Source organism: Vipera ursinii (assembly GCF_947247035.1).
Source record: "Vipera ursinii genome assembly, chromosome: 3".
NCBI classification, from domain to species: domain Eukaryota; kingdom Metazoa; phylum Chordata; class Lepidosauria; order Squamata; family Viperidae; genus Vipera; species Vipera ursinii.
Window position 1 is genome coordinate 83,419,615 of NC_139516.1, and position 144,179 is coordinate 83,563,793.

Below are 144,179 nucleotides of genomic sequence, written 5' to 3' on the forward strand. Positions count from 1 at the left end.
ATGTCTCAAGCTTGAAGCATTTCCCAAATGATTTTAAAATCTCATTTTGCCCTTTAGCAAAGAAGGCTCAGACTCAAAATGCTTTGTGCACCCCTAAACCTCAACTTTGCAGGCTTGTAGAGTCACAATTCCTATAACATATACACACACACATACACATCAAGGTTCATGCTGATTGAAAAGATGCTGGAAGCTAAACCTAACCTGGAAAGCACCAATTGCAGAAGTGTCTGACAGGGATTCTCAATACTTGGAATGAGAACTGAACTAGCCAGTGATGAAATGCACAAAGACACTGTAAGGACAGATATGTACCAGTGGGTTAATGAGACATAGTCAAAGCTGTATTTTCTTCATATTTTTTATTCTTAATATAAAGAAAATAAAGCTTTGACTATGTCTCATTAACCTATTAGTACATATCTGTCCTTACAGTCTCTTTGTTTATTTCATAACTAGCTACGGTAGTTCAGTTCTCATTCCAAGTGCTGAGAGTCCCTCGGCAGGATCCTCTTTGTGCGTCATTCTTGAACTTGTCTTTTCTGTAGATTCAATCCCTAGCATTGACCAGAAAGAAATGACAGATAAATGACAACAGTCAAATGTCCCACTGTTTGCCAGCTCCTACTTCTGGGCCATGGGACAGCAGCTGCAAGGACAACTGTAACATGGCTCTTCAAGAGACTTCAGCCTTGGCAAGGATTCAACATACCTGTCAAGTACAGTGTTAAGAGCTTTTCTCCATGATTAAATTGCTTTCCATCTGTCACTAAGCCAGCACAAATATATACCAGCCTAAAATGTGCTGTTATTGCTTTTAAGCCATATCCTGCCTCTGACTTGCTGATGAGTAGTGGTAACTTCAGGTGTGCAGGCCATATGGAGCAATTGCATTTTTGCAGGGCTTTTTTTGTCATAGAATGCTCAGAACGGAGTTCCGGCAACTTTTCTGGATGTCAACTTTGTAGGATAGGCAAGGAGGGTTGTATGACATGTGTGAGTTCCGGCACCTTTTTCTTTTACAAAAAAGCACTGCATTTTTGAAACAGAGGGTTTGTATTCTTCCAAAGTTACAAACCTGTGCAAGCCTGTTTATTAGTTGTCAACTTATAACCATTTATTGTTCTAAATTACAGTGACACTGAAAAAAGTGACAGATAGCCAGTCCTCACACTTAGGAATCTTGCAGCACCCCCACAGTCATGTAATCAAAAATCAAATGCTTGACAACTGGCATGTATTTACAATGGTTGCAGTGTCCTGAGGTCATGTGATTACCATTTGCAATTTCCCAACCAGCTTCCTACAAGCAGTCAATGGAGGAAGCTGGATTGCCTTAACTGCAGGGACTAGAAATTCTGATCCAATTATGGTCATAAATTGAAGAATTCCTGTGGTGGTTCCTGTCTTTGTGCAGGCAAAGTAGTGTAGTTTGGCCATTTAAGTGAGCCTTTGCCTATGTAAAGCAGAACTGATTAAGCACACGTATTTTTCCGCTATAAAGTTGGATTAGGAGTTTGTACATTTTGAAAGAAGTTGGAGCTCTATAATTGATGGGGAGCATGGTCTGAGAGCTGGCAGGTATGTTTTCAAAGATAAGGCTTTAAAAACTTTGCTATTTACCTATGTGCCTAGGGCTCAGAATATGTTAAGGGCCCTGTTTCTTGGCTTTATGGTTGATTAATTATCTCAGCTGCTGTTTGTATTTATTTTCTGGATGTTTTTACTGTCTGTTGTTTTTAATTGTTCTATAATTTTAGAAGTAAGCTGCTCATAGTCACTTGCTTGAGTTGGGCAGCTATAGAAATTGAATGAATGAATGAATGGTTTAAGTCTTGCCATTTTTCAAATGGGCACTTCGGGGACAGGCTGGTTCCCCAAAAAAGTAGCTGTGATTAGCCCTCCTCCAGAATGTAGCAGCCCATAACTGTACCCAACAGTTGATGAGCCAGATTTTTCTACTGCCCAGAGCAGAATGGGCCTGAAGAACAACGAAGAGGGGAAAGAGAGTATCTCCCTCAGACTAGAAGAGTCAGTAGGCCTGCATGGTCCTATCCCCTATTTTGCCAACAACCAAATGGTCTTGAAACATGCCAGTTTGTACCCACATGAAAATTAACTTGCTGGTTACCCTAAGGGGAAAGCACAATGTGAATCCTCAAATTATTACGAACAATTAAGAAGAGATTGCCAGGGCATGTTTATCCCATGGTTGGTGTTATGTACTGGGTTCGATGCTTCAATGACGAGGCGAGTGAGTTCAGCAAAGATCATTGTTTATTGCTTGCAGAATCTGAACTGAGAAACAGGGCTGTGAATGCAGCAATTTATACCCTGGCCTCTAGGCGGTGGCCAATAGGTTTAAAGCAACCTATTGCCGCCCTAGAGGCAACCAATAGCGGCGCTGGAGATGGGTTGTCTGAGGAGCTGGGAGCCGTTAGCCAGTTTCCCTGCTTAAGCAACCTTCCAGCAATTAACCCACATGGTGTTCCCTTAACAAGACAAAACCCAATACATTACACCTGTGATAACCTACGACTGTCCTCATATTTATGACCATCACAACATCCCCACAATCGTGTCATCAAAATTCAGGTGCTTGGCAACTGGTATGTGTTTCCAACAGTTGCAGTGGGCTGGAATCATGTGATTTGCCATTTGCAACCTTCCCCGGCCAGCTTCTGACAAGCAAAATCAATGGGGAAGCTGGATTTGTTTAATAACTGGGTGATTCAGTTAATACTCAAAGTGATTCACTTAGCAACAGTCGCAAAAAGGTCATAAAATTGGGCCTGATTCATTTATCAACCACCTTGCTTAGCGAGGGAAACGCTGGTCCCAACTGTGGTTGTCAATTGAGAACTCCCTCTGTGTTTCATCCAGCCCGGGCAGAAGCTGTAAGGTTGCCTGCTGGGAGAGGTGAGGGTGGAAAAAGAAGTATTTTGGGACTTCCAGTTTGTCACTCAGCTGCTATGGATGGTTGGGAGACTTGCTCTCTCTCCTCCGTCCAGTTTCGGATCGCTGGGTGGAGAGGCCCTGAAAAGGGCCAAAAGTCATCCCGAAGAGGTGACCAGCAAGGAGGGGTGCTCGCTGGATCACGGGAGAGCCGCAACTCACCCGCTAGACCTGGCAATCCCTCCAAACCAGCGGACGAAAGGACCGGCCATTATGGCTGTGAACAGCCGAAGTCACATTTTCCACCAGGCAACTGTTAAAGCAGCGCGGAAGAGACTGGGTGAGATTTACCTCTTTTATACCCTAATTACTTTCTGTACCTCCTTAAGCTGCTAAGCATTTTCCCCCCTGCGGTGAGGGAAGGGGAACTTTTGCCCTCCCTCCAGAAAGAGTGGCGACTAAATACCCAGGGGCGTTTTAAACATTTAAAAAGTAACTGAATCCCAATTGGAACTTTATTTCTCAAAGCACCACGTTGCTTTTCAAATATGTAAATGTAATATCAGAAAATCAATAAAATTTATATAAAAAAGAAGTACTTTGGTAGAAGTAGTGAGGAAATCAAGGTGGTCACTAGACCAGACTGGACTCCATGGCCCTTCTGGATGATTGTTGGCTAAAATGGAGTGAAGAGAAGGCGGAAAGAGCTCCTGTTTCTGTTGCTGACCAGTTGAGAACATACATCCCATTGTGAAAAAGCCATACAGCAGGGGTCCCCAACCCCCCAGCACGCCAGCAACTGTCCACACAAACAAGCAAAGCCCACTCCATGGGATGCAGGCAGCACACAAAACCACACACTCTCCAGTCCATGGAAAAACCTTTCTCCGTGGAACCGGTCCCTGGTGCCCAAAAGGTTGGGGACCTCTGCCATACAGGGTAGCCTCCAGTCCTGGAAGGGTCAAGGTGTTCCAAGAGCTGGAGGCAGAGTTAGCCATGATGCTAGACTGGAAAGAAAGGTGGTAAGTTAATAGCTTGGAGGACCTTAGGACAGCTGAGGATAGATACTACTTCAAGCTTCAAAGCATGGAAGGGAGGAGGCGTTTGTGTTAGACAGGGAGCAAGTGTCCAATCTTTCATATGAAAAATGGTGGGACTGTTGGTGATCTGTAGCGGCAACAGGGCAGGAATTGCAGATCTGGCCTAAGACTCTCTGAAAACATTGCAAGAGAATAATTTGAAAAACATGACACTGTGAATAATACAAATGAAGGAATAAATTATTTGAGATTCTTTTCTTCCTATGTTTAGTTTTCACCATTATAATACCCTACACTGGTACTGATCTTTGTTCTAAAGTTTTCTATAGGTAGTTGACCTTTTGAGTCCTTACTTCCTATAGACCTATGCAAGGTATTTTTAAAAGAATAAATTTAAGTTCATCACCAGCTCAGTCTAGTTCCCACTGATTTAAACAAGGCTAGAACAAAATGTGCTTCAAAGAATAATTCACTTCACGTGTAGAGTCTTAAAATTGAAGCATTGGAAGTAATCTTTGATTAGATTAATCTTTTAGTTCAGGAATGCTCAACTGCAGCAAGAACACTACAGAAATAAGTCAAAGGTAACTGAGATAGCAGCTGTAAATTTCTTTGGAGTTCTTTCCAGCCTGCCCTTGATTTGCCGTGGGATATTTAACCATAATTAGTTAAGATTAATAATATGACTAATAAGTACCATTGCCTAGATTAGGGGTGTCAAACTGCATCATAGCAAAACCACGCCCACACCATTGCCGGCAATGGAAAAAAAGTTGCAATACGTTGTGACACGTCATGTGACGTTGCAAGTTTGACACCCCTGGCCTATAGATTCACAATTATACTAAGTTCGTAAAGCATGGCTTGAAAGAAGAGTGGCTGGATTCATATATCACACTAAGCCCAAACCAAAGCATTCATGCTGTGACTGTTCAGTGTGTACTGACCTCTGCATATTGCCATTGGTTTATCACCTCATATTTGGATATGACGCGTTTCAACGCATCAAAGATTTAAGTTTTGTGGGGGGTTTTAAGTAGCAGGAGAACCACAAATCCTACATTCATAGGTTTAGAAAAAAATATAAGGGAGGATAAACCATTTCGATATAGACTGAGTCAAGTTTCAGAAGTAATTTTATCCTCTAGATGATGCTCATCGTTTGAACTGGAAAAGTAATCATTGCATTTGAATTAAGGAAGGAATAGGCTTATTTAAATCCATAAACCCCACCATTTCCCTCCCCACCCCCGTTTTAGGCAAATAATATGTACCATAGCTTTTTAAAACTTAACGAACTGTGTACACTCAAATGGTAAGGAGGCCATAGATAATAGCTGGACTGCAAAGATACAGATGACTTCTAGATGGTAGCCACAGGGCTACAGTTTTCTGTATTTTTGGGCTGCTGTATAGTCATCATCCTCATAGAGGTGATCCTCAGTTCTACTAATGGTCATTCTGAATTGTTTTATTAGCATTGATATAGAATATAGAATACAGAATAACAGAGTTGGAAGGGACCCTGGAGGTACTTTAGTCCAGGGGTGTCAAACTGCCAGCCTGCGGGCCGGAGGCATCCTAGCAAAACCGCACCCACTCCATTGCCGGGAATGGAAAAAAAGTCGCGATATGTCGTGACACTTGACGTGACGTTGTGAGTTTGACACCCCTGTTCTAGTCCAACCCCCTGCTCAGGCAGGATACCCTATACCATTTCAGGCAAATGGCTGTCCAGTCTCTTCTTAAAAACCACCAGCGTTGGAGCATCCACAACTTTTGGAGGCACGTTGTCCCACTGATTAACTGTTCTAACTGTCAGGAAATTTATCCTTAGTTCTTGGTTGCTTCTCTCCTTGATTAGATTCCATCTGTTACTTCTTGTCCTGCCTTCAGGTGCCTTGGAGAATAGGTTGACTGCCTCTTCTTTGTGGCAGCCCACAAAGGTATTGGAACACTGCTATTATGTCACCCCTAGTCCTTCTTTTCATTAAACTAGACATATCCAATTCCAGTAACAGTTCTTTATATGTTTTAACCTCCAGTCCCCATATCATCTTTTTTCCTCTCCTCCACATTTTTTCCCCAAAGTGTCAACATCTTTTTGACATTGTGGCGACCAAAGCTGGATGCAGTATTCCAAGTGCAAGCCATTATAAAGTGGTATTAACATTTTACGTGATCTTGATTCTATCCCTCTGTTAATGCAGCTTGGGACTGCATTGGCTTTTTTGGCAGATGCAGCATGTTGCTGCCTCATATTTAAGTGATTTTAACTGACTGCTGATATTGCTAATAATTGACCCTAGATAGATTTTTTTGATAGTTCTTGAGGAATGTGTAGTTGACAAAAGTTCACTCATTGACTAGTATGTGAATTTTATTTTTTTTAAATGATAGAACTATAATTTTAAAGTAGAATTCATGGCATGTAAAATCTGTATCACTCTTACTTTATACAATTCCCTTCCTTAGCTCCTCTACCAGTAGAAATTGCAAGGAGACTGGTCAATAAGCAGAGAAGGAAAGAGTGACATAAATTCTTCAAAAAGATCACATTCTAAACATCCAAATAGCTTGAGGGGGCCGTTTTAGTATTTTAGTATTAATGCGTACATCTAAATAGCTTGTCAATTATTTTTCTACATCCTCTTGACATTGTGCAATAAAATACCATTTCTATTCACAGCTGGATGTTTTTATAATGTTGCAGAAGAAAATGCAGTTGGTCAGATTGTTGGTCCAGAGTTTGCCTATCTCTCTGGAAGACTGAGCTGCTTCAAAACCAACTGCAATTGCATCATAACTTGCTAATGAATGGCTGGTTAAATTGTTCAATGCATTATGCAAACTCACTCTGAATGTTTAATTCCTGGTTTAGTGTGTTGCAAGCAAATAAGCCATTGGCTTAAAAAAAAGATCAGCTAACAATGGGATAGTTATGAGTTGATCAGCTAACAGAGTTGTCTTCAAAAACTGCTTTACTTCTGCCACAAGTAAGAAATACCCCAAGAGAGGGAGATAACATATTTGCATATAAATGATAGCAATTTCAGTGGAAAAGTAATAGATCTCACCATGATAAGACAATACAGTATGTGTGTCTACCCAGTCTGCTACGCTGATGTTAAATATGGACAACTTTGAAAAACTTTCTCAGTCTTAGGCAAATGTTGTGAAGAAGCCAGCAATTATTGTTCAATGTAAATTATTGTTGAATTCAGACTGGCAATGAAGAATGTGTGTGTGTGTGTGTGTGTGTGTGTGTTTAACCTCTGTTGCTAAAATAACCTGACTATTCTTGGGGCTTCTGAAGTCCATCTTTAGAAATTCACTGGGTGGCTTTGGGCCACTCACTGCCTACTCTACCTTACAAGGTTGTTGTTATAGGGGAAAATAGGAGGAGGGAGGACTAGTTTGAGTTCCTTAAAAAAAGTGGGATATAATTGAAAAAGAATTAACTAAATAGAATGTTTCAGCTTGTCAGTGGGAGAAGCTAACACAAAATGACTCCCTCAGAAGAAGGGTTAGATCAGGGGTGTCAAACTCAATTTCATTGAGGGCCGCATCAGCATTGCGGTTGCCCTCGGGGGGCCGGGTGGGTATGGCCAGGGTGGGCGTGGCCTACTGGGTGGGCGTGGCTAGAGTGTATAGCCTACTGGGTGGGTGTGGCCAGCTCTATATTGTTTGCATCAAGGGTGCCTATGGGGGCCTGGGCAGGAGTGGGAGAGATCTGAGGGTCTCTGGGCCAGGGCCAAGGCAGTGGAGGCCATCCCTCACTGTTTCCAGGATGGCTTCGCAGGCCGCATGAAACCACTTCACGGGCCGGATCCGGCCCCTGGGCCTTGTGTTTGACATGTCTGGGTTAGATAAAGATTTAATGAATAAAAATATCCTTAGTCTTTACTTTTGCTTGTGTGTTTGTGTGTGTGTGTGTGTGTGTGTGTGTGTGTGTGTGTGAGAGAGAGAGAGAGAGAGAGAGAGAGAGAGAGAGAGAGAGAGAATCTTGCATTTACCGCCATCTTGTGGTCTTTCTATAGAAAAACATAAAAGCAAACCTTTAAATAAAACAACTGGAATTGACAGTAAGCTCATCTAGAAATCAGAAAGGAATGAAAAGAGAGAACCATTGGCCAGAAGGTGGCCCTTAAACATTCACCATTTTTTTTCCTGGGGATCCCATACACGTTTGCAATGTTTATTTTATTTTATCTAGTGGTTGAAGTATAAACAGTAATATAGTATATAAATGTTAGCAGAATGCCTTTTATTATTATTTTTATTTGAAGTGTGAAAAATCATACCTTGGTATGTAATCATTTGGCCTACTTAATAAGATGAACATTTAATATTTATTAGTGTTCTCTTGGCATTTTGGTAAAGATCATGATTTTGGTCTTACGGTAATTACAAACTGGATATTGAAGTTGTATTAACTAAGGGCCTTCAAGGCTTTCCTGATTGGAATCTATGATAGTATCACACCATTATCTGCACCAGACTCGTGATGTCACGTGACATCGCGCAACGTATCGGAGCTTTTTCTCCATTGCCAGCAATGGGGTGAGCGCAGTTTTGGGATAACGTGTCCGGCCTGCAGGCCGGCAGTTTGACACCCCTGATTTGCACAGATGTGAATAGCAGTTGTTCCCTAGTCAGAGTATCTGCAGGTAGTCCTTGACTTATGACCAAAAATGAGCCCAAAATTTCCATTGCTAAGCAAAATTTTCAAATGAATTTTGCCCCATTTTATGATCTTTCTTGACACAGTTCTTAAGTCAGGGGTGTCAAACTCAATTTCATTGAGGGCCGCATCAGCATTGTGGTTGCCCTCAGGGGGCTGGGTGGGTATGGCCAGGGTGGGTGTGGCCTACTGGGTGGGCGTGGCTAGAGTGCGTGTGGCCTACAGGGTGGGCATGGCCAGCTCTACATCGTTCGCATCAAGGGTGCCTGGGCAGGAGTGGGACAGATCTGAGGGTCTCTGGCAGAAGGAGGGTCTCTGGGCCAGGGCCAAGGCAGTGGGGGCCGTTCCCTCACTGTTTCCAGGATGGCTTCGCGGGCCGCATGAAACTACTTCGTGGGCCGGATCCGGCCCCCGGGCCTTGTGTTTGACATGTCTGTCTTAAGTGAATCACTACAGTTGTAAGTTAAAAACATGGTTCTTAATTGAATTTGGCTTCTCCATTGACTTTGCTTGTCAGAAGGTTCGCAAAAGATGATCACATGACCCCCAAGACATTGCAACCATCATAAATTCATGCCAGCTGCAACAATTGTTAAGTGTGAAAAATGGTCTTAAGTCACTTTTTTCAGTGTCCTCGTAACTTTGAACAGTTACTAGTGAATGGTTGTAAGCTGAGGACCGCCTGTATGTGGAAGGTAAGGAGAGTAGAATACAACTCTGCTTCTTTTTGGAATCCACCTGACTAGAAAGTTGACTATTAGTGTTACATTTATCTTTATCTTTGTGTTTTTGTGTAACATGTCAGTAGTAACAACCTGTCAGCTGTAGAACTTTCAGTGTCTAGTAATATAGAATCAGAAAGAATATTTGTCAACCAAATTCCATTTAATGTTGTAGTAGAAGAGCCCAATCTATTAAGACTGTCCACATCTATTTGCTGAAGGCAATAATGTATTTCCTATCCATTTACTGAATTAAGCTAGACTATAGCCATTTTCTCTGCTGGCAGGTTCCATTGTAACCTTAATCAGACCACTTTACAACAACTGGTTGATAATATAGGTAAAGGTAAAGGTTCCCCCGCACATGCATGCTAGTCATTTCCAACTCTAGGGGCCGGTGCTCATCTCCGTTTCGAAGCCAAAGAGCCAGCGTTTGTCCAAGGACGACTCCATGGTCATGTGGCCGGCATGACTAGATGCCAAAGGCGCACGGAACGCTGTTACCTTCCCACCATAGTGGTCCCTATTTTTCTACTTGCATTTTTATGTGCTTTCGAACTGCTAAGTTGGCAGAAGCTGGGACGAGTAACAGGTGCTCACTCTGTTACACGGCATTCAGGATTCGACCCGCCAAACTGCCGACCTTCTGATCGACAAGCTCAGCGTCCTAACCCACTGAGCCACCACGTCCCTACTGATAATATAACCATGTCCTTAAACAGATGTTTGGAAGACTGCATCTCCCCTGTCAAATGATCATTACTGGAGTGAGAGTCTGTTCCAAACATGATCAGACTCACTTGACTATGAAAAATCAATCTTAACATAAGTTCGATAACTGAAAGCTTGATCAAGCCAGGGTTTCAGATCCCAGAATGTTCAGTTCATCAGCTTGGCAAAGGTTGATTGTTTTTCAAAAGATTATTTGATTTAGGAATTATGGAATGATTTCCCCCCCCTCCTGTATAATAATGAAATAAGTTAGTACAAAGAATAATTACATTTCTGTATATACAAAGCTATCTCATTATGCCCAGAGATAATTAGATAGATTAGTATAACGAATAAGTAAAGTCATGAATTGTAATTTAATTCTGGGCTTCTGGGTGACATAACTGAAAAGACGGTCAGGTAGAAATTACATGGTACCCAGTCTGCAACTCCTCCTCCATTAATTGTTATTCAGTATCAGTGAACTTATTTTAAATGGACATGGTTATCCTCAAGTTGATGTAATAAGGGAGGAAGGGGGCCTCCCTTTCACAGGGCATGTGTCTGCAATGTTTTGTATTGGTTGTGCATTCCAGCCCCGAGCTAAACCTTGCTGAGCTTGTCGATCAGAAGGTCGGCAGTTTGGCGGGTTGAATCCCGAGTGCCGCATAACAGAGTGAGCACCTGTTACTCGTCCCAGCTTCTGCCAACCTAGCAGTTCAAAAGCACGTAAAAATGTAAGTAGAAAAATAGGGACCACTACGGTGGGAAGGTAACAGCGTTCCGTGCGCCTTTGGCATCTAGTCATGCCGGCCACATGACCATGGAGACGTCCTCGGACAAGCGCTGGCTCTTCGGCTTTGAAACGGAGATGAGCACCGGCCCCTAGATTTGGAAACGATTAGCACGCATGTGCGGGGGAACCTTTACCTTTACCTTTAGATCAATAATGACCTAGATCTTAGTCTGTTGCTCTTAAACCTAGGTTGGTCTGCAATAAGGCTCCCCTTATTATTGATTGGATCACCGTGAAGAAGGCTGACTTGGCATGTATTACAGAGACCTGGCTGGGGCCAAAGGGAAGATTTCTTCTTTCAGAAATATGCCTAGTCAGATATCGGGTGTGGCACCAGCCTAGACTGCAGGGCAGGCGAGGTAACGCGACTGTTGTTATCTGTGACTGTTACTAGGGACACAGCTCCACAAATGCCCATTGTGAGACCTTTTTTCTCAGAGCGGGCTCTAAGAGTTGCTGCTATTGTATTAGCCTCACTGCTACACAGCAGCTTCCCCACCCAAGCTCCTGGACCACACCGCAGGGAAGGTGGTGGAGTTGCCCAGGCTTATAATTCTGGGGGACTTCAGCCTGCCTTCCGTGGGAGTGGGTCAGAGATCGCTCAGGAGTTCATGGAAAGACATCCATGGGCCTGTCCCAAGATAGCCAGGACCTGACTAGGAGTAGTGGTCACACACGCAATTTGGTGTTCTTGTCGGAGCAGTGCCTTTGTGCACTAGAATTAGTGGCCCTATCTTTGGCCCCGCTGTCATGGTCAGTTCACAGCCTGGTAACTGGATTTCTCTAAGGATGTATCCCTCTGCAGGGATGTGGAACCTATTAGATAAATTCTTCCCTAGCAACTGTTGCACACTGATGGGTTTCACTGATGGGGGCTATAACTGAGGTTCTGCTGCGGAGTCTTGCCAAGAACCTAGTCCCCACCTGGACTAAGAGAGTAACTGATAAGATTGGATAAGATTGTGCCCCCTCTCTCAACCTTGGATCTTGTTGTCCCCCAGGATTTGCAGAGGAACCGAGAGAGACCGAGTGGTTTAAGAGCTGCTTAAGAGCATTGCTGGTGAAAGACAAAGGTTGAACTCAACTGAACATGCATAAGAACTCCTAGGGCAATTCAGAAATATACCTCTGTTTTGTTATCAATGACAGACACTCACAGATACAGAATTTTTATTATACGCATTAGAAAACAACAACATCACATTACTTTGTGACATAATCAGCATTCAAATTGAGGCACTTGTCATAACATCTTACAAGATTTGAAATTCCCTCTGCAAAAAAAATCTCCCGCCTGGGAACGAAGCATTGTGAAGCGCATTGTCATCATCGAAGCTACTTCGTGCACGTCAGTTTGGCCATCTTTAAACATGCAACACCACTGATGTACGATATCTTCACTCATCATGTTTGGTCCGTACACATGACACAGTTCACAATGAATTGCAGCTGCCGAAAGTTTTTTCATACACAGGAATCATATGACTGCATGCACTTCACATTTGGCGGGGTTTTCTATGGCAGGATTCATTTTCAATTGATCTAGCGGACGAGTCAACTGCAATACAACCATCTACCACCACTGCCTACTGAACCACTGCACATGGCGCCATAGGAGGGACGTTGCTATCCCCGCCTATTTCTTGCACATGCTCAAACGGAGGTTTATTTCCAAATTGCCCCTGTATTAAAAATGTCTTGCCCATTACTAGAGAATGGAGCTTAGAGAATCCATACATGGGGCTGTTGTAGTTGCACTTTTTAAAAAACTTTAATATATATGGGTGTGCAAGGTGGTGGTTAAATGGGCACCAAAAAGACAGTGGAGATACACTAAGCTATTCTCTATCCTGTTTGTGTTGTCTCAAAACACAATTGACTTTAAAAAAATGGCACTGTAAAACTGAGTTTGCTGGATTGTCACCACAAATTGACTTCTGTTTCCTGCATGTGACGCTACGTGGATGGATTTTCTACTTAGACTTAGCTAGGTAGATTGTGTGAACCTTACTTATAAATAATCAAATATTGGTTTTATGGTAATCAGTTGGCTGATTGGACATTCTGATAGGTGTAAAAAAATATTCATTAGCTTTTTATCTTATCTTTATTACTTTACAAGTATCTCAAAATGGCAGACAAACATAATGCTCCTTCCTTTTTGTATTTTCTCCACAACAACCCTGGGAGGTGGGTTGGGAGTGAGTGAGTGACTGGCCCAAAGAAAAAAACAAACCCAGACTCTGACCAGTTAATAGAACTAGTAAAAATTCAAATATAATTGTCCAACCAATCTGATTTGTAAATACTGGCTTATAATTTATTATATGGTGCAAACGTAACCTATTATGGTTTAATCATCAGAAAGGCTGAATGAAGAAAAATGGATACCTTCCCATCATGCGTCAATTTGGCTCATAATCAGTATTTTTGGTGAGCATTCTGATTTTACTTCATTTAGCACAGAAGGATTTGTCCTCCTTGAGATCCAAAGTATTGCCATCAATTTTCTAAAGCAGGGGTCTTGAAACTTGGCCCTTTTATGACTTGTGGACTTCAACTCCCAGAATTCCTCAGCCAGCAAAGCTGGCTGAGGAATTCTGGAACTTTAAGTCCACAAGTCATAAAAGGGCCAAGTTTGAAGACCCCTGTTCTACAGCAATCTCTTTGAAGCCCGAGAGATAGGCACAACTGTATTTGCTGGTCACCAGCCCATCTGTTTGACCGCCTCCATTATCATTCCCTCCCAACCTAATCCAAGGTCAAGTATCTGCTCTGGGATGTCCTTTTTTGTTTCCAACATCGTCCCATTGGACTTTTCAGCAAGAGAGAGCCGGTGTCTCAAAACTATCCGCTCTTAGAAGCAAGATCCAAGGAGTTCAATGTGCTTTCTCTTGAGGAAGCGGAGACTGGTCTTCTACTAACTACTCTAATCAGACGCGCTTTCTCGTTCAGCCAGCCAGGTGTAAAGTCTAATTAGGCATAGCTGTGCGTTTCCCTTAGCCGGTGGGTGTAGCTGGGTTCCCACGTTAAGTGATAATCCCGCAACCACTTTGGGTCTTCGGCATCTTGCGGAACGTTAGCCGTTGTTTCCCGTAGGCATTCTAACGTTCTTCGAACTCCAGAGGACTCGCGATTACATTCTTTAGGGCGATCGGACAAGTTTTTTTTTAAGAGATTGGACGAGAAGATCATTCTCCTGTTTTGCCCCCACGTCGTGAAAGTTTCTTTCTTCACCTTCTCCCAAAGGTGCATTTGGATCAGGGGGTCTTCAAACTTGGCCCTTGGATGACTTACGGACTTCACCTCCCAGAATTCCTCAAGCAGGCATGCTGGCTGAGGAATTCTGGGAGTTGAAGTCCAGAAGTCATCCAAGGGCCAAGTTTGAAGATCCCTGATTTTTGGATCCTTCGCTCCTGTGCTCGGCTCCGCCCCTTCTGGGATGCCATACAGGAAGAGTCTGGGCTTATAAGAGCCTATAGATAAGCATGTTTGCCTGCGTGCTTGATAGCGTTTAACATACAGGCTGTGTGTGGGAAGTCTTCATTTCTTGCTTTTGTTGCCGGGCAAAAGTTTGGGTGGTGAAGCTCATGCGGTGTTGGAGAAGGTAAGAAACGGCTGTTTTAGGAACCTAGGCATTCAGAGAGGATAGGCAAAGGATGCAGATGAGAGACACAGTCTGTGCTACAACATACAGAGAACATAAAATACTATTCCAATTCATGTAAGGCAACGGGTGTGAGCAAGCAAGCAAGCTTATGGGAAACTGGCCTTGCTACGGAAAGGGTTTGCTGCTACAGAAAGTTAGGAACGGTTGAATTAGTTTGATTAAAACGGCTTTCCAGGGATGTGCTGGGACGTTTATTGTAGTAAACGCAGAAGCTTTCATTAGATTGTATCCGGGAGTTCATTGCCGTTGCTTCTGGTACGTACTAAAGCCACCTAGGTACAATTAGTAGGAATAATTTGAAGAGGAATTGCTGGTGACCAGTTTTTAGAAAGCCCCATTGAAAGTGAAGCATAAATGAAGAAATGTTCGGGGTTTTTGTTAAAGCATGGCTAGGTCTTTTGGAAGCACGCTGCTATTTTGTAAACTGATTTCTCTTCATTTTATGTAGGGTTGGCAATGGCTAACGTGCTTGCAGATAAACTTTTATCGTCAACATTGAGAAATCTCAGTATTGTCTGGAACACACTCAGCTAGAAAATATTTTCTTTTAGAAGAAATGTCTCTTTTAGAGAGAAAAAATATATTCCGCCCTATTAACGGGAGCGTGCAAAAAGAAAAAGTGGTGCAGAAGGCTAATATTGTGGAAAACCTACTGTGATAAGTTGATAAGTTGTTTTTGGATTGGCCTCTTCGTGTATAAGATGTTTAACAATGAAGAGGAATGTGTTGCAAGCCATAGTCTCAGTTTACAAAATAGTGTGCTTCCAAAAGACCTAGCCATGGTTTAACAAAACCTCAGAACATTTCTTCATTTAAGCTTCACTTTCATTGGGGCTTTCTAAAAACAGGTCACCAGCAATTCCTCTTTAAACTATTCCTAGTAATGTACTTGGGTAGCTTGTGGACTTCAATTCCCAGAATTCCTCAGCCAGCATACCTGGCTGATGATTTTTGGGAGTTGAAGTCCAGAAGTCATAAAAGGGCCAAGTTTGAAGACCCCTGCTGTTGCTTCTGGTACCTATTAAAGCAATGAACTCCTGGATACAACCTAATAAAAGCTTCTGTATTTACTATAATGATAGCTAGTAGAAATGCAAAAATTAGTATGTTTTTAACCTTTCAAATAATTTCTAGAGTAGACAATCCTGCTATGTTATGTTCTAGATGAATATAGGTTTTAGGGACATGAAAGATTTTGCTGGATTTGTGATATCCTATAGTATTTGTGTTGCAACTTTTGCAAACCATTTTAATTATACTTAGCTATTCTCAAGGAATACTTTGGGAGGGTTTCAACCCATCATTCCTATTCATCCTGATTTAATTTATATTGAAAGCATCTTTGAAAGAATGGCATTTGAAGGTTAATCTCTACCATTCCAAGCTGCATAATTAACTTCAGAAGGCTAAAACAAATCCCTTAAATATATATTTTCCGTTTACTTTTTTTAGATTTCAGACTGATGTGCAATTGCCAAACCTCCTATAAAAGCAGCTAAAATATAGGAAGTTTCCTAAATAGAAATTCTTCTAGCACTTCTTAGAAAAATGAATCACAAAGAAGCAGTAATTAAAATAATCTGCTTCCCAAATTCAGTTTCAAAATAACTGAATTTCATTTGTTTCTCCCTTGTGCTTAGATGGCCAAGTCCAAACCTGATTAAGTAATTTAAATAGGTGTTTAAAATGAATAGTATCTTTTGGACTATTTTTTTTTACTATAGATCAGGGGTCTTCAAACTTGGCCCTTTTATGATTTGTGGACTTCAACTCCCAGCATTCCTCAGCCAGGCATGCTGGCTGAGGAATTCTGGGAGTTGAAGTCCACAAGTCATAAAAAGGCCAAGTTTGAAGACCCCTGCTATAGATTATTTATGGATAAAAATGAGTTGGAGATGGCATTTACTGCTATTGAACTCCTTGGAGGAAAGCAGATAAATTAAGGGGATGGAGACATCAGCAGAGCAGACATTCCCTGATAATGTTGTCTTTCATTGATGTTGTGACCTAAAGGCCATTTAATAAATCATATTTTGGAAGATTGCATTTGAACACAAACTGCCAGAGTTGTTTTCACTGAGTGTATACCCCTGGGTGTACTTCAGAATAAATATTTTTTTTGCTCAGTGACGTTTGGCTTTTCTCCTTTAGAAGCTCAGCTGTATTTAATCTCTCTCTCAAATGTTATCGGCTATCAGACCCTTCTTTTCTGACTTGGCCTTGTATATGGAACTCTGTTTGCAAAGTTCAAATGGGTCATCTTGATATAGCAATAGCCTAGTAGTCTATTTCTCAATGGCCAATGAGTGACAACATTATTCTTAGTATGTTACCTTCTTTTTTTAAAAAATTCACAGTCTTCTTTATGATCAGGGGCTCATAGGAAAGTTGAACTATTCCTGAATCTTGTTCTTTCTCTGACCTTACTCTGCAAATAATAATATTGAAATGTGTAATGTGGATAATAGCATAAATATATTTTATTTTTAGTAAAACATTGATCCTGCATACTAAATTCTGATGATTTTTCACTGGCTACTATACTTTATTAATTTTACTTTCTATTAATTATGCTTAACATTCATTAAATTTTTATCCTACCTATTTGGTAATTCTAGCATCCCATTTTTATTTACAACTTTCCTGTGAGATAAATTTGATAGATGATGATTAGTATGAGAATGAAATCTGGGTTCCTTAGTCCTCCAAGCCTAGTCTTTACCACTATAACTTCTGAAACCTAACTCAGCTGCTCTCGTGATAATTTCTTCCATTTTCCTTAAGAAGCTAAATCAAGAGTTTATAATGTTATTCTCCTACAAAATCCTTATTCTCTATGTTCTATTTTCTACTATGTGTGGAAATTAAAATAACAATGTTAAATCAAGTGATTCTAATATGTGGAAATTGATATTTGGACAGCAGATTTTTCTGTACTGTCATTGGATTATGAAAAGTAGTCTATTTCTTCAACTTACAAAACCATTGTAGCTCCTTTAGCATTAGAGATGGCTCTTTTGAATGGTTGTCCAAAAAGTGCTCATGCTTTTTCTATCAAAGAAATTTAGAAAACTCTATCCTTGCTTCCTGCTCTTCAAATTCTTTCCCCCAAATATCTATATCTATATATCTATATCTCTGTATCTCTATCTCTGTACATCTGTATCTCTATATCTACATCTATATCTACACACACACACACACACACTTTATTTAACCTTTATTAATATCCTCATTGGTGTATGATGATGTGATGGTAGTATTATTACAAGTAGAGTTAATATAGTACTGATGATTCAAGACATTGATGGAAAATGGTCTCCTTTGCAAGTTCCATCAATATGATATGACAAAGTAGTTCTCTTAGGGTGGGGGTCATATATTGTCCTTTACAGAAGACAGGATTTTATTTGGTGGGCTGTCAAAAGAAATGTTGAAAAATTATGGAGTCCTTCAAGTTGTTTATCGGCATTTCTTCTCTTGATGACGTATGAGAGGGTGTCATGGAACGCACCTAGACTATAAATTTGAACTTGCTATAACTCAAAAACTATTAACAGGTGAAAATGAAGTTCATAACTGATAAGTTCTCTGTAACTCTTAAAGTGGTAGTTAAGCTTATGTTTTGCTACCCATTTCCTCAAATAAGACATATGTAACTAACTTAGTATAACTGGCAGCAACTCATAAATATGTCCCTATGATTTTGTTTTTAATATATGTTTCTTAGGATTTAGTCTTTTCCTGTTATGAAGAATGTGGTAAAAAATAATAATCAAATGTCTAACTCTGTCTCCTGTCTTAGTTTAGGGTTACCTCAGTGGGTTAGGACGCTGAGCTTGTTGATCAGAAGGTCGGCAGTTTGGCGGGTCGAATCCCAAGTGCCGTGTAACAGAGTGAGCGCCTGTTACTCGTCCCGGCTTCTGCCAACCTAGCAGTTCGAAAGCACATAAAAATGCAAGTAGAAAAATAGGGACCACTACGGTGGGAAGGTAACAGCATTCCGTGTGCCTTTGGCATCTAGTCATGCCGGCCACATGACCACGGAGACGTCCTCAGACAAATGCTGGCTCTTTGGCTTTGAAACGGAGATGAGCACCGGCCTCTAGAGTTGGAAACGACTAGCATGCATGTGCGGGGGAACCTTTACCTTTACCTTTTATCCTGCCAAAGTTTACAATATGGTTCATGGCTCGAATCACACAACATGCTAAGCTCAAATCAAACCAACCCAACCACTCTGTAAAATTAAACTGCTTTTAAACCTAGTATTAGGGTGGTTTTCTTTCTGTCTTCACACCGTTAGGCTTACCTAAACCTATAATATCTGTGAGAGTAAGGAAGAGGAGTTTGGTGGAAATATGCAGGATGTCATGGTTCTGACAGATGAATCTCTTCAAAAGAACTTTGAGGCATTGTTTTCCTTAAAGAATCTTTTATTCGAGAAACAAAGTATTGGCACTATATAGTTGAAGCCAAAAACTGAATTCCTGTCCCTTGGCACAAAGTGTAATTCCCCCCTCCAAATAACAGTCATAAATCACATTCTCCAATTAACTTGAAACGTGGGCTTTCTCCCCATCTCTCCTGCCCACCAAGTTTCTATCAACTTTGAACCTAATAACCTTGGGCTTCCACAGCTGAGATTATTATGACTAGCTGGACTCTTATCCACATTCCCCCTCCTAGCATCTAAAAGCGATAGAGAAAAGATGGTTACATTTCCATCTGTTGTCAAAGCAAGAACATCTGATGTTAGCAGCATTGATGCAGGAACTGTTACTTAGGCAAAAAGGGCTGAAACCTTTTTGAAGTCCAGAGAAAGGTTCAGAAGTAGTTCAGGCAAATACCTATCTAATTCTCTGGAGGGAGATATACAACACAATCACACTGACAAGCTTTTATTATTTCAGGCCACCTACGCTTCTAGCCCAGCGCAGTGAGTTTGACACTTAAAGCCTTCAAAACCAGCTAACTGCCTTGATTGGGAAATTCCCAGCACTTCTTTCAAGTAACTCAGTTCTTCCACACTGATGTTTGATCACAAATCAGTGACTCACAGTACTGACTCCTTTTTTTTTTGAGGAAAAATTTGGAAGTTCATTCATCTCTGCAAGGATTTTTATATTTGTGAAGAGCTCAAACATGAAATAAACTTCAATTATTTGCATTTGAATTCAAAGAATGAATGTTACTGGCATCTCAAGAGACATGGATGGTTTAGAAATGTAAAATATAAATAAATTATCTTATAATAATAGGTGGAGGAAGAAGTATTATATATGTTGGCAGACTTGAGTTTCTTATAAAGTAATAAAGGTGGGATAAAAATCTGATAAATACATATATACATGCATCTATACTAATTATTTAAGGGACGTGGTGGCTCAGTGGGTTAGGACGCTGAGCTTGTCGATCAGAAGGTCGGCAGTTTGGTGGGTCGAATCCCGAGTGCCGTGTAACAGAGTGAGCGCCTGTTACTCGTCCCAGCTTCTGCCAACCTAGCAGTTCGAAAGCACGTAAAAATGCAAGTAGAAAAATAGGGACCACTACGGTGGGAAGGTAACAGCGTTCCGTGCACCTTTGGCGTCTAGTCATGCTGGCCACATGACCACGGAGACGTCCTCGGACAAGCGCTGGCTCTTCGGCTTTGAAACGGAGATGAGCACCGGCCCCTAGAGTTGGAAACGACTAGCACACATGTGCGGGGGAACCTTTACCTTTACCTATACTAATTATATCCCTTTTAAGTAAGCTTTGTGAGTATCACATAAAATTAAGACATAACAAAAGTACAATGGAAGGTATGCAAATGAAATGTTGAAAGGACCTGGGATAGGCAGATATTGTTGTTTGATGGTATTAAAAGTATTGTTGCAGGATGTACGCTAGTTGCCTTTTGCAATTGATTGATGGGTGATTTTGTCAATACAGATGATGTTCAAGTGATGCTTCAGAGGTTTATCGATTGCACCTAAAGCACCTATTACTTATGAGTACTATCTTTGCTTTCTTTTGCCACAGTCGTTCTATGTCTATTTGCAGGTCTAATTTTCTCCAGTTCTTTCTCTTCTCCTTTGCTGTCCCCAGGTACTGCCACATCCCATATCCAGAGTTTTTATCTTTCTTATCAATGATTGTTAAGTCTGGGATATGTTGTGGCAGGTGCTTGCCTGTCAGAATTCTAAAGTCCCAGAGCACTTTAGCTTCTTCATTTTCTATTATTTTGTCTGTTTTGTGGTCCCACCAATTATTGCTTTGAGGAAGTGGTATTCCATTGCAGATATTCCAATGCACCATTGTTTTTCACTTTCTCGTGCTCCGGTTTGTAGTCAGTCTATGTGGTGGTCTTGCAGCAGTTAACACCGCCCTGAGTCCTTCGGGAGAAGGGCGGTATACAAATATAATAAATGAAAATAAATGAAACCTGGTGATCTACTGTTTCTTCAGCTTCTTCCTAGAAGCGGTATTTGTTGTCTGTTGCAGTCATCTCAATTGTGGCCTTGTGTGCATTTGTTCTTAAGCCTTGGTCTTGTGCAGCCCGAATTGGCTCCTCTGACTCTTTCTTCAACTTTTGTACTCTTAGCCATTACCAGGTCTTGTTGGTAACTGCTTTAGGTAATATTTGTTTAATTTATGGTAAAAATGGGGAGAAAAGGTATTTAAAAAATTTAAGAAATGTAATCTTCAGTGAAAGAGGTAAAGTACAAAGTAAAATCGTCTATTCCATTTTAAAGCAGAATGTCAACTGAATTAATGCCAAAACTCAAGTGATGTTATTCCTCATTAAAACTTTATTTTTTGAAAAACATCTACATTTAAAAAAATGCCAAACAACAATAGTTATTACATTCTAAATGTATGCTTCAGGTGTATAAGCATTTCTCATTAGTTGGGAAAATGATGGTTTGTCTTTATATTAAAACATGAATGGAAGTATATGTTTAAACTGCAGTTTGCATTTAGCTCCAAATCTAATAGACCTCAGACAGTAGATTATTCTGTCTTGGATGATAGTTAAGGATATTAGATTGGGGTAGAGGTTGAAAGAACATAGGATTTTAATATTGCTCACTGGCGATAATTACAACATTGAAAGAAATGATTATGAGGACCCAAAGAGAGTGAAACCACAATGTGTCTAGTCTCAAATTTTAAAATGGAGATAAGTAGTGGCTTGTGGGCTATTAATCCAGAAAGATCAGGCAGAGTATGTACTCTCCAAGTCTCTTTGATTAAACAGTGTCATTCAAGGGGATAAAAGAAGAATGTCGTCTTTGTTACATCACCCCAGGGACCCATCTGTTTCCACCCTGATGATATTCCAAAAGCCCTTGAAAACGTGGTGTAATCCCAGACTTTGGGGCAGGGTGGGTTTAAAGGCACTATAAATTGTGTCTCTGGTGTGCTTTGCATTTTTTTCCTGAATGTGGATGATTCTTTTTCTCTAACAATAAGAACAACAACAATAAAGTTGGAAGGGACCTTGGAGGTCATCTAGTCCAACCCCCTGCTTAGGCAGGAAACCCTATACCACTTCAGACAAATGGCTGTCCAGTCTCTTCTTAAATACTTCCAGTGTTGGAGCATTCACAGCTTCTGGAGGCAGGTTGTTCCACTGATTAATTGTTCTAACTGTCAGAAAATTTCTCCTTAGTTCTAGATTGCTTCTCTCTTTGATTGGTTTCCATCCATTGCTTCTTGTCCTGCCTTCGGGTGCTTTGGAGAATAGCTTGGCTCCCTCTTCTTTGTGGGAGCCCCTGAGATATTGGAACACTGCTATCATGTCCCCCCTCGCCCTTCTCTTCATTAAGCTAGAGATACTTAATTCCACCAACCGTTCCTTATACGTTTTAGCCTCCAGTCCCCTAATCATCTTTGTTGCTTTTCTCTGTATTTCTTTAAAGTGTAAACCATCCAGATTCCAGAGTAATCAGGTTGTTTAAATTTAATAAAATGAAAGCAAAGAAATGAATAAATATCTTGCAACATGGGGAGTGAAGGAAGAAAGTGGGCACATTGAAGTAAGGAATCAATATGAAACCAACTGGAAAGAATTTAGTACAAAAAATTGGACATGAAGCGCTCTAGGGGAATCTTAGTCCGGTGACTGTCTCTTGGTCCAGTTTATCCGTCAGGATTCTAGTGAGGATAATGTCTCTCTTCCTTATGAAAAGCAGAATAATAAAGTCTTCCTTGGCCAGAAGAAAGGAATAACAGGTCCTTGATTTACAACTGCTTGCTTAGTGACCATTCAACGTTATGGTGGACCCTGAAAAAGCTCTTATGACCTGGATTTGAAGTTCCAATGTCCAGGGTCACTTTGTGGTCATATGATTGCATTTTGGGCTCTTGGTAAGTGATCCACATTTATGGCAGTTTGCAGCGTCCTACAGTCATGTGACTGCAATTTAAAACTTTTTTCCGGAAACTGGCATTTACTTCCAGTTTCCAGAAAAAAAGCTCCATGATAAATAACGGACTCGCTTAACAACCACTGTGCTCATTTAACAGCTGCTTAACAACCACCTCAAAAAATGTCATAAAATCATGTGCAGTCACGTGATGACCTGTTTTACGATCATCACAACACAGAACTAAAATTGTGGGCTCAATCACAGTCATAAGTGAAGGACTACCTGTATATGTTAATATATTGTAGTAAAGGTCTGTTCCTAACAGAAGTTATCATCTTAGAAATATCTCTTATTCTTTGTCTTTGAGCAGGTGACTTATGCTGTCTCATTTTATCGGGGCCTTACCATGGTGGTGCTGGTTAATGAGAGACTACAGAGAATTATCAGGGGCATGCAAAACCTGTTCATGTGCAAGCTCTTCTGTATGCGGCACAGTAGATTTTAGTAGTTTGTATTCAGATAAAACACACATGTTTGTCCAAGTTCAGAATAACCCATGGCCTTTTAACTCTGGAGATGAGTGAAAACAATTGTTCTGATTCATTTAAGAAAAAGGAAAGAGATTGGGATTAAACTTTAAAAGACCAAGGTTACTGCAAGGCTACTTTTGGAAAATGTAAAGCAGGGGTGTCAAACTCAATTTCATTGAGGGCCGCATCAGCACTGCGGTTGCCTTTAGGGGGCCGGGTGCGTATGGCCAGGGTGGGCGTGGTCTACTGCGTGGGCGTGGCTAGAGTGCGTATGGCCTACTGGGTGGGCGTGGCCAGCTCTACATCATTCGCATCAAGGGTGCCTATGGGGGCCTGGGCAGGAGTGGGACAGATCTGAGGGTCTCTAGCAGAAGGAGGGTCTCTGGGCCAGGGCCAAGGCAGTGGGGGCCGTTCCCTCAATGTTTCCAGGATGGCTTCGCGGGTCACATGAAACCACTTCGCGGGCTGGATCTGGCCCCCGGGCCTTGTGTTTGACATGTCTGGTGTAAAGGAATGAATGATAGCAGCTCTCTGATGTTCACTGTTAATTTGTTTTGGTAGATGAAGTCTTCCAGAATAACTTTTATTGCTTGGCTGCTCGCCTGCCTTTCTGATCAATCAGCTGGCTACCCAAATGGAAAAGTATATGAATCCTGTGACTCCATGTTGCCTTTTCATGGGGAATCACCTCAAGAATTCCCCAAGCACACCATTGAAGTGAATGTGACAGAATTTAAGCCAGGAGATCGTGTGAAAGGTATGAATTTTTGCCATGGCTCTCTTATGGTGCTAACATCATCTTCTCATGTTTTTGTGCTTGTTATATGTTCGTAGTCCTCTACGTATGTTTAATTTAGTGGCTTTTCAAAGTTATAAAGGCATTGAAAAGTGACTTATAAGCGTTTTTCACACTTATGACCATTGTAGTATCCCCATGGTCAGGTGATCAAAATTCAGATGCTTGCCAAGTGACTCATGTTTATGATGGTTGCTGTGTCTCTGGGTCATGTGATCCCCTTTTGTGACCTTCTGACAAAGTCAGTGGGGAAGCTGGCTTCACTTAACAGCCAAGTTACTAACTTAACAACTTGCAGTGATTCATTTAATAACTGTGACAAGCAAACTTGTAAAATGGGGCAAAGTTCACTTAACAAATGTCTCCCTTAGCAACAGAAATTTTGGGCTCAGTTTTGGTCGTAAATCTCGTGGACTAAGTATATTTTTTAATATGAACATTTATATATTTACTTTTTTAATTGTGCTGCATGCTGCACATAGATTAATTTAATTTAATTTAATTTAATTATTTAATTTAATTTAATAATTTTTAATTTTATTATTTTTTTGGTAGGATGGACAGCCATTCAAATTTGACAAATATTTTTTCCCCTGCTGTCTCCTTCAGAGATGTAGTTGAAATGCTGGTTATAGCTTAGCTTTCGCTAGTGAGTTGGAATGACTTGTTGGGCCCAGGTTGAGTTCCTAATGGTTCATTCCTAATGCAAGAGTATAACTATAAACAACATTGATAATAGGTTCTACTGTTTTTTCCACTCTTAAAGATGGGGTTGTTTCCAGAGGAAGCCTAGGGTAGCTATGTCACTTTTACTTTCTTGGCACATACGATTTTCAAAGAGTGTTTTCTAAATTACCATGCTACCATTCTAGGCAGCTGCCATCTTGTCTGTCTTAATTCAGGTTCTGTAACTGAAATTTGTTTCAGATTATAGTGTCTGGTTTTTTAAAAATAAATAAATAAAAGGGTGACTATGTAACATTCAAACGATGTGGTAAACATAAAATGACAAGGTAACATTGTTCCAGGTTTCACACTGTATTTTAAATATATTCTAGTTGTATTATAATTCCCACAGCTAGCATAGCCATTGAAGAGAATTCTGCGGGTTGAAGTCCACACATACCTGGCAGTTTGAGGCCTGCTCCTGTTGCCAGAATAAACTGAGATTCATCTTCATTCCTTTTCTCAAATTCTTGATTTTAGTTAGTTTTTCTGGGCCTACATTTGAAGGCTTTTTGCTACAAGCTCGCAATGCTGACCGCTTGGAAGACCCGGCCATTGGTTCTTTTGCATTAGCTGATCGGAGACGATCTCAGCTCCTTAAATGTGGACACGTAAAGGTAGGGAAATCTTGAAAATGCTTCTGCCAACCAATTTTGACTAGATTTTGAGCAGTAAATAATGTAGGACGCACTCTTAACACTTTTGCTTTAAATTACTCTTTTATATTTGCATCAGTTTTATATTGGAATTAATCAACACTAATGATGCTTTAATAATACTTTTTCCTTTATAGACTATTTTTTCCTTTATGGATTATGTTTAAATATTAGGGTTCCCTCTACTGGTTATCTGATGCAGAATAAGTTAGTAGCTCTTAGTAGACTGTATTGCCATGTTTTTATATATCCTTCCCTGTATGCTTTTTAAAAAAATATCAGTTAACACTTCAGAATACCTCTGCATTTTTTTGATGGACATATTCAAATTCTAGAGCAATGTGCAAAATGGATAATATTGATGGATTTCTTGTGGGTTCAGTTAATAACAAATCCTCAAGTTGCTGAAATTTTAAACAGATGGTAGGCAGTCCCTTCTTTGGGACATTACAATGAAACATGATTTGCTGCTTCCTCAATTTGCCTCTGAGTAACACAACTCTTTGTAGGGATGGCTTACCTGAGAATATGTAGGCTAGAGGCTATAATATGAAAATATAATAAAATATTAAAAGCACCTTCAAATAAAAGAACCATTAAAAAGGAAATATTAAAATATGTAACAGCAGAGAGCCACTGAAATCTTTAAAATTAAAAGCTGAGGTAAATCATTTGAGAACATAATCCATTATTTGGCAGAATAAAACTCCTGATGCATAAATTTATTGCCTTAAATGGTTTATGATGTAGGAACTCAGACTGCCTTTCATATGGGATTGCTCATACATTAATCCTAGTTGTTCCAGTAAAGTTGTTTGGCACTGCAATAATTGGATTTACATCATGATAAGTCATAAAGTGGTTTGTTAGGTTTCTGTTAATGGCTGTCTATTTTATTTTAAGCTGTGCCTGTCACAATTGGGTTTATGTATAATGCTAAACAATAAACTCTGGTTTTTAAACTGTAAAGTTACATTCATACAACATTCTAAGCTTATGGCTTAGTATTTGTGAACCAGTTATCATGAATTATTATTAGATTGAAGTTTAGTATGCTTTATAAACCTAATTATTGAGTTGGTTCATACATTTACTAAGTCATATATTTTACTTCCTGACTTGATGCATTGTTGGCACTCAAGTGGTTATGGCTTATTCAGAAAGCCATTGTTAATACAATGGCTTGATAAAGTGCCGTGTATGAATCCAGCCATTATATAATGCTAAAATGGGGCTTCTGTATTTTGTAGAACTCAGCTGTTAGTCACACCAGTGAATCTAAGAAAAACCATATGGATGCTTATTGGATTGCTCCTAGAGATGCACCAAAGAAAATACAATTTCTGTAAGTGTAGTAAAATATTTTTCCTGTTTGGCTGTTTGGATGTATTCCTTTAAAAATATGTATGGCCTGTAAAATAATATGCAAATGTCTAAATTGAATATATCATGTTGACAAAGTCCTACATGACCTTTCAGTTTTACATATCAATGTTATAAGGAATCCCTGTCTTATTTGTACAGAGCAGTAGGCAAGAGCCTCAGCTCAAATTAAACCAAGATTGAATCCAATAGAACCCCCTTTAAATACCTTTTGTGGTAACAGACCATGGCCACAGACCTCCAAGTTGTAACTCAGGATTTAAATCATAACTTTTTTTCAAGCCTTTGTGGACCTCCTGTGATGACATCACTTAAATATGAGCTAGCAGTGTGTTGCAGCTGCCAAAAAAGCCAACACAGTCCTAGGCTGCTTCAACAGAGGGATAAATCAAGACCACTTTATAATGGCTTGGTAAGGCCACACTTGGAATATTGCATCCAGCTTTGGTCGCCACAATGTAAAAAAGTGTAAAGAAGAGCAACAAAGATGATTAGGGAACTGGAGGCTAAAACATATAAAGAACACTTGCTGGAATTGGGTATATTAGGTCCGTCTCTAATAAGGCTCCTCTCGTTCGTGATCTGGTCGAGGGTGAGCAGGCGGACCTGGCTTGCATCACGGAGACTTGGTTGGGCCCAGAGGGCGGGATTCCTCTGGTTGACCTTTGCCCACCAGGTTTCCGGGTGCTGCACCGGCCTCGGGCTCAGGGTAGGGGTGGGGGTGTGGCTGTTGTTATGAGGGAGACCTTGTGTCCGCGGGAGGCCACTGTTCCTCAGATAGTCGGGTGTGAGTCTCTCTTTTTGAGATGCGGCCCTGGTGCGCAGTTGGGCTTGCTGCTGGTGTACCTTCCGCCTAGTCACGCAGCAGCAGCCCTGCCTGAGCTGCTCGATGTCCTCTCTGGGCTGGTGGTTGAGTTCCCGAAACTTATAGTTTTGGGGGACTTCAATCTACCATCGCTGGGAGGATCATCTGAGTTGGCTCGGGAGTTCATGGCTTCCATGACGGCCATGGACCTGACGCAAGTAATTTCGGGACCGACTCATGAGGGAGGCCACACCCTTGACCTAGTTTTTTTATCTGGACGGTGGTTAGATGATCTTGGTGGGGGCTCTCCAATTATTATGCCCCTGTCATGGACCGATCATCATCTCCTGCGGCTGGTCTTCCGTTTTGCCACCCCCCGCCGTGGGTGTTTGGAACCAATTAAATGGTACCGCCCCAGACGCTTAATGGATCCCCAGAGGTTCCAGGCAGCGCTGGGGTCCCCACCTGCCTCCCTTGCTCACAGCTCGGCAGATGCCTTAGTGGAAGCCTGGGAAAGGACGGCCACTGAGGCTCTTGACCGAGTTGTACCCCTGCGGCCCCTGACCTGGTGCAGATCCCGTCGAGCTCCATGGTTCTCTGCGGAGCTTCGGGAGATGAAGCGTCGGAGACGGGGCCTAGAGAGCGGTTGGAGGTCCAGCCGATCCGAATCCGACCGATTGCGACTAAGAGCCTATATTAGGTCTTATCTCGCTGCGATAAGGGAGGCGAGGTCTAACCACTTCGCCACCCTTATCGCGTCCGCAGATAATCGCCCGGCCGCCCTGTTTAGGGTGACTCGCTCCCTCCTAAATCAGGAGGTGAGGGAGGATCCCTTGCAGGGTCGTGCCGAGGAGTTTAACCAACATCTGTCGGACAAAATCGCTCGGATTCGGACCGGTCTGGACTCTGACTGGGCAGAGTCTGACGATCAGGACACTGGCGGTCTTGTCGATATCATCTGGGAGGAGTTTGATTCTGTGACTCCGGATGAAGTGGACAGGATCATGGGGAGGCTGAGCACCACCACGTGTTTATTGGACCCGTGCCCTTCCTGGCTGGTCTATGCAGCCCGGGAGAGGACACGCAGCTGGTTCCAGGCAGTTATATCGGCTTCTTTGAGTGAGGGTTGCTTCCCCGCCGTCTTGAAAGAGGCGGTGGTGAGGCCTCTCCTCAAGAAGCCTGCCTTGGACCCAGCTGTATTAAACAACTTTCGTCCTGTCTCCAACCTTCGCTTTCTTGCGAAGGTTGTTGAGAGTGTGGTGGCGCATCAGCTCCCTCTGGTCCTGGATGAAGCGGATTATCTAGACCCGTACCAATCGGGTTTCAGGCCCGGGCACAGCACGGAGACGGCATTGGTCGCGCTGGTGAATGATCTCTGGAGGGCTCGGGACAGGGGATATTCCTCTGTTCTAGTCCTATTAGACCTCTCGGCGGCTTTCGATACCATCGACCATGGTATCTTGCTGCGGCGTCTCAGGGGATTGGGAGTGGGAGGCACAGTTTTACAGTGGTTCTCCTCCTATCTCCGGGGACGTTCGCAGTCGGTGTTGGCAGGAGGACAGAGGTCGACCGCGAGGTCTCTCATTTGTGGAGTTCCTCAGGGGTCGGTCCTCTCGCCTCTCCTGTTCAACATCTACATGAAACCGCTGGGTGAGATCATTCGTGGCTTTGGAGTTGGGTATCATCAGTACGCTGATGATACCCAACTTTTCCTTTCGACCCCAAACCACCCCAGTGATGCCCTCAACGTGATGTCCCGGTGCCTGGAGGCGGTTCGGGTCTGGATGGGGAGGAACAGACTCCAACTCAACCCCGACAAGACTGAGTGGCTTTGCATACCTTCATCCCAGGTTTATTCGGATGTTCCACCTTTGGCTATGGGGGGTGAACTATTACCCCCCGTAGATAGGGCTCACAACTTGGGAGTCCTCCTAGATTCACGGCTCACCCTGGAAGACCATATAGGAGCTGTGACTAGGGGGGCCTTCGCCCAGGTTCGCCTGGTGCGCCAGTTGCGGCCCTATCTTAGCCGGGATGATTTGTGCACGGTCACTCATGCGCTCGTGTCCTCTCGTCTAGACTACTGCAACGCTCTCTACATGGGGCTGCCCTTGAGGACCACCCGGAAGCTCCAACTGGTACAGAATGCAGCCGCGAGAGTTGTGTTGGGAGTCTCCCGATACTCCCACGTTACACCGCTGCTCCGTGAGCTGCATTGGTTGCCAGTTGTCTTCCGGGTGAGATTCAAGGTACTGGTAACAGTGTTTAAAGCCCTTCATGGCATGGGGCCGGAGTACCTTGGGGAACATCTGCTGCCGGCATCAAGCTCCCTGCGCCCTGTGCGTTCCCACAGAGAGGGCCTCCTCAGGGTGCCACCGATCAGAGAATGTCGATTGGTGGTCCCCAGGGGGAGATCCTTCTCTGTGGGCGCTCCGGAGCTGTGGAACCAGCTACCGGTAGAGCTCCGGATGGCGCCCGATCTTCGCTCCTTTCGTCGCGATCTCAAGACGTTTCTGTTTGTTCAAGCCGGCCTAGCCTGATGGGGATTGGTGGGGTTTTTATTCTTGTGTTTTAATTTTAACTTTGCGTTTTAGAACTTGATTCCAACTGTTTTAATATGGGCAATTATTTAATCTTGTTTTAACGTTTGTATTTAGTATTTTATTCTGCCCTGTGAACCGCCCTGAGTCCTCAGGGAGAAGGGCGGTATATAAATATTATTAAATTAAATTAAATTAAATATATTTAATTTAATGAAAGGAAGGACTAGTAGTGACATAATAGTGTTGTAATATCTAAGGTGTTGCCACAGAGAAGAGGGAGTCAACCCATCCTCCAAAGCACCTGAAAGCAGGATAAGAAATAATGGATGGAAACCAATCAAAGAGAGAAGCAACCTAGAACTAAGGAGAAACTTCCTGACAGTTAGAACAATTAACCAGTGGAACAAGTTGCCTCCAGAAGTTGTGAATGCTCCAACACTGGATGTTTTTAAGAGGAGATTGGACAACCATTTGTCTGAAATGGTATAGGGTTTCCTGCCTGAGCAGGGAGATGGACTAGAAGACCTCCAAAGTCCCTTCCCATTCTGTTATTCTATATTCTGACGTTTCCAGAGTCTGCAGACCACAGGTTGAGAACCACTGCTGCTAGGTAATTAGTAGCTGTCTCAGAGCTTCTATTTAGTCTGAAGACTAGTATAAACAGTATGTAGATATCAGGAAGATTTTTTTCATTAGTTTAGCTTCTCTGTAGACTGATCATCTGCAATACACTTCAAAAACTTGAAAGATTTGCAGAATAAATACCACAAAGTTTGGATATGGTCTCTTCCTTTAACAATTGCTATAAATATGTATAAATCCTTGGGACTTTTGCCTCTGTCAGGTATTGGGTATGGTTAGTCCTCCTACCACTTTTTAATTAGGAATTAAAATTTAACTAACTCAGGAATGGGTAGCCTTCTTAGAGGAATGAATGCTGAATTTTCTGGGTTAATTTAGATGGAAGTTTGGTGGGATTTTTTTAAAAAAAATATTGTACATCTGTGTTAGGATATCTTTACAGTTCAGATTGTAACTAACAGGTTTGGTCTCTTCACAGACTCACAGTTGTACAAACATTCAGTATCTATTGGGTAAAAATTCCTGGTCCTAAGATTTCTCAGCCTAGTATACTTCCTTTGACAACAATGATGCCTACTAATTGGGCCATTCCAGCATCCTTGCCTGTCTCTTCCCTAAGCCAACCAGTAAGTAATAATGAGCTAATGGATTGTTATTATTGTTATTGCTGCATTTTCTTACACATAGCAAAACACCTAAAGTATTGCTAATGTATTGAGGGGTCTATACATTCCATGAATAAATCTTTTTGCAAAACCTTATTTGCTTTATCATAAGCTTTCTCTAGTTCAGTGTTTCTTAAAGTGCTTTTCTCAGGACTACTTCTCACTTTTAAAAATTATGGCACTCTTGGATTTTTGTTTCCATGGGTTATATTTATCTTTTCTTAATAAATATTTTTATTAAAAGAAGATTTTACAAAAAAGTTTAAAAGCTACTGAAACATAGAAGAAGAAATAGAAAAAGATTATAAAAGGGTAAAAATAAAAATGAATAACAAAAAAGCATGAAAGAAAAATAGCTTCAAAATGACTTCAAAACTTCTTCATAGCAGTTACAAACATAATGTCGGGACCCACCCCAAACCACGTCTTAGGAAGACAAAATTCTTGGAGTCAAATCTATTCCAAAAAGAATCTTTACTATGACATGCTTGGTTGTAGGAAAAGAGACAGGACTTAATATTCCCATGAAGTAAACCCTTATAAAGAGTTCCTGGCTTAACCCCCCCTTAACCCCATTTGGTCAGTCCCCCATCCTTTCTCTCGTATCATCCATCTCGTGGGAAAAAGGAACTTAGGACCCTTCATGTTTATTGCTGTCTTCCGTGACAAAAGCCAGATGCTAGCCCCCCCTTTTGTTTCCCCAGTTCAAAAGGCTTCTCCTTTCCTTTGAAATGCCTAATACCGGTTCAATACACATCTATCCTCTTCTCTTCGGGAGATGGCAGAATCCATGGAATAATGTTTGAAACATTCCATTTATGAATATGATATAAATGGATTCTGACACATAAGTACTGGTTGGAAGGTATAATTTTTATCTTAGAACAATTAACAGCTAGAACAATTAACCAGTGGAACAACCTGCCTCCAGAAGCTGTGAATGCTCCAACACTAGAAGTTTTTAAGAAGAGACTGGACAGCCATTTGTCTGAAATGGTATAGGGTTTCCTGCCTGAGCAGGGGGTTGGACTAGATGACCTCCAAGGTCCCTTCCAACTTTACTATTATGATTATGATTATGATCTTGGCTCCAAAATGTTTGGAATGGAGAGAATTTCTTAAACCCTTTTGGGTCAAGATTCAGAGTGGTTAGGAGGCATACAATATTTAGAGTATATGCCCTTCCTGGAAGAATGGCTTTAACAGGTGATGTTTGGAGATCCTATCTCAGTATTTTAATTATGGTTTTGTATTGCCCAAACTTTGAATTGTAGCATACAACTTTTTAATATAAGTAAATGAATAAAACTGGGAGAGACTGTCTAGAGCTTTGGCATGTTTAGATGTTTTTATTAGGAAGATTTTGCATTTTTATTAGATATTGCAATTTTTACGTTTAACTTGATTTACAAATGTCAGATACTGTAACTACACTCACTCAGCTGTACCCAGAGCAGCACTTACACCCAATAAATAAGTTAATGAAAAAATGCAGCTCAGCATATTCAATCTAGGTGAAGGTTACAAATTCCTCAAAGGTTCAAATCTGCATTTTGGAGCATTCCTTGTTTGGACCTGAATTTGCTCAGCTTTCAGTAACAGAAGTATGCTTGTGTGCTAAATCTAGTGTGTAACTGCATGCATTCCTAGAGATATTGGATCTGGCCCTAGCAAGGCATGCCTTAATTATATCCTGCTTGAATTACTGTATTGCTTAGTGCATTCTGTATGTGGTTCCCGTTATAAAGTTGGAAAGTTCATTGATGTGGCCATTGATCTGTTTCTGGATACAATTCAAAATGCTGTCTAGAGCCCATAGTGGGATATGTCATATGCGAACAGGTTCTTTGCAAAACGTCATGTTTCCAGATGGGGCTGACTGGAGTTCAGGGCTTTGGGGAAGGGTCTTCTCTCTTTCCTGTCATAATAAGAGATCAATATGACAGGAATTTAAGAGAGATGCTGCTCCAAGGTTATAAGCTTCCCTACCAAAAGAGGTCTGTTTGTTTTCATCTCTCCTACAAGTAAGTCTGAAGGCATTAAAATAAATAAATAAACAGCCTTTATTAAACATATATAAAGATTTTGATTGGACAGATTTTGCTCAAATGATGTATTACTTTGAATTGCAAATTGTAACTTAATTATATTAATTGTTGGCCATATCCAGTAACATTTTATTGGACCATCAACAACTGCATTTAATAGGTACTTTCCAGCAGTGATGCCATAATATTGATTCCTCTTCATAAAATGATTAGGACAGTTATTTACCTCTTATACTTCTCGGTTTATCATTTATTAGTTATACACTTAAAAATTCTAGAGTTTTCCTTTATATTCAGTTACTTAAAAAATTATATGGTTGCTCACCTTATATAAAACAACCCTAGGTGGCTAACAACCAAGTATACGAACAAAAAAAATACAATAAAATTAAAATTCTAACCTGTCATCGGGCACTCTTAACACTGCATCTCAAGAACAGAAATACTGAGTTCATCTCCCTTCCTAGCTCAACACCTGAGAGAAAAGCCAGGTCTTAACAATCTTCCGGAAGGCAGAGATTGTAGGGACCCTCCATAACTCAATTGGAGACTGTGTGATATATGAGGTGCTGCTATAGAAAGAACGAGCTTTTTAGGTCCCACCACCAGATGGCAATGTTTAAAAGAGTGGAACTGGGGCACATTCATCCTTATCCAAAATGGAGGGAGGGTTAGATGTCATTGAGAAGAGGAAATATCTTAAATTACATGGTCTGTACCACGCAGGGCTTTAAAGGTAAAAACTATCACCTTATATTGCACCCCAAAATAAATTGAAAGCCAGTGCAGCTCTCACACAGCAGTAGTGTAATACGGGCTAAATATGGAGCATTCAAAACTGCACACACTGCTACATACAGGACCAGTTGAAGTTTCCAAGTGATCTTCAAGCATATGTCCATATACAGTGGTTCAAATGTCGTGGTTTAAATGGGAAGTGATTTAGGTGTGGGTTAGGTATTGACTCTGTCTGTCTGTCTGTCTGTCTATATCTTTCTTTCTTTCTTTCTTTCTTTCTTTCTTTCTTTCTTTCTTTCTTTCTTTCTTAATTTATATGGCAAGATAATTGTTATGGCTGTCTAAATTTTTTCTTTGAAAAAATAATTTCTTTTAGTCTTTTTTTCCGAATGAACAAAATTCTGTCCTCTTAAAAAACGCCCCCCTGTGCATTTTTAACCTGTATAGAGTTAGTAATTGCATTGATTTAAAAAGCCTTTAATTGTTCTATAGAATGAATACATCTGTATTGTACAATTAAGTGTCTGACTAGGATAAGACTGTAATTGTAGTGTGCATCCTAAATTATAGACTTCTATTGCTGTGATGTCATGTATCTGGCTTCAACAAAATTGTGGATTTGAGGCTTAGAGCATAATAATTGCCAGAAAAATGAACTCTTTAAAAATGCTTTAATATGAAAAGAAATGAATTGAAACAACAAAACAAAACTGATTAAATTAAATATAAAAAGATAAAAGATTTCATTTTTCAAAATATAATTTTAGCTGACTTTGTAATAATGCCGCTTGGGGCCCCCCGAAAGCCCTAATAAGCAGGCATATACCGGTACATAGAATGAAGGCTATTGCTAAGCACATTTGATTTGTGCTTAGATTGTAAGCCGCCCTGAGTCTTCGGAGAAGGGCGGGATATAAATGGGATTAAAATAAAATAAAATAAATAATATAAAATAAAGGGGAAAAGAAAGCTAAAAGTGCAGCAACAAAAAAAGAAAAATAGAAAAGAAAGATATAAACTAGTACTTTCTAATTATAAGTACTAATATAATAATATATATTATTACAATATGTAAGTATAATGTTATCAGTACAGTTACAAATTTACCTCTGTGGTTACAACATGACTCTCTTCTTTCTATAATTTAATTAATTAAACCATTGTTTTATGCAAAAAGTCCATGAGGGGTTTCCAGTCAGCAATAAATAGGTACTGGTTTTTCCTTGTTTCATATTCGAGTCAGTTTAGCTATCTCAACAAGTTCCATCATCTTTACCAACCACTCCTCTATTGTGAGTAAAATGCTGAATTTTCCATCTTTGTGCATACAATAATCTTGCAGCAATTATCATGTATAAGAACAAAGTGCTGATTGGGATTTGTCCTTCAATCCCAAAAGGAAAACCTCTGGTCTCAATTGTATATTAATTATTAAAACTACTGAATCAGTGTGTGTATTTGAAATTTTCTAGCTATTTTGTGGGTGCAGAATAGAAATAGAAATAGAATAGGAATAGAATAGAATAGAATAGGAATAGAATAGAATAGAATAGAATAGAATTAGAATAGCTTGGTCACTTTAAATGGACACTAATCAGCATACATTAAAATGAAATTTCATTGCATTCAACTCTCAAAAGTTAACCACCTCCAATATACACTGCATAAACGTGACAAAAGATTATGCATATATACCCACATACACACACATATATGACACAGAGAAACAACACAGTCTAGTATGGATGTTTACATATAAATGGTGAGAAAAAAGAATCCTGCAAATTTGTTCCTGCATAAGGGACAAAGCTGTTGCAGAATCTAGTAGTCCTGCTAGAAATACTTTGAAACCCCCTCCCAGACCATGAAGTGGATGTGTGGGGTCTCTAACAATGCTTCGAGCTCTAAGCACATAGCAATTGTAAGCAGTATCCAGAATAATGGGAAGCGAGCTTCCTATAATCTTTTCAGCTGTCCTTACCACTCTCTGTATCATTAACAACGATCTCCTTTGTTTTATTAACATTCAGAACCAGATTATTTTTATTGCACCAGTCCACCAGAGCCTTCATCTCCTCCCTATAAGCATCTTCTTTATTGTCCTGGATAAGACCCACCACTGCTATGTCATCCGCATGCTTCACAATATGATTCAAATTTCAACAAAAGTTTACACATTTTAGCAATTACACGTTCATCATCTGTTTGCACTTCTATTTCAAATTCAGTCTTACAAAAACATAAACTTCTTTATCTACTTCAAATCTTTCTCTTAGTTGTAAGTAAGAAAACCATTGACAACTGTATCCCTCTGCCACCAGCTGTTCTCTTGATTTTATTTTACTTCCCACTTAACAAAATTCTAGTTTCACATGATTAGTTAGGCATTTGTATTTCCCTGTTATTTCTCATCTATCAAATGGTTCTTCTTCCTAGAGCCACAAAGGTATTTTTGGCCACAATTTTTAATCAATAGATAGAACTTTGTTGTTGTGGGAAACGTATCTCCCTTAAATCCTATAACTGAGTTATTGATGCTCTGAGAATGCCCTATTTCTCAAGCAGTGGTGTGTGGAATAATACAACCTTGCTTCTTCTCTCCTTAGTTCAATTCTTCAGACTGTGGAGATCGCAAGTTCTGTGTGAGAAATCCAACACACTGTGACCCTAAAGCCAACAACTGCTTCTTTCTCTCCTTCAAGCAAGATCAGGACTCAGTATGGATTGAAATGAGCGGTCCCAGTGAAGGCTATATTGCCTTTGCATTATCTCATGATCAATGGATGGTTAGTAAGTCCTCTGACCTCTGGAAAAATGGCAGCACCTTTTGAGGCTACTCCAGTGGTCATTTATTACACGAGTGAAAGGGTGGTCTTCATCAAAATCTTTCCTATATAATTTTGTTTATTGAACTGCCCGTGATATGTAATGGTTTTCTGAAATAGCTTGTAGCAGTTGTTAGATATTTTAGGCAGAGATAGCAAAAAGGTTGTCCATGGGTAGCACAGGATCTGTTCTAGTTGCATTTTGTCCAAGTTAAATGAACACGTTTATTTAACTTGTGTCAAAAACTTGTGCAGTCACGAAGTCTCAGATTCTAGCATTCTTATTGGAAATCTTGCAGTGAGATTTTGATATTTGAAAATAATGGGAAAGAGGGAATTCCCAGGCAATTATGGGAGGTCATATATTAACATGCAAGGTCTGAGAAAATTCTTAACTCTTGATACTAGGATAAACGTTGCATAATTTCTGGCATACTCCCTTTTTTATTGGACCAATGGTACATATTTATTTAAGCCTCATTTCTTCTGAATTTGTCCCTAAACTATTTTAATGAAACCCTGCATTATATTCTACCCAATTTTTCAGCCACCTGTATTTGTCCTTTAAGGTGGAATGCAATGATTCCCATAGCCTTGGGTCTACTAAATAAAACCTCAGTGAGATGTATCTCTAGCTCATCCTCCTCCAGCCTTCCAGATTAATTTACAATTAGTAATGCTTGTAGATGAATGTACAAATCTCATGGTTCTCAAAATTCAAGCCTTTTTAAAAATCATACTTGCACAATGCTGTTATGAAGGTGACAAGAAATGCTATATTGCTACAAGTGATAAGCAGCACTGTTTTTTTTTAAAAAAATGTATGGTTCTGGGGATAAAGAGATAAAAAACGATTAACAATTTATGAAAAGGCTGAACCACAGCTAACATGTTAAGTGCATGCTTAATGTAACATGTTTAGAGGATACCACTTGGGGAGGCTGCATTAAATTATTAACCTACTCTAAATTTGAATATGGACCATATAGACTTCTCAAGTAAAGTGAAAAAAATAGTTTAATAATCTCTCTTATTTCCAGGGTGGTGGTGATGATGCATATCTGTGCATTAATAATGGTCATTCTGCTGACATCAAGACAGCTTTCTTGGTTGGGCGATCTTATCCAGAATTTGACTCGAAGGTACTATTATAATTTCATGTTATTACAGGGTTGAACTCTGAATGATGTTGTTACGAAATACCTTGCACAGTAAAAACATATGTCAGGATAAGTTGTCTTGCTAACAAAATCCATGGAGACTCGTGATTTTTGTCCTGTTTTGTCATACAGAACCCAGACTGCTGTATGAAAACTTACATCATGGAAAACAACTGCAAAGTTAAGCTGTTTAAAGGGGAAACTTTATCCTGACTCTCCTCTGCAGTTATTTTTATGCATTTTGCAGAGTACTCTGTAATACTCTGTAATGGAGTATTCTAAACTTAATATGTCTGTGTACAGTTCTGTGTAATTATTGTGTTGCTTAACAAATATATATATATATGATGATAACTTTATTGTCATTTTGAATGTACACCAATCGGCATACATCAAAATGAAATTTCGTTGCATACAGCTCTCAAAGGGTCACCACCTCCAATATATACTCCTTGTTCGTGGCCCGCTCAAATTTCACATTGTCCATTTTAGTCTCTAGGGAGTGAATGATGGCAAACAGGACAGATGGAAATGGGGCTCCCTGTGGATTAGCCCTCAAGTTAGCTTGTATTCTGACAACCTCGTCTTCTTTCCTTTTTCTGATCCCAACTCTTCCACCTTTTCCTTAAAGAGGCCTTGCTTCTTTTCACCCCTGGAGCACACTGCCGCCACCACCAACTCCTCCAAAAGCCTCTCTCTCTTCCTCTGGGCCTGCCGACAGCCTCATCCAGTTCCTTCGCTCCATAAGCTCCAGGTCCTCTCCTCCTCTGCCTCCTCTGGAAACAGCCCTGATTTGCAATAGAATCCATCACTAGGCCAGCAGTCAGATCTTGCTGCTGGTAGAACAAATTCAAACAGTGCCAACGACTTTTAACGGTCTCACCAACAGTTCCAAAACAACTAGAAACTCGCCATGCCAGCAAAGATTGTCAGTCGTATGTCGTATGTTACCTTAGTTCCACCATGTTGCTCAAACACATTAAAATCTTCCTGATCATGTGGCCTATAGCCCTTACTATCCCTCCCAAAACTATTCGCCTTCAAGAGCCAATGCAGCTGCAGCCATTCCAGGCACCGCCATCTTAGAACATATATATATTCTCAGAAGAAAAATTACATGCACTATCAACATTTTAGACCCCTAGTTTGGTCAAGGTGTTTGCATTCAGCTGGCTTCATTTTGCAACAATAAATATTAGACAAACCATTGTCCGATTCTTGAGAAGTCCAGCGTATCACCTGCTTTTACTGGTATTGCAGAAAACCTAAGACACTAGATGATAACAGAATTAAGAGGACTGTAATTTAAGGTTTCCAGTGTCTTTTGAATGATTCAATATCGGTTCATTTGAAGGATCCAGTTTTTGTTTAATTATGTGATCAAATAGGCTTAGCAAGCCCCAAAGTGGCTGCTGAAAAATGATCACTCTAGTTATATGTTGGCCTTTGAGTTTTCAAAAGGATTCAAGTTTTTATACGTCAGCAGGATGGTGCTGAAGACATTTGAGAAGGTCACTAAACTTTTAATTGGGAAGCAGCCGTGACTTGTCTTGCTAAATATTTCTTATCTGCTTCATAAAATCCAGCTAATGAAACTTGTTTGGTTTGGTATGTTCTTTCTTTGATAATGATAACTGCCTGGTAAGTTTTGACAGAACTCATCACAATATATGTGGTGGCTTATCTTTTGAGAAGCAAAAGTTTAACCTGCATTGCGTGTTTTTTAGAATGCTTTGGAGAATATATCTTGGAGACTGGCTGATGGCCTTATCCAGTGTTCTTTCAGAAGAAGAATTCACCTTCCAGCTTCTATAGGAAGATATAATCTGGATGCAAACTATTACATATTTCTGGCTGATGGCGAAATCAGTGCAGGTAAAATAACTGTAGGAAAAAAATCTGTCTGAAAACTTAATTAAGTTTCACATCAGGCATATTTTTCATGCTGAATTCAAAGCATTACTTGGTCTTCACCTGTTGCCAGCTAATGTTTAGGTTTGCGAAGGAAAAATACTTCTTGATTCATGATTAGTCTTCATGGGGTTGTGGAAGAGCCTTAATAATAGGTACAGATAAGGAAACATTTCTCTTCCTTGAATCGTTAACATACTGGATTTGTACTTTGTAGCGTTATATCATCCTTGCAACTGCCATCAATATGAAACTAAATAAGCCCTTTCCCCCTCCTCATTACTTTTGGTACATATGTGATCTTTCTATTGCAGATTCATGATATGAATAGCAATGGAAATTTCGTACAAGTCTTCATACTTCATTTTTAAGAAATGTCCAGGCTGTTTGCCCTAGATTGCTGCTTTCTAGAGATCCTGGTCTATGACTCTCCTTATTCCCAAACAGCATTTTTTTTTAAACTGGCAAATTAAGCTGAGAGTTGTAAATTAACACATTTAGAAAGTAAATCTTAGCCATAAGCGAGATTCACAATTATATTTATATATTATTTCAATTCATACTGTATAGCCATTCATTTCAAATAAAGGACTCTGTGTGGTTCACAGTAATTGAAAGCAATATAAAAAACCCAACCAATAAAAAAAAACCTTAAGTGGTAAGAACAATATCAAAACCATGTAATAACACAGTTCACAGTCAAGGCATACCAAAATCCATCATCAGTAGTCAACATAGGTACTATATAGGCACTATCCATACCCAGTTCCCCAGACTAATAGCAAAATCAAGTCTCTAAGACCCTATGGGATGCCAGTAGGATTGGGACTAATCTGGGGGGATAGTAATAGCAATAGCACATAGACTTATATACTGCTTCATAGTGCTTTACAGTCCTTTCTAAGCAGTTTACAGAGTCGGCATATTGCCCCCAACTGTTCTGACCCGGCTCCCCAAACACAAAAGACCCACCAAATAGTCTCTAGCGTCCCTTTTATTTCAGGAACGCCAGCCGTTTCACACAGCCTCCAAACAATGGAGCTTGCTCCCTTTTCCCCTGTAGGGGTCTCCCAATACCCAGAGTTACTCTCAATCTCACCATCCTTGCAGCCAAAAGTCCTTCAAGCAAGCTGGCTATTGTTTAGCATAAGACACACCCATGCTCAGAAGGCGCTCTGACTTCCAGCACAGAAAAACTGGCAAAATTCCAAGGAGAAGTACCAGGAGTTCCAAACACAAGTGGCTGACCAGCAGGAGGACAAATGGTTGTCTCCCACACCTGTTCATCTCCGCCCCTGCCTTTTATCTGCAACTGAGGGTGGGGCTACATTTGCAGCGGTGACTCTTCCGCCCCGAAGACCATCCCATAGCCTGTCGCTGTTCTCCTGTTCTCAGCTTCCACCGCGCCTGCGGATCCATTACTGACCCCATGTGATCTTCCTCTCCTGACTCATTTGCTTCAAGGCATGGAGGTCTCAACCTTTCTATCTGAGGGCTGGTGGATGGCCCAGGCTCTGCCTCTGTCCCTGGCTGTGATAGCTCCATTCCTTCGTTGGAGCTTTCAGATGGTCCTGACGCTGGGCCCAGTGCCCATTCCTGTCTTCCTTATCTGAATCGGTTGCTGAGTCCTCTGGTGGCTGACAGGCCACACCAGAAATCTGGGTGCTCATTTTACCAACCTGGAAGGATGGAAGGCTGAGTTGGTCAGGATCAAATTCTTGACTGTGTGCAGAGTTGCCTGCAATACTGCATTTTAACCACTGCACCACCATGGCTGATGATGTTCTAAAGGGTGGAACGCAACAGAAAAGGTCTTTTCCTGGGCCCCATCAGATAGCATCCCTAGTAGCTGTGATGTAGAGCATGCCTTTGTTAGATGTAGACAGTTAGATATAATGGGAGAGAGACAGTCCTTCAAGTAACCTGCACCATAAATGATCAGCATCAGCATCTTGAATTGAATCCCAAAGCAAACCTGTAATCAATGCAGCTCACAGACTAGAGATGTAACTTGTGCTGAATGAGGAGCACACAATAACCACTCACATAGCTGCATTCTGCACTAGCTGAAGCTTCCAGTACTTTTCAAGGGCACTGCGTAATCCACATGGGATGTGTGAGTGTGTGAGGGATTGTGAGCAGAGACTTGCACATCAGTTGTGCTAAGATATCCCTTGAATACAGTAGGAGCCATGAGTCCAGAAGGACCCCCAAATTGTGCACAGGTTCTACTTGGGGAAATGCAACTCCATCCACAACAAGAGATGGAAAGTGTCCAGAATTAGGGGTCCCCCAAACCCAAACCCATTAGGTTGGTCCACCCCCTTCAGACATTGAGACAGGACTTCATAGCACCACCTAAATGGCTCACAGCAGAGATAAACGGCATACTGATGATTATGATCTTATTATTGCATACTGTTGTTAATTCTTCCACGACAAAGGATCAATATAACATCAGCACATGGAATACACTGAAGTGCTAATTTTCACTGAGAAGCATTTGAGGGGTTAGCTTTGGGTAGCAAATTTGGAACTTCATAAAGAAACCAATCTCTGAAGCTAACTGAATCTGTGTTCTGAAGTCTTCACCCATAGAGATAATGTTATTTACTCTTCCTTTGCTGGTAGTGCATAATCTACTATTGTTTCCCCAGGTACAGGTGATGTAATCTACAAACACCAACAACAGCCTCTGATAACAAATGGAAAATATAACATTCTAGGACCATTAGAAGATATTGGAGGATCCCGGTCTCCATTCCTGATCAAGATCCATGGCAAGTTTAATGTTTTACAATTAAAATGTGTATATGGTGCAAAATGGGGGCTCTTGTTGTTCGATGGCTTGGGGTGGGGGTCGTATGAAGAGGTCCAGTCGTCATTGCTTAACAGGTCAGATAGCTCAAGATTTGATTATTATTTTATTTTGTCTTCAATTCCAAACGCTTCAGAAAACATTGCAGAGACAGTTAGGAAAATGCTATGGAAATATTATCCTTGGGGCCATTTGGACATCTTGTGGGTATTCAGACTCTGCCAACAAAGTATGGTGCAAAAATTTAGCTTGCAGTAGAATAAAGGAGGAAGGACAGTCTAAAATGGCTTGAAAACACTCTTTTGCTCTTCTTTGATTCTGAAATAAAATGGAAACTTACTTTTAAGAGCAAGGGCTTCCCAGCACTGCAACCAAAGTCATTAGCAAGTGTCTTGTATCTTTTTCCTTTCAGGTGCACTAATGTTTATTGGATGGATAACTACAGTTAGCATAGGGGTGATCATTGCCCGGTTTTTCAAGTCTGTCTGGCCTAATACTCTACTGTATGGAGAAGAGATTTGGTTTCAGGTGAGAAAAATGAATTGTGGAGTGTCATTGTTCTGTATTGGTGTATACAAAATATGTTTAGCAATGTTTTACTATTTCTTTTCATTCATTTATTTAAAATAGTCCAACAGTAAAAGAGTTGGAAGGGAACTTGGAGATCTTCTAGTCCAACCCCCTGCTCAGGCAGGAAACCCTATACCATTTCAGACAAATGGCTGTCCAATCTCTTCTTATAAACTTCCAGCGTTGGAACATTCACAACTTCTGGAAGCAGGTTGTTCCACTGATTAATTGTTCTACCTGTCAGGAAATTAGGTTGTTTCTCTCTTTGATTAGCTTCCATCCGTTGCTTCTTGTCCTCCCTTCAGGTGGTTTGGAGAATAGTTTGACTCCCTCTTCTTTGTGTCAGCCCCTGAGATATTGGATCATTGCTATCATATCACCCCTCGTCCTTCTCTTCATTATCTAGACATACCTAATTCCAGCAGCCGTTCCTTATTTGTTTTAGCCTCCAGTCCGCTGATCATCTTTGTTGCTCTTCTCTGCACTCCCTCTAGAGTCTCAACATCTTTTTTACATTGTGGTGACCAAAACTGGATGCAGTATTCCAAGTGTGGCCTTACCAAGGCATTGTAAAGTGGTATTAACATTTCACGTGATCTTGATTCTATCTCTCTGTTAATGCGGCCTAGAACTGTTTTGGCTTTTTTGGCAGCTGCAGCACACTGCTGGGTCATATTTAAGTGATTGTCCACTAGGACTCCAAGATCCCTTTCACAGTTACTACATTCCTTTTCTTCAACCATGACAACCCCAGTATCATGGTCTCTGCCATCTTTGGGGCAACGATAAAGTGAATGGCTCCCTTCCTTAAGTCTTACTGGTTCTGTAAAGCAGGTTGTGGGCCCGCGCGTGCGCACACACACACACGAGTGAGCCATTCATTGAATTTCATGGGCTGCCTTATTTATTTATTATTTATTATTTATTATTTATTCAATTTCTATAGCTGCCTGTAAATGACTCTGGTGACTTACAATTCTAAAACCATGAAAACAGTTAAAACAACTAAAGCCAATAAAAACTGACAAAAATAAGTACATTCAGCAGCTGAGATAGTTAATCAACTAGCAGTAAAGCTGGGAAATGGGGGCCTTAACACATTCCAACACCCAGACCTGAGTACATAGCCAAATTTGTAAAGCCTTACAAAAGGCTTAATTCAAGAGTTTACTTGTTAATTCTATTCTTGACCAATGAATTTTCTGCCAAACGTTCTTGATAATAGAGTATGTGTAATAGGCTGCTCTTTAGCATCTCTTAATGTTATTTTTAATATAACTTTTATAGATCCATCGTTCCTTGATGATAATAACAATATTGCTCACAAGTTCAGCTTTTGTTCTCCCTTTTATATATCGAGGAGGCTGGAGTAAAGTAAGTGATGAGATTATTTTGGAATTAACTGCTTAAAATCTTAGAAGAGTCATTTAAATCTTATTTTAAGGGCTTGGTATTCTGGCCTTATCCCCCTTTTAAAAAACAAGATAGTATTCTATAATGACATCATATTTTTCTCTCCCTGGGTGTATACAATATATGAGTGAGCAAAATTAAATCCAGCGCCAAAGGTCTCGAGATATTTGGCTGCAAGAATGTATATGGCAATATAAGTATTTTGTAGACTTTTGTGTTCACTTGCAATTTCCTTCAGAGGACCATCATCCTTCATAAAAGCAAGAAAAATATATATTTATGACTAGAATGCGACTATGACTTTCAGAATTAGCTCAGAATAGTACTAATATCTCCAGAAGATGGTAGATGACAGGAAGGCCTGGAGGAACATTGTCCATGGGGTCGCGATGGGTCGGACACAACTTCACAACTAACAACAACAACAACAACAGTACTAATATAGTTAAGGTTAGGGAATGAAACAGAAAGATACCTGAGTTCTATAGCTCCTGCTCTGGCAAAACAAAAATATCTTGTACAATTGTGTTTTGTACAGAGAAACAGTTATGTATAAACCAAATTGAATTAGTGTCCTGAAATCAAGCTTATACATGATCTACCTTTGTTATAAAAATGCTAGAAGATTCGAAACACCAGCCTTGTGGTGTATCAAGGGTTGTAGACTCCTGAAAAGTTTCCATATTTCTCCAGCATTAGCTATCAAGGATTAGTTTGTAATGTTATATTTTGTGCTTTTTTTAAAATGATACTCCACAGCAGGGGTCCCCAACCCCAAGTCCATGGACCGTTATTTGGCCATGGCATGCCAGAAACCCTATTGTGCAAACAAGCAAAGCCCCATCTACAGGATGCAGGCAGCGTGCGAAATCATGTCCCCACCGGTCCAGAGAAAAAATCCACTCTTCACGGAACCGGTCCTTGGTGCCAAAAGGTTGTGGGCCGCTGGTCTACAAAAAAGCTAACTCCCAATTTCAAAAGAGAGCTTATTGTAACCTTACCCCTAGGATTCTGTTCATGGGAAATTGTCCTTTATAAATTAGCATATCCAAAGCTTAATGTTCTATGATAGGTGTGTTGCGAAAAAAATAAATGATTATGCTGCTTGTGAAGTTTGGAACATCTTCCTCCTTGTGATCAAGCTGGTCCCTACCTTCTTTAAATCTTTAAAGACCAAGGGTTGTTATGTGGGGTGTTAGGGGTGCTTATGCTGGTTTTATGTTTTTTTTTTTAGTTTTATTATTATTTGTAAGCTTCCCAGGCTTATGGTTTGTAAGATGCAGGACCAGTGCTTTTTTGTAAAAGAAAAAGGTGCCGGAACTCACACACGTCATACAACTTGCCTTGCCTACCCTACAAGGTTCTATCCAAAAAAGGTGCCGGAAGTCCGTTCTGAGCGTTCTATGAGAAAAAAAGCCCTGTGCAGGACAGCTATGTGCAGTAAATCTTTTAAATAAAGTCTAATTATAACTAACATTCATTTTTTTTAAAAATATAGCAAGCAGGTTTTCACCCCTATTTTGGCTGCACTGTGATGGCTCTGGCACTTTTTCAGCCTCTTATGGCGGCGTTCAGACCCCTTTCACACTCACCAAGGTATTCTGTTTTTGTACTGTATTCTTAATTGCTCAAATGTTTCTAATGTTATATTTTATTAGTAGGTTACTGGAAGATTTAAATGATCATTTAGCTTAGTATCCTTTAGATGCCAAACTGTAGCTTCTAGAATTATCAGCCAGTTTGGACTTGCAGACTGGGCATTAAAGGAACTTCTTTTAACACATGTGGAAGCATCTTATTCTGTGTCTTTATCTTAGGAAATTAGCCCCTGAAAACTTGCAAAGATTTTCTGCAGACTCTATTTTTTCCAGATTGTATAAATGTTTAAATGAAAATGCATAATACATTTGTCTTCCTTCCTTCCTTCCTTCCTTCCTTCCTTCCTTCCTTCCTTCCTTCCTTCCTTCCTTCCTTCCTTCCTTCCTTCCTTCCTTCCTTCCCTTCAAATGAGAACTGAATTCTTCTTTCCTTTCTGGGGACAGAAGGCAGTTTTTCAACTGGTTACATTGGAGCGCTGCCACAACTGCTAGAATATTAGCTGGTGAGTTTCCTGTTTTAACTTTTCAATGTATAGCTGCATTTCACTTAAGAGGAAAAAACCACTTTTATTCTCTCTATTGACCTTGAAATTCCTCTAGTGCAGGGGTAGGCAACCTTGGCTCTTTTATGACTCATGGACTTCAACTCCCAGAATTCCTGAGCCAGCTTGGTTGGCTCAGGTATTCTGGGAGTTGAAGTCCATGAGTCATAAAAGAGCCAAGGTTGCCTACCCCTGCTCTAGTGTAATCTGTTGCTTTCCAGATGTGTTGGACCACTCTCTGACTACTCTCCATTCAGCAGAATCTCAGAATTCAGGGAGTTGCATTCAATGTATCTAGTAGGCACCGGATTGAAAAATGCTACTGTGGTGTGAAATGCATGTATGCAATGGTGGGATTCAGCCGGTTCACATCTGTTTGGCATAACCGGTAGCTAATTTTTGGTTGACTTCGGCAAACTGGCTGAAGTCCTAGCTCTTTTTCACGCCCAGAACGGCCCACCGGAAGTGCATGGACACCACTTCCAGAAGTCTGTTCTGCGCCTTGAAGGCCTGGGGGAGGCCTCCCAGGCCCAGAATGGCCCACCGGAAGTGCATGGATGCCACTTCCAGAAGTCTGTTCTGAGCCAGGGAGGCCTCCCAGGCCCAAAATTGCCCATGGGAAGTGCATGGATGCTGCTTCCGGAATTCCATTTTGGACCTTGGAGACCCAGGCCCAGAATAGACTTCTGGAAGTGAAATCCATGCAGAGAAACAGTTGTTCAGATATTTGAATCCCACCACTGCATATATGGGATTTTGCTCTTCTGGCTGTAATCTGACTATATCTGTGAAAGTATAGTACAATAGTGCATTTAGATTATTTAACGAATAGGAAGCTAGCAGCCTGCAAAATAAAGCCTTATTTACAGCAATGCTTCTGAGCCTCACATATACTTTAAAGATATTCTTAGAAAATAAAAATAGCAAAGGACTGGGACTTGGTGTCTGAGCAGAAATTGGGGTACAGCTCAAATAAATAAATCTGTTCAAGTGTCTCGAACAAAGAGAGAAGCCAAAATAGTAGAGCATCCTGGCAGGTTAAATGGGATGGTGGGATCGTTCCCAAGATTTTATGTGGGCTAGGTGGTAAAAAAATGTTGGTGTTCAGAGCCTATTGATGTAAAGTTCCTCCACAGAAACAAGCAACTATACCCCAATGCTCCATAATTCCATCTTTACAAAATATTTGAATGAATATTTTGATCTACAGTATTTTTTGAATACCTCAAAAAAGGAATCTAAATTTGATCTTGTTCTTAACTAGTGGTAACAATGTTCCTGGGAATGAACTTGCCAGCTCTCAACCTTCCCGATTCATGGGATACTTCCGCAATGATTGGATTTGTAGCTTGGCATGTTGGGATTGATGTGCTTCTGGAGTTACATGGCTACTGCCTCATCCGCAAAGGTTTGTTGCAAAAGAACATTGTTTTGTCCTTTTTTATTTTTATTTTTTGGCAGGGTGGGGTTGGCTTTCTGGAATTCATGATTACTTCATACACTTTTCCCTGTGACACATTCCTATAGAACAGGGCTTTTCAACTTTTTCACCCATTGTACCACTTTTAGGATATGGCAACATCCGAGTACCACCAGTCGCCTAGCAAGCTGTCAAAAACTTCATGACCAAAAAAACCCCCCGAAAAAAGTGATGAAGTACAGGTAGTCCTTGACTTACAACAGTTTGCTTAGTGACTGTTCACTAAGCAGCAGGTTTTGGTCACTTCACATGACCCTGGGACACTATGACCATCATAAATATGAATCGGTTGCCAAGCATCTGAATGTAAATCACAAGACCCTGGAGATGCTGCAACATTCCAGCTGATTGGTGCTTCTTCTGGGCTCAGAAGCGCCAGGATCAGCGCCGAGCTCCAGCTGGAGCCTGGTGCTGATCCTGGCCCTTCCACTGAGCCCTGACAGCCCTGCAGCTCCAGCCGTCTCTCGCTCAGGCTTGTGCAGTGCTGCCACCAGTTCAGCTCATTACCTTCCCCCGCTACCACTTTTCTAGGATGGTTGTTTCCCACCTGCTAGGTGCCAATGTACCACAGGTGGTACCCGTACCACTGGTTGAAAAGCCCTGCTATAGAAATCATAGAAATAATAGGCAGCTCAATATTTTAATCATGAGGTACTTTGGGTTTGGTTGCCTTGTAACACAAAGACTTATATTTACTGTTTCTTACAATAAAGTACTGTATTGTTAATTTTAGCCCAGGTGAGGTTCTGCTGTGCAAACCTTTATGCATACGAACAAATATTTGTTCTTGTTTAGAAACTTGTGTGTTGCAAAACACAATAATCATGATGTAAAACTCAAGGGACGGAATTCCACCAGTTTGTGATGTTGCTATTCATTGATTGGCTTCTATTAACAGAGAAAAATGGCATTTTGGAATCCCAAATGCTTTTCAGGTGAGGAGGTGAAAAAGAAATCCTAATTCACTCCTCCTGCTAGAAAACTATAATGCTGTGTCATTTGGACAGCTAGTTACTGTACAGAAAATAGCACTGTGCTAACATTCAAAGAATGCCATACAGAATGCCTTTCATTGACATGCTAAGAAAGGGCAGGTTTTAAGTTGCAGTTAAGCCCATGAGTATTCTTTCTCCTATAGCCATATTTAATAACTATAATTATATGTCTGTGTGTATACACGCCCATAGAGACTTTTACGTGAGGCAATATGCCAGTTTTTTAGATGAAGGCATTCACAGCAATTATGGCCAATATTTTATTTTTTTAGTGCAACAAATGGCAGGATTTTTTTTAATGCCTTATATGCATTTTGAAGGGGCAGCTATTGCAAACTGGAACGAAGAAAAAGAGCTATCTAGAAAAGGAGTGAAGGGTGGAATTGTCATTATATTTGTCTGACCTCCTGGATCCCATCCAGCGTGAAACTTAAAATGCGACAAAAGGGAAAGAAGACATCTCCCCTTCTCTATAAAAACAATGAATTTCAAACATGTCCTATTAAATGGATCTTTATTGTATAGTGAATGGGTGGGTGGTCATATTACAGTGAATCTGGTATGTTGTACAGTTTGTATGTACAGCATTATCTTTTTGGATAAGATATTTCTTTTATTTTGGCTGGGGAATTCTGAGAGTTGAGCTCCACGCACCTTAGAGTTGCCAAGGTTGAGAAACACTGATTTAAAAGGTGATAGTATGTGTGTGAGTGAAAGGAAGAATGCTTTCCTCCAGAGTAGCTTTAATTATACTTCTGTTTTACAGCTGAGGTGTTGGAAGGTGACAGGATACAGATATTGCAGTCCATAAGTTCTATAGAAGCCCAGGTAAGCATAGCCCTTTGTTTGTCAGGTGTTAGAGAGACGGGAAAGACAAGTACTTTAAAAAACAAATTGAAATGCCTTCTAAAATCTATATTTTAAGACAATAGGGTTAGAGGATATGAATATTTTTTCTCCTTGGGGAAGGGAAGCCTCTGGGGAATCACACCTAGGCTAGGATTTTCATTTTCAGATGATTTTTCATTCAAACAATTCTGTTAATTTTATCATCCTTGAAATGCTGGTACTGTTTTTCCACAGATTAAGTTTCTAGTACTACCTCTTTCCCTTCTCCCTCTACCATTGAGAATAATTGTAGACATGCCTTTTTCTGATGTGTTTAATCATTTCCTAAATTAGTAAACATCTTCAATTTTTCTTTTCCTCCTCTTCTTCCCCCAGGGCCATACATTTAAAAAAGCAGTGCTGTTTATCTACATTTGTGGCAACATAGCATTTCTGGTCACCTTCATAACAGCAGTTGTGCAAGTATGATTCCGTAGAAGCCTTGAATATTCTAAAGAGTTTGCCACTACACTTCAAAATAGCTTCTTGCGGGGATTTCATAGCTGTCAACGACACTTGTCTTTAAGATGTGAAAATCGGCACACAGCCATTGAAGAGCAAACTTGGTTGGTCTTGATAAGAATCTGTCTTGGGCTTCTTCCGGAGTTAACTACTTGCTTTAATGTTGAATATTTGTATTCTGTAGCTTTATCTATCAGCTGAAAACTAAGGAGAGGATCTTATTTTGAGCCAGTGGACAATTGTTAGTTCATTTACTCATCTAAAGAGAGCTCCTCAGGTTCCAGGACATAACTGCCAGATGTGGCTGATGTTTCACACAACAGTATTTTTTTTTCTTGTGGTAAAATGCGGTCCGCAGATGATAGAGTATAATGATGAACGATCCACCTCTTTGGAATGTGAGTGCATACGTGCAAAAGATTACTGCATTGCAATTGCAGTGCTTGTTCATCATCCCCACCTGCCCCAAAGATGCTGCTGTACGTGCCTCACGTTTCATACCTTTTGTCTTCCTCCCACACACAATCACTATTTCCGTATTTATGAAGCCCATCTCCAAGTACCGACATTTTTTTTTACAAGAAGCTCCTTTTCCTTGAATTTTTTTTTGAATTCAAGATGTTTGCAAGAGGAGAATACCCTTTTGAAGTATTTATTACAGATTTTTAAATTGAGATGTGCAATGACACGTATTATTCCAAGAGTGATGACAATTGTTTGAACATTGTTACTTCTTGTCACTTCTAAACACTTGAATATGTTTGTAGACTACCTCTTTCTCTTGAAAGCAACTAGGTACTATATTGTCCTCTTTAGCATGTATTTAATGAATGATGTCTAATATATTGTTCCTAAAGTTAGGATGCCCTCTAATTGTGTCCATCCATTGGCTACCCTTCTGCTATAGACCCCTGGGGGTGTTCTACAGGGTTAGAAGTACCTCTAGAGAAGAAGTCAGATGTATGTAGGTGATGCTGCTGGGTTTGGAAAAGTCAGGAATTAGATGGAGCTGTCTATGGAAATAGGCTAAAAATGTTCATGTAAAATTCCATTCCACATTTTCAAACAGCAATGCAAGTTACTAGATTTCTTTGTCTCTGATCCTAAAGAGGGTCCAGTAAAAAGAAACCTTTCAACTCAGTCTTCTTTGGTGTCAGGCTATTTCCATGACTTATTGTGCTCCATAAAAATGATGTTCATGACCAGCAACACTGTAGTTTTATAGGTGTATATTGCACACCAGTGATTTAATATTTTTAATTTCATGAAATTCTTGGTCCCAGTTTTTGAAGGGAATTTCTTTATAACTTCTAAGCAATGTTTAAATATATAGCTGCTAGTCATATTACTATTTGCTGCAAATATATTTGCCATTAAAGAGTTTGTTCACCTGTTATGTTAAGTATAGAGTATCGTATCTTCTTAAATTCCTATGACTTAGTTTTTATGTAGTTGTAATTTTGCTAGAGATTTTTCTCTAGGCAGCAACTGTACCTATCGACTATGAATGAGTGTCTGAAAACTAATAACATTAAAATACCGAATTTGTGAGAATTGTGATGTCTAGAAATGGAAAGAAGAGATTGCTCTTTAAGACATTGAGGTCCCATCTAAGATTCTAGTTATTTTGAAATATGTCTGGTTCCAACCTTGCTTTTAGATGCAGAAATTATTAGTAAGGTGGCCACAGCTTCCATCAGAAAGTTAAAAACAGTCTTGTGAATGATTCGCAATATACTCCTGTGTACAAACTAGATTTTTGGAAGCTGCCCAGAAAGTAAAAAAAACAACAACACACAAGTAGACAATGAAGTTCATTGGCTATCAGTGATGGCGAACCTTTTAGAGACCGAGTGCCCAAATGGCAACCCAAAACCCATTTATGTATCATTGGGTGCCGGGTGGGAGTGACGTTGGGTGGGCGTGGCTGCGGTGGTCACGGCAGACTGGGTTGGACTAAAGTTCAATCAATCAATTCCAACTTTGCGAGATCTTTTTTTTCCTGCGAGTTGATTGAATTTTTTTTTTGAACACGGCAGTGGAGGCCTAAAGCGAAAAGGTTTTATAAAATCCAGCTGAAGGCCTAGCACTGGGGCGACAGTGCACATGCCCATAGAGGGGGCTCTATGTGCCACCTGTGGCATGCGTGCCATAGGTTCGCCACCACGGGGCTAAGTTATTTCCAACTAGTTTTGGCAGCAGTACTTTTACTTCTCTGTCTAAGCCAGGGGTGTCAAACTGCCAGCCCATGGGCCGGATGCATCATAGCAAAACCGCCCCTACCCCATTGCCGGCAATGGCAAAAAAGTTGCGATCTGTTGCGACACATCACGTGACGTTGCGAGTTTGACATCCCTGGTCTAAGCCTTTCTGAGCTCTTTTTAACAGGTGGGCAGAAGAGTTTGAGATCAGTTTTTAAAAACTACAAGTCTCTTGAGAATCCAAAAAGGCAGAGAGATCTAGCTATAAGTTAAACAGGATCATTCTAGACAGCCTAAATCTGAAATAAAATCCATTGAGCATTCAGAATACGTAGGATTCTGGAAAAAAGGTTTTTCTCTTCCCCCTCATATTTTTCATCACGAATATATGAGTAACAGAAAATATTCAAAATATGTAAAGTAATTTGTAGCAGTGTATTTTAAATAGACTTTGACTTCTTCTGGGGAGGAAGATAGCTTCATAGTCTCATGTATGATGTATTGTTCATATATTTCCCACAGGATAAGCACATTTTAATTCCATTTTGGCCTTTTTATTAGCCACTTTCATTTCTAGAGAACATGCATAGTGCCTTCTGAAGTATTTTTAGATTGAACTCTTAAATACACAGCTGAGTACTGAAAAAACATTTCTACAATTGAGACACTGTGTGGTGCTCTTGATTAGGTTTACAGCCGTAGCTCGTCATGTTGAAGTTGTCCATAGCAGTCTAATCTTCCCAAGAGAAATATGTTTTAAAAATGCATATTAACAAAAGCCCTAAATTACACGAGTATTTTTTGGAACACAAATATGAAATACTGTCTCCAAATATATAGGCTCAATCAAACCAGAAAGCCTTGCATACTACCATAATAGAACACTCTGATTTCTGGGCCACGCTGCATTCAGAAGCATGTAGCTAGTAATGACCAGATCAATTTGTTATAATCCAGTTTCTGAGTAATGATGTGTGTCTAATCTAAGTACTGAGATACCGTGATGATAAATGCAAGCTTTGGTATAAAAACTTGGAGAGGTGCATACATTCCAGCTCAAAAGCAAAGTTTTATCAGAGAGCTAGAGGAAAGAAAAAGAACTGTTGTACAAGGATGCCTTACTGGCTACATTCCAAAAATGATCAATAAACAGAGATAGGAATACAGAAAGCAAATGATGTGAAAGATCGAGTGGCCCCCATTTCCCAAACAATGGTGAATTTTCCAGTGTTCAAAGGAAAATGAAAAGTGGCTGCCTCTCCAGGATACATTACTATTGAGGACGTTAGAGGTGCTTCAATGGCTTTATCTACCAGCCATAATAAAGCTCTTATTCCTCACAGTGAAGAGCTGGTCAATGACATGGTTTCTGCTGGCTATGCTTGAGGTCTTCAGCTTCCAAGATCAAACACACACGTGGAGAATGCTTTTGACAAGTTTGAAAAACACTGCTGAAATGGAATAGAGTTTAGTAGGAATTGGAAAGTCAGTTCATATCGTACATTCCTGTTTAGGCATAGTCAGTAAGAGAGGAAGATGGACAATACTTCTTCAACAAAACTCTAGATGCTTTTGTATTCATGACACTGGCCCTTCAGCTCTTATAAAATATAACAAGGCTGACAAATTCCTAAGAAATGCCACTAATTACTCCTTGAGGAACACACTGTTTTAACAATATTTATGGATCAGGGTATCCATATATCAGGACTGGCAAACATTCATTTTTCTGTAAAGTGCCATTATTCTTATGGATGTATTGTTGAGTAAATAAAAGCTACCCAGGTCCAAAACATAGAAAATTCTTCTTTTGCTTTTGTTAAACTGCCAAACTTTGAGTATTATATCACTCCAGCTTTTTAAATCACTTTTTTCCCCAGTTTTGCCATTCTCATTCTCAGAGCTGTAAAAAAAAGAGCAAAAGCAAAATATTATATACTGATATTATTATGTAAAATTATAGTATTAATTAGTGAGAAGTGCCATACTTACCTCATAAGATTACTCCCAGAAAGTTCTGTTACGTTAGTGTAAAAGAAGATCAGAAATTAATACACATACTATCAAGTTACAACATAGCCATATGAGAAAGAATGGATGATATTTGAACGTTTTGTTATAGCGACAACTGAGTCTGCAATCCAGTCTACTATTTACCTAAATAATTTGGCTTTTCATTACAAGTCTAGATTTCTGTGTGTAATGAATATAAAAAACCAATGTAAGGGATAGTTTTCCGCCTTGCGCTAATATCTAAAATGGAATTAAATTTTCCTATGGTATCCACTTTTCTAAAACATTTGTCCACTTTTCATGGATTAAGCATGTCACTAAGTTTAGAAGTACAGGTAGTCCTCAACCTAACTACAACTGAGCTCCAAATTTCCATTTCTAAGCAAAATAATTGTTAAGTGAACATTTCTTCACAAAATAATTAAGTGCTCCATTTTATGACCTTTCTTACTACAGCAGTTAAGTGAATCACTGCAGATGTTAAGTTAGTACCATGATGGTTAAGTAAACCTGGCTTCCCCATTGCTTGTCAGAAGGTTGCAAAAGGTGATCACATGACCCTGGGACATATGCTGCAATGGTCTAATGGTGAAAATTGGTCATAAGTCACTTTTTTTCAGAGCGATTGTAACTTTGAACAGTCACTAAATGAACTGTTGTAAATTGAGGACTACCTGTATGTTGGCTAAGGAATTCTAGGAGTTAAATTTCCCATGTTTGCAAAACACTGCCATAAAGCATTGAGTGACTCACGTTTCATCTAGATGCCCTTCCTTAAAATCTCAATTCTATTTTTAAGACAACTTTAATATGAATGCTGAGGATTTTAAGCCCATCATTTCTATTTTATCAAGATGTGAAACAATTACAATGTGAAGAGGCTTTCTTCCAGTCCACAGTTGCTTTCCTTTTGATCTTACACCAAAAATACAGGTCCTTTATTATACATTGTCAGTCCATCCTATATTTAACTTTATTCCTTAGTGCATTTTAGGCTTTGGATTTCTACAATGTAAACTACTTTATCTTTTCTAGTAAAAAGACTGCCACTGATTTTAGTGGTTCTAGACAAAGGAATTTTGCTGAAAATATTCCAAGAAAAGAGTGTTACTCACTTCACAAACAACCCATTGTACGTTGCTACCTTACTCTTCCTGGCTTTGTTTCCCTTTTAGCACAAGCAGTATAATTATGAGATTGTTTTGGAAAATTACTCATTTCCCTGTATTCTCTGATTATTCAATATGTGTTATGGCCGAGGGACAATGTGTGGGGAAAGCTATGGAGGAGGGGACCAAGGCAAAGGCAATCAAACTGCTTCAATAGCAAATGCTATGAGGGCATATCTATAGCTGATGTGCTTATTTCAATTCCGTAATGCGAGCTCAGACTGGTAGGGCAATAAGGAAATTGTTGATCAAGAGAAAGTACTGACTAAATCAATTAGCAAAGCATACAAGTGTATTGTATGGACAAAATTAGGATACTCATTGTCTTTTGGGTTTCTTTTAAGCAGCATTACAACATTCCATTTGTTAAGGGGGGAAAACAAAAAACTACCAACTATAACTTAGAAATATCTTACAGACTCTATCTTTCAATACTTGGGAAGTCCATAACCATGGAATCAAAGACGCACATCAGCAGGTGATCAAGTACTCTGTCATCAGTTCTTACATTATACCACACAGACTTAAGTCCTAGCCCTGTGATGGCCAACCTGTGACCCTGTGTGTTAAAAGGTTACACGCCACAACATTTTGGATGACACGCCACCATTCAACACTTGACAACTGTTTTGAAAACATGCCTTGTTATCACATGATTTTCAAAGGCTGTGGAGATTGAATGAGAATGGGGTGGGTTGTCATGTGGCCTCTGAAAATCACACGGGAATGGTGTGTGTGTGCTTTTGCACAATTTTTGGAAGCTGCAGAGGCTGTGGAAGAGCAATCTCTGAAGCTGCTTCAAGAATGAAGGTCTTGTGTGACCTGGAGCAGCTTCAGGTAGGCTACAGGGGCTTGAAAACAGAAAGAACATCACCTGATGGTAAGATGGCAGATCCTGAGGAACACAGGGGCCATTACATCATTCTCCAAGGTATGTGTGCCTTGGGGAAGGGTGCAAGGGGATCTATTTGAGGGGCAGTTGTGCACTAGGGCTGAAGTAAAGGCTCAGACCTTTACTTCAGGCCCAGCCTTGCCATCAAGTGCCAGTGTTCAGGATGGCTGAGAACAGGGACAATGGTTTCTCTCTTGTTCAGGTGTGTGGGTGTGGGTGTGAGAGACCCACCCACCCACCCACCCACCATGAGAATGAAGCATTTTCCACATTTTTGACACATGCCGAAAAGTTCACCATCATTTTCCAGTCCTTTTACTAGCAACATACTAGCAACAAATGGGAAATTTGGCCCATCAAAACAGACACCCAAGCTGAGATTGGCCCCCCCACATACAGAGAATCTAGATTTCCAGGTATCATTAATATTTTTGTATGCAAAGTGTGGTTTAGGGTTCCAAAATTTGCACAAAATTAGTACAGTATGTTCAAACCACACTTATTAGAGAAGTATCACAAAAATAAAGATTCCTGTGGAAAAGATGCTTGAGTGGTAGAAAATATATATACAGAAAATACATACAAATAGTCCTGAAGTAGTCCTGAATTTGTTAACAGCAGATCCTAGAAAGATGAAATATCTAGCACAAGCAATACCGAGAATGGCCTGACTTGAGTTTCTACACAAATATATTTTGATTTGAATCTGCTTGAAGATAAGTATGCATTACAGGCTTGCCCAAGAACATTTGTTTCTCAGCTTGGCTGATGTTTCCTACAATTGGTGTCCCAAGGCATGCTGAATTTAATCCTGGACCATATAATAATCACAACTAATACCTACTGCCTGATTCCCCCCCCCAAAAAAAGCTAAGCACAGTCAGACCACCACCATGAATTCCCAGGTTTGTAGGTCAGAGGGGGAAATCAAATATCACAGTAGAAGACAATGTCAAATTATTCCTATAATATTGTGAGGAGAACTTGTGAATCCAGCTGTGAAATCACTTGGAACTTAGCTCAACTCGAGAGATTCACTTCTAATCTTTCTTTTAAAGACAAATTGATGGCAGTTCAATTTCAGTTAAGCTTTACACTGTGTGAAGAACTATTTCCTTTTTTATTTCTTGAATCTCTCAGCAATCACCAAATCTGCTGCTAGATTGTCCTACAGGGAAATTCCATAGAATACGGAGGGTAATCATGCAATAAAGTATCTTCTTCAATGGTTTTGAGGAGACCATAGATCTACTTTCCCCTCTGCTCCATCAACAAGATGGTTTAATCTAGTACCTTCTATTTAAAAAAGCTAAGTCAGGTTTTAGTTATGAAAAACCCTGTTGAAGCTATACCCCTTTCAGCTTTAATTTCTTAACTTGTAAATCTTAACTTTGTTTTTAATTTCATTTTTAACTGTGCTTTTAGTCATGTTTGTATATTATTTTACAATGTTCTTTGTAAACCACCCAGAGCCACTTAAGTGAGGTGGGTGGTGTATAAATTTGATTAATACATAATGTTGGGCATTGGCTCCTTATAGAAATATGCTGTCAGGCTCAACTATGTTCACCTCAGATGTTTAAATCTCCAGGGATTTTTTTCCCTACCCAAAGGGAACCAAACTTGGACAGCCATTAGCTTTGCAATCTCTCACCCACTTAAGAATCTGAGGCATGTATAAGAATATGCCAGCTGTTCCTTTAATAAAAGGACACTGCTCCCTCATATACAGTACTGGTCTGCTACTACTGAGCTTGCATTTTAAACATGTGACATCAAACTAATTGCAGACTGTCAAGCTTTGCGAGTCAGGCAAACTGAGAAGGAAAGCCACACTGGTCTGCCACTCCAGGGCCACTTCAGGCTGAGGTATACCCTGGCCCAAATGCTGTGCTAACTGGATCATACTACAGTATTGTGAAAGCTTGTGATCCACCCGCTGTTGCAACACCTTTACTATTTGTTCTGCAGAAAACAGAGTGCCTTAAAGGTTCTAAGTCCACAGTGCAGGATTGAGAGACAGAGACACACACACACACACACAGAAAGAGAGACATAGAGCAAGAGAGTGAGAGAGAGCTCTATATTCTTCATAGCTATTCTAAACCCAAGGACACACTAGTCAGGGTATGATTGTTATAAAACAGGAAAGATTTGGTCTTCATTTCTCAATATACCTTTACAAAGTGTGTGCATCTGTGTGTGTGACTCTTGTCTGCAGAGAGATGTCTGCAACCTCCAAGCACTGAATGAGGCGAGAACTTGTACTATTTCATCAACACAGGTTTTTCTTCCATAAAATTCTTCTTGAAAGTTCGAGAATAAATAGGGCACATGTGGTTTATTGCTAGCTAATGTAATTGTTTTTTTGCTGTCTGATGAAAGAAACTTCAAGTCTCGCTTTCACTTGCACTTCTCCTTCTATTCCAACCACATCATGAGTCTGAGATCTGTATCACTAGTTGGGATCTCTAGATATCTGCCGAGGAAAACATTGTTCCCTAGACATTCTAACAATCCTTTATTTCTCGACAATCACTCCCTGTTCAGTACTTAAGCAATAATGAATAAAGGGAAGATCCTTTCTTTGCTTTGTCCATTAAATAGGATTAAAAGACCACTTTAGCGCCTCTTAGATGAAAAGCAAACATTTCATCTTAGACCAAATATAGGCTTGCATAAACAAAAGGCTTGATTGTATGAAGATTGTGCTACCTGTTTTGCACTCGTTGAAGGAAGCTACTATTAGTTGTATTTGCACTGACACAGAATAAAAATATGAACTTTGAAGCCGCTTGATTTTAAGGCTATTATGATCTGCAAAACATTTTGAATGCAAAAGATTGAAAGTGAGATGATTTCATGCAAAAGATTAGAAAATGTAACAGCTTTTATTAAAGGTAGATACACATCTGAGATTAATGTACAGACAGAAATGGATTTCTGTTTTTTTTACTATTAAAACAGGCATTCTCTGTTAAAACATGGTAAAATTATATATTAAAAGTTGCATTAAGTCCTATCAGGTGAAACGGGCACCATCCAATAATGATTAAGGCAAGACATATGAGTAAATTCCAAAAATGGAAGGAAAGGTTATTATTTAATCACCAAAATGCAATCTGAATTGATTTGCCATATATTGCATAGGTGCAATGAGAATTCTTAATGCTATTTTCAAAACATGCTTAAATTAGAAAGTTAAATATCTGATTTGCATTATTATTCTGATTAGATTTTAGTAATATTAAACAAACGTTCTGTTCTGATCTTAGATCCTTAGATCCTTCACATTATGATTGGACATTATTAAAAATTAAATGAGGCCCTTAAAACAAGGTTCCTCAATCTGCAGCTTCCTCAATCTGTACTTCATTTTCTATGATGTATAATCAGCATAGTATGTTCAACTCAACTTAACCATTGAAAACGTCAGTAAGGGATTGTGGAAAGTGGGAATTCAATTCATCAGGAGAATGTGAGGAAGGGTGGATTAGAATTGAGAAGAGCAGGAGGAAATTGGTTAGAGTTTGCAGATGAATCAGAATTAAAATGAAAAACAAGAAGAGGAAGAGAGTAATGTGAGTAATGAATCTGTTATACGAGAGCACAACAGTGCTGTGACTTGCCCATTTTTTTACCTGTTAAAGAAGGTTCTTCTGTTCCATCACTTGCTAAGTGGCCATCAAGTTGACCATTAAAGGTAGAACAGCTCAAACTTTCTTCCTGTTCTTTCAGTGACATGGAATTTTTGTACAGTGGCTTGTTTATGTTGTCTCCAAAAGTTTTTGTCTGTGAAACTGTGCATGTCTGATTGGATGGCTGATAGACCTGGCTAGAAGGACCCACCGGATGATAAAGAGGTGTCTCAATTTTTCTTTCTTCATCTTCACTGTCATCGCTGATGACAACAAGTTCCGCATGGATAATCCCATCATATCCACAGATTTTTTTATTTAGTTCATCATCATCCACATGTTGGTATCCCATGAAAATCATTGTAACTGGTTCTTCTGTATCATCCACATAACATGGCATCGCTTGGACCACGCTATAATTATCCTCACTCTCTAGTGTTACTGGAGAAGAGTTTCTGATCTTCTTATCTTGGTACTCCTTTATCTTTTGATAAGGCTGAGCAGTTTCTTGTGTAGCTTCTCTTTGAGAAGCTACACAAGAAGATACTAGCTTATTTTGAGGACTAACCTGTAGGGGCCTTCCTAACTGTTGACTAACTGGACAATGAGAGTTTTGCTGGCAGCTCTTTGAAGTATCTAGACCATCTTTTTTAATATCATGCCACTTATCCTTATCAACAAGTTCATTAGAAACATTGTCAAGGTGGCTGATCTTATTCTGGAAATTATCTTTTCCACCATTTGCCTCTTGGATGAATTTATTCTTTTGAGGTGTTCTGGGTCTGCAAAACTGGTTGGCATATACTGGCTCATGATATTCAGTGGGAGACTTGGATTGTTTCTCAGTTGCTTGTCGTAAGATATCCTCCACTTCAATTGGGGCAAGGTCATTCACATCATCATTCTTTATGCTCCCATTGGCACACACTGCATAGACAGACTTTCTGCCATCGTCATACACTTTGACTCCTGCTCCTTTAAATTCTTCTGAAGGAAGGGGTATTGTTGACAAAACTGTACTCTCACCAGTCTTCATGTCTTTTTTTACTTTAATTTCCATAGCAAACAATGCTGTAGGGAAAGAAGCAAGAAACCTTTTAAAAGGTAATTAGCTAATGATATTGTCAGATGACACAGCAAAATCCAATCCACTTTAATCCTTTATTTGCTTACGCCTAGTGGACAGAATCTTGCCGAACTAAAGCTATAACTTTCTAATCTAAAGATATCGATATATCCTGAGACATTCTAGGCTGTGGCTAGAACCTCTTCCCCCTTCTGTATCCAGCTCAGGATTGCACAGTGTCTTAATCTTGCCCTTTTTCTGGGACAGCTCTCTGTTGCCAACAGTGTCCTCCACTGCTCCTCCAGGTGCATATTGCATTACAAATAAACAACTTAAAAATCTATAGGAGATAACAGTAGACCTGTGTGCCAGCAAAGTAGGCTGAATAATTTCAAGCCTTGTGTGTGGGGAATTTACCCTACCCAAGTTAGCTCTTTACTTAAAATTCTTTTTCTCCATATAGGAAGTAAGTTACAGTATATTGAGACAAAAACTGCTAGGAAGTGGGAAGGAGTCAACACTAGGGAAAGATTGAGCACTTTCATCCAATCTACCTGCTTCTTCCAGTTTATGTCACACAAAATTTGATTTCAAATTTCAAAATTTGAAATTTCAAAGTTCAAAATTTGATTTCAGCCAAGAGGACATTGAGGAAGTAAACATAAGGCACATTTCCTCCTTATTCCTCCTGCTGTTCTTACCATGCATGCATTAAAGATTAGAATAAGGAAGCGCAGATGGCTTTGTTTGCATTGTAGAAATCTCAGTATAATACAATGTGACTTTATATAGGCTCAATTTTATTGTAATAAAATTGAGCCTATACATATAGGCATCTGGTAGAAGCCATGATGGCATCACGTGTATTATGATGTAAACATATAAATAGTGCAATTTCACAAATGACAAATCTCATATCATGTTGCCAATGATGAAATGACATATATATTTGCTCTTCTTGCCTTCCCTGAGGATGCCCCTGTTATAGTTCTGTGATACAGTGTTGATGGTCAAATTTAAAATGATATGTGTGTGTGTGTGAGCTTTGTTAACAATTTAAATGAGAACATGAGTCAGCTTCGCAAAGAAATCTATGCAAGTTAACATGCCAAAAATTTACCAGTAAATCTGTTTATCCAAAATACTATAAATCTTTTATGATTCATCAATTACCAGGAAATAGAAAACCTTTTTTCCCCAAGAGCTATAATTTGGTGGCCCATCTCCTGCCAAAAAAAATTGCATTCAGTCTGAAGCTTCTGCAATTATCACTAGCTACTTGCAGTGTGTCCCTGATTTTCTCAACTGAATGTCTTCCATATGTGCTGGATTACAACTCTCAGAATTTTAATTCATGCTGGTTGATCTTCTGGAACATGTAATCCAACGTATCTAGAAGATACCAGTGGCTGGACAAAACCAAATGCAGATAATAGAGGACTAGACAGTCATATTCAACTCTCAGAAGTGGTTGGAAAGCAGCCTGCAATCGTTTTAACTCCTTCCAATCTGAAAAAATAAAATAAAAAAACAAGAAGAGGAAACCTGCCTTGGCCTGATCTGCTGCCATTCCTACAGCAACAAAAATCCCCTTCCCCATTACACACACACACACACACACACACACACAAGACAATTTCATAGCCTAATGCTTTTCATGACAACTCTTTGTGCTGAAAAGAGGAGACAAACTGACACAACATTTCTTAGTTTCATCCCTGTTCTTTTGCTTAGGCTGCTAAAGTTGAACTAGTTACTGCCAGCTTCATCATATGTGAGCTAAGAATAAATCTGAGATCTCCAGCATTAAATATATTTTTGGAAAATGTGAACTTGTTTCACAGTGAAGCAGAATCCACATGTGGAAACTCATCAGTTTAAGCCCTCCCAAGTCATAATTTCCCTTAATGTGGTTACATGGAACGGAACGCATCTAGAAGGGCACCGAGTTAGAAAATGCTGGTTATGAACTTACGAAATAATTAGCAGCAACAACCATGTGTGCTGCTTTTATGACACTTAGGTTGTTTTCAAAAGGTAAGACCATACACATGGGTTTTCCTTGAATTGGACTGTTAATCTGTACCTTTTCGATTTTCTTCTTCATCATCTGTTTGCAGAGGACCTGCCTTTTTAAGTGCAGAAGGTCTGAAAGGTTTCGGAAGATCTGGTATGTTGGCATATATATAGTCAACTGGCTCTATAAAAATGGATAGTTAATTAGTACATATATCACTTCGGCTTTTGCATAAAATAATTTAATAAGTATAAGAGAAACATACCTTCTGTAGTCTCTACTCTTTCCACTTTCACGGACTAAAAAAAAAAAGTAACAAAGAATTCTGTGATTTTTCCCATCATTTAAAGAATTACAATACAATTGATTATTACTTTCTTTAGGTTAATTGATATAAGCCCGTGCTGGCGAACCAATGGCACGCGTGCCGCAGGTGGCATGCAGAGCCCTTTCTGTGGGCACGTGCCCCGTCGCCCCAGTCCTAGGCCTTCAGCTGGGTTTTATAAAACCTTTTCACTTTAGGCCTACGCCGCCGTGTGCAAAAAAAAAGGTTCAATCAATCAATCAATCAATCAATCAATTTCAACTTCTCGCAGGGAAAAAAAGATCTCGCAAATTTGGAATTGATTGAACTTTTTAATCCCACCCAGCCTGCCTTTACTACCGCAGCCACGGCCACCCAATGGACCACGCCCACCCAAGGGGTCACACCCACCCAATGGCACACACCCAACCAATGGCCCACGCCCACCCGGCACCCAATGATACGTAAGTGGGTTTTGGCTTGCAGTTTGGGCACTCGGTCTCTAAAAGGTTTGCCATCACTGATATAACCAATTCCATGTGGTGACTCAGGAATATATCCCATGGCATAGTTTTCAATAAATGTGCGTAAGATGTCAGCTTTAAAAGTAATTGGGATTGAAAAATAATTTCTATAAAACAGAGAGGAGCAATAGTTTGGTACCCAAGGGTCATGTTTTAATAGGAAGTGAGGGAGGGGGACGAAGGCTGAAAAGTGAGTGGGACCATATTTTTGGAGAAGAAAATTTCCTGTGTCCTTGCCGTAATTATATGGGCTGTTTTATTGCGTTTTTTAAAAAATTGTTCACAAACCTAGTATCTTACATTATTGTGTGTGTAGTTGGGAAAAAGAAAGGGGGAAGGGAATCATTACAAAAAAAAAATGGCAAAGAATTCACAAAGTGGAAAGAAGCAAAACAGTAAAAAGCCTAAACTCTCTCAGAGCCAGGCTGTTATTATAAAAATCCAGATCAGCTCTAGAAATCAAGGTTTCTCTCTTCCCAAAAGGGAGCAAGCATTTCCTTGGGTATTAAAATGATTACAAAACCTTTTTAAGTCATGGGTGTCAAACTCGATTGAGTCAGGTGACGTATCGTGACGTTTTGCAACGTTTTTTTGCCTTTGCGCATGACGGATCCAGTTTGACACCCCTGTTGTCATGGTTCCGATTAATGAGACAGTTCAAACAAAATTCAAGCATTGTTTATCTAAAAAGTCTTAATAATGAAACAAAACATCGGCACTCATGGAGGGATGCCAGAATCTGAAATCTCCTCCCCTAGCCCATCGTATCATACACAATTCCCACCCTTATTTACATGTCATTAATCACATTGTCCAATTAGTTTTACATAGGAAGTTTAAGTGGTAAATGTGTTTGTCATTTCCAGTCAATAACACGTTTTTTCCTCCATGTCTCTGTACTACTATATTCTCAATAAAGCTGAGAAATTTCCACACTGTACCAATTGCATAATACTGTATTTGAGTTTCAGAAGAAGCTTCTGTGTTTGTTCAGACTTCTTCCCCTGAAGGATGAATAAATATACATCATTCTTTTTCTTTCTTTGGGGGTTTGGAGAGAGCAAGGGAACATACTCAAATGTTCTTAACTTTTAGGTAATATACAGTTATTAGTTAAGGTCAAATAATTTCATGTTGTAATACTACTTCGGTGCATACCACAAAGTACAATTATATGCTGCTACAGGGTTAAAATAGAAATTTAGGGGGAAAAATCTTATAATGTGGAACAGATTTGGCAGTGCTAAAAAATCCAGGCTTGGTAATATAACTCAATTGATCCTGACATTTACTTTGTGTACAGTATCTGATCCTGAGCTTCACTTTTGTAAATTTTTTGGTAGTATTAATTTCTAGTGCTGTGCATCAGATTGTAGCCTTGAATATTTCCTTCCTTTCATCCCTGTGCCTACCTTAAAGTTCATTTGTTATTTTTGACAGATCAATTGACTGTATCAGCGGCAACAGGATTTCAAAATTAGATGCTGACCTTTATAATATCTTCTGTGGTCCTTTCAACAGATTTAAGTTTCTTCAAAATGGCTTTTTCTTTTACCGAGATTGTCAATTCTTCTTTCTCAAGATCCTCAATTTCTTGCTCAAGCCTGCATAGATGTAATATTAGGTAGACCCCAGATTAACAGTAATGAATACATGACAGAGAACCATTTTTTTTCTCAATTTGGCACTTGCTGGAGATCAACTCCTAGAATTTGAAGGCTTTGGAAATTGTGGGAACTGCACTCCCAACTCAGAAAAAGTCTGTTCCAGAATCAGGATTGCCCCAAGGTAATTCGTTGCCTGCTTCCATGTACAATATCCATGTACAATATCAGGAGCCATGGTGGCCCAATGGTTAGAGTGCAGTATTGCAGGCTAATTCAACTCACTGCCAGTGGTTTGATCCCGACTGGCTCAAGGTTGACTCAGCCTTCCATTCTTCTGAAGTCAGTAAAATGAGGAGCCAGATTGTTGGGGGGGGGGCAAAATGCTGACTCTGTAAACCACTTAGAAAGGGCTGTAAAGCACTGTGAAGCAGTATATAAGTCTAAGTGCTATTGCTATCTACACAAATTAGGAACCCCTGTATCCTGTTATTCTCTCCAGTTAGTTTGCATTAATGTCTCTTTCTCAGGATCAAGAGCCATGGTGGTGCAGTGGTTAGAATGGAGTATTGCAGGCTAATTATGCTGACTGCCAGCAGTTTGATTCTCACCAGCTTAAAGTTAGGGTTAGGCTCAGCCTTCCATCCTTCCAAAGTTGATAAAATGAGGACCCAGATTGTTAGGGGCAATGTGCTGGCTTTGTAAATTGCTTAGAGAGGGCTGTAAAGCACTGGGAAGCGGTATATAAGTCTCAGTGCTATCGCTGTATCTAGCTGAACTAGCATTTCAAACTTTAACAGGACATCACCGTGCCATGTTTAATGGCAAACAGAGTTTGGAGGAAAAGTGGTGGTAGGCTACTGTCACTATCCTTCCACCTCATCTACCAACTTTTACTGCAGGAAGCAGACACCTTATTCTGCAAAGTGGCTAGGTGGACTCTGCCCGAACATGAGGTTGATTCAAAACTTATTTGCCTGCATCAGGAGCAGGCAACCTTTTGGTGCCAGAACCTGCACCGAATACAGGTAGTCCTCGAGTTATGGCCCCAATTGAGCCCAAAATTTATGTTGCTAAGCGAAACATTTGATAAGCGAGTTTGCCCCATTTTACAATTTTTCTTGCCACAGTTAAGTGAATCACTGCAGTTGTTAAATTAGGAACACCGTTGTTAAGTGAATCTGGCTTTCCCATTGACTTTGCTTGCCAGAAGGTCACAAAAGGGGATCACCTCACCCTGGGACCTCACCGTCATAAATGTGAATCCAGGTGTCAAGCATCTGAATGTAAATCACATGACCATGGGGATACTGCAATAGACGTAAGTGTGAAAAATAGTCACAAATCACTATTTTCAGTGCCATTGTAACTTCAAATGGTCACTAAATGACCTGTTTTAAGTCGAGGACTACCTGTATTTTTAAGGTAGCCAAAGACCACAATGGATGGGGGAAGAAGTAAAATAGCCTAAAGCCGTGTCATATATCTGGTCCTAACACAGATTTTTTATTTTTTGCTTTGACTGAGAAGAAAGTTTGACAGGTAATCATTTTTTTAACAATACAATTTTCATGCATATCCTCAAATGGTAGAAAAACTTTTGACAGTGATTTTTTGACTGAGAAAAAGTTGGGGAAACAGATGAAACTCTCGTTAGTTAGATTGCCCAAATCCAGCACTCGTTCATATGGAGAAGCTGTGACAGACAAACCCTGCTTTGTTTATAGCTATGACACTAGTAATGCTTCTTTTGTTGCTGTTATTGTTGCATACTGAATATTGTTGCATATTGATTGGTTCAGCTGCTGGCCCAAAGGAAACACAGAGAATGTGATTTGGCTTTGTGTTCGCTCATTAGCTGCAACATAGGCGGTTTCCCACTTTCAGGAATTCTTGGCACCTGGGATTCTCCTCACTTTTTGAAGCAAAGGCATGCAGCAGCTTGCTGCAGTGTCCTTGCAACAAAAACAGCAGCTTTGCAGAGCCCCGGAAGAGGGCTGGGTAGGCTTTGTCCTCGTCTACAGCACCCCCCACCCCTCCCTCCAACATGGCTAAGTCAACACAAGAGCTAAGAAGAGGGCAGGGCACCGGTTAGCCTCTTAAAATATTATTTTAGTCACAGGGTAAAATAATATAGGCTTAAGCAGGAGAGCAGGGCAATAATGAGAACTCTAGGCTGTTGTGAAAAATACTGGTGGCAATTCAGAAGGAAAAAAATTGGTAGATTACTGCAATGCCCTCTACATGGGGCTGCCCTGGAAGACCACCCAGAAACTTCAAGTGGTCCAGATGGCAGCAGTGCGCACAGTAATGGGGCCCCTAGGATTGCCTGTGTGATACTTCTGTTATGCAAGTTGCACTGGTTCTCGGTTTCTTGATGGGTGCATTTCAAGGTGTTGGTCATTACCTTTAAAGTAGGGCCAGGCTATCTGCTGAATGTCCTTTCCTGAAGGACATCTAACTCGTCTCACAGATCAGATAGGGTGGGATATGCTCCTGGTCCCTTCCCCCAACTATTGTCATATAATGGGAGCCAGGAGCATGCCTTTTCTGTGGTAACCCCTGCCCTATGGAAATCTGTTAAACAAAATCTCAGCCCACATCTCAATATTATCTTCTAAGGATCTGAACTACTGAGGAATTTTCCAGAAATGCACCAAGGTGATGGAAGGAAATATTTTCCACTTTATATTCTGGACAGTCCCTTTTGTATGCCAGCACTGTAGAAAAACTTGACGTAAAAAAATATACATTTCTTTGCGCCATTGAGGCGTTGTCTTGGAACTGAATTGCTTTTATTTGGCATGGGCCTGAACATTTGTTTTCAGCTGCCAACGTTTATCTGAAAATGGATTATTGGATGGAGAGTGTCAGTGTAAAACTGATTTGCACTGGTGACATATTCTACCAGAATTAGAATTGGTTGGTATTTATCTTATTAAAATGTGCTCATAGAGCACAGAACACAGTAAAATCAATACTGAATTGTGTGTTATGTCTTGTGCTCTGTTCTCAAGCCTCACATTCCATTTGCTCTGTGATGATATAGACCAGGGGTAGGCAACCTCGGCTCTTTTATGACTCCTGGACTTCAACTCCCAGAATTCCTGAGTCAGCATATCTGACTCAGGAATTCTGGGAGTTGAAGTCCAGGAGTCACAAAAGAGCCGAGGTTGCCTACCCCTGATATAGACCTAGGAGTGTAGTGGATGCCTGGCAACCTTTTTGATTTAAACCTGATGACATTTTGCTAGGAATCAGTTGATATCTATTCCAATAAAAGGCATAATGTAAATATATACCAAAACAAAACCATTCCAGAATAGAGAATAGTTTGGAATAGATTTGCGTGTGAAAGGTCAAGATCAAACTAAAAGGAAATATGGGCTAAATACCAGAGGTTAGCAAACCAATGTTTCCAGATGTTTTGGATTTCAATTAGCAAATGGCCCATAGAAATGCACCTTGAGAGTTGTAATCCAAAACATAAAAAGGGTTCTAGGCCTCTACTCTTACATTAATCAAAAACACAGCTATCAGTTCTCTAAGAACAATGGATTTTCCTGGAGCTGTTTTCTACCCAATAGTCTGGGAAAAGGAGAGAAGAATACATAGGTTTTTTTTTATATCATTCAAAGGTATTAGCCAGAACTTAAAGCACAGAACAGACTATCTGGGATATCCAAGATCTGTTTTTTTTACATTAATTCCCATTAATTTAACCCAGAATGGCTAGTGGCTATAAATTATAAGAGCTGTAATTTAAAGTAAAAGACTTTTTATTCCAAGCAGGAGATGACTCATCAAATTTGGGTACCAGAAAAAATTGTGTGTTATTAAACAGAGATAATGACCTATTACCACAAACTAGGTTAAGGTTGAGGTGCTTTTTAGTCACATTTTCTGACTTCTGAAAGGAAAACAAATTAAGGAAAATTCAAGATTCTGGCTTTGGAGTAAAAAAAACCCCACTGTTTATAGATGGGATATCTATACCAGTCAGCAGAACAGATTAGAAATTTTATTATTATTGGGAATACTGTTCTGCTTTGCTTTTTCTACCTTGGTGGTAGGAAGTTTGTTTCAGCTACAATTCAGTTTTTTAATGTTAAGCAATTCCAATTTCAATTTAAACCAAGACAGCTTTTAAAGCTAAAAATGATCTCCAGGAAAATAAGTTCCTGCAGGTTCTCTTAAATGTCTTAAGTGGTTTCAAATACTATTACCTTCAAGACTGGAAATCCCCTTTAAAACTCAAGACTGGCTGTCTGCAGTAAAATATGGCTCCAAATATTATGTTTTTAAAAATAGAAGCAGGTTAGTGAACTTTTGAATGATAGTTTCACCTGCTTTAGAATTACATGACTAAGAAAACTTCCCATGTTGGTTTGATAGTGGACTATTTTTTTCAATGGGGCTATAAATCTCCTTCCCTTATGGGATATCTTTATTCAAGAGACAATAGAGGACTTGTTGTTATGGAAATGTGACACCAGTTATAATTCCAAGTGGCCTTTTATTTAAATAATCTTAATACTGGATCACTTTTAGTAAAATTAGATCAAATGTCTTACCATCACCTAGGCTGATGGTATATTTGCTACACAAAGATTTGGACACTGCAATAGTACCAAGGTAAAATTTAGGCAACATATTCTATTGGTTTATCATTTTTATGTGGGGTCTCATTTTGATCTGGCCTTAGTTAGCCTTAGCAGATCTAATTTTGTAAAGTTTTTGCTGTCTCTTTACTATCGGATTTTTTAATATTAGCTATCCAACTGATGATTAAGCTAATAATTAGGAAAGATTGAAGCTTTTAATATTTTGTCAATAATTGACCAGTGCTTAACATTTTCTGTTTATTTTTTTCTGCATTGCCTAGTGCCAGGGGTAGGCTACCTCAGCTCTTTTATGACTTGTGGACTTCAACTCCCAGAATTCCTCAGCCAGCATGGCTCAGCTTGGAAACCTCTCCCCTTCCCCTCAGCATGGCTGGCTCAGGAATTCTGGGAGTTGAAGTCCATGAGTCATAAAAGAGCCGAGGTTGCCTACCCCTGGCCTAGTGTAATAACTGTAGTTCTTTTTATACTCTGTTCTGTTTCATGTTAGATGTCTTGACTGTAAAGTTAGTATTATTATTAAATAGCTGGCCCAACAAATATTAATCCTGTTAGGGAAAAAACAAATATTCTTCTGATCCCAAGGGCTTATATTGTTAAACACCAATAAGGAAGAAAATGTAAGTTGTACCTGAGAATATTTTGTTCCAGTTTCTTAATTCGGTGTTGATCTTCTCGATGTTGGTTTTGCATTTCTTTTTGTTCCTCTGGAGTAAGGGTGCTTAATCCATCCCAGAGCCATTTCTCACGCAGAGCTTTTTTCTATAGATATATTTAAAAATTCTGGTTAAGAATTTCATCTATCATACTTTTAGCACATATTGCCATCATGGCTAGATGTCAGTTCTGTCCTGTAGAATAAGCAGATGAATGGTATCATTTGTTATCATTATCAAGTTCAAGTTACTCAAGTTCCATGAACTAATTTGTTATCTCCTTTTCTTACCTCTGCCCCATCCGTAGGAGGCAGGAACAGCTGGACAGGCATAATTTTATTTCATTTCTATATAGGTAGCCCTTGACTTACAACACTTCATCTAGTGACCATTCAAAGTTACAGCATCACTGAAAAAAGTGATTTATGGCCGTTTTTCACACTTACGACCGTTGCAGTGTCCCAGGGTCACGTGGTCACCTTTTGTGACCTTCTGACAAGTACAGTCAATGCGGAAGCCAGATTCACTTAAAAGCCATGTTACTAACTTAACAATTGCAGTGATTGACAACTGTGGCAAGCAAGGTGGTAAAATGGGGCTTAACTCCCTTAACAAATGTCTTGCTTGGCAACAGAAATGTTGGACTCAGTTGTGATGGTAAGTTAAGGGTTACTTGTCATTTTCTACCGTTTTGGTGTGATGGTCATAAGCAAACTACCATGGGAAGTTTCTGGGGGGAAAACTGATCGTTTTGTTTAGCTGGAGAATGGAGCCTGGCCAAGAATGCCAGACCATTTTTTTCTAATGAATTCTGATACAAATAGCTCAATCAATTCCACTCGGTACAATGAAGCAACCTGTGGAGTGGGAACCTGTGGATTTTCAGATCTTGCTGAACTATAAATTTCTGAGGACTCAGCCAGCACAGCTAATGCTGGGAGCTGCAAGTCATCAAAGCAATGGGAATCACAGGTTCCCTTTCCTCTTGCAACATGCTGACCTGTGCATTTGTAAGGATCAAAGATGAGACGATAGCAAGGGAGGAAGACTGTTTCATGTTAATCACGAGCGCTTCAAGAACAATGCATCTGCGTGAGCTCAAAATAATTATGCCAAAAGCTGAGTGATGAGAAACGCAGCAAAATTAATCTGAAAGAAGTGGAGGAGGGGAAAATATAAATCAGAAAAGCAATGGGAAAGAGTAAGGTGTCTGAAGAAAGACAAAACGCATATGATATATGTCTCATACCTTTCATCAATCATCCCTTGAACTGGCTCAACAGGAAATGTAATGTATTTGGGTTGGAGATAAAATGCAATCTATATATTATCTCATTCATGTTTAGGTGAATTCTCATGTATACATGGAAGCAGGTGAGAAACATGTCTGAACTCTGTGTTATGCAGTGCCTTCTTAAATATCATGGCATCCTGCAATATAGTACACCAAAGAGAAGTTACTAATACTGAGTGATAAGCTAAGGCATTCAGAATGATATGAATGGCAGAAGGCTACATTTGCCTTGCGCAGATCACATTCCACTTCACTGTTATTACTGCCATTAAGACCTCATGCATGCATGGGATGTGTGCAGTCCCCCAAACTAGCCAGAAGCAAAGAATTCCTGTAATAGTTCTTCCGCAAACCATCATTCCGTAAACTGAAATAAATCTTGCCTGGGGTTAGCCGTGTTTCTGGTGTTCTGTATTATATTTTAAATAAACGTTTAAAGCAAAAATATCTTAGAAAGCCTCCTTTGAGACTCTACCTCCTGCTGAATTTTTTTATTTATTACTGATCAGCTATTTTAGCTTTGGTGTGAAAAATGTTATTTTTGGTTGGAAAAAGTGATAGGATAAAGGGGTGCAAAAATAGAGCTTCATACTTTTATAGGTTCATAATTCATATGGTGGAACGAATAGATTAATGGCTTTTCAAAGTGTATTCTGTGGAACTCCAAGGTTCCTTGAGAATTTGGTTCTGTGAGAGATTAAGGACCAATAGACAAATCCCCCAAATAAAGCCAATTTTCTATCAGCAGACCTTTGCTTTCTGATCAGTGGCCTGGGATTCTTTTTTAAACTAAAGATTATATTGTATATCTGCCCAGCAATTAAGGAGGTGTAAGACACCTCCTTGAAAGTTTGTGCTTGGCATATATTTGCTATGTGGCAATCCAAAGAGGGCCTTTTAAATATTGATTTTGATTTCTGTTCATGTATGATTGATATTAAATCCAATTAACTGGCAAAATTAACTTATCTTCTTGTTCACCAAACTTTAGGATAAATTTAAGCTGCTAGGGACGCAGTGGCTCAGTGGGTTAGGATGCTGAGCTTGTCAATCAGAAGGTCGGCAGTTTGGCGGGTTGAATCCCGAGTGCCGCGTAACAGGGTGAGTGCCTGTTACTCGTCCCAGCTTCTGCCAACCTAGCAGTTCAAAAGCACGTGAAAATGTAAGTAGAAAAATAGGGACCACTGCGGTGGGAAGGTACCAACGTTCCGTGCGCCTTTGGCGTCTAGTCATGCCAGCCACATGACCATGGAGACGTCCTCGGACAAGCGCTGGCTCTTAGGCTTTGAAACGGAGATGAGCACTGGCCCCTAGAGTCGGAAACGACTAGCACGCATGTGCGGGGGAACCTTTACATTTATCTTTTACCTAAGCTGCTATGTCAGCTAGTATGCTTCTGTCTTGGTCTTTAATTTTTATCCTTTTGCACAGTTCTAACTTCTGAACTTAGTGTTGTTTATTGCTATGTTTTATCTGCTCAGGGATTTCTTTTAATGAAACATGGACTTGAATAGTTACAAATAAAATATATTGGATGATATGTTTTTATTTTGCAAGTGTCTTGTACTCAGTCCGGTGAAATTTTCTTAGGAGGTTTTGTTTTTAACTAAAGGGCCTGACCTGAGGTTATGGAAAGCTAGCAGAGCTCACCTTTCCTGATTGGTCATTCATTGTTTCTTGCCCTTCCCATCCATACAGGAAAGGGAAGCCGCATTAGCTGGGTCCTTTCTTCACATTATCTTCTTTGATCCTTTCTTTTTTTCTCATCATATTAGCATCATAGCTCTGATATCACACTAATAAAAAGAGTGGGGAACAAGGTGTTGTTTGTAACATTTTCAGATCAGTGGAACACATGTGGCACCACAATAAGCCAACATTTTTGTGGGTGGCCAAGAGTTTTAATTCTTAAAACCGTCCCTTTGAGATTTATTGTTGACATTTCATATGGACCCATGGAAGTGAATCATCAAATCTGTCATCAACCTCAGTCTTTATCTTAGAACCAATCCATCCCTTCATGTCATGACACAATGCACAATGGACACGTTAATGCCACATCATGCAGGAAAGATCATATGAATTTTACATGCTTCTGGCTTCCATCCAGAACACACCACACAATCTGTTTTTTGTAACCAGGCTCTAAATTATAACTACATTTGTCCTGATCCACTTGAAGAGATGGCCAGAAAATGGAATTAACCCAAGCTTCGGGGAGACTATGAACAATCCACCAAATGAGATTAAGAGACAAATCAATATAGTCAAATTGATATTCAAGAGAACCTGTTAAAGACAGATTACAGAAACAGAACAAAACACGTCATCTATAGCACACAGCTCAAATCACTGAAATGCATAATTTAAAAGACTCTGTACTTTCTCAGGTATTGTGTGGCAGGAGTATTTATACACAATTAAGCATCCAACCTGAAGCAGATTCTCACAAGTATCAAGATTTAACAAGACAGTGATACCAACATAGAAATCAGACCTTTAACAAACTCATATTTACAGAGCCTTGGTGGAGCAGTGGGCTAATGCCTCCTTAAGTAACACCAGCTGCCTGCAATTATTGCAGGTTCGCATCCCACCAGGCTCAAGGTTAACTCAGCCTTCCATCCTTCTGAGGTAGGTAAAATGAGGACCCAGATTGTTGGGGGCAATTAAGCTGACTTTGTAATAATGCCGCTTGGGGGGGGGCAAAAGCCCTAATAAGCAGGCATATACATAGAATGAAGGCTATTGCTAAGCACATTTAATTTGTGCTTAGATTGTAAGCCGCCGTGAGTCTTCGGAGAAGGGCGGGATATAAATGGGATTAAAATAATAATAAAAAAATATCACCCCTTTAAGCCAACAACACTATCACAGGTCTCAACATAAGATTAGAGAAAGTGTGTGTGAAAGTGTGTCTAATGTGATACCGTATATGTCATTATATGCTAGTAATGCTTCTCTGGATTTACATTAAGAAAATAAGCCAAATTTGTGTAACAGGATTAATGGACACAAAATCTGACATCAGAACTCAACGCAAGATAAAGTAATAGCAAATTACCTCAACTTCCTAGGGCAGGGGTCAGCAACCTGAAACAGTGAAAGAGCCACTCAGAACCGGTTCCCTCACAAAAGGAAAAACTGGGAACCGCAAAAAAATGTGTGTGCATGCGTGTACATGCATGCATGCGCAGAATAGGGTTTGACTGAAGAGTGGAGCCAAGGCAAGATATGCACCTACCCTGCATATTTGAATTGATTGGTTGAACTTTTTTAGTCTCACTTTTTTTTTTTGGACTACACATAGCAAAGGACTGGGAGCTGCAGGAGACGGCAGAAAGAGCCGCATGTGGCTCTGGAGCCACGGGTTGCAGACCTGTGTCCTAGGGCATTCCATAGCAGTTTGGGGGGGTGGAACTTTACACAATTAACAAGAGACTGTGGAACTTGCATACATAGAAATCTATCTTAGAAAGTCTCAATAGACACAATGGGTTTTTAAAAGATTACTACAAGTGTTAATTGATAAAATTGTTTGAAATCACTTCTACATGGTACCTGCTTCTGAATAACCACCATGTCAACCCTATTTAAATCCTAGGTCAGTTTGGTTGTATTATGCATCTGAAGTGAAATGAAATAAAGCCTTTTAAACTTATGCCTTTCAATAAAATTTGCTAGGTCTAAAAGGTGCTATTAGACTCTTGATTTTGGCTACTATAGATTAATAAAGCTCTCCTCCTCCAATTCAGAGGAACTGAATTTGGATAGCTCTTGAATTTGCCTGAATCAAGATGTTTAGGCTGTGGATTTTTCTGAATCTGATGTACACTCCTATTTTCTTGAAAGCATCAGACTAGTGTACTACTATTGTTGTAATATGCCTGTGGTCTTGTTTTGTTCTCCCTCCATTCCTGCCAAAGCTTTAGATTTAGGAGTTTCCTGTTTTTTTTTTAAAAAAACAACAACACATATTTATTAGGCAACTAAACAACCAAGCAGCAGAACTATCCTGAACGGGTTAGGAATCAAATTCTGCAGTTGTATAGCAACTACAATTCCATTTATTCTTCTATTTTCTGATTGGGAGAAGCCTTTCACAGTGAATCCTAAAATGTCTTATGCGGTTGCCTAATCAGAGATGGAAAACTCAAGAGCTAGTCTGAAAATTCTGCTTTCCTGCTTACAACGAAAGATGCTAAAATCTTTTCAGGAAAGATAATCCCTTTCGTGAAAATCATATTGTAAGGGAAAGCAACAAAATTGATTTGTTTCTTCAACCTTGCCCAAATGGTTGCTTTCCTCCCATTGAACACTTTAAGGAGCCCTGGTGGCACAGTGTTTGAATGCAGTATTGCAGGCAAACTCTGCCCACAGCTTGGAGTTCAATTCTGATGGGGCTCAAGGTTGACTCAGCCTTTCATCCTTCGTATGTTGGTAAAATGAGGAGCCAGATGGTTGGGAGCAATATGCAAATAATGCTTAAATTGTAAACTACCCAGAGACAGCTGTAAACCACTATGGGGTGGTACAGAAGCCTAAATGCTACTGCTATTGCTAAGTCAAGATTTGTTATTCCTCCCAGTTCCCCATATCTACAAAACATACCATTGTCAGGCATAAAGAATCAGGATCATTCATAAGGTTGCAGCATAGATGATTTATTCAAGCCTATACACAAGAATCTGGACAACTAAAGTTCAACAATAAATTGGCACCAAATAAGGGCAACAGAATTCAGGAGGCGTTGGACTTGGCCTGCTTGTGGGAATGCAATGACTCTAAGCTGATGACGTCTTTAACTCTGTCCATCAGTTCTGCTTGCTCTTCTCCTACATCGGCAGACATGATTAAAGGAGGACAAATTGCCTTTATATAGGCTGAGCTACAGCTTGCATCTCCCAAATTGATGCTACATTCACTATGGTGCTAGGGAGATTAATCTGCAAAATGGACAGCAATTTCATGTACTTCAGATGTTTCTTCAAAACAGCAATCAGGAACCTAGCCATGAGATGCAACATTGGCAGGAGAGCAAAAGCAAAATTGTTTCCGGTTTTTCAACATGTAACCAAGAGGGGATCTGACCTTTCTTTATTAAAACAGCTGTTCAATTAAACTCCAATTCTCTCAGTGACTCATTGGTTTTTAATTATGTCTTTTACGAAGAAATATGTCTGGCTGTTCTTTAATTACATTTTTTTTGAAACAGTATAATAGAACCTAAAACTCTGCATAATAAAATAATTGTTATTATCAATATTTTAAATCCTGTTGGATAAAACTGGAAATTATGACTGTGGTAATATAGAATGTTAAGTTTTATATTTAAATAGCACAATTCAATTTAATATAGAGCAGACTGTTACTAAATCAGGATAGTAAGAAGAAGGTATAGTTTTGTTAAAAGTTAAGTATAATCAGTGTTTCTGACAGAATTGATGAAATTTGAAATATTTATAATGAGCATAATAAACAAGGAAACATATCCAGACCTAATAATAAACCACAAATGATATAGGAAATCTGAAGGATATGTTAAGCTTGATTAGTATGATAATGATGCCAATTTGGGCTAATAGGTAATGCACCAGGCTAGAAACCAGGAGACTAAGTTCTAGTCCCACTTTAGGCATTAAAGCTGGCTAGGTGACTTTAGGCCAGTTGGGACAACAGGAGGAAAAAGGAGTATTGTGTATTTTTGCCACCTTGAGTTACCTATGAAGTACCAGGGGGACAAAACTCTAATAAAGGCTAAAATTAGTGGAAAACTATATTTATGGTAGAATCTATATATGTTCTAAAAGGATAGACACAAACAAATCCGGAAGGTGGCTTTCAATATGGTAAAATGATTTCCTAGACAGTAGATAATTTTTCATTCTTTTTCTCTAAAAAAAAAGATTTCCATCTTGTGGAATTTCATTAAGTAGACCTTAATGCAGACATGTCAAACACAAGGCCCGGGGGCCAGATCCAGCCCATGAAGTGGTTTCATGCGGCCTGTGAAGCCATCCTGGAAACAGTGAGGGAACGGCCCCCACTGCCTTGGCCCTGGACCAGAGACCCTCCTTCTGCCAGAGACCCTCAGATCTGTCCCACTCCTGCCCAGGCCCCCATAGGCACCCTTGATGCGAACGATGTAGAGCTGGCCACGCCCACCCAGTAGGCCATACGCACTCTAGCCATGCCCACCCTGGCCATACCCACCCGGCCCCCTGAGGGCAACCGCAATGCTGATGCAGCCCTCAATGAAATTGAGTTTGACACCCCTGCCTTAATGAAATGACATGGAAGTCCTTTTTAGATGCACTGCTATGTCTATATGGGTTTCATGACCAGGTATGGAAAGGGGAAAGTTGTAGACTGTGAAGATGATGACTTTAACGGGGATATGCAGAAACTGTTGCCTAAGCAGAAGGGACTGAAGTATTTTAAGCCCAGAACAGTAAGATATTCAGAAATGGATCAGGCGGGCAGTTCACTGAACAATAAGGAGGAGGTACAGCACACAACCAGAACTGCAAGATTCTGTAATTGTAGCTAATCATACCTATCTCAAAAGTAGTTTATTGAGCAATCCCCTGCGGAGCTGATTTCATAGTCTGGCACTGGCTGCAGGCTTTACTTTTCTGGATCAAGCCTTGCTTACAAATATCTGAAATTGACCCTTGAGATCCAGCTTTAAATTCATTAGCTGGGAGATTCAGTCAGACTTCTGGATCATATTGGGAGAGCATCCATCCATATATAGGTGGTCCTTGATTAACAACCACTTATTCAGCTACTGTTCAGACTTATGATGGTGCTAAATAAGAGGTCATTATGACCAGATCTTGTACTTATGGCTATTGCAGCATCCTGAGGCCATATAATGTAACTTTTCCTGTCAGCTTCCCACAAATCAATGGGGAGGCTGGCAGGAAGTCCTCACTTAACAACCATATAGTCCTTGCTTAACTATGGCATCTGTGACTGACTGCTGAAACTGTGACAGCTAAGTGGCACAGTCACTTGTTTTTTTACTTAACAATGGAGTTTCTCTTCTCAATATCATTAAATGAGGACTGCCTTACATATATATCACACCATGCCATAGTTTGTGTATCCATGGTTTACAGAATAAGCCACAATCACTGCTATTCTGGCTAGAGATGTTCTAGTAAGGTAGGATACAGATGATCCTAATAAATTATAATTTATTTTTATTTTTTTATTTTAATTCCATTTATATCCCGCCCTTCTCCGAAGACTCAGGGCGGCTTACAAACTTAGCAGTAGCCTTCATTCTATGTATATGCCTGCTTATTAGGGCTTTTCACACACACCCCAAGCGGCATTATTACAAAGTCAGCTTAATTGCCCCCAACAATAAATAGTAGAATTTATACAACCAAGCCAAACCAAAACCAGATGAACCATACCATAAGTTAGTTCAATAACTATGTATAGATTGGGAGGAGAGTCTGCTGCTTTGATCTGCCTCTTAGTGTAGTGAAGACTTGTGACAGTCAACAACTGAAGAGAGCTCTGGAACATTAGCAATCTGATCCCCAAAACACTTGTGTGACGGGACAGGCCCAGCAATCTGAGCAAGATCCATTAGCAACATTCCTTTGTTGCTGTAGATTTTTCCAGTGTGGGTTGACTGGAAAAGCTGAGAAAGATTATTGCTGTGACTTTAACAATTCTCACATTTTGTAGCTGAAGTTGACAACCAAATACTCTCATTTGTTCTCTTGTCCCCTGGAAAAGGCTCCACTTATGATTCTGGCATGACTTTGACTACTTTTGATAAATAAGCATTGTGGGACTTTAGGTTGGTTCAGTTTTTAGTATGCTATGAAATGTCAAGCTGTCCTTAATAAGCCAACTTGAGAGCATGTCGTCATTTTTTCCTCTTCCCTTTCATTTATGTCAGGCATGTCATTTGATTCATCTATAATTGAGATTCCATTCTGAGCAACTTGGCAGGTTTAACATCAGTGTAAAATTTGCAGATAACTCCCCAAGGTGTGGGAAGCAGGGTTAAAACATCTTTTCTTTCAACCCATTAATGTAATTGTCTAAAAGTTTTGCTAGATAAAATCAGTTACTGTGTGAGAATTTCACTAGGATTTGAAGCTTTCTTGAATCTCAGTGCTATGGTATATTAAACAAAGTGCCAGTTCCAGAGTGAACACACCCTGTTGGCAACACACACACAACCATACTTTACACAGGAATTATTTCTGACAATGATCTCATCTGAAATAACATGACCAAGCAGCACAAGCTAATGATTTGTGTGTCTCCTAAAATCCTCTAAGTTTACTTAATGGAGTTGGCTTTTCCAAACTATTAAAGCTCAAAATTCATAAACAAAAAATTAGGCGGTAACCATTAAAGAAATGAAATCTATGAATTAGATATTCATAGCTTGAGCTTTAATGCATAGCTTGATTATACAGTTTATTTAAATTGGGTTAGTTCATAGATATATTCATTTTGTATTGAAATGGTAGGGCTGGAATAAAAGACTAATTTATAGGCATATTCATACAGCACAATTCTAACCATAGATTAGAGTTTCCCTCTGGGTATGGAAAGCTGACTAGTAGCATCTTGGTCTGGTGGATACATTTAGAATCAAAAAATATTGATGACACTTGTAGAAAATGTCTACTTTGTGTGTTATATTTTTTTTCCCCTGGACTGAAGCAAAACTTTAAAATCCAAATACTAGTCTATAGCCAATCATCAATCTTCTGAGGTCTGTTTGGGTCTAAAGGTAAATAAGAGCATTAGGCTACTATTTTACTTTCATAATCAAGTAAGGACTAAAAATCACCCTCTCCTGGTTTCTAGGCCAGCACCTTAACCACTACACCAAATTGGCTCTATGTAGCTGCCAGGAGCCAAAAATGACTAGATAACACCTACTCTATTTACCTATTTATCTATGAAAGAGAACAGCAAGTGGACACAGTATGCATGGGACCCTAAATATAGAGAGTGACACTATGGAGCAGGCTACCATAGACAGAGTTTCAGTATTCTGCCCACTATTCCTTCATCACAAAATCTTGGTTTTTTGTTTTGACACCATGCATTTCAAAGAAAGAAAGAAAGAAAGAAAGAAAGAAAGAAAGAAAGAAAGAAAGAAAGAAAGAAAGAAAGAAAGAAAGAAAGAAAGAAAGAAAGAAAGAAAGAAAGAAAGAAAGAAAGAAAGAAAGAAAACCTTACCTTTAAATGCTGGTGCTTTAGCTTTTCTTCTTCTACCTTAAGGCGTCTCTGAGTTATTTCTTCTTGCAGCTTCCTCTTATCCTGAAAATGGCAAAGATGGGAGATGGTATACATAATGGTGTTATTATTATTTTTTTTAAAGTCCATACGTCATGTTGAGGTGACTGCCTTAGGTCTGCTTAATGACTGCAGTACAACACTGAAGCAGCTCCTAGTCAGCCATTGAGATGTATCAAAAATAGCAAGGGCCTGGTCTTCTTAAGGTTTCTAGCATGCTTGGTTTTTATGCAGGTGCTAGATATTTGTGCATTCATAGGCTGCAACTGCAGTGCTTGTTAACAGATGGGATTAAAGGTAATTACACTCATCTTTAGGAAATTTTTTTTTAGCGTGCTAAAGTTTTGCAGGCAGTTGCTTGAATACCTGGAAGTGCTGTCTTTATTGCCTCATTATCATGGGAGAACAGGGCAGATATAAGGCTCTTGGGCTCTTATTTGCTGACTTTCTTGTAACCTAAGAACTACGTAACACTAACTAAAATGTTTTGCTCCAATGAGTCTCCAGCTGTTGTTGGCTGCATTGTTCTTACCTTGTAGAGGACAATCAGACTGTCCTGGGAAAGGAAGGACAAAAGAGGGCATGTTGAAAGAGGTAACTATGAAGAAGAGAAAGCCCAAAGGAATGCAACTGATGGTGGTTTACTTTGTTTTTTTTCCAGAAGAAGCTATGGTGGCCTGGTTTGCACATATAAGCAAAGTTTACAAACCACAACTGCTGGACTCATATATTCTAAACTAGATGACTATTCAATATGAACTGCAAAGTCAGCTTTGGAAAAGAGAGGAAAGGCATATCAGATGAGTTAAAAGGAGGGGAAGGAAGCTTATTACAAATTTCAAATATTTTGATGGAAAGTCTCTTTTCATTCAATGCATGAGAATGTTGCAAACAGAATGGGCAAAACCCTTTTTACTGTACTTTGCTGTCTCTCTCATCACAACTATGGACTACCACATTTTTAAAACCTATTTATAGCAGCAGTTTGGTTTTTGCTCTGTCCATGGCAAACTAACTCATTTGCTGAGACACTGCTGTCCATTCACAGCAGGGACTGTGGTGTAAAATAACTTTGCAAAGGAACTATAGCATTGTTTCTCAGCAACTCCTAGTGTGATACATAAATTTGATAAACTTAAAAAATGTATTGATTGCAACTCTTAGAATTCACCAGCAAGCTGGCTGGGGAATCATGGGAGTTAAAATTCATGCATCTTCAAGTTGCCAAGGTTGAAAAATACCAATCTATATAGGACCCTGCTACCCAGAAATAAAATGAGTACAATTTGTACCTGTGTGGTTAAAAACCAGTTCCAAAAAGCAGTGCTTAAACCAACAAATGAGGGAACCAAGATCAGAATTTCCCCCCCCCAAATTTTCTGAGAGCCACGAGCATGATATTCATTTCCCCAGTTAGAAGTTTCAACTGTGAAATTAGAATAGCTATGGTAGACTCGTGCTTTGACCATCTTGTGATTTGCATAAAAAGAAAATAAAGCTGACTCCAGATAAATGTGAGGGGCTGCTAACTGTTGACAATTCTATTTGATTGGAGGATATTTGACCTTCCATGGGCCTAGAAAAGCAGACTCGGGTCTGCATGCTCAGATACGAATGATGGCAAGAGGGGCTTTTGGTCAGGTGAATTTAATTTATTAATGTGTTGATTGAATTTACCAACTTTGCTAAGACTGAACTAGCCTATTGTTATCCATGGACTGGTTATTCTCTGGCACAAATTACTGTAATGCTAATTATATGGAGATGTTTTTGAAGGAAACCGTAGTGAAGCAGACTTCTGTTGGGTGTGTCTCACAGAGAGTGCATCAGCTACATTGGCTTATAGGTCACACTCAAAGGACTAGTTCTCATTTATAAATAATTCCTTGATGCCTTGACTCCTGCTTATCTAATGAAACATTTCTGCAATATGTGTCAATCTCCACTCAGGTGGGGAAAATCAAGGAAGCAAGAACTATCTATGATTTCAGCAAGGTATCTTTGAGGTAAATCTGAGGTAAATACAAAATCCTGGAAACCTCAAGAGAAATTTCCACATTCAGTTATAGGGAGTTAATTAAAATGGAGTCTCTATAAGCTAAGTTGTCTCTTCCTTTTCTTTTCTGTATCCTTATAGTATTTTATGTTACAAACCAGGAGCTCTATTCGTCTACCTGTTTTCTGTACATTGATAAAACAGCTGGAGGGAGGGCTTTCTTAGCGGTGGCACCGACATGGATTTTCTTAAACGCTGGCTGTTTGTAACAGAAATGCGAAACCATACTTTCATAATCTAGTCTTCCCTTTATGACTGGCACGTGATCATTAATGTTTGTTGGCTCTTTCAATGATTTTTTTTAACTTTTATTATTTACCTATCTGGTCTTAAGTCATATTTTACTAACTGGTTATTTTTATTCTTTAACGTTGTATTGAAACGGGCTGTAAGTTGGCTTGCCAGGAGCATATGGGTAGAAAAATGTGTGCTTAAATAATAAAATAAGAAATAATTAAATCTAAAAGAGAGTTCCAAATCTTTAGCATTATATTACTGAGGTATCACGAAAGTTTTATCGAAAACAGGTAAGAAATGGGGAAATACAGTATATATATTGTATTTTATTCATTGTGCAGAAAAAAAAATATTCTTGCTGGAACTGTGCTTTGGAGGAGAAATGTTCTGGTTGAGAAAAGAATAACTTTGTCTTAAACTGAAGTAAAGGAGTAGGCATTTCATAGGATTTCGTGATTTCCAAAGAGTATACTACTGACTTAGTGCAGGGATCTTCAAACTTGGCAGCTTTAAGACTTGTGGATTTCAACTCCTAGGACCATACTCTTCCCAAGGTTCTTCAACTCCTAGGACTTCCTGGGAGTTGAAGTCCACAAGTCTTAAAGCTGTCAAGTTTGGAGACCCCTGACTTAGTGGCATCTGCTTTCATTCCACTGAATTGCCTCTCCCAGGAATTCTCTGCATAGAGAAAGTTACTATATGTCCATGGAAAGATTCTGCTTTCGAAAACTTCAGAATTCCCTGACAAGATAGCCTTTCAATTATTTTCTTGTTGATAGATATTAAATACCTTAGTTAGCATAAATGAAAGATTTCCTGGTAAAATGGCTGTTAATGGTTTGGTTCTGTAACTTTTTTTCCATCTATTTTTTTGCCACATGCAGAATACGCCAAGCATGCATTTACTCTGATTTCAGGGAAAAAGAATCTCCCCTGGTCTAAAAATGTTTCCTTGTTCTTTACAAATATATTGGCGTCACGCTTAAAGCTTATGCTGCCTAAAGCAGAGGACAAAATGATTCTCCCCTTGCCATTTAATACATTGAAGTCAAGAAGATTGGCAGTTTATTTTTTTAAATTGTTTTTGTTGTTGTTAGCTGCGAAGTCATGTTCGACCCATCGCGACCCTATGGACAACGTTCCTCCAGGCCTTCCTGTCCTCTACCATCTTCTGGAGTCCATTTAGGCTCACACCTACTCTTCAGTGACTCCATCCAGCCACCTCATTCTCTGTCGTCCCCTTCTTCTATTGCCTTCAACCTTTCCCAGCATTAGGCTCTTCTCCAGTGAGTCCTTCCTTCTCATTAGGTGGCCAAAGTATTTGAGTTTTAGCTTCAGGATCTGGCCTTCTAAAGAGCAGTCAGGACTGTCTGGTTTGATCACCTTGCAGTCCAAGGGACTCGCAGGAGTCTTCTCCAGCACCATAGTTCAAAGGCCTCAATTCTTTGGTGCTCAGTCTTTCTTATGGTCCAGCTTTCACTGCCATACATTGCAACTGGGAAGACCATAGCCTTGACTATACGCACTTTTGTTGACAGGGTGATGTCTCTGCTTTTTAGTGTGCTGTCTAGATTTGCCATGGCTTTCCTCCCAAGGAACAAGTGTCTTTTAATTTCTTGGCTACAGTCCCCATCTGCAGTGATCTTGGAGCCCAGGAAAATAAAATCTGTCACTACCTCTATTTCTTCGCCATCTATTTGCCAGGAATTGAGAGGGCCGGATGCCATGATCTTGGTTTTCTTAATGTTAAGTTTCAACCCAACTTTTGCACTCTCCTTCTTCACCCGCAACAAGAGGCTCTTTAGTTCTTCTTCACTTTCTGCCATTAGAGTGGTATCATCTGCATATCTTAGGTTGTTGATATTTCTTCCGACAATCTTAATTCTAATTTTTGATTCATCTAGCCATGCCTTTCTCATGATGTGCTCTGCATATCAGTTAAATAGGCAGTGCGACAGTATACAGCCTTGCCGGACTCCTTTCCCAATTTTGAACCAATCAGTGGTTCCGTGTCCAGTTTTCACTGTTGCTTCTTGGCCCCTATATAGGTTTCTCAAGAGACAAATAAGATGGTCTGGTACGCCCATCTCTTTAAGAACTTGCACAGTTTGTTATGATCCACACAATCAAAGGCTTTAGCATAGTCAATGAAGCAGAAGTAGATATTTTTCTAAAACACTAGCTTTCTCCATGATCCAGTGTATGTTGGCAATTTGATCTCTAGTTCCTCTGCCTCTTCGAAATCCTGCCTGTACTTCTGGTAGTTCTTGATCCACATACTGCTGGAGTCTAGTTTGTAGGATTTTAAGCATAACTTTACTAGCGTGAGAAACGAGTACAATGGTGTGATAGTTTGAACATTCTTTGGCACTGCCTTTCTTTGGAATTGGAATGTAAACTGATCTTTTCCAATCCTGTGGCCACTGTTGTTTTCCAAAGTTGCTGGCAAATTGAGTGTAGCACTTTTACTGCATCATCTTTTAAGATTTTGAATACCTCAGCTGGAATACTGTCACCTTCACTAGCTTTGTTGTTGCTCAGCTTTTCTAAGGCCCACTTCACTTCACATTCTAGGATGTCTGGCTCGAGGTCAGTGACCACCTCATTGTGATTATCAGGGACTTTAAGCTCATTCTTGTATAGTTCTGTGTAATTTTGCTACCTCTTCTTAATCTCTTCTGCCTCTGTTAGGTCCCTGCCATTTTGATCCTTTATCATGCCTATTTTTGCATTAAACGTTCTTGAAAAGATTTCTGGTCCTCCCTATTCTATTGTTTTCTTCTATTTCTTTGCACTGTTCATTTAAGAAGTCATTCTTATCTCTTCTAGCTATTCTCTGGAATTCTGCATTCACTTGGGCGTATCTTTCTTTTTCTCCCTTGCCTTTCGCTTCCCTCCTTTCCTCAGCTATTTGCAAAGCTTCCTCAGACAGCCATTTTGCTTTCTTGCATTTCTTTTTCTTATTGGGATGGTTTTGGTTGCTACCTGTTGTACAATGTTGTGAACCTCTGTCCATAGTTCTTCAGGCACTCTGTCTATCAGATCTAATTCCTTAAATCTATTTGTCACCTCTACTGTATATTCAACAGGGATATGATTTAATTCATACCTGAGTGGCCTAGTGCTTTTCCCTACTTTCTTCAGTTTAAGCCTAAAGTTTGCAATGAGAAGCTCATGGTCTGAGCCACAGTCAGTTCCTGGTCTTGTTTTTACTGACTGTATAGAGTAGGGGTAGGCAACCTCAGCTCTTTTATGACTCATGGACTTCAACTGAAAGCTATGCTGGCTCAGGAATTCTGGGAGTTGAAGTCCATGAGTCATAAAAGAGCCGAGGTTGCCTAGCCCTGGTATAGAGCTTCTCCATCTTTGGCTGCAGAGCATGTAGTCAATCTGATTTCTGTGTTGACCGTCTGGTGATGTCCATGTGTAGAGCTGTCTCTTGGGTTGTTGGAAAAGAGTTTTTGCTATGACCATCGTATTCTCTTGACAAAATTCTATCAGCCTGTGTCCTGCTTCATTTTGTATTTCTAGGCCAAACTTGCCTGTTATTCCAGTTATCTTTTGGCTTCCTACTTTAGCATTCCAATCCCCCATGATGATAAAGACATCGTTTTTTGGTGTTAGTTCTATAAGGTGCTGTAGGGCTTCATAGAACCAGTCAATTTCATCCTCTTCAGCACTAGTGGTTGGGGCATAGACCTGGACTACTATGATATTGAATGGTTTGCCTTGGATTCAAACTGAGATCATTCTGTCATTTTGAGGATTGTATCCCAGTATTGCTTTTCCTACTCTTTTATTGACTATGAAAGCTACTCCATTTCTTCTGAGGGATTCTTGCCCGCAGTAGTATACCTGATGGTCAGTTGAATTAAATTTACCCATTCCTGTTGATTTTAGTTCGCTAATACCTAAGATGTCGATGTTCAGTCTTGTCATCTCTTGTTTGACCATGTCCAGCTTTCCTTGATTCATGGATCTTATGTTCCAGGTTCCTATGGAGAAAAATCTTTACAGCATCAGACTTTCCTTTCACCACCAGACACATCCACAGCTGAGTGTCCTTTCAGCTTTGGCACAGTCGCTTCATTCTTTCTGGCGCTACTAGTACTAGCCCTCTGCTCTTCCCCAGTAGCATATTGGACGCCTTCCGACCTGAGGAGCTCATCTTCCAGCATCATATCATTTTGCCTTTTGGTACTGTCCATAGGGTTTTCATGGCAAAGATACTGGAGTGGGTTGCTATTTCCTTCTCCAGTGGATCATGTTTTGTCAGAACTCTCTGCTATGACCTTTTCGTCTTGGGTGGCCCTGCACAGCATAGCTCATAGCTTCATTGAATTATGTAAGCCCCTTCGCCACGACAAGGCAGTAATCCATGAAGGGGTAAATTGCTTTAAACAACCCTAAAGTTGTTTATAGGGTACAGTGGTGTCCAGGCAGTGCAGGGGAAAAAAACCCCTCAAGATGGTGATTATGGCAGCATGACCCACCTCTAAGAGAGAAGGGTGGCATATAAAATAAATACCCCATTTGTATAATGTGTGCCAAGATTGGCACATTTAGACCAGTGCATTAATCATGCTGTTGCAGTTGGCGTCTTGATTTTTGTTTATGCCCTCTTTGTGGATACTGCTGAAAGGGTAGCATCCTTCATCACACCTGAGGCAGTGGTTGGTTAGAGGGCATATATAAGTGAGTCCTGCAAGACAGAAAAATGCAGAAAGGCAACCCCTGTTCAACTGGTTGTCTCTCTTTATCTTGTGGTAGGATCTGGCCAGAGGGAAAATCCATTAAGTTGATGGAATAGCTTTAATTACGAAGGACTAGAAGGTGGGTGAGTTCTATTCCTAAATTAATGATAAATCTCTTGAGGAATGTTTCTTGTTGGTAGGGATAGCAGAGTAGAATGGGAGCCTGTGTGCAACTGTTTTTAAAGTTTGTTTACTATACACACCTCTGCTAAGCAGTTTCAGACAGTACAGTTAATCCAAATTTCAAGAACATCTTGCTGCCAATCTTTAAATTACATACTTTGCTTTCTTCCTGATGATGCCATATAAACAGCCTGGAAAAAAAAATCCAATGCCTAACTGAATGGGTTATCGCAGGGGTCTTCAAACTTGGCTCTTTTATGACTTGTGGACTTCAACTCCCAGAATTCCTCAGCCAGCATGCCTGGCTGAGGAATTCTGGGAGTTGAAGTCCATAAGTCATAAAAGGGCCAAGTTTGAAGACCCCTGGGTTATCGGAATGAATTTGTACTTTATAAGTCAACTCCCCAATTACCTGACTTTTCTGAGCAGAACATTTCTGTGAACTGTAGTGAAAGCCTGTTTTAACAGACTAACTGGAAGAAGCAGGTATTGGCTATTCGGGAATGTCCATTAAATGTAAAAGCATGTTATTATGCTTGAGCAAGGGACATAAATTACATAATTCAACTGATGTTACTTTATGCAAATATTATATTTTACTTCATATGCGTAAGTGATATAAATTAAGCCGTTGGGGCAATGATATCATTATAAAAATGGCAAATTGCAGAATAAATTTGCTTTGCTAGGTGCAGAGTCTCTTGTATCTAGTAGGTCCCTGAAATTGAGATTTCATTTATATTTGCAAACAGGGAACTCTGAACCTTCCTTTAATGGTTTTGAATGAGATTGGCTTATTTTCGCTTTTGGTTATTAAATGATACGCATTTTACTGATTTTCAGGGTGACCGGAAGAATTTCTTTGTATGCGTTGGATATTTGTTTTTAGAAAAACCGTTTGAGAACATTCTGCCTTTTCCTTTGAAAACTTTGCTCAACGGTGGACTTCCTATATGTCATAATATAAAATAAACACACCTTCACCCAATTTCATTTCTTTTGGCAACTTTCTGAACTGAATATGGATGGTGGTATACAAATTAGAATGTCTACAATTATGTAATTCCTTTCGGTGCAAAATGTATTTTACGGTAAAGCTGACTTTTTATACTATTTTATTATCATGGATATGGAAAAAAACTTTTCATCCACTATTTACAAAGAGGCTATGGTAGGCTTGCAAAAAAGTTTGTAAAACTTACTAGCCTGCATATTTCGTAACAATTTGCCTGACTGTTCATTTTAGCATTTTTAAAGCATGGTAGTTAGGAAGGAGATGGAAAAAACTCAGGTGTTTTCTCTTTCCCTTTCTTTTTAAGCTTTGTTATTTGGAACATTTTTTTATCAATTTATTCAGTTGTCTATATTGAGATAGGTAGGTGGCTAGATAGGTGATAGTTTTATCTGTTGATCAGTGAGAGGTCTTTTATTCATAGATGGAGAAAGAATGGTTGATCTAAGATGGGTTAGCAATTAACAAATATATGCACAAGGTAAATACTCTGAAAAGTTAGCTTATTTTTCCTGAAGGATATTGTGCTCCATTTGGAAATTGTTCCTTTAGATCTAACCAATGATGTCTTTACGCAGCAGGCAAAGCCTGTAGACCCAACTTGTCAAAGCATAGGAGTGTGAAGGTCATTTTAGGTCAACAGACACTCAGAAGACAATACATTTTGATATTACATTGTCTTCACCTTGTATCTTCTTCTGATTAACACAACACCTTTGAGAACATTTTCCACCCGCATAACACATATGACTGACTTTTAAGGAACAAAATCTCCTGACTGTAGTACGAATTGACCTGAATTTCACCTACGCTGCTCTTTAAACAACCCCAACCCCAATTACTTTGGTATTTTCCAGAATTATCAACAAGTATTCCTTCAGCTAGGCAGAAGACTGGTTATTTACGTTCAAGCTACGGACCTGTTGAATTCCTTCTCTTTTCCAGTTTTCTGTCCTGGTGTCCTTCAAATGCAAAGTTTCTTCAACCTAATGAGAGCATTGCAGAAGCCTGACGTAAAACATAGCGTGACTCCAGCGTCTGTTGCAATCAGTGCTCTGGAGCTGTCAGCTTAGATGCCCACTGTGAAGGGACTTGGGCTAATTATGCCGCTCTTCAAACTGGTGGGCTACACAGTCACATCAAATAAGAATACAAACAAAGGGCTTCTGAGAGTAGAAGACTACCTTATAAGCCACCGTGAGAATGAGAAAGTATACTTTCCTCACATATGTATGTTCTTTACTTACTGTGATAGCCTGAAATCTTTCCTTGAGCAGTTCCTCTTCTTCCATTCTGGAAGTGAAACAAACGCACAGGTTGTGAAAGCTACAAGGGAATACCAGACTCCGGTGTGTAAGAAGGTTTCCAGTTAGATGCTTTGAGAGAAAACAGAGGGCTAATTCCACCAAGGACGGAAGGAGCCTGACTTAGTTGGAGTGTCTCCGAAGGGAGAGTAAATCTGCTCACAATAGACACATGCAACAGAGTGTGCTAAAGAGGCAGACGTCCATCAGTTGACTGACAAGTTCGAATGGCAGTACATAAGCCTTTTCCTTCTGCAGCAGCTGCCAATTCTTTGTTGTAATAATACACACACTTTGCATGCCACAGATTAACTCTGAAGTGCCCAAATATTTTCTTTTCTTCCTATTCCTCCAGCCAGAACACCAATCGTATTTGGCTGTGGAATTCCTTTTCAGTTTTGGTTTTAATGGGCAAAACAGGAAACCTTGGGCCTTTTTAACCCTTGCTTATCTTTTCATGCTGCTTGAGAGGTCAGAAAAAAGAAGGGCAAGTATTTTTGTAGCAGACTGCAAGGATTTAAAGCTTAATGATGCCTGGCAGCGTCTCTACAAGGTGGAACTATTCTCATGTGGTCAAAATGAAGACTTCAAACTGAGAAAAAAAGAAATAGGCTAAAAATTAATGAGAAATTTGGACTTGAGTAAAACTCTTGTTTAATTCTATCTATAATGTCTCAGGACACACTCAGAGGTAACTCTTGACTTACAACAGTTCACTTAGTGACTGTCTGAAGTTACAACAGCACTGAAAAAAGTTGACTTATGACCATTTTTCACACTTATGACCTTTGCAGCATCCCCATGAACACGTGATTTATTTATATTCGGATGTTTGACAACTGACTCACATTTATGACGGTTGCAGTGTTCCTGTGTCATGTGATCACCTTCTGATAAGCAAAGTCAATGGGGAAAGCCAGATTCACTTAACAACCGTGTTATTAATTTAACAATTGCAGTGATTCACTTCACAACAGTGGCAAGAAAAGTCGTAAAATGGGGCAAAACTCGCTTAACACATTTCTCACTTAGCAACATTAAATTTGGGGCTAAATTATGGTCGTATGTTGAGGACTACCTGTATGCCCAGAGAGATTTATTTCTTCTGTCCTCAAAGGAGGAGGAAGGGTTGTCTAAATTTAATTAAATTTATATACCACCACAAATGCTCAGTCTAACTATCTCATTGGCAGTTCCTGTGAGAATGAAAAAGAACAGCAAAAAAGAAAAAGGAAAAAAAGTGCCATCTTCCTTGCCAGGAAGCCAAGTTTAAATGTCCAAGAAGAATACAAAAGAATGAAAGTGATTTGCTCAAACTGTATACCAATTTTGAGTGTTTTGGAAGGGCCATTTGACAAATGATTTCTTTGAAAGTTGCTTTGCAGGCTGGTGACAGTTGGAAGAATGGTGCTCTTAGCCTCCCTCCCCCCCCTCCAGCTAATGATTCTCAGTCAAAGAGGAATCCCCAACAGGGAGAAGAGGTGGGCTAATTTTGCACGTGAGCAACTGGAAGAGCAGGTTAAGCTGAAATCAAAGTCCAGAGCAGCAGCAGCAGCAGCAACGGTATGGCCACAGGGCAGATACCTGTACATAGTCAAGGTCAGACAAGTTTATAGGTTGTAGGAACCTGCATTGATAGGTTGCGTCAATCTAACAAGACTAAGGCAGGGCAGTACTTGGTGAAAGGCGGCAAGAACTGTGCTAATTGCTCTTTCTACTATTTAAATGGCGCAAGGAGCCCTATCGGAATCTCCAGGCACGGCTGGTGGTTCTTGGGGTGGATTTTTGTGAGCCTATAAACAGAACCGCCGCAGCTGTTGCCACCACGGCCATCTTCTTCTGTTAAGAAAAGCCGCTTCCCATTTGGGTACTGTTCATAAGTGGCAGCCAAATACTGCTTTATGCCCTCTCCCCCTCAACCTGGCCAGCTTTCAATGGTGATCATTTCCTAGAATTCCAGTTTTGTGGTGCTGCAAGTTCAAGTTTTGAAAGCCTGTGCTCTTGTCTGACTTCTGAGACCTGTAGGCCAGCCCCGCCCAGTACTTAGCATTCCCAGTCAGCACACCATAAAAGCATTGCTTCTGTAATGACCTTCGCAGCATATAGGAAGAGTAATCAACCAAGAGAGTGATATCGATGACTTAAGGAGATTTTCAGTTTCTGTAAATTACTGGGTAACTTTGCCTATCAACTGAAAGGGAGGTTTTAAAAAGTGAACAAAAGTTAGAAAGTATTGTTGATGCAATGTATTGTGACGTGGAACCTTATATAATTCAGAAGATATGAATTAGAGTCCCTCCCCCCTCCAAAGTTAGAATTGGATGTTTAATCTCTTAAAACAAGAGTGAACTTTACAGCAAAGTCTTAAGTGGCTTTAAACTGTTGTGCGAAAGGCAGCAATTTCTTTCCTTTTCTTGTTAAAAGGGCAAGCATTCTAAAAATACACACAATGCTTGCAAAGCAGGGGTTTGTTTTCTGAACCTTTTATTACAAATCCCTGACAAAAGTGGAATGTGAATTATTTAAGATGTTATACGATACCAGGCACTGTTTCATAGCTTCAGTATTAGGTAAAGTTACCTTAGGAATTGCTCAAGTAGGCATGGGTGTGGGAACTGGTCCGTATCTTCTTTTTTCTTCTATAAAAGTATACAGTGAATGTAGCATGTGGATCTTATATTTGAATATTTCGAATATAAGGAGAAATGAAGAGGGAAACATTTTCTCATCACTTGTGTCTACATGACTGGAAAAAGTTTTCTCTGTTGTCAACTGTAGTTCTTAGGCAAAGCTTCCAACTCGTATTTTAATGGATTCTCCTGAAAAAGTTGTATTTTGGAAATCTGGATGACCTAAATGAGTGTTATATTGTGGCTATAACCTTATGCAGCAAATATGCCATTTCATCCTTGAGCATTTCTTTCCCAGATTTCTGAGTAGATCAACTTAATGTCATACAATCTTTTTAATTAGTTCAGTGCTTTGGGTGTTCAGCTTCAAAAGTTAGTTCCTTCTAGCACTGCTGTCTTCCACAGTTGTGCTTAATTTGGTTCTTATGCTAGGATAGTTTTAATCCGTTATAGATGTCACTTTGTTTATTTGATTTATTTCCTACTTTACTGCTCTGCCGAGCATTCCAGGCAGGTAACAAAATTAAAGGAAAAACTTATATAAAGAGACTTATATAATATATGTAAAGAAAATATATAAAATAAAGGACCTGTTTAAAATAACTGTAAAATAAATGCGAAAGCCATCTAATAAATAGAATGTCAGGGAAAGAGATAGGCCTTTATAGATTGTCTAAATGCTGTTACAGTGAGACAAAATATATCCATTCAGGAAGTGCATTCCATTACTCTGCAGAAAACCCTTTCTTACGTATATAAAAAAGTTGGCTTCTAACAGGGGAAGCATCTGCAAGAAAATATCTTCAGGCAATACTGGAAAGCATACCCATAGATTATGCAGATGTGTGTGAATATTTAATTTTATTTTTGTGACTCATCCTTTAGAAAAAAGTGCATTACTTATTATTTTAGATGCAACATAAATAAAAAAGACACATAGAGTAGAATAAGAAAAAGAAAAAAAACCCAACTGACTTGTATATACTTATCAAAACTAATCTTACTGTACATATGTTTACAACATATTAATAACTAAGGAAGCTCATTTAACATTAAAAAAAGAAAAGTTTGCAATAAATAAAGAAAAAAATGTATAAGTACTATATCCATATCAAAATCTCTAATTGTCCAGTTGGGATGCACAGTATGTAATAAAACAGGGAGAGAAATTTTTCAGGCCATTGGTGGGTTAGTAGTATCCTTCCAAACTTATAATTATCATTTCTAATATAAAAATACGCAATTCCAATTTTTATTATCCTGTTGACTGCCAAATTATTGACATACACTCTAATGCAAAAGACCATGACTATCTACAAAAAAAAAATTCTTTTTAGATAGATTTAAAATTTGTCAGACCTTTGAACTATGGTGCTGGAGAAGACTCCTGCGAGTCCCTTGGACTGCAAGGTGATCAAACCAATCAGTCCTAGTGGACATCAACCCTGACAGCTCTTTAGAAGGCCAGATCTTGAAGGTGAAACTCAAATACTTTGGCCACCTAATGAGAAGGAAGGACTCACTGGAGAATAGCCTAATGCTGGGAAAGGTTGAGGGCAATAGAAGAAGGGGACGACAGAGAATGAGGTGGCTGGATGGAGTCACTGAAGCAGTAGGCGTGAGCTTAAAAGGACTCCAGAAGATGGTAGAGGACAGGAAGGTCTGGAGGAACATTGTCCATAGGGTCGCGATGGGTCGGACACGACTTTGCAGCTAACAACAACAGCGACAACAAAATTTGTCAAACTTAATATCAAAATGAAATCAATTTACAACTTGCAGCTTTTTGTTTTTCTCTAAATAAGGTTTGACTAAAATTCTCAACCAACAGAATGTTATTTCTTTGAAATGATTTTTTTCTCCAAAGAAAGATCATGCAATGACCTAAGTTAAAGTTTTTTTGTTATCTTGCAAAGAACTTTTCAATAGGCCACATTTGTCTGCTCTGTAACTTGATGCCTAAACGTTTGGCTTATTGAAGAGTGTGCCCAACTGAACAGCTGACATTTTATCTTTCAAATGTTTTTTTCAAAGCATTTGGACCTAACTGTTTTGTTTTCCTTCAACTTTCTTTGAATACGTCTAAGATAAATGTTCAATTTTTGCAACAGTCACCCATTTTTGTTGTTATTTGTAATTGTGTCAGGCATACCCACATAGCTTTCCACAAGATTGCCAGTAGAAGACTATCACTTTGCCAAATGGCTTCAATTCAAACAATTCCTTAAATATTTGGTCCATTTAAATTTGTTGCTATGTAGGTAGTCCTTGAGTTACAATGGGTTGCTTAGCATCTGTTTGAAATTACAGTGGACCTCCCCATTTATGACCCAGTTGTGAATGGCCAGCCCTCCCTTGCAATCCCATGATCGTATGTTGAATGCTCATCAGCTGGCCAGCATTTAAGGCTGTTTGCACAGTTTCACTAACACATGGCTGCATTTTACGTTTTTTGCCCCAAATTGGCATTTATTGCAAAACCAGCCCGTATATGAACGATAGGTTCACTTTACAATTGCGGTGTTTACTTAACAACCATCTTATCCAGTTTATAACCACAGGTTTTGTTTCATGACTGCCATGTTTGCTTAACAAACATTGGAAAAAGGCTCTTAAAATTGAATTGGTCACATGGGCAGCCTGTTTGATGATTGTCATGACTTATGACTGTAGTGGACAGGCTCCATTACAGTTTTAAGTTGAGGATTACCTGTATTTTTTCCTTCAATCAATACACTCCTTCCCACCCATTAGATTAGTCTTAGTGAGAACTGGATTTATGAGGTAAAAGGAAAAATAGAGCAGGTGTCGTTCTGCAGTTTTAAGCTTGCTTTGTCTGTGATTGTTCCAGAACCAAAAGAGCATATCCTGACAGCTCTAAAGCTATAAAAAGCCATAATTGATAGATTCCTCAGAGAAGGAATGATAAATCTGGCAATTACAATTAAAGTACATTCCTTTGTGGTTACTTTTTTATATAACTGATGCCGCTAAAAGTAAACAATCTGCTCATAAATTTTAACCCACCTTTGCAGCAACTGATTTTAGGCAAACTTTGATTCTGGATGTGATGGATGCAGATGTAGCAACGCAAGGACTGGAGACATTGCAACTGGCCTAATGGAAATTTGATTTTGGAGAAGCATAAATAGCTTTACAATCCATGGAATGAAATATATACAGCAAAGGGGAGGGCTGTATATATTTCATTCCACGGATTGTAAAGGTATCTATGTAGCAATTTGCTTTGTCAGTGCTTTACCACAGAAGATATTGAAATAACTATATTAAGAACTGACTGGGGATTGTGAAGATTAAGTGATTATACTTTGCATTTAAAAATATAATATGAGCCTTGCAGGATGAAATCAACAACTGGAAACAAATATAGATACACTCTTATTCTCAGGATTTTGTTCCAAAAGGTAATCTTCAATAACTCTACAGATGAGGAACTGCATCAGCTGCTGTTGCTTTACCCGTAGCTTTTGACATATTCTAAAATGGTGCTTCACCGAATTGCAATAGCTGTAGAACACACCCTGATCTGGATTAAAATTGGAGGCATATTTCATTACGTTATATTCTCTGGATTAATACAAACTGAGAGAAGGCAAGAGAAGGCAAGAGTTCCCTGCCTTGTTTCTGTTTGGAAGGCACAAAGAAAACTGAAAACGGTGATTCATAAAAAATAATAATAAAAAATCTAACAGCCTCCTCAGAAGGCGTTTCATTTTACTACATTTTCTCTGTATTTTCAGCAAGAAGTGATGGTCAGGCAATCCTCATGCAATGGCATTCCCGCAAAGGGTTGGAGGTTAGATTTTTATATAAGACACCACTAAACAAATATATCATTTTACAGATGCCTCACATTTCTGAAATTATTTTTCTGAAATATATCATTGTTCAATGGTCGGGAGGATACATAGCTCTCGAATGTCATTGCTGTCATTCTTATGTTCTCAGAAAGAATAACATTACTTGGCCACACCACTGAGGCTTGTCAGTGGAGTTTAGCATTATGCATTGTGTTTAACCAGTGGTGGGATTCAAATATGTGAACAACCGGTTCTCTGTGTGGATGCCACTTCCGGAAGTCCATTCTGGGCCTGGGCAACAAAAAATTAGCTACCGGTTCTGCTGAAGTGGTGCGAACCAGCTGAATCCCACCACTGTGTTTAACTTCATTCCATGTAACCTAATGTATAAATATGTAAAAGCCTTTCACTTAATCTGCTTCAGAGTAATACCTTTCTGGATATTATGTTTTCCAGAGTGGCCTTGTTTTCTAAAATTGCATTCTCTTTTTAAAATATCCACCTGCTTTCAATAGCTTTGCCATAGATCTCCTTGGCAGATCTATCATTGCCCACACAAGTTGTTAAAGTAGTTACAGTTTGAATTTAGCAACAGGAAAGTGGGTTCACAAAAGCAATTTAATGGCTAGGTTCTTTGCTAAAAATAACACTGAAAGCCACTAGGGTAAAATTCTTGTTTACATTTGCTCAAAGGAGGTCATTCTGGTGATAATATTCTAGTAAAAAGGGAGATCATTTATTTTTTTTTATTTTTTTTTATTTTAATCCCATTTATATCCCGCCCTTCTCCGAAGACTCAGGACGGCTTACAATTTAAGCACAAACCAATGTGCTTAGCAATAACCTTCATTCTATGTATATGCCTGCTTATTAGGGCTTTCGGCCCCCGCCATGTTCCAGATGGTTTGGTGTAGAAATTCCTCAAGTCACATAAGTATGCTTGGTAGTAAGGGCTAATGGGAGTTGTACTTAAGATTTTGGGAGTATGTGGTATATGTAACTGTTACTCTTGATCCATTGGGTAACCATGGTTTCAGACTAGGAGAGGAGAGACCTGGATTAAAAATCTTATTTAGTAACTAACTTTGTACCTGTTACCATTTCTAATTTACTGCTGAGTAATTTACTGTCGAAATGATTAACTGCTAACTGGGATAAAAGTGAGGGAGAGAGCGTGTTTCAGTGCCTCAAATTTGGAAAGTAATTAACAAAACAAAGCAAAACATATAGGAGAGGGTCATATCTATTCTATGCAGAATGGAAGTCTAAATTAGGCTTAATTCAAAGCATTGTGGGAGGTAAATTGGTAAAAATAAATAGAAGGGAAGGGAAAACTGGAGAAAAATCACAAAATACAAAGACCTGAACAATAGAAGTAGAACAACTGTGGCAAAAGAAAGCAAACATAGTACCAATATTAATAAGTGCCTTTGGTGGAATCCCAAATACTAGAGTATCACTTACAACTGATAAAATCACCACCAGTCAATTGCAAAGGCAGTTTTACCTCGAACAGTTTACAGACTATGGCAATACCTTTATTATTAAACTACATCTGCCTTTCCCATGTCCTTGATAAATGGATAAAATGCCAAATCTAATCTAAACACATGGCTGACTGTACAAACAATAATAATAGCTTACATAGTGCAACAATATCCCTTGGGAAGGACTCAACAAGAGGACAAAAATGCCAAATCTAACCATCTGGTTGATTGTATGACCAACCATAATCTCGTGAGAACTATCTCAAGAAATATCTGAAGGACGGTGAAGAAGATGCAATGAAGTGAACGCACACTGTGGAGGCTTTCTGAATATCCAAGAGACCAAACTGACCTATAAAAAAGACCAAATTAAGAATGGAAGATAGTCATGGCAAAGAAAATTATTACATTGTCAGTACATAAAAAGTGGTAGGCAAAGCAGAGAACAACAAGACCTGGCAATGGCTAAGGGCAGGAAATTTTTTGTAAAAAAGAGAAGGGCTAATTCTGGCTGCACAAGACCAAACCTTAAGAACAAATGCATATAAAGACACAATTGAGAAGACAGCAGTGGATAGCAAATACCAACTCTGCAAAGAAGTTGAAGAAACAGTGGACCACCTAGTTAGTTGCTGCAAGGTGGCTGCCCTAGACTGACTATAAACAAGGGCATGACAAAATAGCAACAATGGTACATTGGAATATTTGCAAGAAATACCATTTGCCTTCAAGCAAGAACTGGTGGGGCCAGTCATTATAATAATAACAATAATCTCAGAACAGTTTTCTTATAAATGCTTTTTGTAGCCTTACGCAATAACTTCATATAGAGACTGATCATCAGCTGTTCCAGTAAGCTAATTTGAAATGCTGCAATTTATTGAAATAATAATTGGGTCCCTGCACTGAAACATCCTTCAATTAAGCAACATTATCCTACTGTTACTGTGTCCAGTAACTCAGCAGAGAGAAGCTAAAGCCAATGAGAATTCTTTATGGGCCAGTTCTGAACACTTAGTTGGCCTGATGGAGCTTTATCAGACACTTCAAGCTGGAGAATGAAAATCAGTGGGTAAAAGTTAAAATGAGAACCAGAAGAAAATAAATATAAATCATGCTGGACAATGTGTGGCTTTTCAGATGTTTCTAAATTATAAGTCAAGGCATTTTTCATCATAGGCTGTGCTGATACAGAGAGATATAATGGCTATTGCCTCATACATTCCAGCTCTTTCTCACTGTGTAGTTAGCATGGCCCAGTAAAAATAAAGTAAGGCTAGCTATTTTGAGCTGCTTTTATGTTGTTCTAGTTTTTTTAATATTGCTTTTCCTTTGAGTTCTATGGATTGTTATTTTTTATCTGATCTGATATTCCTTATTAAGCTGGTACAAAAATATCAAAATCAATTCAAAGGCAAGGAAAGCCTGGTTTCAGATCACAGGGAGGCATGTAAACATGTAGGCTTGGCTGAATGTGCTTATTAACACTGCAGACATTTATGCTCCAAGGTTAATGCTTGTAGGATCATCAGGCTTGTAGAACATTGGGGTCCATAAGTTGCGTGCATGCCCTGGTCCTCAAGCCATTTTAAGTCAACTTTTTTTTTCAAATTTCTAACTGTATTGAGGCAACAGCTGCAAGAAGCCTTAGCCAATATGCTCTTGACTATGCTGGTTGGGAATTCTTGAAGTCATCTCTAAAACATCTGGAGGACGCCAGGTTTACAAGTTTGTGTTAATTCCTTGTTAATTTGGCTCTGAACACGGGCAGAGACTATAACCAGTCTTTCTGCATATTTGCACGGTATGTATTAAGCTGTTTGAATTCCCATGATGGTTTATTGTGGTAGAAAGAAAGGAAATCCATCATGCCAGCCTGGTCGAAATGTTGCATTGTGTTAATTACTGGATGCAGAGCTATCTTATTTTCTGGGAGAATTGCCAACAGACATGCCAATGCCAAGAAAACAGACCCATTAGACAAATGCACACATGGGCATACACACAAAGGACAAACTGGTTTGCTTGTGCACTTCTCATAGCAGGAAATGGCAATCAAGCTTCTAATGAGATGAAAACAATGAGGTTTCTCTGCCAAAGGCTTCCCATCAGATTGGACAGTTAAAAATAAACTATGGTGCCATTAAAAAACAAGAAAGCTAGCATGGTTACATACTAATCACACACATCATTGTTACGAACCAATCCAGAACAGCAACATTTGTTTTAAATTTCAAAATTCATTCCAACATTAATGCTAGATTTGGCTTGGCAGCCTTGGCACGGAATGAAACCATATACATATTTGTCTGAGCAAAGCTGATGAGTGTGTTGTGTTATGGGTGCAATCCTGTGTTGTGAGATGAAAGGCCCCTGAACTCAACTGGTGTAAAACAGCTCTACATGCACAGAACTAAGAGTCTATTTCTCTTAGAAAAGTAATGCACTTTGATTTGCTAGGAAACTATCTAATGAATTAAACATCTGATTTCTAGATCTTAAAAAAAAGGTTTAGACTATGAATGCACATTTTTCCCATGCTTTGTCCTTGAGTGGCCTGCCCAACCTGCACTTTCAAAAGTGCCATTTAATGAAAAAACAATTTCATTAAATTAAATTCACATCTTCAGTTGATTTGCTCAAAAATCAATTTAATAAAATGTCAGTGCTGTAGAATTATTTTTCAGTTGTTATACATGTCAATTTTCTTCATTCTCTTTCAAAATTTCAGTTTGTAGCATAGGTTATGTAAGTATGGATTATGTACTCCTGAGTTAGATTTACTGTGGGAGTGCCAAAAATGTTTTTTCGGGGTACACCCAGGGGGTACTCAAGGGTGACACATTTCAAACAAAACACACAACCACCAAAGATGACATAAGTGTAGAACTAGAAAGTCAGTTGTTCAAATGCTTTATTTTGACTCCAGGTCTGTCATCCATTACTCTACAGATCAATTTGGGTAAGTCAAAATTTTGCTTTCAAAACCCAGCAAATGGCATTTACCGGTAAGTAAGCTGCTTCCCCCTGTTTTTTTTAACTTTATCAATTAGCTTCAGACTTATTTGCCTAAGCATTAATCCTATAAGAGCCTTGGTGGAGCAGTGGGCTAATGCCTCCTTAAGTAACACCAGCTGCCTGCAATTAGTGCAGGTTCGCATCCCACCAGGCTCAAGGTTGACTCAGCCTTCCATCCTTCCGAGGTAGGTAAAATGAGGACCCAGATTGTTGGGGGCAATTAAGCTGACTTTGTAATAATGCCGCTTGGGGTGTGTGTGAAAGCCCTAATAAGCAGGCATATACATAGAATGAAGGCTACTGCTAAGCTTGTAAGCCGCCCTGAGTCTTCGGAGAAGGGCGGGATATAAATGGAATTTAAAAAAAAATCCTAGAGGTGGATGATCTGTTTCCCCATGTCTTTCTCTTCCTTATCCCTGCTAACTATATTTTTTCTCTTACGTATCCTATATCTTAATTTTAACAGAGGCTGGTTACTGAGCAGTACCACATAAAAACCACAATCCTAACAAACCTGGAACTCCTTCTATATAATCTTTCTATAGTGAATGGGTCAATGTGATAAGGCCATTTTGCTTCCTTTTGTTTCTCTCTCTCTCCTTCCCTCCCTCCCTCCCTCTCTCTCTGTCTGTAATACTAGAAAAAAAAAACATGGAAACCTTAGACCATTCTCTTAACATTGCCCTGGGCGTTTGTTAAGATAATCTTATCCAAGCAAGTAACAAATGTTTTTCTTTTTTCCATGGACAAGAAATTCTACATCCTGTACCACTGGGAGAAAATTTTCCATTGCTCCGTTCCTTTAAATGGATCTTCCCTTCCTATTTCTATCACTAACAACTCTGTTAAATCTTTTAAGACTAAAAAAGAGAGAGAGAGAGACTTGTTAATAGAGTTCTAGGTTTCTCTGTAAACTGCAATATGATTTTTAAAAAGTGATTGGCATCTAACACTCTTACATAAACAAAAAAAAATGTATTGGGCTGGTTTCCCACCTTCTTCTTCTCGTTTTTTTAAAAAAATATTTTCTGTCTCCCTCTGCATCTCTATCATCTGATACATTGTAAATATTGCACCATGGCTATATGTATTTTTTTTAAAAAAAGAAATCTGATTCAAAATAACAGTGTTTCTGTAAGTTCCATTGAACTGACCATGAACTGAATTGAAAACTTTAAAAAGCAACTCATGAGAAATACGAAATGAACCATAAATGTTACATTAACTCTTCACCAGAATCAGCTCTGCCATTATGCACATTATAATGCCTGTTAATTATTTAATTGAGACGAATATGTGTTTGGTAGCAAGGCCTTTAAAAACTGAATTTATATTCCATTTTGTTATTATGATAGTTTTAAAGAAAACTACCCAGGATATTGGTAGAGATTATAAGTAAGGGAGGCTATTTTCACATCCTGGTTTGGGACACTGGCCTGACCATAGGCTTTCTATGGTTCTTTTCAGATTTATCAGGGGTTTTTTCCCCCTTAAGAAATGGTGAACCATCTTTGCAGGAATTCAGTAGATATGAGTATCCTGAATTTTTGCACACCATTAATTTATTTTCATCTTAGATAATATTTGTGTTGTCTTTCCATGTTGCTAGTAACAAAGGTAAAATCTCTTTCAAGATTGACTGTGTGATTAGCTATGAAGATATACTTGTCATGGCCTTCTAGTCTTTAAAAATAGTTTAGCTTACAATTCTGGGATTTCCTTTCAAGCTTACCACTTTGGGATGTCAGACAAGCAGTGCTTTTTTTGTAAAAGAAAAAGGTGCCGGAACTCACACATGTCATACAACCTGCCTTGCCTACCCTACATGGTTCCATCCAAAAAAGGTGCCGGAACTCCGTTCTGAGCGTTCTATGAGAAAAAAAGCCCTGGATATACTTACATGTAATTATGCCAAAAACATACCACAATGACTTCTCTCTCTTTTTGTTTTATCTTCATGATACTGCCTTCATCTGATCTCTAGCCTTGAGGCAGCCTTAAGTCATTGTTTGCTGCTCTGAGATGCCATTATACACACACACTTTTTTTGTCATGGATACAGTTGCACCGCCCCAGCCATCTGTTGGGGGCACACACCCCAGGATCAGCCCAACCTCTGTTAGGTTGGCCCTGCAGACAAGTGTAAATGAAATCCCATCCTACTTTGCTTTTCCAGATTAGATGAAGCCCACTCCATTTCTTCTATTTTTCCAGCACTGTGATAGCAACTTAGTGCCTTCCACATATTTTGAACTTTATTTCCCATCTTGCATAGCTACTGCTAGGTTTTCTGGAACGACAGGCAATTGTTTCCAAAATACCCAAATACACGAACCATACTAAACTGAGAATCACTGGGGAGTTGGATGGCCAAGAAAAAAATATGTGTGCTAGACCATAGGCCAACTGATCACTATTATGAAAGAAAAGGAGTGTGTTGCAGGCTCTGGAATATAGCTGAGTTTATTAAAGAGAAAAAATGGAAAGGAAATGAACGGCTCTCCCAGTAGCTGTTATTACATTTAGTATGGATTTTCCTGTTGTTTGATTTTTTTTTAATGTAAAGGGAAAGAAATATTTTAATGCTAAGAATCTTGGTATTTGCTTTGAGCATTCTAGATAGAAAAACAGAATGATTTATTTCATATGTATAGATATTCAGTGCTGGTGCATTTCAGCAATATGGTTCATCCCAGAGGAAACCATTACATCTTTTGTAAAGTACAAAAGATTAAAACAGTATTTGGTAAAACATTTTTAACTGTGAAACATGATTACACACGTAATCAGGGCTTTTTTTCTCATATAACGCTCAGAACGGAGTTCCGGCACCTTTTTTGGATGGAACCTTGTAGGGTAGGCAAGGCGGGTTGTATGACATGTGTGAGTTCCGGCACCTTTTTCTTTTACAAAAAAAGCACTGCGTGTAATGATACAGCAAACTCTATTTTTTCTACAGTTTAATGCCTCCCACTGCAGAGCGCATTTGAAAGCCCATAGTGCATAGTAGCTATTAGAGCCATATGGCATTTTTGAAATAATTTGGAAAAAGTATTGCAAAAAAGGCAGAGGAGGCGGGGTAGGGTCACAATCTCAGCATCTGCCTGCAACTCTTTAAAGCAGCTGCATCTTCTCAGATTACACAGATGCCCTCAACAGCTGCTGTGGGGTCCCAAGAAAAGCAGTTGTTTTAAATTAGTTGCAGACAGGTACATGGCTGTATCCATGTATACCCTGAAGCACTTTTTCAGAACAGGGACTGCAACACTGCTCAGCCTTTCCACCGTTCAGTTTTGATCAGATCCATCACACTGTCACTCCAAGTTCATTGTTTTCTCTGAACTCTGTTAATTTCACATCAATCTCATCTTCATATTGTTTATAACCAGAGGGAAAAAATTGGATGACCCCAATCAAGCAAACCTTTTCACTTGCCACATCCAGGGCTTTTTTTCCTCATAGAACGCTCAGAACGGAGTTCCGGCACCTTTTTTGGATGGAACCTTGTAGGGTAGGCAAGGCGGGTTGTATGACATGTGTGAGTTCCGTCACCTTTTTCTTTTACAAAAAAAGCACTGGCCACATCCATAGAACTGCATGTAAGGTCCAAGTGACATTGATCTCCATTTGTCACCCCTTCTCGTTTCCTGCCATTTTTCCCATAACATTTGTTTCCAGGAGGGGGGAAGAACCCACCCCACAAATGGAGAGAATGGCAGATAAATTTGTTAGATTTGTACCTTATCTTTCTTGCAGGACCTTAAGGTACATACATATCACACACTCATCTTTCATTCCTCCCCCCCCAACAAAAAGCCTAAAGAAAGAGGTCAGCTAATGATTAGATGATTAGAGGACTGCCAAAGATGATTAGGGGACTGGAGGCTAAAACATATAAGGAACGGCTGCTGGAATTGGGTATGTCTAGTTTAAAGAAGAGAAGTGTGAGGGGTTACATGATAGCAGTGTTCTAATATCTCAGGGGCCGCCACAAAGAAGAGGGAGTCAAGCTCTTCTCCAAAGCACCTGAAGGCAGGACAAGAACGGATGGAACGGATGGAAACTCATCAAGGAGAGAAGCAACCTAGAACTAAGGAGGAACTTCCTGACAGTGAGAACAATTAACCAGTGGAACAACCTGCCTCCAGAAGCTGTGAATGCTCCAACACTGGAAGTTTTTAAGAAGAGACTGGACAGCCATTTGTCCGAAATGATATAGGGTTTCCTGCCTGAGCAGGGGGTTGGACTAGATGACCTCCAAGGTCCCTTCCAACTTTATTATTATTATTATTATTATTATTATTATTATTATTATTATTATTATTATTATTATTATTATTTAGCTTCCATGACTGAGGGTGGCTTTGAATCTGGATTCCCCAGCATCCTACTTCTATGCTATTTTGGTTCCCTATACTTCAGACCACACTGTTGATACCTGGAATCCTTCATCTGAAAGCAGTCACAACCAGGAGAAAAACTGAAAGCGTTCACAGTTATTTTATTTTGATTGAACTTGCATAGCTGTTAGGTTCAAGAGTAGTTCAGGGTTGAGTGCAGATTCAAGCTCAACATTTACTTGCTTTGAATTTGATTTTGTACTTTGTGCGCTATCAGGCCCATCTACTTTATCTATGATCAGTTACTGTTGCTACCACTGGAATTTAATGTCCCAAAAGTGTTTTTTTCAAGAGGCAACTGGACTTTTTTGTTTTTCTTTGAAGACATTTTGCTTCTTATCCAAGAAGCCTGGATGACTGAGAATCTCCATAGACACTGGAATTTAATATACACTTTCTAAATCCTACATTTCCCCCTTTTTATAATGCTATTCCTTCTTTTTGCATCCTTCAGATCCCTGAACATCAGATTGAAATAAGCACTAATGCTGTTTTATTTCATCTTTCTTTCTTTCTTTCTTTCTTCCTTTTTCTTTCTTTCTTCCTTTTTCTTTCTTTCTTTCTTTCTTTCTTTCTTTCTTTCTTTCTTTCTTTCTTTCTTTCTCTCTCTTTCTTTCTTTCTCTCTCTTTCTTTCTCTTTCTTTCTTTCTTTCTTTCTTTCTTTCTTTCTTTTCTTGTTGTTCTGCTTTTTGATTTGAAGGGAAACTCAGAATATGTGTTTCCAAGTCAAAAGCTATAACTCTGCAAAAGAACAAAAACTAAACAGTATAAAGCAAGAATGGATATACTCAAAGCACACAATGAAAAGGATAAGAACAGCAATTAAATGGCTATCCTTGTTCAATTATGTCACAGACAAATAAGAATGTTATCTTGAAACATTCTCCTTGGCCTTTGCTCTTTTTGTTAACTTGCTTTGGTCAACACAGATAGGAAATGTCCGGTGCCAGTGAATATAAAACAACTGCAAAATGGTTGGTCTAGTCTATACATTGTTGTCAAAATGAATTACCTGTCTCCCAGTGCTGAATAACTTTAATCTTAGCTTTCTGATGGTGGTCAACATTTAAGTCTGCAAGGACAAAATCTCAGTAGATTGCCATAGGTTTTAGAAACATTGGCATTATTTAATTGCTATAGTCCTAAAAATGGTCTATACTTTGGCAAAGTATATATTCTTTTTGCAGATAAATAATGCTTTTTGGTCCTTTGACCCTTGCATAAAATTCTTGACATTTCTCAATGTTCATAAAGATTTTTGTGCTGTTTTGCTATCATTTATTTGTTTTAGAAAGAAAGGGGCAGCACCTTAGTTACTCTAGAGTTTCAAAAGTCATTTTTGGCTTTTAATGACACATTTCCAAATCTCCCAGCTGTTTACTTTTAATCAAACATTTCCAGCTTCCTTGCTAGCTGTCTACTTTGATGAAACAGCTACTTAGTGTTGGAAATCCCTGCACCTTAGTGTTAAAAAGAAAAAAACCCAGCTGCTGCTGTGAAAAAATTAATTAAGGCGAGCCTTTTTTTTTTTTTTGCAGTGGTTTCATCAGAAGTGTGTGCATTCCCCTTGGATGTCATTATTTTTCCTAATTACTCAAGAAAAGGCTATTAGAATAGGGCTATTAATTAAGGGGAAAGTGTTCAGATTTCATTAAAAATTGCTGATAGAGACGGGGATTAAGTCTGGCTTTTGTAATGTGTTTCCTTTTGTAATGTGTTTTTATGCACACACACACACACACACACCACATAGATAGCAGAGGTTGTTAAGGCAGGCTTATATTTAAACCACTTCCACTTATAATTTAAGGCATCCTGTGCTGGCAGAATAAAGCCAGTAATCAGCTCAGTGGTTTCCCATGATAGCCGCCTTCTGAGCTGGCTACATCTTGGGTTTTTACTTTAGTTGTGGGTGTGTGGGTTGCTGTTCCAATTTACTCTATTGACTTTTCCATTTTGGTGGCATCTGGTGATAAGGGCATCAGTTTCTTACTACTTTTACCTTGTCTCTTATTTTGCATCAGACTAGGGCAGGGGCAGGCAACCTTGGCTCTTTTATGACTCATGGATTTCGACTCCCAGAATTCCTGAGCCAGCATTCTGGGAGTCGAAGTCCATGAGTCATAAAAGAGCCGAGGTTGCCTACCCCTGGACTATCACCTTCTCTTCTCAACTTCTCATCTAGTTTTCTTGCATCAGGAACAGTTATAGGTACGTAGTCCTTGAGTTACAACCATGATTGAGCCCAAAATATCTGTTGCTAAGTGAAACATTTGTTAAGTGATAATTTTGCCTTGTTTCATGACCTATCCTGCCATTGTTAAGTGGATCACTGCAGTTAAGTTAGTATCACGGTTGTTAAGTGAATCTGGCTTTCCTATTGAGCTTGCTTGACCCAAGGTTGCAAAAGGCGGTCACATGACCCAGGGACACTGCACTTGTCCTAAATATGAGTTGGTTGCCAAGCATCTGAAATCACGTTACTTTGGGGACACCGCAATCAATGGTTGTGCGGGTGAAAAACGGTCATAAGTCACTTTTTTCAGTGCTGTTGTAATTTCGAACAGTCACTAAACCAACTGTTGTAAGTCAAGGACTACCTTGGCTAGTGGGGCCATATGCAAAATCAGGAGAAAGTTGTGTGCCCTCTTCCTCCAAAAATAGCTGCTGTTATGGGTGATTATGATTACTCATAATTTTTAATAATTTTGTCAGAAAGCAAATTAGTTATCTTTTCAACTCCACCTTTACTAGAAATTCTCTACTACTCTGCCTTGCTCTCCTCTTTCTCCTCCTCCTCATGATCATAATCATCATGGTCACGATGATCATCATCACAATCACTATTTTTGTAGACAGGGAATTCCTGACAAACTGAGAAACTCTCTTTTTCTGTGTGTATTCTTGTATATATATGTAATCTATGATTCCAGACTAGTAGACTGATTAAAGTGAATAACCCCATATAAATTACATATTAGACTTACTTGCTTAGTTTCCATGATGAAAGGGAGAGGGTAAATATAATAAGAGGTTATAACATTTGGCATGGGTATTCATTATATCGGGACAGGTACTTTAGAAAAAATGTTCTTCTAAAAATACTGCTCTTAACTTTTTAAAACTGCTTTGTTTGATGATGAACAAATAGCTGATACAGTGTTAGTGAGTAATGGAACTCTTTGCAAAATTGGTGAACCCAGTGTAGAATTCCAAGTTAGGGCCGTGATAACAAATGAAAAACTATTTAAAATTGTTTAAAAGGAATGATACGCCATCTCTTGATTAGAAGCTCATCTGATTAGGTCAAACTGAATTTTGAAATTTGATAGCTTGGGTGCTATAATCATGTTTTCTCTCTTAATGTCCCCAGTACTATTTGGAATGCTGGGATTTTGCTTAATCACGGAACTAAAAAGAGTAGAATACGGAATGCGACTGAAACAATAATTTATGGAAACTGAGCCCATATTTAATCTGATGAATTACAATGTGTGGTTTCTTTGCATTGTGGTGGCACAAGCAAAGCCTTGATAACTACAGTGAACAAAATAAATGCATTCTCCCCCCCCCCCCCGGTTATCCATTTAGAGGTACCCCGCAGAAGGAAATGAGTTTTATCATCTTTTAGGAATGTTCAGGAAGAAGAATTACTCCATACAGAATATTCTCCTGATCTCTTACGTGGTTTAGATCGGAGCTTCCATTTTGGAATGCCTTTTATAAATCACAAGTTCTAAATATTCCTGCATAGGTTGTCCTCGTTTTGAGACTTCTCGGGACAGCAATCGTTTGTAATGACAAAACTGATGAAAAGTTAACTTTGTGACCAATGTCTGCATTTATAACCTTTGTATCATTTTTCAATTAGATGTTCACCATTGCAGTTAATAGTACATGGTGTCCTATGCCTGACTCTTTTTTCTCTTCTCTATCTCTTCTTGGGCTGCTTTTCTGCCCAGCCCACGTTGTCCCTAAAAAAATACTAACCACAAGTTAACAAGCTCAGCTTTGTGACCTTAATTAGCCGGCAGCTGATTCCTGAAATGGACAAAACCTGAATCAGTTTCACACCAAAGTCTTTTGTTTGTCTCCTAAGAGGTTGGCCAGACAGACAGCTGGAGCACATTCCTTTGCATGTGTGTTGCTCATTGTGTGCCTGCTTACTCTCTTGTAATCCCTTTTTCTCTGTGGATAAAAATGCAAACAATAATTGTCTTCTTCCTGTTATCCCAGTGTCCGTGTGACCATTCCAAAGGACAGGAGAGGGAGTAAAAGGGGCCCTTTTACTCGATTTCCTTGTGAGTGGAGTGCCAGAGTCTTCTCTCTGTATGGACTAACCTGGCTGTTTGGGGCTCTGATGCTAAAAAGCAAAGTAAAATTGTAAGCGCAGTTGCGGTCACACGATTTTTCACTTAGCAACTGCTTCGTTTAAAGACCCAGTTTCCAGTTCAAGTTGCAGTCACTAAATGAGGACTACTTGTAACTTCATGGAATAATGTATTTAAAGCAAAAAAAAAAAAAAAGGCTAGGCTTGCTCGGATTTCCTTCTGAACAGTTAATATTTATTTTGCTTTTTCATCTTTGTCTAGAACTCTTAGAATTTCACCAGAGTATAAAAAAAAAGTCAGCACACCCCAATAAAAAGATACAACAATAATAATGATAATGATAATGATAATAATAATAATAATAATAATAATAATAATAATAATAATAATAATAATAATAATAATATAAATGCTGTATACCCATGACAACATCTCTGAGATAGGATAATAATATGCACATGGTAACTGAATTTCAAAGCTGCTCCATTTAAAAATATACATTGCCCACATCTTTTGGGAAAGCACAAACTGGTTTATTGCAGGTGAGTGAAGAAAATGTAGCCCTTCAAACATTATTGAATTATAGTTCCCATTATCGTACAATCACTGCTTCTGTTGTTCAGTTCCACAATCCTGCTGTATTTTCAACTACGTGCCTATTTATTTTTGATAAGCATATTGCGCTGCAGTCATAGTGACCTTGCAGTGAAAATTACAATAAAAGCTTTTATTTTTGTAAGCATTAATTAAGCATGTTTTTTTTTGTTCAGAATTAATGAAATCCTGAACTGAAATTTAAACAAAATCCACATAGATTTCTCTTCCATCAAAGTGCCAACATTCACCATTCAGGATATATTTGAGAATGTTGCATTTTGGATGCATTGCATTGTAATCAGAATGTTGCACAAAGCACACACAAAAAGAAAGACATAGGTTATATACAGTTATATTAAAACTATGGTAGGTAGATATCCTGTGTAGAAAAACAAACACATTTTGAAAATATTCTTAAAACAATCAGTATAACAACTGTGGATTTGATGTGTAGAGAATTTTAAAATATTTGCCGAGAAATTATTAAAGGGCAATATTTGAAGATATCTGTCATTTAGCCTCATATCCTTAATCCTGAGCAGACAGAACTATAATTTTAGTGTCTATGGGAAAATCAGCCTTATATAGCTGTTTTATAGCCTTGTTCAAACTTTTTTAAATTGATGTATGAACAGTCCAGAAAAATCCTGCTTCTCGCCAATATTGCTCACATGATGTTGACTTCCAGCAGTCACATGTTCTGAGCCAGATGTTGGCAGGAAACCTTTATGCATGCCACTGTATGGATATTAACTTCCTCATGTTAGTCTCCTTGTGACTTACTTACCACAATCCTTTCTATTGAAAAAGCCAACAGAGTTCTGCTGTTGGTTCTGCAGATGAGCAATTGTCTTTAGAAAGCCAGTATCCTATGACCAAAGGGGTTATCTGGACATTTATATGTCAGGTGCCTAGAATTTGAAGACTCTTGAAGAGGACTCTTATTCTGCAGATATCCTGGGAACTATAATTCTGTGAAGAACTAGAGAACGCCTGAGGAAAACAACGCTTAGCATATCTTGGTCAAACCATTTTCCTTTGCGTCTGGAGGGAATGGTACTAATAAATTGATCAGAACCACATATCTTGATAGTGTAGACATGTTTAGAATGGCTAGCCAATATTCATTTGGAATGTTGTGTTATATTCTAGAGGTTGAGGTGTGTGTGTTCTACAAGGCCTTATGTTTCATATAGAGTTGTATGAAACATGTTTCTCCTCATCCAGTTTAATTTGTTCGGTTCTCTGTGATCAGCATTTTTCCACAACCATGACATAGGAAAAGATGGGTTGTTTGATACTGATCTATTATGTTATTTATAATAATGCCTCAAGATCCTAGTTACACTAACAATTGAAGCCACCCATAGCTCTCAGTGTTCATATGATGAAAGAAGTTATTTAATGTACAATATCAGGCCTTATTCTTTGCATCACATACCTGAGGCTCTGTTTGCATTAGGATTTTTTAAAAATACAACTTAATATATATTAAAAATGTGTGTGCATTCACTGTAATCAAAATAAGATAGTAGCAATTAAGCACCAACGCTTTGGATTGTTACCCTAGGCTCTTCCTTGTTCTCATTTAAAATACTACTCTGGATTTTTTGGTGCTCTCTAAGCTTGGTTGTCTGTCTGCAGATGTTTCATTTATCCAATTAAATAACATCATCAGTGAAAGTCAGTGATGTTATCTAGTTGGGTATCATGATGTTACATAGTTGGATAGTGAATCATCTACCAACAAACCACCAGAGAGCGGAGGGAGCATTAAGAACTCCAGAGTTCAACCCTGTTACACATATGCTCTTCTATTGAAAATGCTATTCACCAAATTTTGAACCAATAGAAAACTGTATAAAATATGATGTTCTCTTTGCTGTAAACTCAATGTCATCTAATTTATTTATTTCATTAATCTATTCAATTTGTATAACAGCTCAACTCAATCAAGTGACTCTAATGGCAGTATGCTTATTTACCATATGCAGGGCTTGTTAATAACTGATGGATTTTTTCTGGCTTTATTTCATTCTTTTCAAAAATAACTAGGAAAATATTCACCAATCACTGCTCCTAAAGTAGGCTAGGCCTGAGGAGGTAACAAGTTTTGATGGCTGCCTATACCATTTGATTTAGAGCATTTGATTGAAATTGATGGGTTAGGCTTTGTCAAAATTCTGTCCAAGTTTGGAACAACTTTTTCATATAGGTCGATCCAAAGGGGTCAGATCAAAGACCTGGTTGGCAGAGGCAGGGAAGTAAGTTTTTGAGATCTAGATTCTTCTATTGCCAGAACTAAAATGGCCCTGGAAGACAGAATCCAGAGACTCAAGGGGAGGGGACATGCTAATGAAGCTAACAGAGGTTGGGCTGATCCTGGGGTGTGTGCCCCCAACAGATGGCTGGGGCGGTGCAACTGTATCCATGACAAAAAAAGTGTGTGTGTATAAGTGAGAGACAATGGCATGTCAGAGCAGCAAACAATGACTTAAGGCTGCCTCAAGGCTAGAGATCAGATGAAGGCAGTATCATGAAGATAAGACAAAAAGAGAAGTCATTGTGGTATGTTTTTGGCATAATTACATGTAAGTATATCACATATGTCTTAGCCTCCAAGTGATAAAAAGCAATGCCTATCAGTAGTTTCCATTACTGATGGTTGAAATAGAATTTCTCTCTGATAGTAAAGTTCTTTTCCTTATTACAGGGGTATCAAACTCAATTTCATTGAGGGCCGCATTAGCATTGCGGTTGCCCTCAGGGGGCTGGGTGGGCGTGGCCTACTGGGTGGGCGTGGCTAGAGTGCGTATGGCCTACTGGGTGGGCGTGGCCAGCTCTACATCATTCGTATCAAGGGTGCCTATGGGGGCCTGGGCAGGAGTGGGACAGATCTGAGGGTCTCTGGCAGAAGGAGGGTCTCTGGGCCAGGGCCAAGGCAGTGGGGGCCGTTCCCTCATTGTTTCCAGGATGGCTTCGCGGGCCACGTGAAACCACTTCATCGGCTGGATCCGGCCCCCGGGCCTTGTGTTTGACATGTCTGCCTTATTAGATTCTAGGGGCCAAGAAGAGGGAAAATTTGTGGCTTTTATAGCTTATATGTGAAATTTAATCCTGGCACACTTAAGGGATGGAAATTTTGCCCCACAAAATACTGTTAAAGTACAACATTCAGAATCTCTCACTATTAGCCATGCTGGTTATGGCTGCAAGCAGCATGAGTATCTGAACAGCCTATCCTCTGGAACCTTTTGTTTGCTATTGTAGAGTTCTCTCTGGGTTTGTGTGAAACAGCCACCCACAATGCAAAGGGATGGCTTCATTTTTCTTAATTGTCATTCCTGCTCATAAGTGAGGTCTTAGTTAATTCAAAATGTTATTATGATTTTGGGTTTTACAGATTAGACTGGTTTGCCGATACAAAAATAGCTAGTGCATACTACTATAGAAATGTAAAAAGCTGAGATTTGATTTTAATGTCTGATTTTACTGCAACAGAGAGAGTCGGAGGTCAATGCCTTTTGTTTCTTCCTCTCCCCTTCTTCACACCTTTCCCCCCCTTTCTTTACTATTGCCCCTTCCTATTTGCTTTTGTATTTTCACATTTTATGTTATAAATGAATAAAACTAATAAAGAAAATAAAGAAAATGTAGGGAATTTGGGGAACTGTACTTAGTGCCTATGAGTAGCATCACATTGGGAAGACCCTTGTGGATTTTTTTAAAAATCCCATTTATATCCCACCCTTCTCCGAAGACTCAGGGCGGCTTACAATCTAAAGCACAAATCAATGTGCTTAGCAATAGCCTTCATTCTATGTATATGCCTGCTTATTAGGGCTTTCGCCCCCCCACCCCCCAAGCAGCATTATTACAAAGTCAGCTTATTGCCTCCAACAATCTGGGTCCTCCTTTTACCTACCTCGGAAGGATGGAAGGCTGAGTCAACCTTGAGCCTGGTGGGATGCGAACCTGCACTAATTGCAGGCAGCTGGTGTTACTTAAGGAGGCATTAAACTTACCTGTTCCAACAGTCCGGCCTGGCCTGATAGCTCTAATTGGGGTCCCAGTTTGTTTTTGCTATTGTTTTTTTCACTATTGTTCATTCTGTATACCTACCTTATTCTGTACACCGCCCCGAGTCCCTCGGGAGAAGGGCGGTTTATAAAAACAAACAAATAAATAAATAAATAAATAAATTAGCCCACTGCTCCACCAAGGCTCCATTTAAATGGAAATTGTGGTGATTATAAAACAACAATCCAGGAAAATGCTCCTTGTTTTATTGTAATTCAGTTTTAAACCCCCCCAAAATATTTAGTTATTGTGAAGAGGTCATAGGCAAAACCATCTGTGGTTGGAAGTTTTTTCTACAACATAGGGCACGCTAAAAGATAAATCCACTGAAAGGTGGGGGTTGACTATCAACAATGGCTGACTTAGAAGTGAGTACTAGAAGACTATAGGAAAGCTAGGAAAGTAATATAATAAGCCAGAGCAACAGTAAGTGCATTTGGGTATCTACATCTGATACCTCCCAAAATGTGTCTGAAAATGTGTCAGGGGAAAGTTTAGCAGTATCAGATGTCACTGGCAACTATGCTCTGCTGAATCTTCTCAATTCCCAAGGTCATTCCTACATACCATTAAGTCCTCAAGCAGGCAGTAAAGAGGAATGGCAATAGAATTAGGTGCAATAAAAGTCAGAGAACTGACAGGCTGAAGTGGTTCAGCTTCTTTCTGCAGGAATAAGGAGGACGCAAAAAGAGACTGCCTCTGAAGAAATGTAACTTTGACAATTATACTGGAGATATAATTGGCACTTCTGCAGGTAGATAGAAAAACAAATAATATTAACAAAATGATAAAAACTTGGGAAAGAATTGATAGGTGGATATAAATGTCAAATCCTGGCTAAATATCTGGCTAACTGTACTACTACTACTAATATAACATCAAACATCCAGATCTACCTATCCCAGGTCCTTAGGAAGTACTCAATAGGTAAACAAAAATGCCAAATCCAATCTGAACATCTGGCGGACTATGCAATGAATAATAATAATAATAATAATAATAATAATAATAATAATAATAATAATAATAATAATAATACCACCAACAGTAATAGCCACCTTGGATGCTATCCCGAAACAACTGGAGCACAACCTGAACACCACTGACAGTAACAAATTCACCATCAGTCCATTGCAAAAGGCAGCTTTCCTTGGAATAGTTTACATCCTGCAATGATACCTCTAACACAGGGGGCCCCCAATCCCTGGTCTGTGGACCAGTACCGGGCTGCGGCATGCCAACAACCGGTCCCCACAAACAAGGAAAGCCACATCCACAGGATGCAGTCAGCACACAAAACCACACCCCCTCCAGTCCGTGAAAAACCTCTCTCCATGGGACTGGTCTCTGGTGCCCAAAAGGTAGGGGACCTCTGCTTTAACATCATCAAATATCAACATTTGGCTATCCCAGATCCATGGGAAGGACTCGATAGGTGGATAAAAATGCCAAATTCAGTTTGAAATATCTGACCGACTGTGTGATGAGCCTTAATAGTTGAAGAATTAAAAAGGACAATGGAAGAATATCTGAAGGACAGTAAAGAAGATACACTGAAGTTAGCACACTATGAAGGCTTATTGAATACCATAGAGAGCAAACTGGTCTACAAAAAAGACCAGATGAATAGAGAAATGGCAAGGCAAAGTATTACTTAAAAAAAAATAAAAAATCCTAATAGGCAAAGCAGATAACATCAATGGCTAAGAGCAAGAAAATTGAAGAAAGACACGGAGGGGTTAATTTTGGCTGCACAAGACCAAGCCTTAAGAATAAAAGCATACAAAGATACATTTGAGAAGACAGCAACAGAAAAACAAAAGCTCTGCAAAGAAGCTGAAGAAACAGTGGACCACCTAGTTTGCTGCTGCAAGACAATCCCACAGACTGACTACAAACAATGACATGAAAAAACAGCAACTAATGGTGCATTGGAATATCTGCAAGAAATACCATTTGCCTGCAAGCAAGAACAGGTGGGACCAGCCATAAAAATAATCTCATGAGAACAACGTTCTTACAAATGTTTTCTGGTATTTGGGTCAAACGGTGAATGTAGCTTCTCCTTCTCAAAGAGCCAGGTTTGGCACAATGCCTCTTTCCTTATTGTCACAATCAAAGTGCACGTATGCAGATTACAGAAATTACCAGCCTGGGATGAGCAACAGATTTACTTGCAAACAATTTTCACACAAAAAAAATGTAGTTCTGTTTTACGATATCAAAACTTGTACAACTGACCCAGTTGAATTCTGGGCTAGCAAGTTTTTGAAACAATAGATGAATCCTGGAACAAAATGACTCCAGGTCAGTCCACAAGAAATCTTGCCAGGATGCATAGCTCCAGGGCTTTTTTTGTCATAGAACGCTCAGAACGGAGTTCCGGCACCTTTTTTGGATGGAACCTTGTAGGGTAGGCAAGGCGGGTTGTATGACATGTGTGAGTTCCAGCACCTTTTTCTTTTACAAAAAAAGCACTGCATAGCTCACATTTGATTGTGGGGAAGATCCTGTTTTTATGGATAAGACTCGTTTTCATGCATTTTTACTTGCAAACTTGCAAACTACCATTCTTGCTATAACGTTTTCAAGGTAACATAATAGGACCTGCATCCCCATCCCAAAAGTAGAGGAACAACCAATTCTCTGTTGAGCTGTATTATATATTATTTGGACAGCTGGCACTACACAATTTGTGATGAATTAATTAAAAAAGCTGGCAGGTCTGTTGGAAACTCATTTATACAGGAAGGCCCAAATGTCCATATTAGGAATTCTATGCCAGAGGTGCAAAACAAGTAAAAGTAGATCAAACAAATGAATAACTAATAACTTTTGGTTGATTTACAGCAGTTCTCCAAGACAGGCTTAAAATGTTTGCCGTCCATGGTAATTAATACTTGTGTGAAATGATTCTGGCTTCAGTAAGGCATTTGATAAAGTAGATCACAAACTACTACTTGATAAGATAGAAAAATGTGGGTTAGACAGCATCACCACCAGATGGATTCGTAGCTGGCTGATCGGCCGTACTCAGCGTGTGGTCCTCAATGGAACCGCATCTACATGGAAGGAAGTGTGTAGTGGGGTTCCCCAGGGCTCTGTTCTGGGCCCAGCGCTCTTCAACATCTTTATCAATGATTTGGATGAGGGGATAGATGGGGAACTCATCAAATTTGCAGACGACACCAAGATGGCAGGATTAACACTCCAGAAGACAGGCTTAAGATACAGGAGGATCTGGACAGACTTGAACACTGGGCACTATTTAACAAAATGAAATTCAATGGTGAAAAAAGTAAGGTTCTACATTTAGGCAAAAAACCCCAAATGTACAGGTATAGTATAGGGGGTACCTTGCTCAATAGTAGTAACTGTGAGAGGGATCTCGGAGTCCTAGTGGACAATCACTTAAATATGAGCCTGCAATGTGCTGCAGCTGCCAAAAAAGCCAACACAGTGCTAGGCTGCAATAACAGAGGGATAGAATCAAGAGCACGTGAAGTATTAATACCACTTTACAATGCCTTGGTAAGGCCACACTTGGAATACTGCATCCAGTTTTGGTCACCACGATGTAAAAAAGATGTTGAGACTCTGGAAAGAGTACAGAGAAGAGCAACAAAGATGATTAGAGGTCTGGAGGCTAAAACATATAAGGAACGGCTGCTGGAATTGGGTATGTCTAGTTTAATGAAGAGAAGGACTAGGGGTGACATGATAGCAGTGTTCCAATATCTCAGGGGCTGCCACAAAGAAGAGGGAGTCAAGCTATTCTCCAAAGCACCTGAAGGCAGGACAAGAAGGAACGGATGGAAACTAATCAAAGAGAGAAGCAACCTAGAACTAAGGAGAAACTTCCTGACAGCTAGAACAATTAACCAGTGGAACAACCTGCCTCCAGAAGCTGTGAATGCTCCAACACTGGAAGTTTTTAAGAAGAGGCTGGACAGCCATTTGTCTGAAATGGTATAGGGTTTCCTGCCTGAGCAGTGGGTTGGACTAGATGACCTCCAAGGTCCCTTCCAACTTTACTGTTATGATTATTAAGAAATATCTGTTCACATTTCAAGCACTGGCACTGATGCTGAGGAGGCATTCTGACTGAGATCGTTTCCATAGTCCTGATTTAAAAACAAAACCAAATATCTCTACAAGTAGCATGGAATAGAACTGAACAAAATTACAACGAATACAATTTCACGGATGGATTGGTTAACAAACAAACAGTTTTATGTTTCATCAGTCCAGCAACTCAGGACAAAATGTAGAATTGGAGCAAAGGCATGGCCTACAGCAACACGAGACATAGTAGACAAGACTCTTTGTGAGGGGACTGAGGCTGGCTGAGGATGAAGAAATTTGTTTGTATTCTTTCAGTATCTATAAATGTGTCATCCTGTGCCAAGGAAAACAGAATGTATGGATGAGCCTATTGAAGAGGTTTACTGAATTGTACGAGGCTTTCAATGACTTCTAATATTGCAAGAATTTAAAAGGCATGTTTTCCATTTATTAGCACGAATCACATCAATGTCTGATAATCAAATATTATGCATATTATATAATCCACTCCTTGGTTAGTAACCTTTCACAAATGCGACATCAATGAAAGGTAAATTTGGCTTTAAAATGATTAAAAATTAAGTTCATTTTCTGACTAATGTATGCATTTAGGACCAAATTTTGTGCAGGCCTGACAACCAAAATCTTTAGTGTGAAACTGGGGCTGCCCTTGAAAAGTATCCAGAAGCTTCATCTGATGTAGAATTCAGGGTGTGGGTAGTTGTGTGTGCTACTAGAAGAGCACATGCTACAACTCTACTTCACAAGTTTCACTGGTTGCCAGCTTGCTTCTGGATCCAATTCAAGTTGTTGGTTTTAACTTTTAAGCCTGTTGTGGCCTGGGAGCAGGCTGTCTGAAGGACTGGTCCAACCCATTAAGAAAAGAGACGAGGCAACAATTGCAAATCAAGAAGGTGCTAAAATGGAAGGAGAATAAGAAATTGGTGTCTCCTCTTGTTGCAAAACATACCTAGTGTAGAGGATAGGCTTCCTCCCTTTGTGGAAGCTTTCCACGTGAACGAGGACCCAGAAAATCAAGAACCTTAATTTATTATATATACAGAGAAGGTGTGTATATGTGTTCAAGATATGTGTTGAAGAGAATGATGCTAGCATGCTGTCTTGTAATATGCCCACCTAGGCATGCAAGTCAAATCAATAAATAGGATAAGCAGTCCTAAATTTACTTATCTGGGAATAAAACCTCAGATATGTGTATGGGATTTACTGCAGAGTAAGCCTGACATGTCACATATAAGCTGCAACACTCCAGATGACCAGCAGATGGCAGTGAATTAAAGATGTAATAAACTTTATCTGCCAAGACCAGTGATGGCGAACCTGTGTCAAAGGTGACATGGCATGTTTTGGGTGACACGCTCATATTCACCAACACCCAATAACTATTCTTGAAAGCATGCCCCATTCGTATGTGACTTTTGGAGACTGTGAAGGCCTGTGTGGCCTCTGGGCCGTCTAGATGTGTTACATGAGAATGGGGTGTGCCTTTGCCCAGTTTTCTGAGGCTGCAGAAGCTGAGGAAGAGCATTCTCCAAAGTTGCTTCAACAATGAAGGCCTAGTATGATTTGGATATGACCGCTGCAAGGGCCTCTCAATAGAAAAAGAGGACTGCCTGAAGTACTGTAAGTGGTGCATGGCGGATCCCAGAAAGGGATGGGCCATGAGGGTAATTGCACCATTCCCCATGGCTAGCACACTTTGGGGAATGGCGCCAGATGGCGGGGTAGTGCTAGGGTTGAAGTTGAGGCCTGGGCCTATATTTCAGGCCTATCTCTGCACTGCCACTGAGTGCTACTATTCAGGGTAACTTAGACCAGGGATGGGCAACTATAGCAACTTTACAACCTGTGGGCTTCAACCCTCAGCATCGCTGACTCAGGAATTCTGGGAGTTGAAGTCCACAGGTTGACATACTTGCCCACCCCTGGTCCAGATAGAGGAGAGATAGAGAAATGTTTCTCTTTTATTCAGGGTGGGAGGTGTCAGCAGAGTCACGTTAGGAATTTTCTGAATGTTTGACACTCTGCCCCAAAGGTTCACCCTCATTGTTCTAGGCTTATTTCACAGTTATGAGATCTGAAGCCATGAAATATGGAGATGTCTGCTAGTTGGAAAATATATATATATCCAGTAACAGGTCTAGATAAAATATTAAAGTGCAGAGAAATCTGGATATAAAAGATAATAAATAGAGAGACCAAATTAAGAAAAATGGATGTCTTCAATTGCAGTAGTGAAAAAAACTTGTTGGGAATTCTTGGACTGAAAGAAAAAATACTACATAAAATAAAAAAACAGACTGCTCACAAGAAGGGCAAAGAGCGAAGCTGAAGTTTACACGTGTGGACTCATAATTTATTTTATTTATTTTTATTTTTATTACATTTATATCCCGCCCTTCTCCGAAGACTCAGGGCGGCTTACAAGCTTAGCAGTAGCCTTCATTCTATGTATATGCCTGCTTATTAGGGCTTTTGTCCCCCCCCCCAGCAGCATTGTTACAAAGTCAGCTTAATTGCCCCCAACAATCTGGGTCCTCATTTTACCTACCTTGGAAGGATGGAAGGCTGAGTCAACCTTGAGCCTGGTGGGACTCGAACCTGCAGTAATTGCAGGCAGCTGGTGTTACTTAAGGAGGCATTAGCCCACTGCTCCACCAAGGCTCTAATGCAGAAGTCAAAAAAACATTTACCGGTACTTTAGATTATGATCTCTGACTCATTCAAATATCACCAAAAGGTGAGACAATCAGAAAACTTTGTGGTGATTCTGCCTTTCTGATTGCTGCTTTACAACTGCTTGGAAGGAGAATGGGGTTTTTGCTGTGGGTGGGTGGGTGTACACACACACATATACCCCCACCCGAGAGAGAGAGAGAGAGAGAGAGAGAGAGAGAGAGAGAGAGAGAGAGAGAGAGAGAGAGAGAGAGAGAGAGAGAGAGAAAACTCTGTGCTATTTGACTTTGATTTACAACATGATCTTGTGAACTGAACAGGCTTTTTTTTTAGCTAAAAGCCATTCAATCAAGTCAAACGCTTGGCATTTCATTGACGCAATGTGCAAATAATATTGGCAAATCCAGAACTAGCTATCTAGCAGCCTTCTCACCTCAAGTTAATAGGCCAATTCTTAACCTTGGAGATTGAAGATAATATACACATGACTTTTTCCACATATCTGGGTTGCATAACAATTGTTGTAATATTCTGTTTCCTTGACTCCATTCCTGACTTCATCAGCTCACGCCCTAATGGAACAGTTTCTACTGAACGGAGGCTTTTGTGTGGTTGGCAGTCCCGTGGGCCGCAGACATCTTTTTATAGATGAAGAAAATAAACAGCTTGTGATGAGTGTAGCAAATTCTTAAAATCAAGACATTGACAATGCCCTGTGATTGTTGTAATCTGTCCACCGGTTTGCATGTAAGTGGATGAAACAGAGATATTTTATTCTGGAAAAGCATTATGCAGTGCTTTGGTTTCCATGAGATTATTTTATCTGGAGGAAACTCTAAGAGTTTTTTTTTCCTTGATGTAACTTGTAAAGCTTGAGCACCTCTGACTCCAAATGCTATGAGTCATGAAAGCAACAGATCAGCATTTTTTTACAGATTTTTGAGGTCATTACTGCATTTATTAAACTTGACCATCCATTTCTGCTTTGGGGGGAATGTATAGTTGTACTATGTACTATATGTACTATAAATTATGCACAGCTCTATTTACGGTGTCAGACCCTATGACTCTAAATTCAACGTGTAAAATGGAGGACTGCCCTTAAAATATTAGCCTTATTATGAAAAACAACCTATGAGAAAGGAAATAGAACAAGCACCTGGGGTCGATCCTCTTCAGTTTCCACTTGACAAGCTAGGTGTAAAGTGAGGGTGGGGGGGCTATATTTGTCTTAATGCAATTATAGGCTCCACAGAGAGCCTATAGTCCACACACTCCAATGCGCAGAGAGTTCATTCAAATGCAAATACCAGTAGACCTTGCTTAATAACCACAACTCCAACTCCACAGCTCAAACACTAAGTGACATGGCCATTAAGCGAGACATTACATGATCGCAATGGCCTTATGGGTCCACTTCTGCTGCATTTGTTAACCCAATCACCAAGATCGTTAGGCGAGACTTCATGTGATTGTGATTTTACTGCTGGCTTCTCCATTGACTCTGCTTGTTGGAAGCCAGCTGTGAAGTGGGCAAGTGGCAATCATGTGACCTTCAGGATGCTATAATAGTCATAAAGTTGAGGATCAATCACAAAGTTACTTGTTTAGTGCCATCATAACTTCAAATGGGTACTAAACAGGTTGTTAATTGAGCTCTACCTGCAGTGGTGGGATTCAGCCAGTTCGCACCAGTGCGGCAGAACCGGTGGCTAATTTTTTGTTGCTCAGGCCCAGAATGGACTTCCATAAGCCGTATCCACACAGAGAACCGGTTGTTCACATATTTGAATCCCACCACTGTCTACCTGTATACATTCATTTCAAGGATAAATGTGTCCTAATCAAGGAATTATTAGTCCATACAGAATATGCCTAATCAAGAAACCGCCAACACTGATTGGGCAAGCCACAAATATATAAACACAGACCAAACTCCATTCCCTTCTAGCATTAATGACATTACTAGTTTGCTAATGAAACATCTCAAGAAAACAACGAAACTTAGTGAGTACCAAGGACCGGACATATTCATTTCAGAATTTAGTCAGGGACTGAAAGACCAGGAACAATGACTTCCCTTCACATATTCTTTTCTTGGAACACTTGAAGTTTATGTCATATTTTAATCCAGTTCCCTCCCTCTTAGGGTATCTTGCATTGTTATTCTGATCTCTTTGTTGTAAGACTGACAGATACATAATACGGGCCAAAATACGTGTGAAATTGAACGGTGTATATATGTTTTTCTCCAGCCTTTATGGTAGACTTCAATTCCCAATTCCCTAGATTATTCATTTTTAAATTATGTTTATATTCTGTCTTTTATCTTAGAGCCGTAATCATAATTCTAACTACAGCAATTCTGTGAAGTAGCTTAGGATGAAAAAGAATGACTCAAGTCACCCATCAGGTGCTGTGATCAAACGGGGACTCTGGGGTCTCTCTCCAACAGCTTAATCATTACACTATACTGGCTTTCAACTTTAATAGCAAACTGAATTGATTAACATTTTTTTTAAACAACTAAGAAGACAAATGGTTTATTAAACTCATCCCAACAAAGAGGCGAACTTTCTGCTTAGTCCCTCCAGAAGTTATAGACCTCCCCCAAGTCTTAAAAGCTAAAAATATTTTAAAGGTAGACTTCTGGTTGCACAAATATTATCTGTCTGTTTTAAAATTTCCTTACGGAAGCTTCCTTTTTCTAGGCTAAATCTATATTACAGTTTTTGCTTTAATTCAGTTCTTCCTCTTACCTCTTATGGAAGAAGTACCATGATTTTTTGGGGGGAAATATATCAAGAGGAGCGATCCCTCAAAGCTTTTATTTTAGAATAAGCCTTTCCAGCCTTTCCCAAGGTGTCATCTTCTCAAACGTGTTTGGATTATAGCAATCGTTATTCACAGCCATCATGATTAACATGTTACAAATTGAAACATCTAGAGAAGACCAGATAAGCAAGGCCGCTTTTCATAGCTGCTTTGATTCATCTTACGGAAATGTTACAAACAACAAAGCAAGACATTAGAGTTTTTAGCAGGTAAAACTGGGGGACGATGTTTGGAAAATAGCTTATCTTTTTACAAGAATAATAAAAAAACCGTGGCATCTTACCTAGGGGCTGTCAGAATGCAGGCACCCATCCCAGTAGCAGTTTTGTTGTGCCACATCACAAAGGAACGGCTCAGAGCATATAGATGAAAATTCCAATTTAAAAGAGTTTGGGGCTTTATTGATGTAAAAAAGGTGGCACGTTGAAGCCTGGCACATTCTAGCCAACTAGTATTGATTTCAACATGACAACCGCATAAGCACTTCCTGGCCTTACATTAAAACAATCTGGTAAATGTTTAACATCAGTAAATGCAGGGGTTTGACTGCAATTATGAAATGATTGGAATGTGTGCCTAGCAACATCTTTGTTCAGAGTAAACACCAGTGAACAGGAGGGCAAAAAGCATGGCCATTGTTGATGATTCTTTTATTTTGTCGGAAAAAATGACTCATGGGTTTTCAATTTCATTACCCCATCTAATCACCTTCGGCAGAGAAACAGATTTCTATAACAGGCAAATTGGAAGGCAACTAAAAAGACAGAACAGAATGCTCCCTTCCAAATATATTTTTTAAATAATGATTTTCCCCCTCATCATTCTAAATCTAATCCATACCTTAATTGATAGAGCTAACATTACATTTGCGCTTTTCCAAAAATCATTGAATTTTCATTACAAGTGAAACGTGTGGCTCTAGTGAGAAGAAGTCTCCCCCTTGTGGAGATTTCTCTGTATTGCAACAGAAGCTATTCTGTTCCACTATTAAACCAAAGAATCAAGAACCAGATGGATTTCAGAAAGGCATCTTTAATACTTTAATGCTTATGTGGCTATAAATGCATTGCCTGAACCAGTTCATGTTGTTGTTTGCACCTAACAGGTGTAGCGGTTAAGTCCTCAGGGAAGAAATCAGGAGACTATATATTCTAGTCAAAGGCAGCTGGGCACTCTCTCTCTACTCTAGTAGCCAGGCCAGGGCAAACCACTTCCAAAAACTGCAGGGATTTGTCTAGACCAGGGGTAGGCAACCTCAGCTCTTTTATGACTCATGGACTTCAACTCCCAGAATTCCTGAGCCACAACAGCAATTCTGTGAAGTTGGTTAGGTTAAGATAGAGTGATAAAGTCACCCAGTCACCATGGTCATAGTCCAACACCTGAGACACTCCCAATAATATCCTTTGTGCTAAGCCCTCTTACAGTTTCTCTGTTGCAACTGAAGAAAGCTTTGTCCAATATATGGGAATGAAAGACCATGTGTCCATTTTGCAACAAAAAGGGAGATAATGGAATAACGGAGTTGAAAGGGACCTTGGAGGTCTTATAGTGCAACCCTTTGCTCAAGCAGGAGAACCTATTTTTATTTATTTTTACTTTTTATTTATTTATTTTAATTCCATTTATATCCCGCCCTTCTCCGAAGACTCAGGGCGGCTTACAAGCTTAGCAGTAGCCTTCATTCTATGTATAAAGGTAAAAGGTAAAGGTTCCCCCGCACATGCGTGCTAGTCGTTTCCAAGTCTAGGGGCCGGTGCTCATCTCCGTTTCAAAGCCGAAGAGCCAGCGATTGTCCGAGGACGTCTCCATGGTCATGTGGCCGGCATGACTAGATGCCAAAGGCACACAGAACGGTGTTACCTTCCCACCGTAGTGGTTCCTATTTTTCTACTTGCATTTTTATGTGCTTTCGAACTGCTAGGTTGGCAGGAGCTGGGACAAGTAACAGGCGCTCACTCTGTTACATGGCACTCGGGATTCAACCCGCCAAACTGCCGACCTTCTGATCAACATGCTCAGCATCCTAATCCACTGAGCCACTGCGTCCCATAGTTGAGTTACCCTAGTCCTAATCCAACATCTTAATTATTACATCACATTGGCTAAATCTTATTGTTTCTCAGGGACAGCTTCTTCGTTGCCTTCTCCTCTTCCCAATTTTAATCATTTACATGGAATTATATGGATCCCAGAGGAAGTTGCTATTGGGAAGCCTTAAGAAAAGACCTCAGCTTGCCATGTCAATGTTTCAGATGAATTCAGAAATGTTTTCCATTAAATTTGCTGGATGATAAATAACCAGACTAGTTCTGATTATCACTTTGGGTTCAAAATGATCTAGGAATGTCATGTGACCATCTGGTTGCAATTGTGTAAGATAATGCTGAATTCTTCTATCCTGTTAACATTTGAAATAGATGGGTTTGATACCTGAGTGTACCATAGCCATAGACCGGCTGGCTCAGGAATTCTGGGAGTTGAAGTCCACGAGTCCATAAAAGAGCCAAGGTTGCCTACCCCTGCCATAGACCAATAACCGGATATACAGATCACAGAATTCCAGGTTCGAGTCCTAGGATTTTCCTACTTCCTAATGGGTATTATTAGCCCTACACTTTGGCGTGTGAATTAAATTATATGAGTTATAACTCTAATGCTTACTGGAATAATTGTAAAATGAAAAAAAATCCTACTACTAACAAGGTGGCATATACAGAAGCATAATATGCATTTAAGTTCCAGAAGCAAAACAGCAGTATGATTTAATTCCAGGCCATTTTTAATAGCCATTATAATCATGCCATTAAAAATCAGCAGGAGCTTTCTCAAACATCATCAATGCACCATTGAGAAAGAAATCAATTCAACAACCTAAATTAATGGCGCTGTGTATACAGGAGGGACGCGGTGGCTCAGTGGATTAGGACGCTGAGCTTGTCGATCAGAAGGTCGGCAGTTTGGCGGGTCAAATCCCGAGTGCCGCGTAACAGAGTGAGCACCTGTTACTCGTCCCAGCTTCTGCCAACCTAGCAGTTCGAAAGCACGTAAAAAATGCAAGTAGAAAAATAGGGACCACTCCGGTGGGAAGGTAACAGCGTTCCGTGCGCCTTTGGCGTCTAGTCATGCTGGCCACATGACCACGGAGATGTCCTCAGACAAGCGCTGGCTCTTCGGCTTTGAAACGGAGATGAGCACCGGCCCCTAGAGTTGGAAACGACTAGCACGCATGTGCGGGGGAACCTTTACCTTTACCTATACAGGAGATGAAAGGGAATTCCAGAGACATAGTCTTTCCCTCAGTAGCAAAGAAAATGAAAGAAGAGAGAAGAAAGAGTTAGAATCTGGGCAGGGGAAAAAAAAAGTTTTGAGTTAATGCAAACCTTAGACACATCAGCACAGATTGTGTGGATTTCTCCCGAGAGTTGGAATGCCAAAGAGCTTCTGAAATGAAGTCCTAGATGGAATAGTGCTAACTTGTCTGCTATTTGATTTTTGCAGCAGTAACAGAACTTCATATTTTGAATGAGAGGAATAGAATAGCTGCCTGCGGAATCTTTCTATTAATAGCACAAGCCTGATTAAATTAGAACTGGTAGCAGATTGTTGACAGAGATGGCTGCAGGAGGAGCTACCATGGAAACAGAGAGGTCAGTATTGCATTAACAGCTGAAGGAAGCTTTTCAACTACTTTAGGAACTAGGGCTGTGAAGAAGTAAAGTAAAACCAGATTTGCCAAGCTGTTCCTATCAGTAAATTAAATTGCCAATATCTCTGTTATTAATTAGTAAAAAGCAATTGCCTAACTCCTTTTCTTTTTCTTTTAATCAATCCATGAATTAACTCTTGGGTGAAATGCTGGGAATGCATATTTGCCAATGTGAAAGATTGCAGAGATGACTTTCAGTTAAAATGATCTGCAATACATACTACATCAGGGGTGTCAAACTCAATTTCATTGAGGGCCGCATCAGCATTGCGGTTGCCCTCAGGGGGCCGGGTGGGTTATGGCCAGGGTGGGCATGGCCTACTGGGTGGGCATGGCCAGCTCTACATCATTCGCATCAAGGGTGCCTATGGGGGCCTGGGCAGGAGTGGGACAGATCTGAGGGTCTCTGGCAGAAGGAGGGTCTCTGGGCCAGGGCCAAGGCAGTGGGGGCCGTTCCCTCACTGTTTCCAGGATGGCTTCGCGGGCCACATGAAACCACTTTGTGGGCCGGATTCGGCCCCCGGGCCTTCTGTTTGACATGTCTGTACTACATCATTTATTTTTACTAAACATGTTTATATAGCTGCTTATCTTACTGAACGTGTCTCTGGGCACTATACAACCAAAGTTAAAACTATGACACAATTATCAAAAACACTTAAAAAAAAAACAAAAAAAAACCAAGATAGTGCAAGAACACCTTTTGAAACACAGTGCAACCGTTGCATACGGGAACCCCAAGATGGCTGAAGGAACCAAATTTTCAAATTTCCAAAAGGCTAACAGGGATTGGAGCTCACCTCATCTTGATGGGAATGATGCTCCAGAGGGTGGGAGACACCGTAGAAAAGTCACATCATCTGGGTCCTGTCCTCATTACCATCATTTTCATTATCCTGATCATAATATTAACCTACTGCATCTAGAAAGATGGAAAGGCCTGGAAAAAAACTGGAAAAATGGGCGGGAGGGGGAACTGTTTTTTTCCATTTTTTTCCAAATGGCTAAAAATCCTGTTTTCCCCCAATTTTTCCGGTTTCCCCCCCCAGTCCTTCCCATCTCTAACTACAACTCAGGACACCCATTAAAAGTCAGGTTAAGAGAGTTGTAATCAGAATAATAAGTCTCATTGGGTAGCAGCACCTGGATGATTTAGTATAGCTCACAAGCTAAAGAGGATCAAACCTGATTTATGTTTGGACGGGAGATTACCAGGGCTGTAGACTAAATTAGAAATAATGTTAAAGTTAATAATAGTAATATACGAAAATAAAGCAGTGAGACTTCAATACCTTTGCCAAGAAACATGCATGGTTCTGCCTGTTGAACATGGCTTGAATTTGTTATATCATTGCTGGTGCCAAGCAATCATTTCTTGAAAAGGAGTGCCTGTGTGGCTTGGTGAATTGTGCCAGACTGTGAGGGCTGAAGCCAAGGCTAAAATCTTTCTTCTGCCATGAAGTTAGCTAAATGACTTGACCTGATGCTCACCTCTCAGTCTTATCAATGTTCTATGGATGTGACCATTAAAAAAAGAGAGAGAGAAATCAGAAGACTGACTTCTTGGCTTGAGATCCTTCAAGGAACAATAGGGCAGACATGTCAAACACAAGGCCCGGGGGCCAGATCCGGCCCGCGAAGTGGTTTCATGTGGCCCACAAAGCCATCCTGGAAACAGTGAGGGAACGGCTCCCACTGCCTTGGCCCTGGCCCAGAGACCCTCCTTCTGCCAGAGACGCTCAGATCTGTCCCACTCCTGCCCAGGCCCCCATAGGCACCCTTGATGCGAACAATGTAGAGCTGGCCATGCCCACCCAGTAGGCCATACGCACTCTAGCCACGCCCACCCAGTAGGCCACGCCCACCCTGGCCATACCCACCCGGCCCCCTGAGGGCAACCGCAATGCTGATGCGGCCCTCAATGAAATTGAGTTTGACACCCCTGCAATAGGGTATGGTAGTGCACAAAAACATCTGTGCTCATTGCTTGCCTCATTTGGGAAGGCAAAGAAGGCCCTCAAAAAATACTTGCTTGACCAATGAAAACATTAATGTTCATTCCATCTCTTTCTCAAGGAATTTGCTGTAGTTACCAAAAATTGAAAATATCCATGATGTAGGGTTTAATGATATATGTCCCCCACAATATGTTAAGTTCCTTTTTGCTCCAGATCAGAGTTCAGTCCAAACTGATCTTCAGTAATATAGCTCACTTCTTGTGCCTCTGCTCCTCATAATTCACCTATTTTTCTGTCATGCAGCAAGGCTGAATTTTCATTCCAGGAATATGGAGAAATTTATTTGTCTCTTCATACCCTTGCTTTTACCGTGCAGCAGACCAATTAAAAGACTTCTTCAGTTTTTGGTCATAGGGAAAGCATACTAGATTAATCAGGTTAGAATTGGAATTAATCAGGTTGGAATAGTTTACACATTGTGATGATGATGCATTTAATATTATTAAACCCCAATATCCATCCTTCCTTCCTTCCTTCCTTCCTTCCTTCCTTCCTTCCTTCCTTCCTTCCTTCCTTCCTTCCTTCCTTCCTTCCCTTCTGCCAGATCCAGTTTAAGCATCTGGTTGACTATGTGACCCACCATAATAAGTTATTAAATTTATATGCTGTCCAACTCCCAGTGACTCTGGACAGTTTGTGGTTGTTGATTGTAATGAGGTCTTTAGATGCTTTTAATATCAAACACATCTCTCTCTGCCTCTTCATATGGTCACCATAAGAACATTATTAGAGCAGAATTTGATAGCATTTGTATTAAGGAGATATATAACTAATCTTCTTTTGATAAGCATATTAAAAAGTTACACTTCAGGGAGACTGTCAACACTGCCATGCCAATCTTTTGAGCAAAAGGCCTCTTTCGATGTGCATGTACTTTCTATTAGAGCACAGACTTCAGCCTTTCTGGACTTAAAGCTCACAACATACATATGGGGAATCTCTCCTTAAATGTTGACTCTAAATATAGCTTGGTGGAATGCTGGCTGTTACACCCTCCACCCCTCAGATCAGGCAGATGAAGATTGAAAATACATATGCCAATTTTTCCTCACCTAGCAAGAGTCTTCTATAGCCCTAGAGCCGAACTGGGGAATTTATAAACGAATGAATCGCCCAGCAGCCACAGCCAGTGAAGTGAATACTAAAGAGATGCCAAGAGTTCACAAAATCATAGAGCTGGAAGGGACCTAAGAGGTCATCAAGTCCAATTCCATGTACACTGCAGGATTCATTAGGCCTTCCCTGACAGATAGTTCAATGGATGCATGTTCACCATGTCTGCTACAGGTTATAATAGAATCAAAGGTATTGTTGTAATAGAGCATTGCAATACTTTGGAACAATCCCCATTACCTGGAATACATCAATATTTCAAAAAAGCATTCATTATCTGAAATCTCAATACTGGATCTGAAATAGATAGATTTTAAAAAAAACCAGACTCTCCCATTGAAGTATGCTTTCTTGCTTTTTTTAACCTGGATGGTAGTGATAAGGAATAATGATGTGGCAGGTCTCCTTATTTCCAGAAGAAGAAGAAAAAAAGGAAATCTTAAAAATGGCGGAATGTTTTGAGATTAAACCCATTTAGTTAAATGGAACCAAAAGAACAAATACAACTTTTCTTTAAGAAAAGAGCAATAAATACTTCAGAATTATATATTATTAATGAAGAGTCATTGAAGAGGAGGAGGGAAGCAACGTAACAAATCTCATGCAGTTTATGATAGGCCAACAAGGAATTTCCAGTTGACTTTCCTTAGTTTGAGCAGTGCCTTAGACAATTTTTCTGAGGTTCTAGTTGACAATTTTCCCACTATAAATTAATTTGGAAGGAGGCATTAGCTGCCTAGTTCCCTAGACCTCGTGCACAAGTGTTTTAAAATGCAAACAGAATGTTCTCTCCTTATTGTTAATAGTGCTACCTGGCATCCATACCTCAGTACAAATGCTACTATCACAGCAAGATCAAAGAACTTATCACACACGAAAGAGCTCCATTTCTGCGCCGCCAGTGTGCTTTGATTTCATAACACCCCAGCAATATTACAAGATGAATGAGAGATTGTCTTAGTAGTTGCGTGCAGTGAACGCAGACTCAAAATGGAAGTGTTACATTATGCATGTAAAAACACAGCTAGCTTTTTTTTTTTAACTTCGTTTTCTGAGGCTCATGTACAGTAAACTCCAAATCTAGATTCGGGCCAAGATGCAGTTTAGGAAGAGATGGGCATTCTTTTGATGGCTAGATACCGCACAATGGATTCTCAGTGTATGTCTAGTCCAGGGGTAGGCAACCTTGGCTCTTTTATGACTCGTGGACTTCAACTCCCAGAATTCCTGAGCCAGCCGGCTCAGGAATTCTGGGAGTTGAAGTCCATGAGTCATAAAAGAGCCAAGGTTGCCTACCCCTGGTCCAGTCCAAGCTTAATTAAAAAAAGAGAAGGAGAGCTGCTGAACCTGTCCATTAATATCAAGAAGCACATTAACACGGGCCACACTGTTGGTCTTCAGCTGCCTGGAGTCTTTTTCTTGATGAAATATATTTCATTTCTATTATGTATTTAGATTTTTGTTATTTCCAAAGGTCAGTCTCAATGCAAAATCGGTGTGTAAAAAAATTATGTACTAAGTTTGCTATCCTCTTTGGTGATGTGCAAGCAGGCAACTGTTTCACTCCAAGGTAAAGACAGAAGTGGACTTTACTCAGAGTTTACAATTGATGGATTTATTTAAAAGATTTTCTATTAGCTAAAATAAGCCTGCAAGGACCACAACTGTAATAAAAGTATAAAAAGCATAAAAACTAACAAAAACGGAACATACATGGCGTCCAAAACACAGCAACCAGGCATAGATGTATCAACTGTAGAGCTTCCAAGGCTTGTGAACCCCCTCCCCCCCCCCCAGCTCTTAGCAGCTTTCAGGAAGGCTAAAAAAAGGAGCCTTTCGGATCTCAGGTGGAAAGGTTGTTGCAATGGGCTATCAAGAAGGCCCATTACCTAACTTCTACTAGATGCAACATTATTTATTTCCAATACCTGAGGAGCTCCCACAAAGAAGGGATGGGGGGGGGGAAATCAACCTATTCTCCAAAGCACCTGAAGGCAGGACAAGAAGCAATGGATGGAAACTAATGAAGGAGAGAATCAATCTAAAAGTTAGGAGAAATTTCCTGGTAGTTAGAACAATTAACCAGTGGAGGCTTACCTTCAGAAGTTGTGGGTACTCCATCACTGGAGGTTTTAAGAAGAGATTGGACAACCATTTGTCTGAAATGGTATAGGGTCTCTTGCTTGAGTAGGGAGTTGGACTAGAAGACTTCCAAGGTCCCTTCCAACTCTTATTCTGTTACATATAGCCACCCTTCTTCCAGGCAACACTGGGTGGTTTCCAATCAGACATCTGAGGAACGGGACCTGGAGTATGTCCACCTTGTCAGATCTAGTGGAGCGGGCAGGGGTAGGAGGTCCCATAAGTTTCATTTCCTTCCTTCCTTCCTTCCTTCCTTCCTTCCTTCCTTCCTTCCTTCCTTCCTTCCTTCCTTCCTTCCTTCCTTCCTAACATTTATATATCCACCCATTTTATATCAATCTCTGGGCAGCTCCCAATCAGGTTTCTTGGTCCTGCACCACTTAGGCCTTTCAAAGTGATAACCAGCACTTTTAACTGCGTCTGGAAAGAAACTGGAAGTTAGTGCAATTCCCACATCAATGGTGTAACATGGGCAAACTGTGAGGTTCCTGAAACAACAAATGCTGCTGCATTCTGGAGCAGTTGTAATTCCTGAATAGTACTTCTTCTACTTGGCTGATAATGCACTTAAGAAATAAAGAGTAGAGGTTAGGATATTGTTATACCATTAATAATGCTATCTGTTAATTGCTCAAGGAACTGATGTCCAGTTTGTAAATTGTGGTAGCGTTTATCATGGTTAGTTTATCCTTTCCTGAGAAAGTCTTATTTCTGCTATAGGGCACAGCAAACATCTTCTTGCATCACTCAAGAATATCATTGCATTAAAATGATCTTTACAATTTATGATGATTGTATTGCCTTTAGGCAGAAGCCTTTGTAATGCAAGAATATAGGCATACGAAATTAAAGGAATGCAAAAACATACAGGCATTTCCATTTAATTACTCTAAAGCCAATAAAACTAGATTTTGGAGCATAAACTGTGACACATCATTCCTCCTTGTGACAAATATTTGCAGTCCCAGAGAGCAAAGATGCTTGCAGTACGTATTCTGGCTCTTAAAGTGACTTCTGCTATCTAGTCAGGAATAAAAGCATTCTTATCCATTAAAGGTTTTGGTCTGTGGAGCAGTTCCATTTCCTGAATAAGGTGCGACAAAAAGTTCCTCCTTGGAATGATGCATAATTGGCAGGAAGGTAAATAATGCAAAATATTTTCATCTACGGCACCGCAACAGATACTTTATGTTCCCTTGGCTAATTATGAATGTATCTCCCAACTAAGGCAGCTGCATGCATGAAATGAAATCTCAGCCTGACTAAAAGCTGTCATCAGTGAAGGCATTAGATTTTGCAGAGAAAGTGGTTTCTCATCTTTCTGAATTTATTACGCTATTTGGGCAAATGAGACTGTTTGATATGTTAAGCATTGAAGTGTTTTAATGCTTTGTTACACAGACAAGAAAATACTGATTAAAATTTAAGAAGACCTCAAGTTGAAAACAGAAGGCCGTGAGTTACCACTCAAAGCCCGTGCTGTGATTCAGCTGGTTTGCACCATTTCGACAGAACCGGTAGCTCATTTTTTGTTGCCTGGGCCCAGAATGGACTTCTGGAAGCAGCATCCACACAGAGAACCAGTTGTTCACATATTTAAATCCCACCACTGCTCAAAGCCATTATTGATACCAGTATCACCAAAAGCAAGGCTTTCAGGAGCAGCGCTTCAGAGATTACATCCCAGCAAATTCCATAAATACAATGATGGTATTACTTGCCATCCTAAAAGACACTAAAATTAAGCTACATACTTGGGACAGTGCCCAAATCCCACATGAGCTGCTTTACGCGATTGCAAGCAAGTGTGCTGAAATCTCACAAAGTCTTGCTGGCAGCTGCTGCTGTGTAACGTAAGATCTTAAAAGACTGCAGTGCTTATGCAAGTCCATGGGATAAGATCACTGAAATATAATAGGAATGGACAAAGGTGACTTCATATGACTTGTTCAGGTGAAATATTTTGGCTATCACATAAGCATGACATCAGCCAATGTCATCTCAGAGTGCCATAACCATTAAAGATATCTCAGTGGTATCTAAAGAAAATACCTTTAGACAATTTGAATCTTTTTATCAATTCAATTTTTTCCACTCCCTTTCCCCAACTTTTTAATATCCCATTTATGCATTACTTTAATTCATTGTACTCTGTATGGCCTTGTCTGTAATCTATTCCTGTTTTGTGAGTAACTCTCCAAAGCATTGTCCGTCTCTCTGTCTGTCTTGAAAATTTAACTATCATACTATAAAGTAGAACAAATGATTATGCTGTTGCGTTCTCAGTTTTTGTATTCCAACCGTGAAAGTGACTTTTAATTGACTATTCTCTGCATCCCAGATATGCGAAATGGCAACTCTTTTTAATCTGAATCACAAAGAACAACAATTGCTGTCTCAGAACCTGAGAAAGGGGCAAAGGAGAGAAGCGAGACTGTAGCGTAGCTAGAATCATTATTTTCTGTTTTTGATCTTGATCTGGGGCTTACTACAAAGGCATCATTGGCACAGGGGAAGCCTTTAATATCACCTTGAATTTCTGTGGCTCTCTCTGCTGTTTATACAGGGAGCTAGGATTTAGCAAAGCAATTATTTCTAAGGCCAGATGGTGGCAGTCTAGAATGCACTTGTTCTCTTGAAAAAAATGTCTGGGATAAAAAAGAGGTTTTAAATAGATGAGGGTGGGTAGCTGGGAGAAACACATTCATATTTATGGCATTCTTTTTCCCCTTACTGCAGTGCTTAAAAATGTTGCCTTTTTAATCTTCATGAAAGATTTTTAAAAAGGGCAGGATAGGTTGGTAGTTATGACATATCCAGTCTGGAAATAGTCTAGGCCAGGGGTGTCAAACTCAATTTCATTGAGGGCTGCATCAGCATTGCGGTTGCCCTCAGGGGGCCGGGTGGGTGTGGCTTGGGTGGGCGTGGCCTACTGGGTGGACGTGGCTAGAGTGTGTATGGCCTACTGGGTGGGCATGGCCAGTTCTACATCGTTCGCATCAAGGGTGCCTATGGGGGCCTGGGCAGGAGTGGGACAGATCTGAGGGTCTCTGGCAGGAGGAGGGACTCTGGGCCAGGGCCAAGGCAGTGGGGGGCCATTCCCTCACTGTTGCCAGGATGGCTTCACGGGCCGCATAAAACCACTTCGCGGGCCGGATCTGGCCCCCGGGACTTGTGTTTGACATGTCTGGTCTAGGCAGACTAGACAGGGACCGTTTCTGTGGAGAGAGGTTTTTCCATGGACCAAATGGTACATGATTTTGTGTGCTGCCTGCATCTCGCGGATGGGGCTTTGCTTGTTTACGCGGACCGGTTGCTGGCATGCCGCAGCCTGGTACTGGTCCATGGACCGGGTATTGGGGACCCCTGGTCTATGATCACAGCCACAGTTCTGTATGCATATTTATTTGAAGGCAAACTCCAAGGAATATAGGGGAAAACTGAATTCTTGAGAAAATACCAGGGCTAGCCTAAAATGTTTTACTGATTGAGGTGAAGTTGAAAAACCAGCTACTCTTTGACATTGCTGTTTTGCCAAGCGTCGAGGCAGCGATCTGCTCTTTAAGCAATTGGTTCTTTTGGATCTGGAGACAACAAGCACACAAGTGAATAAAGAGGCTTTAAGCTTTATTATTAACGCTAGCAAAAAGATTTAAAAGCACAATATAAAAAAATATACACATCAAGCAAAATGATACCCAAATTGCTTACAAGCTGTCAGGAGCTTCTTAATGACAACCCCAGAGATACCTCAAGGGCAGTCAATTTCCACAGGATCCAATGCTACCGTAGGTTCTGTGCAAAAGTTCCCATCTTAAAGCCCAGTACTAAGGTTCTTATTGAAACCTGGCACCATGATTTTATGCCCCTGCTTTTACAGTCACAAGAGTGCAAATCCCGCCTTTGACGAGATAGCACATTATTCTGGATGGGAATCGAAAGTCAGAGACTTTTATTAATAAGAAAAGCTTTGCAGCTATGTGAAGATTCCCCACTTCTCCTTTATTCATCAAGCCAGAGTATCAAAAACGAACAGGTTAATTCAGAATGAGCACTAAAGTTTTATATATTGAATATATTCCTTTTCACTTGACCCATAATCATCCAGCCAGTTTTTGGAGATGGAGAAGGACCAGAACTCACTCTCCCAACTTGTAGTCTAGCACCTTAACCACTGCACTAAAATAGATCTCATATAATTGTTTTCCCTTTCACTTCTTATCCTAGGGATTAGGATAATTTTCCTTATTGAAGTAATCTTCCATGGTGATGGGGGAAGAATTGGTGACGGGGAGGGCTGTAGATCTTTTCTTGATTCCCCCATCCCAATCTAATCCATCCTCTTTTATGTCTTACATCAGGGCACCAGCAGGTGTGAGATACAAGTAAGAATATCAAGTAAGAATATTAAGAGATTAGATCTTTTTCTCCAAAAGTGTTTTTTCACTGCCCTTGGAAGTGGTGACTCAACATACATTAGGGACCTGCAATGGCATCCCATGAACCATAGTAAATTTTTTACTTTCTTAAATTCAATTGTTTAGTAAGTTGCATGAAACCAGCCCAAGAGTTCAGTTAATAGTTTAAGCAGTGGTGGGATTCAGCCAGTTCGCACCACTTTGGCAGAACCGGTAGTGACTTTTTTGTTGCCCAGGCCCAGAATGGACTTCTGGAAGCAGCATCCACACAGAGAACCGGTTGTTCACATATTTGAATCCCACTACTGCATGGAAGGCTGAGTCAACCTTAAGCTGGTGAGACTCGAACTGCCAAACTGCAGGCAGCCGTCAGTCAGTAGAAGTAGCCTGCAGTAGTGCATTCTAACCACTGCGCCACCATGGCTCTTAATGCTTCTTGTGGGTCTTCATTATGCCAATGGAAAGGTCTTATGTTACTTTTTGTTTAAAAATATCATGTTATGGGACTGGTTGTGGATTTAATTCTTCGCTCTGCAAAGGTTTCTTTATAAAGATCTCATGTCTATGCTTCAAAGGGTGCAAGAATTATTACTATTATTTTTAAAAAGGTAAATAAAGTTGGGGGGGAAAATAAGAGTGTTTCTTGGTTCAACTAATTACCAAAGCAGCCTCTTTCCTGAAAGGTGAGTGGAAAACAAATGCATAAAATAAAAATAGGCTTCTCATAGGTTTGGCATTTTTAAAAAAAAGTTTAAAAACTCATTTAAGTTGAGCTCTACTCTGGAAGATGACAAGTCTTGGTGGCTAACCACTGCATTCTTCTTCTGACTTCCCAATAGTCCCTCCCACAAATATTAAGAAGGCTCTCTGTTAGGTAGATGACTATGGCCTAACTGGTTGGGTTGGCAATATATATAAACTATGATTGTGGTGTTGTAATAGAAACTGTATTGTATCACTTTAAATGTGTGATGATTGGCCAACGCTATTTTTCCAATGGCCATAAGAGGGAGCTAGAGACATAGCTTCTTTCTCTCTGTTATTCTCTCTGTAACATTTGCTGTTACTTGCTGATTATTGTGGTTTTTTGGTTTGCTAGTGTTTGCTAAACCTGAAGAACTGTGTTTTGACTTACGGACTGGTAAGAAGACCCTGTATTGGATAATCCTTGGACTATTGTTATTTGCTATCTTCTCTTTACTCATGTATGACCTGGACTGTTTTATCTTGGACTGTGCTATTGTATTATTCCACAAGTAAAGTTTTTAACACACCTCAGTGTATCTGTGTGGCTGCTGTGTAAACCTGACTACTCTCAGTATCCCCTTCTCCTGTGCACGCTCTTGTTAGCTCAAGAGGTACTCCGCACATCCTTATCACTCTCGCTTAAGCTTTTGCGGTTGACCCAGGTCAGCTGGGTTCTGGAAATCAATCAAACTCTCCATCTCCTGAAAACCCTTGCCCTGGAATCCTGCACCATCTTTGCTCTTTGATCCTCTCCTGTATTAGCATAGCTTCTGGCTGCTGAGGATTTTTCTGCCTGCTGCCAACTCTATAGACATCACACATTTTCCAGCCTTACAAAAAGTCTCCCCCGCCTCTCTGGAAATGGCTAAATATGCATTACACATGCAAAATGATTTGTATTGTTCCACTTGGTCAGAGCAGCACCTGTGATGCTTGGTTGGCTTGGAAAAACGATCCCATCTTCTCTAATACAAGAATCAATTTTCTGAGTCTTTTCTTAGTTAAAGCACAATTCAATTCCTTTATTTCCCCTACAGATATGATTTATTTGTTCATTTTAAAACGCACTTTTTCCTAATCTCCCAAGGCAACAGCAGCTCAAACAGTGACTCCAAAGCCTTAAGAAGAAACAGAAGTAAATCAACAATGGCCTTGAATAACATACTTGATAAAGTGTGAACTGGTGGGAGTGAGTGAAGGAAAGAGGATTTGCAAAATAAATAAATAAATAAAGGAAAATGACCCCATTCTACCGGGCCTAAAATAATAAGTAGAGAAAAAGATACACTGTGCAAAAATTTAGCTGCCAATTTCTGACTACTGAGCTAAACCCAAATAATTCTCACCAGCATCGCTCTTGGTGTTCCCTTTCCCCAAAGTTAGCATGATATTTAATTAGCTTTCCTGGGTTTCCATTCAAAACAGATGAAAAAATATTTGGCATAGTATGCTCTAGATTTGTGCTGTGACACTTGAAGCCTAGTTGTGGAGGACAAGAATGGCCGATACATTATTTAATATATTAAGAATTAATAGTTGCCAAAGAAGAGGGTTAGTCACCTTACGTGGATGCAGTGCATATATTTGTAAGTAGCAAAAGTTTTATACATATATATATATATATATATATATATACAGTATACAGTATACAGTACACACACACACACACACACACACACACACACACACACACACATATATATATATATATATATATCTGTGTGTGTATATATACATACACACACATACATGTGTACACACACATACACACACACACACACACACACACAGATCAGTCATCTTACGTGGATACAGTGCATATATTTGTAAGTAGCAAAAGATATATATATATATATATATATATATATATATATATATATATATATATATATATATATATATATATATATATATAATGTATGTATGTATCTTTTGCTACTTACAAATATATGCACTGTATCCACGTAAGATGACTGACCCTCTTCTTTGTCAACTATTAATTCTTAATATATTAAATAATGTATCAGCCATTCTTGTCCTCCACAACTATGCTTCAAGTGTCACAGCACAAATCAAGAGCATACTATCTCTCTCTCTCTCTCTCTCTCTCTCTGTGTATATATATGTGTGTGTGTGTGTTTGTGTGTGTGTATGTATATGTATATATATATATGTGTGTGTATACACGTATGTATATATATAGATATAGATAGATAGATAGATGATATAGATATAGATATATAGATATAGATATATACACAGTGCTTTTTTTGTAAAAAAAAAAGGTGCCAGAACTCAGAGGTGCTGTAACTGGGAGCGATGCCGGTGTCTTGCTATGGCGTTGCCGCCCGTCCTTTGCACATGCCGTGGGGATTCTCCTCCCCACAGCCGCCATGGGGATTCCCCTCCACACAGTTGCCCGTGCAAACTTAGCATAGACCCACATTCAATTAAAACATCTTTTGATTTCAAAGTTGGGCACCAATGCATTACAGCATCTCAGAGTTGTTCATAGCCATGGTTAAAAAAAAGTTAAGATGGTGGTCACAGTGGTGCAATGAAAGTTTGTTATGTAATTTATTTGTGTCACATCTTGGTTTTCTAAGTGTGTAGATGCCCTGGCCATGTCTAATATCTTGAGTCACTATCAAGATTGTACTATCTGTCATATAATTCCAAAAGCTATATTATTTTCTAATAGGTTATTAAAGAATATCATTAAGGTGGATTTTAGTTATTTGCAGAAATATGAAACAAAGAGAACATCTCACATTAGCACATACTCCAGATTAATATATTTTTAAAAATACTTAGTGTATTTCTTAAGATTATTTTAATGCAAGAAGACATTATTTTTGATGACTGGGATTTCACAGGATGTTTAGAAAGAATTGACTTCATTCTAGAAGAATACAATGATGGACAGGATATTTATGGGATTTCTCTGCTGTGGACCCAGGTCAATTTAATGTGTTAATATGGTTTTGGGATATGTAATATGGCTTAAAGTTATGCAATGACTTTTAATTATAAATAAAATATTTGAGCATATTATTATACAAAGAGCTATAGCCCCAGCAAGTATGGAGCAGAGCAAAATATTGTTAGGTGATGGAAGGACAGAGATGTCTCACATTTACATCCTGGTTTCATAATCATAATAGTAAAGTTGGAAGGGACTTTGGAGGTCATCCAGTCCAACCCCCTGCTCAGGCAGGAAACCCTATACCAGGGCTTTTCAACCTTTTCACCCACTGTACCACTTTTAGGATATGGCAACATCTGAGTACCACCAGTCGCCTAGCAAGGTGTCAAAAATCTGATGAGAAAAAAACCAAACAAACAGGAAAAAAGTGATGAAGTACAGGTAGTCCTCAACTTCCAACAGTTCACTTAGTGACTGTTTGAAGTTACAATGGCACTGAAAAAGTGCCCCCCAAGCCACAGCCGAGCAAGACACCTGCCTGCCTGCCCGGCAGCGCTCTTCCTCCTGTCCGAGGTTTTCATTGTTGTGAGTATTTCTGTTGAGGATTGGCAGCGGGTGTGTGTGTGTGTGTGTTTGTTTGGTTTTTATTTCCCCCCCTCCATGTGCTGGGTGGTTGCAGCATGTTTTGGTCACTTCATATGACCCTGGGACACTGTGACCATCATAAATATGAATCAGTTGCCTAGGATCTGAATGTAAATCACAAGACCCTGGGATGCTGCAACATCCCAGCTGATCGGCGCTTCTTCTGGGCTCAGCAGAAGCACCAGGATTAGTGCAGAGCTCCAGCTGGAGCCTGGCGCTGATCGTGGTGCTTCTGCTGAGCCCTGACAGCCCTGAAGCTCCAGCCATCTCTCGCTCAGGCTTGTGCAGTGCTGCCACCGGTTCAGCTCATTCCCCTCCCCCGCTACCACTTTTCTAGGATGGTCGCATACCACCTGCCAGGTGCCAAAGTACACAGGTGGTACCCGTACCACTGGTTGAAAAGCCCTGCCCTATACCATTTCAGACAAATGGCTGTTCAGTCTCTTCTTAAAAACTTCCAGTGTTGGAGCATTCACAGCTTCTGGAGGCAGGTTGTTTCACTGGTTAATTTTTCTAATTGTCAGGAAGTTTCTCCTTAGTTCTAGGTTGCTTCTCTCCTTGACTAGTTTCCATCCGTTGCTTCTTGTCCTGCCTTCGGGTGCTTTGGAGAATAGCTTGGCTCCCTCTTCTTTGTGGCAGCTTCTGAGATATTGGAACACTGCTATCATGTCCCCCCTGGTCCTTCTCTTCATTAAACTAGACATACCCAATTCCAGCAGC

The 144,179-nt window shown here is 39.7% G+C and overlaps 2 protein-coding genes across 3 annotated transcripts; one reads left to right on the top strand and one right to left on the bottom strand.

The window, feature by feature from the left end:
- Positions 1-23,966: 23,966 nt before the first annotated feature.
- FRRS1 (ferric chelate reductase 1) lies at positions 23,967-50,976 on the top strand (the record flags this gene model as incomplete). Its single annotated transcript, XM_083357377.1, has 15 exons — positions 23,967-24,162; positions 25,408-25,544; positions 26,834-26,928; positions 31,375-31,522; positions 36,954-37,133; positions 38,213-38,314; positions 40,060-40,207; positions 42,907-43,023; positions 43,474-43,589; positions 44,919-45,005; positions 46,543-46,640; positions 47,087-47,145; positions 48,449-48,592; positions 50,426-50,487; positions 50,884-50,976. 15 exons carry the CDS (start codon positions 23,967-23,969, stop codon positions 50,974-50,976), a joined length of 1,782 nt encoding a protein of 593 aa, XP_083213503.1.
- A 2,848-nt stretch (positions 50,977-53,824) lies between these two features.
- On the bottom strand, positions 53,825-91,958 carry PALMD (palmdelphin). Of its 2 annotated transcripts, XM_083360577.1 has the most exons (8): positions 91,724-91,958; positions 82,238-82,318; positions 71,691-71,821; positions 66,323-66,437; positions 64,271-64,304; positions 64,075-64,188; positions 60,926-61,993; positions 53,825-55,113 (listed from the first exon to the last, which is right to left on the bottom strand). In XM_083360577.1, exons 1-8 carry the CDS (start codon positions 91,766-91,768, stop codon positions 55,070-55,072), a joined length of 1,632 nt encoding a protein of 543 aa, XP_083216703.1. In that variant the 5' UTR covers positions 91,769-91,958; the 3' UTR covers positions 53,825-55,069. The 2 variants fall into 2 exon arrangements, with proteins under 2 accessions (XP_083216703.1, XP_083216702.1); XM_083360576.1 differs by lacking the exon at positions 91,724-91,958 and having other exon boundaries at positions 82,238-82,535.
- Between the last annotated feature and the right edge of the window lie 52,221 nt (positions 91,959-144,179).

What these genes read in the sequence shown, in the direction of transcription:
- PALMD (XM_083360576.1), bottom strand. Translation starts at nt 82,384, where the DNA reads ATGGACTTTAAAAAAAATAATAATAACACCATTATGTATACCATCTCC. An exon ending in TAAAGCACCAGCATTTAAAG is followed by an intron (nt 71,822 to 82,237) that starts GTAAGGTTTTCT and finishes ATATATCTATAG; the next exon opens with AAAAAAGCTCTGCGTGAGAA. An exon ending in AAGAGTAGAGACTACAGAAG is followed by an intron (nt 64,189 to 64,270) that starts GTATGTTTCTCT and finishes CCATTTTTATAG; the next exon opens with AGCCAGTTGACTATATATAT.